Source organism: Sinohyriopsis cumingii, chromosome 16 (assembly GCF_028554795.1).
Source record: "Sinohyriopsis cumingii isolate HCF-2022 chromosome 16, ASM2855479v2, whole genome shotgun sequence".
Classification (NCBI taxonomy): domain Eukaryota; kingdom Metazoa; phylum Mollusca; class Bivalvia; order Unionida; family Unionidae; genus Sinohyriopsis; species Sinohyriopsis cumingii.
In genome coordinates, this window is record NC_142976.1 from 44,161,336 (window position 1) to 44,305,514 (window position 144,179).

General features: G+C 38.3%; 1 protein-coding gene across 1 annotated transcript; it reads right to left on the reverse strand.

Moving 5' to 3' along the window:
* Window positions 1-10,250: 10,250 nt before the first annotated feature.
* On the reverse strand, window positions 10,251-111,817 carry LOC149780332 (sodium- and chloride-dependent transporter XTRP3-like). Its single transcript, XM_089937208.1, has 11 exons — window positions 110,994-111,817; window positions 26,292-26,407; window positions 24,520-24,708; window positions 23,422-23,583; window positions 21,331-21,441; window positions 18,215-18,416; window positions 16,024-16,154; window positions 14,701-14,902; window positions 13,387-13,546; window positions 11,470-11,632; window positions 10,251-10,750 (listed from the first exon to the last, which is right to left on the reverse strand). The coding sequence occupies exons 1-11, from the start codon at window positions 111,331-111,333 to the stop codon at window positions 10,517-10,519; spliced, it is 2,010 nt and encodes a 669-aa protein (XP_089793334.1). The 5' UTR covers window positions 111,334-111,817; the 3' UTR covers window positions 10,251-10,516.
* Between the last annotated feature and the right edge of the window lie 32,362 nt (window positions 111,818-144,179).

Sequence of the window (144,179 nt, forward strand, 5' to 3'; positions counted from 1 at the left end):
CAATAGGAAAGGTCAAAATATCAGCAAGGACCCAGTCCCAAGACTTTAGATGGAGGAGGTTTTGGGTACCTGGAAGATTGAGTAAAGTACACTGTTTCATTAGTATCACGAAACTCCACCAGTCGCACCGTAAAGATTCAGTCCTTAAAGAACTCCCTCGGCAGTATCATTAGTCACTTCATTTGCTCGTGCAAAAAAACCGTTGTCTAGTAATCCTAGGTAATGTTATTTGTTATTGAAGAATAACTCCACTAGGCGACACTATTTATTAATTACAAGACATCAGTTCAGTTGTGAAGAGGAGACAAGACTGCCCTGAGAGTATTTTTCTCATAGAACTTAAATCTTATGGTAGATGTCTGTCAGTTATATACTCCAGTGTATAGTTTGTTTGCGAATCGAATCATTTTGATATTTAGACTTAATGTGTTCAAGTAAAGTATTTGATGCGGGCAAATTACTCATTACGAAGTCAACTTAGGTATGAAGTTCTATGCCACTCTCAAAGTGATGACTGAAAGGCGCCACGAATAGAGAATCGGCAATTAATAGATTTTTGCCGGCAATATGAATTACAGAAAAGTTGAATCTCAACAACTGCGTTCTAAAGCGTTGAATTATAGGGGGTACATTTCCCAAGATTTGTGTGCTTATTAGCGGTACTAATGGCGTATGGTCAGTTTCAATTTTGAATTGTGAACCAACGAAACAGCTGTTGAAGTGTTCCCATGCCCAAATGATTGTAAAAGCCTCTTTTCCTTTCTGAGATATAACCTCGCGATGTGAACGCCAAAGGTCTCAGAGCGCTACCGTGTTTCTGCTTAACACAGCATGTAGACCAAATAAAGCCACAGGTACAATTATTTATCTGTTTGTATCATAATGTGCCAAAATTGGTGACGATGTCATTTCTTGCTTGATATCTGTAAAAGTTGTTTTCGATATGGACCCCACGTCAGAAGCTTTCAACATTTTAAAGCTCACGTAATTTTTAATTTGTTTCTGCCAAATTTGGAAAAATTTGCTACGTTGATTTGCCAAACCGACATATCGATGTATTTCCGAATGGAAGGAGATTAAAATAAAACTTATCAAAGAGAGTACTGAAAATGTTAAGACGGCGTGAACATTAACATAGGTTTATCTGCCAAAAGCCTGTGTGTGAATAATGTTTGGTAAAAAATTTGCACCTGCTAGTTTGGCAAGGCTTTCTTCAGCTGATTGTAGCGGGTGATTCTCTGTTTTAATTGATTTATGAGTTTAGTTATATCCACGCAAATTATTACTATACCGTTTGGTTTTGGTGTTAAAATTTGGTTTTGGCACGACAACTATTCCCGCACACCGCTTTGTGGGCTCATCTACCTTTGAAATTACACCTATGTTTCCATTCTATCTTGGACGTTATTCATTAAAGGGATATGGATCTTTCTTGGGCTAGATGAGGAATAAGGTTTCAGCAGTTTTGACGAGAGTTATCTAGCATTGTCATTGTATTATCCCTAGGTCTTTTAATGAAGTTTGAACATCTCACGAGAATCACTAATGTTTATAGAGTTCTCGTGAATTTTGCTTTCATTTTTATCTGAGGCATTTGCTGAGGATATATTTACTTGTTCAGTGATCTTGAGAGTAGCCCAAGTGTGTCTGACTGAGTCCCATTACAACAAAAATATCTTGTGTACTTGATGCATTTTTCGATTCCATTACACATACATATTTTCTAGCGCTTTAAGTTCAGAATATCCAGGCCCGTACAAGCTTCTATCAGACTTTGATAATTTTTGGCCTCTGACCTTTCGTAAATCCCTCTCAGGAACTACAGCCAGGTCAGCTCCAGTATCAATTTTGAATAACATTAAAGCGTTGTTCGATCGGACACTCGCTATCCACGGCACTCCCTTCTTTGTGCTGATAGTCTTTAGAAATACAGGTTCCTCTCTCGATTATATAGTGCATTCTGCTAAACTTTGACAGACAGCATTTTGCTTAGTGTCGTCTTTTCTTACGCTTTTAACATTCTGCTTCTTTTGCTGGACATTTGTCCCGAGAGTAATTGATTTAATTTCTACGCATCGTTTCCTGCTAACATTATTCTGCTTCAATTTTGGGATTTTATGTTTCTGCTTCACATATTTCAGCGAAGACGAATTTACTGCATCCATTACAGTTATTTGTTCACCAGTTGATCGTACAAATGACTGTTACTTTCTTACGGTCTCGTTTTGTCGAGCTTGACCAACAGCTTAGTATAGTTTGATTTGCATCTAACTGCACTTTTTCCGATAGCTTTGGATCTTGGAGTCCAACTACAAGTTGGTCTCAGAGGATTTTATCATTTAGTGACTTAAACTTGCAATTATCTGCTAGCGATTGAAGAACTCTAACAAAACTATCCACTGTTTCTCCCTGTTCCTGTTTTCTCTGATTAAATTTTGCCTTTTCAAAAACTACACTCCTCTTGCGCTTGAAAGATCTCATGAATCTATCTGTCAGGGACTTCCACTTCTTTTGATCTTCGTCTGTCAGGTTGAACGAAGACAAAATGTCATCAGCCCCAAATCACATGGAGATAATCGAGGTATTCACTTGAATTTCTTCCTCTTTTTCACAAGTCCAGACTCTAGAAGAAAGCGTTCAAAGTGCTGACACCACTTTCCCTAGGTTTCAGATCTCGAAATGTCAAATTTGTCTGGATTTTAAATTGAAATGAAGCCCAATTCAACTCTGATAATTTCAGTCTTATGTTTTTTTTTTTTTTTTGCCGCTGCCACCATGTAATGTTGCTTGTTATTGAAAACCCTAGATTTGTATATAAGTTATCTTTCTACTGTATATTGTTATATTTACTGACAGTACAACCCCTTCCACAACCGCAACCCCCCTCAAACAACAAACAAACAAAATGGGGAAAAAGATAATTAAAAAAAAGAGAAAAAAAACAAAAAAACAAACAAACAAAACAAAAAAAAACAACAAAAAAACAACAACAACACAAAACGAGTTATATCCAAAAAGGTAAAACTAAGGGTCTGCCAAATCCTGATTTAATTCAGTTCAGTATCAAATGTCTGTACTCTGCCAATCTTTTGGATTTTGTATTAATAAAGAAAATGATAACGTAACGAAAGTGGCGATGTTATGTCTGTTGAAAGCTAATTTGCCGATTTTTGTCCAATATCTTCATAGACGAAGTGATGTATATCTATTGTTTTAAAAAGTGCTATACGTTTCCAATGTATCGATCTGAAAACCTGAAGATGCAACTCGAATCATAGTTGTTTTCCAAACGTAATAATTAAGTAAATCGAGTTAATCCATTCAAATTATTTTATCATACTTTCACCGTCTGTTTAATAATTTGTTTGATCAGAGCGCCCTTAATTAATTTAATTGGTAGCAGTAATAGTGACACGATCGCACCAGCAATTTGTAAAACCCATTTTCCGCTATGACTTTAAATAATTTTGTAATCTTTGATTACATTGAAGTGTGATTATTTAATGGTATCTAATATGAAACCAACCGTTTAATAGATTTAATATGTGCCAGGGACCCAGGGTGGCTGAGAGATTTAAGGCGTTCGCCTTTACAGATCACTGACATCTCACCTCAGTCCGCGCGGTTCAAGTCTCGGCTCGGTCAACTTTTGTATGTAAGAAAGATTGCCAATATCTTCCCACGTGTCGATGGTTCTTCCCGGAGATTTCACGGGTTCTTCCTCCACTAAATATACTGGCCGCCATGTATAGCCTATCGTGTGCTGACAAATGGCGTTAAACCCACAAAGTAAACAAACAAACTTTAAATTAAATACCTGCCTACTTTAATATTTGTATAATTTTCAAAAGCTATGTATGTATGCATGTATGTATGTACGTACGTATGTATGTATGTATGTATGTATGTATGCAATCAAAGTAAGATACCCTCACAGCCAACTCCCTTTGTTTATTAATGACATGGTCGTGTGGTTGTACAGCTGTATGAGTCAGAAAGAATGTTTGTCATTCAAACTTTTTCTGCCTGCAATGCAGTGGATGTTTCATCTGTCAAGACGATTGTTGGTTTATTGCAAGTTCTGTGTGTGTGTGTGTGTGTGTGTGTGTGTGTGTTTCCCAGACAAAATCTTTCATCCATGTGAATTATTTCAATGTATTTGTATTCCTTTCTTGTCTTACTTATGGACATCATTAGTTCGTTCTCATGTTAAATTGTTCCTTAGGAACGCATAGTGTCATCTAATGTTAACGTTACATAGAGCCACAGAGTGGCCCATAGGTAAATTCCGTAGGACCCCAGAGTGGCATTTTGGACTCCAAACCACTCCATACATAGCTACTAAAATCTGTGAAATATTCATGGTGTGTGTGTCTGTGTTAATGTTTACGCGATCTATAATAAGTGCAGATGCAGTGATTAATTATTCACACTGACGGTTTATACCATTAATTTTCGGTGTATCTGCATTTGTTCTTTAATGGTAATTTGCAATGGTAGCTTTTTAACATCAACAAAGTGAACGACACTAAAGCTGTACAGTCAAGCAACAGACTCAACGGTTAGAGTTTCACGAGACACGGTTGTAATACAATCGAAGTTGTTAACATCGGAAAAGTTCAACACCAACGATTGCAAATAGTGATGGCGAGCTCTAACAAACAATCGAAAGGCAGATAAGGTCTTACTATTGATGGATATAGATACTCGTTTAATTTATAAAGAGAGAGATCGTAGAAAAAAAAGACATATTTTAATAATAAGATTCGTCTTCTTCTATTAAAGTTTTAGAATTCTCATGCAGTCAAAATACGATGTTATGGTGCACATCTCAGTTCCAGTTTCTTTTGACTTCTGCAATCACCCATCACTGTACTGACTTCTTCATTAACTCATCGCTGAATTGGCTTATACAATCACTCATTTGGAACCAAGTTCTCTGATTTCTTATCGCCAACCCTGATTGGATACAAACACTTTAGGCCCCAGCAAGGTTTAAAACAACTGTAGACCACATAGGTGTTTGGACACTGGATAATTAGTATCCAATTAAACTATTTGCAGTAGATTGCTAAATGCGTCATCAATTCTGTTGTCTAATGTCATTTATGATAATACCTATTGCGTGGCGCAGGAAGAATTCATGACGAAAATGTGACTTCTCCAGAAGGTGCCAAAAAGTATCAGCCAGACGTGTGTGCTACCTTCTATTTATGCTCGGAAATAAGCACATGGAGATGCAGTTTAATTACAATATGTAACGGTCTCCTCTGCATTTGCAAGACAGCAAAAACTACTTTTTTTCAGATAAATTAGCCAAAAATTATTTGGTGGATGATGAAATTATAAAAGAGAAATAAATTATATACACGTATCTTTGCAGACAATGTACTTCACTGCCTCGCCAGTTTCAAATCGAATACGAACGTCATGTTTGGTTGTCATAAGTGCTTGGTAGCTCGATCGACATCTCTGCAGTTTAAAGTTTCTGTTCCGCGCTCCAACACGTGATGTGGTGTCGATTTAGGTTGCTCGAGTTCGCAGGATCTGGACCGCGAAAAGTGCAATGAATGCGTTTTAGAACTTGTTTTTAAATCGACATTATTGGAAAAAGTTTAGGAACAATTAGAGTTGGTGCTATGGTTCCCCCTTCCACCCCGCAACACTCCCCCACCCCCTGGATACACCTCTCACTGATATGTAAGCAATCTTTCAATCTACGATGTAAAATAAGGTTTCGATACAACTTTCTAATTTTACATACAAGTTTAAGTTTCATCAAAAGAACTAGAATCAATACAATATGGTAAGTTTCCTATAACTCATCTAAACATTCTTTCTTACTTTTTTTTCTTTCCTTCCCTTCCTTGCTGCTTTTTCTCTACCGACGCGCCTCTCGGTCAGTCTTTTTGTTCAACAAGTTAAACGTTTTTAGGCGTTTACTGATAAAATGTCAGAAGTGTCGGATCTATGGTAACTTTTACATAAGGTAAATATGATTTTGAAAGTTGCTTTATGTCTTTCTTGTGAAATGAGCATGTTTTATTGGGTACAAATTTCTGTGGACGTTGGGGTTGCTACAAACCATAACTTTAACACCCCGACATGATTCAGGCTTCTAGGAAAGGACGTGGGGGTATGTACGTTGATACAATGAAAAGGCAGAAATGTTGCCGAGGCCATGAAGTTTCATAAATATTTCGTCTATTAGTTTATAGAATGTTCTCACCAGCATCTTTGAACCGGGTAGCTTTAAAATAAATGTCATGAATTTGTGAATGTGTGTGTCTTCCAACAACTGCGTTCAATGCATTTGTTTCATTCAACTTTTTCATATGGTAAACAAAAGAAAAGCACACAAACTGGAAGGATATACCTATTCGTAGAATTTTCGTATTCACTCATTTTATTGTTTTCCGTCGGCATACAGTGGTCAAGAATAAACTGAGCTCTTTGACCTAAAAAATGATCATTGCTTTTATTTAACATAACTGTTAGCTTTATGTGATTTTCGGTTTTCAACACATTCATTTATTGTCTAAATTAATCATATTTAGCAACTGATAGTATTTTGATTTTTACATTAATATTAATGAATGATTGATTAAATATTAACGATTTATTGATTAATATTAACGTTTGATTGATTAATATTCGCGATTGATTGTTTAATATTAACGATTGATGTTCTTCATCTATTTTAACTCGGCATGCATTTCAGAAGAATAAGAAACAAACGCTATAAAAATTACCAGAACTTTATTTCCTTATTTTGTTTTCTGTCAGAAGAAAATAAAAACGACTTCAACATTTAATATATGGCAACTATGCTAATAAAATCGTTTCATCTTTTGGTCCTACAACATTAAACATTAAACAATATTGCAGTATTTTTGTATATAAAAAATCAAGTATAGCTCATGTTCTTAGATAAAAACGTTGATAAACAAACAAGCAAACAAGTAAACCAGTAATGACCAGTCCGATTGCAGTAGAAATTTTCATACAGTTAGTTGACATAACACATCTGTTTAATAGTTTGAAGAAAGAAAAAAAAATAAGAAAAAAAGCTGGTATTGTCCTCCATTCGGTAACGGCAACTGCGACGATTAATATTATTAACATTAACTATTGATTCCGCAAAAACACGTCCATGTAGATGTTAATGTTCAAATTGGTTTACAATAGAAACACACGTCCATGTAGATGTTAATGTTCAAATTGGCTTACAGTAGAAACACACGTACATGTAGATGTTAATGTTCAAATTGGCTTACAATAGAAACACACGTCCATGTAGATGTTAATGTTAAAATTGGCTTACAATAGAAACACACGTCCGTGTAGATGTTAATGTTCAAATTGGCTTACAATAGTGGCTGTTATTATATGATCTTGCAAGCAAACTATATTAAAAATGCATAACTCAGAAACAGTCAACCGTTAGCGTTCGCAAATGGCTGCTGACGGTTGCAATAGAACTCTGAGTATTAATATTAGAAACCCGCGGATATAACACGTGTTGGTCCTGCAATCACTGGATAATTGCGCTCGTTTCATTAGTAAGCAGAGAGATCGTAGAATAATTAAATGTCATCTCTTGGGTCAGTTATTATTTATCACAGCAAACGACTTAAAAAACTGTGTTGCAGAAAGAGAGAAACATCAAATTAGGATCACTTTTATACTTTCTGGACCAAGCCCACGCGCCATTAGTTCAATTTACTTTTCGTTACCGAAGCACAACACGTCTGGTGGCAAAAATATAAAGTGTTGGCGGACGCAAACAAGGAAGAATTTAATAGCACGGTTCAAAGGAACCTGTATAGACTAATTCAAATTTCGTGGCTAAGTATCTTACAAATCAAAGGCAAGATATATTTATTGTTTTTCTAAATTTCACAACCTTTCTTAATAATAATAATAATAATAGTGTTTATTTGTAAGTCAAGCCTCTGTCTCATGATACATATTCATATATCTTGCGGAACAAAAAGGTGTTTGAATGTGCATCGTATCTTTTGGAAGTCTTATAAATGTAAGTAATGATTATTTCATTTTTTTTTCTAATTGGGTGAAATACAAATATATATTTCACAGTAATCATACAATCTAATGTAAAGAGAACCCTAAATCCTGCGTGGAGCAAGTTTTGTGATATTGATCTAGAGTCTTATGTAGCAGGAGTCGATGATAAAACGGTATCTCTAATCTTTAAGGTTCTATAACAATCATTGCAAAATTAGTAATCAGAATTTTACTAGTATCATTTTGTATAAAAGTACTAACCTTTTCTAAAGTTGGATTTTTATGTACAAAGGTGGGTAGATATTTTCTTCGTAATTCTTCATATAGCGGACAAGCAGTAATAAAATGGAATTCATTTTCGGCATTAACTTTTTTTTTAGCCCAGTAATCACAATTCCCACCCCCTCATCATAACCATAAATTGTAGCATTGTTTAGGGTATTTGTCTTCTGGCATTTTTCGAATTCTTAGCCATTATACTCTGCGTGTTACTTGTTCCCTATTCATTATATACGAATGCATTTGGAGTGGACTTAGATGTACCAAGAATAAATTTACAAAATGAAAAAAAGAACTTTTTCAATATCAGTTGCATCATAAAACCACAGAACCTCGGCCCCGTAGTAAAGTATTGAGCTTTCTTACAGTCAAAGAGACGAAGCAATCCAGATACGGGTACTCTGCCAAATTTCGAAAGATTTTGCCTCAGAATATGCATAGCCTCCAACGCCTTTTCTGAGTTTTCTGGCACATAAACCAGGATTTTGTTTTTTCTTTAAAAAATAGGCATCCTAGACACTAATAATATGATTCAATCTTTACCTATGTAGGGCCATAGTACCACTTTTCGCAACTTCTGAGATAGCCACGTCTGCGAAATATAGTCAAGTTAGTTTTTTCCATATTTACTTTTAATATCCACTTTAGGCAATATGTATGCATCCTGTTGAGCATATTTTACAACTGGTGGGCAGTTATGACAAATACAATTAAATCGTCTGCGTACAAAAGTAAAAATAGTTCTAAAACTTCTACCGGCACTCTCGAGTTTCCTTCAGCTAAAAAGGCTATTCAGATCGTTACAAAATAAAGAAAATAATAAAGGCTATAAAACACAACCTTGGCGTACGATCATAGGACAATCAAACACATCAGTAATAATTGTGTTGAACATCACACATGCTTTTACATCATTTACATCGCTCTAATGATTTTTAACATTTTCCACTAATATTTTCACGAACTAGCTTTTGGTACAGTAAACGTCTTTTATACTATCAAAGGCTTTTTCATAGTCTATAGATAACGCACAGCATATACCACTTTGTTTTCTTAAATATTTGTGAATTAAAGTTTATAATATAAATATATTATCTGCTGTAGAGTAACCAGCTCTAAATCCGTCTTGTTCATCGCCCAGTAATAATTTCTTTTTCTCTACCCATTCATTTCTCCTATTATTATTCTCCTATCGGTGTATACACTTTGCTTAATACAGATAGTGTACTAATGCCTCTGTAATTGGAGGAATAATTTGCATCCCTTTGTTCAAAATTGATATAATGCCCGCCGTTGACCAAAATTCTGGAAAATATCCAACATCGAATAGTTTATTAAATAATATTGTTTAAATTGGTGCAATTATGTTATGAAATATGTATTCTAATTTTTGAAGATTGCGTGCTGATGGTGAAATCTGTAATTTGCTTCAGTTCATTCAGTTTTTTCTGTTTTGTGCCATCACCTTGTACGGTGCTGTCATACAACTACTAAATAACCTTTTAATGTGGTACTATTCATTCGGAATGAAACATGGTCATACTTTTTGGGTGTGTACATTTTATTTCACTGGCATACATTTTTGGAGAGTACCTCTTTTGGATATTAGGTCACATTATCTATTTATATATAATCACATTAAATACGTAGCAAGCGTACAATGACAATTATTAACAACATCAATGAACATTTGAATGCCTCAATGAAGACATTAAATCTAAATGTATTTCTTTCATCTTCAACTTTTAATATGCGGAAATAAAAATTATATATCTACTTAAATTGATTGATTTTACTACAATAGTATGCCAACAGCTTTGAGATGAATGATGTTTACCTTTGACTTGTACGTCTGCAGGGAAGAAAGCTGGAACCTCTTTTTTCCAATAAAATCAAAAGTTATTTGGGACTAGTTTTCGGGTATATGAACTCTCAATGCTGAATCGATTTTCTTGCAAACAAAGCAAGCTTTCAGTTTAATTGACAACAGAGATAAACAAAATTTGTTCCTTTTAAAGACAAACATTAAATATATTTTCTGTCATCATTAAATTTTAATTTACAAAACAAGACTAAAATAATCTCTATAAACAACCGCCTTTTACTACACATGACAATATATAGCTCTTAAACATTCTTTTCACGGTCACATTATAAGATAAACAACGAAACTTAAAATATAATTTCACTGAACTAAAATGAAACGCCCCTATCTTTCAAAACCAAATAAATGGCGCTCCATAAACGTGCCCTCGTGTGGAACTATATTTCTCTCCTCAGCTAGGGTTTCAGCAGGGAAGAATGCTGCGACCTCTTCTTTCCATTCTATTAATCGGAAGTACTTGACGAATGCCATAACGGGAATGAAGATCACGGAACTGAGGATGAGTACAGCTGCAATCAGCTGGCACCACCACGGCAATTGTTTCGTCACTGTTATTCCCTGGTAAATTAATAACCGTGTGATATAGTCACGATATATGTTTCATATGTGCTATGAAATCTGAAAGAAAGGCTCACACGAAATTAGAAACGTTTATAGAAGAAAGTGCACGCAAACATTTGCACAGAATGTATATAAACCAAGCAGATTGAATTTGAAATTTGTAATACTGATAGGATATGCTGCTCTTCAAGTATGAAAACAGGACTAAATAAAGGGAATTACACACACACACACATACACACACAGATATATATAAAACCAATTTTTTGTGTGCTGCATGTAGGATTGACATTGAATAGTTAAAAGTGATGATATGTTGTTGTTTTTTTAATTTTGCAAGGTTTTTAAGTCTATACTATTACCTAAATCTCCCGCGCGTATCTTTCGTGTAACTACACTTTCTAATTGAAATATAAAAATAATGGCTGCAGTATTGCTCTAATAGTGCGCCTATATAATGTAGTTCAACAATACTAGTACCAAATCTGAAACTGTTTTAAATATGTTGGTAGGAAAATTATAATTAACAAGGGTTTCTGGGTGTTCTTCCTGTGTAATTCGGAACACCGAAAGCCGTTTTCACTAGTTCGGAGAGTTTTTAAATTTTTTAAAAATTTCTGTGTGTGTGTGTGTGTGTGTGTGTGTGTAGATTTTCATCAACACGTTTCACCCGCCAGAATTGCGGGTCCCAATACAGAGCGGTCTACAATGCTTACCAGGTTTGCGTCCCATACTCCATAGACAGAACCCTTGTTAAACATTTCAATTAGACTAGCAATGAAAATGACCAGCATGGCGATTGGTCCTGCAAATCTCCAGCAAAACATCCAGAAATAGTTTGGTCTCACACCAATCATCAGCTCTATGTCGTCACTGAATCTAGAGAATGGACATCATATATTGTTTGAACGATAGCGAATGTGCCGAGTTATTTATATACAATTTAAAAGAGGATAACGACGCAATATGAAGCCAAAAATTTATAACATGAATTTTTTTTTACCTCCCAAGGGAGAGAGTGAGATGATTGAAACAATTTCTGGTGATCTCTGGTTGAACTTGGACTCATTTAGTTGCCTACAATTTCAATTTGAAACGAATTGATTTGTAACAATCGATAATTTCAGTAAATAGAATAATCCCATAAGTGTGAGGTGTGATGATCTGTACGACTTCCACACATTTTGTTCGCCTGAAATTGCTTCATATTGTGTCATTACACAAATACAGTTAAAATACTGTTGGAGTTCGGTCAATATAAATTAAAAAAAGGAATATTCCAAGATTTAACAAATATTTTAAGATGGTTGCCTCCTTAAACTGACGCCATTTTCTCCAATGTGGTTTCTCGTTGACATATTGTTGTCTGTTTTTCGTTCATTAGTGACAATTAAGACAAACGAATGGCTTTTATGATAAAGTAAGCACGACTAATGTCTACTTTGAAGCTAGAGATATATTAGTATAGGATAAAACCTAAAATTCTATGTTATTGAGTTATCTCCACATTTAGGCCATTTTATTAAAAACAAAATCGCTGTTTCCTCCACAACGAATTTCTGTATTTCTCTTAACAAGATTCGCAAGTGTTGGTCACCCCTGCGTGTTTGATTGAATGAAACAGCGAGGGAATTAAAGGTTCATAGCGACATATTAGCGGTGAAGGTCAGTAAGTGCCATACAAACGTTAGCTGAAATTGAATATGGAGATTGACAAATTAAGAGAACCCGCAACAATATTGAAAGGCAAGAGACAGAAGACGAGATATTAAGAGCCAAGCATCTCCAATATTATGCCATTTCTTTATTGCCTCGATCGACCAATATGTATATATCATGTGATTAAATCCTATTGAATCATTACCATATCTGAAGGTTAAATTTGCCTGGATATTGCCATCGTTGTAATAAGTACAGTAATTCGCCTGGGTTTTCTATTTTTGATCTTAGCGAGGAAGCTAAAACTATGCAAAAACTCGATCTATTCAACCAACCAACATGCTGTCTCATAAACTAATCAAAAGATCGACTTCCTGATCAACTATCAATCCGGCTATCCGATCAACTAACCAACAAATCGACTGTCCAATCAATCAACCGACAGTCTGACTGTCCGATCAACCAGCCAGTCGGGTAATATTTCATTGACTAGTATGAGACAACAATTACTCAAACTCCCACCCCCATTCCGAGGTTGACCAAAATCAGGAAGATATTTTGAAAAAAAATTAGTGTTTTGTAGGCACGGTCTGTTTGCTGCTGACATATCTTGTATGTTTCTTATTTTAATAATCATTAAAGGGTAGATTATAAAATTGTATAGAATGGTGCATTTGTTTGTTGTTTAATGAAAACTACTGTAAAATGTCGCCGTTTTCCGGGTGATGCAGACGCTTTTTGGTCACTTTTATTACGTCATTTTCTTTACATTAGTACTACACAAAAACGACCTGGACAACCAATGATGACATCTGTCAGGATTTAATAAATATGGTGGGTTGATATATAACAATAAGTGAGGCGTATCAACTATATTAGAAATGCATACAGTTGAACTTATACAACAAATAAAAGGATTATAAATGTGATCCGAGTCGTGCAGGAGCATGTATAAGAGACTTGATCAGCGTTACCTTTGAAGTCCATATTTATAGGATATAACTACACATTCGCTGAGAGCGATTAGAAGCAGTGGAATGTTTGCGCAGTACGAGTCAAATAGGTCGAAAACGTAGGGTCCAGTAGATGTGGCAAAACATAGGGCGATGAAATATGATACAAGACAAACTGTGCCTGAAAAGAAAACACGAATAATGTAAACGGTCCATTATACACCATATATGATAAGTTATTTTTCAGAACAATTCTTTTTCAGTAAGTCTTGGTAACTTTGGACTTAGTGCTATTGAGAGAAAAATTGAAAGATGCATGTTTTCTCTGAATTGCAAACTGTCCACAAAGTTTAGTGACGGTTTGTGGCATAGCACTCGAGTTATTTTGTAGAAACTGATTTCCTTCTTAGAGTCTCTCTGACCATGACCTTTTAACTTTCAATCTCTAAACATCAACATTATTTTTGTCCTTGTCTCAACAAAGATTCTTAGTGTAAAATGATAGTAATCTACAGTGTTTAGTAAAAAAAATATGTGACGCAGAACTCGAGACATCGTGCGAAAACCATTTTTCTTTCCAGTCACTGCGACCTTGACCTTTGACCTTTTGAAACCCAAATCAGTCAGTGTCTTACTTATCTACAGTGCATGATTTTTACAGATCGTGGTCAAGACACCTTGAGGACAAGTCAGTTTATTTATGGAACCGTTTTCCTTATTTCAGTTTTAACGACTTAGACATTTGATATTTTAAACACGAAATCGCCAGATTCGTTCTTCTCAAGTGCAGGCTACTTATGCAGCGTGGTAACGGTAGATGTTTGAGAACTCAGAGTTATTGTGCGGAAACAAAATAATTAACAGACGGACCTACATCATACCACACGTATTGTAAGTCTGTAAGCCTGCGTTTATCGGCGCCATTCCTGGTCTACCTGATCTGAAACAATATGACGAGTTTTATTTACACTCTTGATCATATAAAATACATTATGATACTTACATACTGTTTATGCGTATGGACGTTGTCAAAGAACATTACATATGGAATTTAGAAATCTCAAATGAAGTTTGTAATTCTCTTTGTACTATTATTTTTGTCTTGTTTCTTTTTCTTTCTGGGAAGTACACACGGTTGCGGAAATAGAAAAGCTTAAACGTCATAAGGCGAGCTTTATCTTGTCATTCTCTAGACAAAAGGTAAACGAGATGTTTCGTTTGGGTGCTACTGATTTGGATTCTATATTTTCTGTTCCATACATTGTGTTGGATGTCTCCACGAAAGTTTAATTATTAATATTCTTATTCGGTGACAAAAATAAAAAAGCTACTTACTACAAATAATTTCTTTACGGACTCCTGGAAAAAGCATGAGATCATTTATGGAAGTGATAGCACCCTCTAGAGTTCCAAACAAACTGTCAATGCCCAGGGTTACAAGCATTAGAAAAAACAGGATCGACCACAGCTGCGCCACCGGGAACTGGTTTATAGCTTCAGTAAATACGATAAAGGCCATCCCCGTTCCAGCAGCTGACTGAGAACAAAATTAATACGAAGGTATATGCAATATCAAATAGGTAATAATTATCACGATGATCTGCATCCTACTGCGTAAGACTGGCATAGGCAATTAGGTGCTTAGTCAGCATTTCTTAGCAGGAAAGGTGATTTTAATATGCAGAAGCAATGTTTCTTTTTTCTTTCATATGAGATTATTGGTCGGAAAATCCCTGAATTAGATGGGTTCTGTACCTTTTACGCTTAATCACGAACAGTGTAATTGCAGAATTTCTCAAATCAACCTTTAAAAATCTGGATAAATGTTGACATGATATTTACGATACATATAGGGCACTCTAAACAGATTTGGTTTATCGTCAAAGAACTTAACCAGATAAACATATAAGTAAATCCCCTCTTAAAATAAGTAATCAAATCTCAATAAAAGCTTCTGAATGTATCCCATTGTAAATGTAATGATAGAATTTGGGATTTTTATTGCATCTTCGAAGCAAGCTCTTGTGCTTAATGACGCTTTTACAACTGTTGAAAGCAGTATTAAACAATTTCTTATGCTAATTCGTGGAATACACTTGTTTTTTTAATGCACAGAATCGTTGTGGAGATGAAAATCACGAGTTTTAAGGAATTTTACCCGTTACGAGGAATGGGGTTGGTGTAACTATAACGAGGGCAAGCACGGGTTTTTGGGATTTCACATGTTGCTGGTAAAGCGACTGAAGAGATTATACAAGGGTGGGAAAATTGCGGACCGCGGGTCAGATCCGGAACGTGGCCTGGTTTTACCCGTTAATTTACATTATAAAATGTGGGTTTAAAAATCACTTATCAGGCTCGCACTCTGGAGGAAGTTGGCCAATGCATGGACTATACTGTGAGGAATGATAGGAAGATTAGATTTATTTAAAGTTGGAAAATAAGTACAATAAGTACTTTAATGAAAATACTTTCTCCAAAGTATAAAAAGCAAAGGTGTTTCACGATTGCATTTCGTTTTAAAATTCAAGAGCTATAAGGATATATAAAGAGTAACTAAGCTCAACAAATGAATGTCGACTTCAGCTGTTTTATGATATGATGACATCAATAATAAAGATGTGGATTCAAACTTTATAAATCTGAAATTTGACTCACATCCTCGATAAAAGACTTGAAGTTGCAGGTGGAGTTATGGGCAGCTAGTGGCACCGGTTTTCCCAGAGTGATGTTGGCGGACGCACCTTGTTTATCTAGGCAGTCTTCATATGCCATTGTCGCTTTATAACCTGGGTAAGAAAATATATATAAAGGGAGTAGTTAATACTTTGTACCGAAAGGTGAATTGGGATAGCAAAACGGGTTGCTCAGAAGTCCTACTGATGCCCCTACCCTTACTAAAACGAACATCATGCACAAAAACTGTACACAATTTTTTTTCATTGCAAAACAACCATACCTATTTCCATATTACTCCGCTTTAACCTCCCCGGTAATACACAATCCATATACAAATACAATAAATCATAAGTTATCTTATCGAATGATGTCAGTAACATGAATTATCATACTTTTTCCTTTTATATTTTGAAAACACATTTCTAACATTAGGGCATGACGTCAAAACAAGACTAACGTGCGAGGCGTCCGTATGTAATAAGGTCCTGCCAATTGGCTTCTAATGCTGCTTTATTAACAACATATTGCATTTTATCATATGATACATAAACAGAATCATAAGGCTATGTTCATTTCATATCAGTATTTTATAAATATCCTTTCATAACTTCAATCTATTGCTCTCCAAGTTTAGCAATGCAAAAATATTCCGCTTGTTAATCCAGATAAGGTTCTCTATAGTTCGCTGGAGTGTGCAATTATTCAAATTAACCTATACAAATGAACTGTAGTATTTACAGTTGGTCAAATTAATCTCTGTTGGGTAAGATATATTGTGTTAGCAACTTACAACATTTTAACAGCATGTATTGACTTATCCAGTTACTCAGAATCTTTATATTGGAGCCCACAATTTTCACTAGTCTTATCTTTAGAAAATAATAAAAAGCTCATTGGTCGCTCTATAAATTGGACAGACGTGTTAATTATTCGCTGGGATACATACATTTCAAATAAAGAAGTGTGTTGTTAAGTTTGGTCAGTGGAAGAACCAATGATATTGATCAATTTATCCAAATATAGTTGGTCCAAGCATACACCTCTTCTATAGTACACGTCGCATGGGTCATGTATGCGCATTTACTCATTTTAAATTAAATATAAATTGTTCTTTTAAAATTAACACTAATTTTCTTTAACCAAATTCTATTCAATCCTGACTATTGGATGCTCTGCACCTTGACTGTCACCAAGAAACTTCCAGACGAAAATTATCTATCGCTATGGACTTTTACAATGGGGGCCATGTACTAAACTTGGGTCAAAATAAGAGCGCATTGAGTGGAATCGTCACAATAGAGGGTACTTTGAATTTGTTTATCAATATGCGTAACTTTCATTGTGACATCACAGCGCTCGACATTCAATCTCGATTATACTGGATCACACCTTTAGGTTCATTTCGTCCAAAAATGTCTACGTACTTTAACATTGATTTTGCCGTAGGCACCTCTCGGAGCGTCAACATAATGACCTTCCAAAGGAATATGGATGTATACGAATCCAAATGAAGTGAATACCTGCCGCTTAAAGGTATGTACAATCAAATTCTAAAATATGACACCCATTACTGAAATAGTCGGTGTTGAATGCCTACATGACCGACGTGACTTGTACTATAGTTAACTGCAATAATGTCAGGGACAAGAAATAATTAAACAGTATAAATTTGGGGAGCGATTGGCTAAATACGGTTATATGTACACAACAAGTTGATACAAATTGTGGAAGAATTTATTAAGCGAAGGCACTGTTGTGACAGATCAAGTAATATACATGAGGGATAAACAGTTGATTTATTTGAAGAGAAAAAATATATTTTTAGCATGATCTCGCAGAAACATCGCAATGCAAATCCACTTATTGAAAAGGTTTATTTGTTTTTCTTACAGAACCGAATGAAATATTACTCATGGCCCAATAAGGCATCTTAATCACGAGTAAGATAAAAATAAAAAATAAAAATTTTATTAATAAAAAAGAAAATTCAGCTAAAACGTATAAGAATGCAGGATGAGGAGAAAATCTTCGAAGAAAAACAGTTGAAAACTAGATTAGAGTGACTTCTGACGTCCGATGGTGCTGTCGTCTGCAAGAGTTAAGAATCGTCAGTAGGTTTTGGAAGGAAAGGGGGAGGGGGTACCGGAAAAATTATACATTCTGCTCTTACCTAGGATAGAAAATACAACAATGGCAGTAAAGATTGAAGTGACGAAATCAGCGATCGACACTATAATAGCCTCCTTTACAAAGTTGCTGCGGACGGGATTGTATGAAGCAAAGGCTATGAGACAGCCAAACGCCAGACCAAACGAGTAAAATATCTGGGTTGCGGCATCTAACCAGACTGCCGGGTCAAATAACCGCTTCCACTGAAACGAAAGGAATATAGAATAAACCCGATTATCCCATCATTCAATTATTCAAATATTCGATGCCACCATCGATCAATATTTAGCCCCTCTCTTGTTGAACCGTGAATTTGGATAGTCGGGAAAACGTCAATGTGCCACAGCCATAACTAATAGTGCGGATAAATCGAAAATGTGGATATAAAAGGAGATTAGTCCATGCAGTGTGGTTAATCAAAACTGTCAGGATGTTCCTTCGGTCTGTGACCCATTAACACATTTTTCCTTCTATTTACAGTCCAGACTGTCCAGTCTCTGATCATGGCCACCAATCTCTCTCTCTCTCTCTCTCACACACACACACACATTAGTGTCCAGCAATGTCGAAAAACCGTGACTTTGATTTTAAGATTGTGCATGAACGGACTCAAACTCAGACGCGACACCCATTCAAATCAAGTTTAACAGATTGTAGAAATTGTGATTCGACAAGTTCTCTTTTCATTCTAAATGTGAAGATTAGGCGCCGCTATTTGTTGTGTAGACCAGCCATACATGATAGAGTGCGCATGGAATTCTATGTGTTATATGTACATTACTAATACCTCCATTGCATACCATATCTACTATGACTTTACTTCAAGAGAAATAGCATCGTCAATCTTCACATTCGGAAAGAGTTGTTGCTATAGATAACAAAAGTAAGTCGGTTAACGGATCGAATCACAAATTTTGATTGTTAGACCTGATACGTATAAGAACAGAAATGTCCGTTTAACGTGGCTGTCCACTGTGTTGATGCATTCGTGATTCCTCTCATGCACAACCTAAAAAGTCTCTCGCATGACATAACATCTCAGTATAAACGAAAGAGATTACTGGCCGTAATTACTATGTTCCCAAACAAGTCTGAATATTAGATGGAATGCTGTAGACGCCTGCATAAAAAAAACTGATATTCATATGGCTGATATTACTGACATTTCGAACTACAAACTTGCTAAGTTCCGGATTTTATTAAAAAACCTATCACTTTTCTTTAGGCATTATGAGATTGCGAACTACAAGCAAGAATTATTTAAAGTGAAGAGCTTTACAACGTGGGGAAAGTATTCACCTCCGAAAATGAAGATTTGACAACGAATGTGCTCCCATAAGCATCGTCACTTTTATACTTTGCAAACACATATTAACACACTTTTTTGAAATAATTGTGCTAAGTTTAAAATTACTTCCAAGATATTTATTATATTGACTTCAGTAAGACATGAAAATTAATTAAGAAAGTAATGGCGCCACCTGTTTGGATCTAATTTGTTGCTCTTAACATACAGACTTAAGAGCTGGTCTGCGTAGGGATAATATCCTAAATTGGTTAGTAAATCGCCAGAGAGCAAAGTCGCTTATTTAGAGACTCTGGAGCAGCGTGTTCCAAATTTATAACATTTTGTAGAGACTCGTTATCAAATTGTTATCAATGAGAAATGGGATAAAAACAGCAATAATACTGGAGTTGACTTGTCAAACAACAAACATTTCTTAAATTATGATCTCCAAGTTTCGCTACTGTAGTTCGCGAAATGCTCAATCTAATGGAGACCTAAACATAACAGCGATCCAACAAAACTTTTGTTGCAGATTTAGTGCATAAGCAATTCAAACCACTTTACTGTTCTAAAACTTCTTTCAGACAACAACTTGTGGCCGGCTGCTGTGGTCGACAAGCATTATCTGCGTGTAAAGATGTCGAGACTTTAAACCATTTTCCCAGATAATGGACGAACGAGAAGAGCTATCGAGAAATAGCTTGAAAAGTTAAGATTTTTTTAAAAATCAGGCCCTGAAGACATAAATTTAAATACGCCTGGGTTTATAATTATTACTGTTTTACCCCAAACTGCACGGACTCTCAAAAGACGGATATAGAAGACTATGTAAAAATAGACAAACTGAGTCATTCTTGCGTCTGTCACACATTTAAAAAATGCACGATAATATCAGTGTCTTGGGTTTTTAATTTAACGAGAGCTACATGAGCTTCAAATGCCGAGGAAGACTGGTGTGCAGTTACGGAGAAAAAAGCACCACGTCCAGAATAAAATTGAATTCTACTATGATGTGTCAAACCTGTTGATAAAATCGCAAAAACTTTGCATGCTTCATTGTAATAAATAAAACAAAGAATAGTGCTTTAGCTTAAACTTAAATGTAAGATTTGGCCATCGAACGATGAATGGGGTGAATTTGTTGTTCTTTTAAAATATAAGCGATGCTAGTGAAATGTCTGTGGTGAAACTGACACTAAATTCTGCCAGTACCAATGTTCACTCGTACTCACAATATCAAAGAAATCGTAAGCTCGTAATATGGTGTTCAAATTCTCCGCATTGAACAACAACAGCAACAATAACAAAACGTAAACAATAGCATCAAAGTAGGGTAACTATCATAAATTGAACAATCTCGCACCTAATACTACATGTTGTTCACTTATGATATCGCGTTAAAGTTCACAATGGTTCATAAATCAATATAAGACTTCATTTACAACAGGTATTATTCCAAAGCCCTATATAGGTTGCAGCGACTCACATGACCTCTAACGCGATATTGGAAGTATTTCGCGCAATATGCAAACTATGTCTGTAGAAAGAGGGTGTTGGGAGCTGATTAAAAATGGCAGAGTGGATAAATATTCACGCTGGATTAGAACGAAAACAGTCTGGAAATAAACAGAGATGTACACGCTAACCAGTACTTAATATTCTGCTTTCTGACTAGTAGGTAATGCCTAGAAAACTACCAATAAAAACAAAAAGTAGGTTCGCAAATTTAGTTTTTCTCCACACATGATTTATACGCAACACACTTTGTCTTGGAAATGCACGACAATGGCCCAATAACAAAAGCAAGAGGAAACTCGGTCAAACATTACCTCTGGTACGAAGAGATGTTCCAATCCCTTGTCAAACCCCTTTAGGGTCACACCCCGGAAGAAGAATATGATTAATACCAGGTAGGGAAACGTTGCCGTGACGTACACAACCTGAAAATAAAGACGTATTTTTTGGGATAGCAATACGATCGAGAAAGCTGTATCATCTTGTATTTAGAAAGTGATACCAGTAGATCCAACAAATGAGAGAGAGAGAGAGAGAGAGAGAGAGAGAGAGAGACCGACAGACAAATCGAAATGATGAAATTGGTATCATATCGCAAGCTTAGTTAGAAATTCCAGTTATGAAAAACAATCGAGTTAATGTTTATTCTGTTACGGAACAGCTAAAGGTTGATCTTGAGTTGTAAATGTCAGTGCACATCCTCTATATTGCATGGTAGTCAGACACAAAGCCCCAGTGCAGTATTTAATAGTCAGGGAATGACAGCTAACACAATGATCCTGGAACGTAAAAGGTATTTACGTCTTTATTTTCCTGTTTTCATTAGGGTTATACTTTACCGATTACATCATGAATTGGAATATTGAATACTTCTGTCAAAATGTCAGAGTCTCCTAATAACGCAATTTCCCAAGGGCAAGACGTGCATGAGTAAATTGAGCCAATCAGGTCCCTTCCCGTAATATTTCAATAAATGATTGATGATGCTAATTTCCGTTTATTTTGAGAAAAAAAAATCAAACGTTGTCCCTATTAATTGATGAGTAGGAGTTTGAAATCTAAAATAGCAAGTTGTTTTCTTCCTTTCCATCGATATTTTCAAACCATATTGAATAATGCTTTTTACCAATAAATTAGTGTTCACTTTAGAATAAACAACAAATACAAATGTTGGTATTGCATTGTTAACAGTCGAATTTCATTAGGCATGGACATGACGGAACATGTCCAGTATGTTCGAACTCGTCCAGGAGGGTCAAGAAAGTTAAACAGCTTTCCTAGTTTATTGTCTGCTACTGAAAGCCGCAAATATCGAATCTATCCCAGAAAGTTCATTACTGCAATGCACTCATGTTTGAATGATCATTTTGTGATCAGCAGGTTTTTGATCTGAGATGACACGACACTATCAATACGTTCGACCGAATGAAAGATAGATGGATAGTTTTAACGATATTTTAAACATATTACTGGTTTCATCATGTCGAGGAAATGGGATTTAAGTGTATTTCCCAAGAATACACAGAGTTATCCGACCCGGTCTGGCCTGGACAGGTATCGACCGCGTGTTCCATGAATGACGAGAAAGAGGCTAATATCCATTCCAGTAAACCACATAGAACTCCTTGTTAATGATATACATTGTTTGCATAGTGTAGATCAAGACCTACAGCAGCATAACATGCCAGCATATAAGGGTCAACACTGTTCGTGCTATAAATGATTTCATGAGAACAGTGCAGATCCAAATCTACTGGTGCATTAAGGTGTGGTCTACACTGCTTGCATTCGGTTTACGTAATACACGCTGCAATACTGGGTCAACCACGATGAACGCTGCTGTTTATTTTATTAGATTCGATGGGCTTTTGGACATAAAGAACCTAATGTCTTTTGCGTTCTCAACAACAATACACCATCCCAAATGGGCAGCGTACACTTTGTGCACCGACTCACAATGGTGTATATAATACTGTCGTAACATAAATAAAAAAGTTTAAAAAATATATAATCCTATAATTTACTGACTCTAATAATTCAACTGGATCACAATATTTAAAACGTGCTTAAATGAGGTACTGGTAGTAGTAAAAGTAGCAGCAGTAGTTGTAATAGTAGTAAAAATATTAATAATAATAGTAGTGGTAATTGTGACAGTATCGTTACATATTGGTTTAGACTCTAAAACAAGCTGTCGGCAACCTATGGCCAACGCTGACACGCCATAATCTTTGGAAAGGCACGCGGCACGAGTTTTGTACTGTATGTACTAAGAACGATGATTAAAAATGAAATGGACGAATATGACTTGGCACGCAGCAGTCAATAATTTAGCGGACCTGGCTTAGCAGTTCTAAAAGGTTGCCGATGTCTATTTTAGAGGATTCTGGAAATAACATACTTACTTTGCCCGAAGATTTAATGCCTTTGATTACACACAGGAAAACCATCAACCAGGCGAACAGAAGCGCCACGGCAAGCTTCCAGTTCATGACACTAGGCGAGTCGATCGAGGGCGCTATTTGCAGTGTCTCTCGGTACCAGAAATAAGTGGTGGGGCCGCTCCTCTTGGAAAAGACATCAAAACATTGTACGTATCTAAAATCCATGTCACACGTGTAAAATATCCCCCCCCCCCCATCTCCCAGTAACTCTCGCTTATTTTTTTTAAATTTTTTGTTGTTGTTTTCCATCTGTTGAAATCGTCAAACAATGCTAATTCGGGATTTCGTACACTGAGTCCTAGAGATCGTACAAATGAATGTAAAAATATTAAAAATAAACAATTTGTTGCTAAGTATTTCAGCAAAGGGTAAAGATAGAAAATTCAAATCAAAGACAATTTACTTTGAAAGGATCAGTAAAGCTTTTGTGTCAAACACACACACACACACACACACACACACACACACACACGCTATTATTATTAAGAGAATTTAAATATTTTCAAGCTATATCGAAATCAAAATATAGTGGATTGAAGTGGCCATTGGTGGAGAAAGTAAACGTGCCGTGCAACGTATTCGAGTACGGTTGGGCGACCACTAATCATAACTTTTGACGGTATTGAAATCGAATCATTTGTGACACTGAATGCTTTATACACTGTTTTATCTCGCCCACCCTACAACCTTTGCTTCCTATGTGCATGAGTGACGGTAAACGGAATGTAGATTAGCCGATTTTTAAAGTGGTGAGCTAGATTTAAGAGTCTGGTCTCTGGTGGTGGTGGTGGTGGTGGGGAATTATTCATTCTAGTATGGATTTTACGAAAATTTTGATTAGAGTTTCAAGGCTTTTCTCTATTTTCTTTAACAAAGATTCTGGGATGAGTCATTTTATGTCCTTTTTTTTGGCAACGGTATGTTGCAAAAGGATAGTTATTTTAAGAATATGTGTCAAATGGGGATGAAAGCATCTTTCGGGGATTATCTCCCAAAGCCAACCCACCTCACCCGATACCTTCCTCCCGGCTACGATTAGATGGTAGAGGTGAAATTTACCTGGCATTCCTCGTTGACGATGGTGACGTTACCCACGGTTTCCATCGGGCACGTGGACCACGGGAGCGGGTTCATGAAGCTCTGCACTAAATAAATCAAACACCAAGCCATGATGGTGTTGTAGTACAGCGCCACGTTGAAAGACACCATTGCCGAGGCTATGCCTATTCCGACTAAATAGGGAGATATCTTTAAAAGAAAAGTAAAAAAGCCACAAATCTTGTAGAGAAGGAAGACGGTATTCAAATTCTTGCTTAAAAAGTATTAAATTACTGCCTCAAAATCATGTTGGTGGTGGTGATCATGGTTTTCATTATCATCATCGTCGTCGTCGTCATCATCAACATCATCATCATCATCATCTTGAGCTTGACTATTTCTACGATCATAATTATTAGTCACAAACATTTCTGTTACTATTAGTAATGTTACTGCACATTAACAATTAAGAATAATTTCATATGGACCTTATGTACATATATAGCCATGTCGGAATCGTAAATATGACTTTACATTTGTGTCTTTTTCTCCCTCAGAGAATGTGAAGTTTATAACAAGCACAATATTTCTCTTACATAATTAAACTTTTACATAATTATAATTCAAATGAATTTTCTAAAAGGTGCCCACAATTACGTCCAAAAGTAAAATATATCTGTACTCCACTGATCTTTTTAATTAAAGATTTTGTTTACTAAAGTACACATATATAAATTGTATATTCATTCCATATTATATTGCATCTAATATTCCAGGAAATATTAAAATACTATTAAGATATGAACGTATTAAACAACCTATCTGTTTCAGCGTCGTTGAATATAAACTCATTACATATAAACTATATATATATATATATATATATATATATATATATATATATATATATATATATATATATATATATATATATATATATATATATATATAACTAACTTCATCTCTTTGTACACCACTCTAGTGGCCTAGTGTCCGCCTCGGATGCGGGAGGTCGTGGGTTCGATCCCTGGCCGAGTCATACCAAAGACTTTAAAAAATGGTAATAACAGCTGCCTCGTTTGGCGCTCAGATTTAAGAGATTAGTCTTAAGACAGGTCGGCCTGGTGTCAGGATAATGTGACTGGGTCAGACATGATGCTACATGTCAGCGGCATGATGCCCAAGTGCTATACATCACTATAAACTGCCACATTACAGACATGGTATCAATATGACTGAATCATTGTTAAAGTGAAGTTATAAATCCAAATCACACACACACACACACACACACACACACACACACACACACACACAAAATCTTCAAACAAATGTATATCTTGGAAATGACATGGTTATAAGTAAAATTAAGGGGAAAAGCTTTGTACTGGTGGATCTGAAGACGATAAAAAAAGCATCAGTTAGCCGAGCCATAGACCCTTAGGGAACGACCATTTAATTCGGGAGGGGCATAAAATATTTATGGAAAAAATGGCAGGCCTTCAAATAGCTCTCAAATAGCCACCCCACCCACATCTGAGCGAAACACCTGTTTTTATTAGAGAAAAAAAAAACATTATAAGACTTATTCTATATATTAATCCAGTTGATTTTAAAAATCTTTTGATAAAAGAAAAAATGCATATTGGTTAGAATGTACAGTCTACCTCCTCCCCACGTCCCATCATCACCAAGAGAAAATGGTGGATCATTCTCCTATATGCACCCGATCCAGCATTAACTCTATATTTCTTGCCTAATGTCTCTAATCTAACTCTCTATTTTATATGTACCTGATTCCAGGACCCGATGGCTCCCTTCCGCAGCCGCTGCCCGACGGCAAGTTCGAGGTAAAACAATGGTATACCCTCTACGGCGATCATTATAGCGTAAGGAATAAGAAAGGCCCCTGGGGAAAAAAATTGAATATAGTGACGAGTATAAACAAACAAAACACAATCATTTGTTTTGGAGTTGAATCAGATATCAAACTGTTTCAGTCGGTTACTCAATGTACTCGACGTCTTGTGCTTCGTCTAAAGAAGCAATTAAAGTTTACTAGTTGTACATCTTCATTATGAAACAACATCAGAATCTTTTGTTGACGATAGTACGTTCTCAAAAGAATAAGACATAGATCTTCAGTGAGTGGTTAGTGTTTTATTTTAGTGAGTATATTTCCTTTTACGTTTATATAGTCGTGTCAAGATATAACATTGATATAAAAATTGCGTCTTAACTTATTGCACTGGATGCACACATTTTTAAACACTAGTAAAACTCAAAATAATAAGTTCGTGTTATCCATGGAATAAATGCATTTGATATACTTAATTTATTGCTAATTTTGATTCTTAAATTTATTAACATTTATTTATCAGTTGAAGACATGTATTAGTGTACCTCATTTATTTAAGGCCATAATACCAAATCCGTCACATGCACCTTCTTGCCTTGGCTAAATACATAAAGTTTGGTCAGAACATATTTTATAGTGTCATTGTAATTGACATTTGTGTACATCAGATCTTTAACCTCATCGCTGGAACCCAGTAACAGGAACCAAAGATGAAATCCTTCCTGTAGATGGTTACCCAACTGACATCACAAAGACAAAGTTTCCGAGCTGTGATAACAAATAGACGAACGGATGAAAGGACAGTCAGTCGGACGGTATATATATATATATATATATATATATATATATATATATATATATATATATATATATATATATATATATCATACTACCCACCCACCTCGCAAAGCTATGTAAACAGGACGAACCCACTATTCAGGCCTGCTTATTTTTTTTTCTTAAAAAAAGACCCAGAATGAGTTTAGATGTTAATATTGGTTATTACTCTTCAAACTAACTTGAAATTCACTAAATGCTAAACAAACACATAAGTAATTTTAAAAAATCTGTTCTTTTTTAAAAACCATGACAAGATCTAGTTGCTGAATAGAACTGGTTAAATCCTGGTACACGTCATCAATTCTGAAAATATAGGACAGTTATCACTATTCAAGCCACAGTTCTGTCGGTCACAGCTGTCTGAAATGAATCTGTGAGGTTCCTTTGCTTTGGAATAAATATGCAAGAAAGTGTAGTAAAGAATGGTTAATCGCAGTTGTGAGGGCATCATAAGTGTCGAGAAGCGGACTTTATGTCAGCTCTGGGAATATGCATTGGAATATACAATGAACTAAAACTAGAATTTTGTCAGATGATTGATATTTCCCAGACGGTATTGCTGTAAGTGACCATATCTTGGGAAATTTGATCATCACATACTTTACAAGGCGATACATTTTGTTTAGTCTTCCTCTGGCCTTTAGTGTCGAGTAGGTTAGAGATTGGACTGACGTTTAAAGATTAAGTCTAATTTACAATACCATCACGACTGGTTTTTCGAAAACGGCGAACTTCATTACAGTTCTCATCTTTGATGGTTTTTAGGGATTATAAACATAGTTATTCTGCTTTATCATATACTGATGATTTTTTTTTGTGGTAATAAGCTTGGAAATGAATTTAACACAAACTTTCGTGGACAGAATGCAATGTTTTCCATATCGTAAAATCTTTTTTAAAAAAAGTGTTGGCATAACTAGAAGGTACTAATTATATTTACTTTATTTAAGACAGTCCTGTTCCTAAGTCACAACTTTACATAAAATAAGACTCTTCATGTTATTAAGTAATAACTGGGACAGGAAATGTCATATATATTCAACACAGGTTATGTGGAAATTTCTGGAATTAATTATTTTTGACTCAAACATGATTGTATATTTAGCGGAAGTGACCTTGTCGGACAAGGCCGAGTCATATGTTATTGCATTCAAAAGCCAAATGGCAAAATTCAATAAACATTTTATTTCCTATTTGGGATCTGCTATTGCATGTTGTTTTCAGCGAAAAAAATCAGATACAAAGAAAAAATTATATTTCTAGGGAGTACAACATAACGCAAGACCAGCTAAATGGTCCATTTTGTATATCAGTGAAGTAACAATGACTATGTTTTCTAATTTCATGGTGTTTGTTTTTGTAATCATATCATTATAGATGTTTTATTATCTTATAGGTGTTGTCTAATGTTGTAAAGCGCTTAGAGCTTCTAAAGATTAGGCGCTATACAAAGTCCTCATTATTATTATTATTATTATTATCACCAGAATGCAATGCTTCGTATATCTAGAAACCCATTCAGCTGAGAAAGAAAGAGTCTAATTAGCAAGCTAAGATCTAATTGTGTGGTGGTATACACAGGCCATGAGACTCTCGCGATTTAACTCTAAATTATTATGTTGATAATGTTATTTATGGTACAAGAACTTGTTTCCTGTTTCGATACAACCAATTGATGATATTACATTTGCAATTCTAATCAGCCATAATTGTCATGGTAGACTAATTAGTTTTGCCTACAGTCTAAGTCTGCATGACAATGCAAGATGATCGTACAAGCTCTAGCTGATTAAAATCGAGAGCTCTGGGCGACAAAACGGAGATCTGACACCGATAAAAGATCATGTTCTGGTGACCTTTGGGATTCCTGGCCCACTTCTTTGTAGTATCCTACTAAATAAAGTTTTGCATTTCGAGATAGCGAGAGCTATTGTCAGTAATGTTATGTTACGAATGGCGTTTGTCTCTTTCAGAACGTTGAAAGCTGCGATTTGATTGGTCCATTTGAAGGTCAAAATAATATAACCTCATATCGGTGCCAATTAAATTTTCTTGTTACAAGTAGATCTTGATTGTAATTGGATTGCGTACAACTTTACAAACAGGAGTCAATGACAAAATGAAAACTAACCCAAAAAACTCTTTAATATTGAGTTGTCGTATGATAAAATAATGAAAACATATTTTGGCTCAGACTAATTTGAATATAACAAAAGATGAATTTGAAGCTTAAAATTATTGAATACAGCAGACGTCAATGGCCCATGTACCAGAAGACAACACTGTGGTACCGCTCTGGCTTGAGTCAAATATATTCATTTAAAGTAGGGATAGATATCAAAGCATTTCTTTGAAACCCGTGTAAAGCAAAGATGCTCGAAGGATCCTCAACCAGTACCTTGTGATTAACTGGTGTGAAAATCAAACTTCTCGTTTAGTTGATTGGATTATTCTGCACAAACAAACACACACCAGAACATATTTTTTTGTTGTTGTTGTAAAAAGTGTTAGATTGGTTATTTACATTACTATGGCATTGCAGATTCTGTTCTTTTGCATTTTCGAGGAATATGAACCCATTTATCTAATTAATTTTTGCTTGTAATACTAGTCCTCTACTACAGCCAATATATCGTATTATCCACACTCTAAAAAAAGCCAATGACGTTAGCAAATCAGTTTGATAAAAAGGTTCTTCAGACGATTCCATCTGTATACGACGATGAACAATTTATAGAGGACCAATCTATCTGATCACTAAAAAACTGTTGTGACTTCTGAAAGGTGAATATGGAATTTATGCAATCAGACAAATCTTGATTTCAAAAAGAAAACAACAAATGTTTAGAGGTGTTTGCTTTGTTCACAAGTTATGAAAATATTGTATGACACAAACAGTCAAACATTTCTTCTTCTAATTTAACAGCGTTATATGCTTGTTTATTCGGTGACATTAAGTGAAGAATCACAAACGCTGATAGGAATGCAAGAAGCAAAAGAAATTACTAGCATTATGGTTATTGGATTCTGCGCAATTGTTTTATTCGCGTATCTAATATTATGACACGCAACGCAAACATTTACAAAGCATCCGAGCGTAACCGTACACACGAAATCAATACCAAATATGTGCTAACAGTTTAGTGTCATTACGTATGGACATAAATAGTCTGACTGGTCAGCAGGGAAAGGCCTGTAGCAATACGGAGCATGTGTATGATCTGGATTTTTAACTTAGCTTTAAAAAGTTTTCAGGCATATCGCTACGATGTCCGCAGTGTGACAGTTTATAGTGACATCTAGCTCTGGGGAATCATGCCGCAGACACGTAGCATCATGTCCCACCCAGTCACATTATCCTGACACCAGGCCGACCAGTCCTAACATCAACCTCTTAATGCTGAGCTGCTAGTACTATTCTTATAAGTATTTGGTATGACTCAACCAGGGACGCTCTAACCACTAGGACACTGGAGCGGTCGTATTAATAACGAACACTGAAACATAGTTGCATGTATAGCATGGAATAAAAAACTAATAAAGCTATAAATCTACCACAGAGACGCATTGACCTTTAAAATCTAATAAAAACACAATCTCAGATAGTTACAGACGATAAAAAGCAATTGGAGCTGACAGTTCCAAGACATCTCGTCTAATTAATGTTCCATTATTCAATGATTTAAATGTTGTTTTTGGGCAATTTCTAGGAATATGAAATATGTTGCAATGTTTAATTACTGAAATAATTATGCGTGATCTTCTTATTTGTTTATTCCGGTATGTGCAAACGTTTTGTCAACCGTCCATTGTTAGTGGTTTTATTCGGGTTCGCCGATCTCCTCTGCGTCGAAAGCATGATAATGAAGTGTGCCTAATATAAATGGTTCCAGAATTTTCATTAAGTCAGCGTAAAGCGGATACGTTTAAAGATGAAAGTTTAAAGTCTAAGTTAACATTCTTCAAGTGCTTATAGTTGACCGTTCACTACTGACACACTAGTATGTGCTTCAGAAAGCACTGATTGTTGACCAAACTACGAATTTAAAAAATCAAAACATTTTTTATGTAGAAAGATGCGTAAAACATTTGTCGTGAAAACGAAAAAAGATTTCTAGCATTTTCTCGGCCGTGAAGATTGTTATCAGGATATCGACATAATATGTCCACTTAGGTCATCGGTCTTTTATGAGTCTGACGTTGTAATCATAGAAGCATGAATGGGATTCATTCAGTGAGACTTTCTCTGCCCTATCTTTGGCGGAGATCTCAAGAAGCCACAGAAGAGGTCTGCCTGGGCCAGACTATATCAAGAGGCCTCAATTGAATTTATCCGCGTGAAGATAGAAATATAAATTTTTCAGTTGTAACATAAGACTATTGTTTAAATTTCAGAGAAGTTTATGCAAACTAACGTTTTATGTCTTTTGTTGTATATTATAAGTAGGTATACCAATATTCGCATGGATTCACTGTTTCTTTTCTGGACTGACGCAAAGGCGAATGGCTTATTTATGAGTCCATTGCAAATGCGTACTCCCCTTGTCTTGATCATGTACCAACAGTTTTCAGATTTGAACAAATTAATTTTGGTTGGATTCTGTAGCTTACACTGATATATCGTATCGGTCCGTGAAGGTGCAGATACGGTAAACACATCGGAACCTTGGCTAGTGAAGAGGATAACTGAGATATTCACGGTAACAATAATTGCCACGACATTGGCGCTGCCGATAAAAGACGATACAAGTATTGTTGTTAACACTTATCGGGTATGCTGACGAATTTTTTCCAGAGCTGGTGATATTTATGTGACCCGGGACTTGCGTCGTGTGCTAATGTGCGTGGTTGTTATGAGTGAGCGAACGAGTGAGCGATCGATCGCGGTGCATGATTCCCGTGCGTCACGTGTATGAAAACCACCTCTCCGCGATACTAATAAAAGGCTAGGGAATTACTGCTCGAGACTGGAGAGAGAGTCATACAACACCTCGAGCAGTGCGGAGATTTGTCTTTCACGCAAGTGAAAGACAAAGGGATTGAATACGTTAATATATTTCAGGAAAGTAATACTCTTCGAGTCTGGTAAGGGATTGTTTTTATTTTTGTGATAAAATTATAGATGCCGGTGGGTGGGTTATATAATGTGTATTGTATTTGTTATATTATGTATTATGTTCGTCTTGTATTCTAAGTATGTGTTTTGTATTGTTTTAGTTTTTTTTTTTATTGTACCTCATACCAACTGTCATAAATCCCACAATCGACAACAAGAGTACTTATTTCTTTGCGAGAGGAGTGAGAGCTCACATTTATCTAAAATTTATTATACACGCCTGTAAGAAAGAAATTACTAAATTTTTATTTTCATATTTTTATTAGAATGGAATTTGAAATTAGAAACTCGTACATTTTAAACTGAAATCACGGCTGTGAGGTTTTGAAAGAACAAATAAGACCATCCCCCAAACTAACAACCAAACACTGGTAATGAATGGTGTTACGTAACACTTTTACTAAGTACCAGATTCTTATAAAATCACTGAACTGATTCCTTGCTGGTTCGTTACTATAATGTGATTTGATTATTACTTCAGAGTGTGTTCAAAATAGTATTTGTAATCACTGGAGCCACGTTGCTTCTCTGATTAAAACTTAGACCGCGTTATTCATTAATATAGTGGCCAACGGCACACTAGTTTACCTTCACTGTTATCATGCTGCATATCTAGCATACTGTGTACAAGTCATAGCTTCTTGCATTTCTTATGCATTAGTATTCAGACGCTTAAGCCACTGATTTCCCGACACTAGAGAGAAAGCTGATCTATTAGTTTTCTTCTGAACGGAAGAAAGCCACATTCAACTAATAGATCCCCAAGATCAAACGGACGTTTCTGATGAGCATTAGGCAAATTGGCTTCAGAAGGGATTAGTAGACACGCTTAACCCGTACTATCCAGTTAAAAACAGGTTAATCAGTTTTAATCCACTAAAAACCGGTTTTCAAACTAACATGCGAATAACCACCTTTTTGTATTGTGGTTTTTATATAACTGTGACCCCGCACACCAAAATAAAAAAACAAAACATTAAGGGCATAAACCCACATTTTACATAAATAATTCATGGCTATCAGATTTAAAAAACCAATAAGTAGTAGACCTTATCTTCACCTGCAAGCTTAATGGGCCCGCCAATTACAAGTTATATTACACAGAAAATTACTATTTTAGATACAAACCACGTGACATTAAAAAAAATACATTTTCATATTTGATAGTGATGATTCATTGAACATATATAAGGCACAGTGAGATATGACATTTTGGCAAAATAAAATAAAAATGGTCAGTATGAATGTGGATTACATGCTACCTATTAACATTTATCAGATGAAAGTATACCAGAGTTATTGAAACCATTTTATGTGTCTATTATATGTACTTTCATATACGGAAACTATATGCTCGATACGTTTGCCATATAATCGAGCGTTTATTCCAAAAATAAAGAAGAAAATAGATCTACTAAATTTTAGGTAATTTGTAATAACCTAAATATCCCACCACAGCATGAGTGGAGATGTTTAACAGCGGCGAATTTTTATGTTTTTTAATGACAGTAATGGTAGTGCATGCAACTTTTTAAAAAAATAAAACTAAAGATTGACATGACAGAAGACAGAAGATGGAATAAGAAGAGATTAAAAATATGAAGCAAATGGTGGAATAAAGGTTGGTGGGCACGATAAGTACTGAAAGAAAGAACACCAGGAGAAGAAGAAATTTATTATTTTAATGTATTTATGTACTTACGAATGAATAGATAATGAGGCTAAACCGGTGTATGATATCATATGTGATTTTTCTTTGACGTGGAAAATTACAAAACGCAAAATCTGTTACGGGATTTGAAAATGCTGCTCATGACGCTGTAAAAGAAATGCTTGAATAATTTTAGACAAAGAAGGTTATAAATGATATGAAAACATTACAAGTTTTTTGTCACGGAATTGTGTACGAGTTATATCAATATGTATATGTTGTCAAAAATGTACTCGGATTTCGTTGCCGCGTACAGCGTCACCCGAGGGTGGTATACTTTTTCGGCTTAGTTATTTCGAAATCCTGAGCGAAACTCAGACCATGCTGCACGAACAAATTGTCTGCAGCGGGGAAACTAAGTACCCAGCTGCGCATATCTGTCACAGCTAATGTACATATAGAGCAAATTCTCTATAACCAAATCATATTATGCCAAGTCTTGTCTGGAAGCTTACCCCTTTACGGAAGCAAATCTCCAGCTGTAGAGCTGCCTTATGCCATGCCTTGTATATGGTTTGATGTGGCGTCACCAGCTGTAGAGCTGCTTTATACATGCCTGCTATGCCTTATACATCGTTTGATGTGGAGTCACACAACTCTGTGGGGTTTCGTGTGACGTATACGCTGTGTTTTGGTGACGTTGGATCGGAAGAGTGGACTGGTTTTCTCGCTGCGAGGGACCAGGGCTTCGCGACCAACGGGTATGTGATGTGAGGACTCTCCAGGGATCCTTCAACAGACTGAAAGGAGCGGACCATGTGTGGGTGCTTCTCTGGCCATTTACTAGAGCGCGTGGATCCGGAGCTAACATCTTGGTCGTCAAATGGACACCACGATAGTTATAGTGTTCCATGTTATTTCCACAATTGCATTTCATACTTTCATTCATTCCTATTGTTATATCGTTATGTGAACGATCGATAGGTTCGTAATTTCATTCATTCCTATTGTTATATCGTTATGCGAATGATCGATAGGTTCATAATTTCATTCATTCCTATCGTTGCATGAACGATCGATAGGTTCAGAATTTCATTCATTCCTATTCCTATTTCAATATCGGTTTACGATCGATAGGTTCATAATTACACGTATTGCTATATTGTTATGTAAACGATCGATAGGCTCATAATTTCATTCATTCCTATTGCTACATCGTTGTGTGAACGATCGATAGGTTTATAATTTTATTCATTCCTATTGCAATACCGTTGTGTGAACGATCGATAGGTTCATAATTTCATTAATTCCTATCGTTATATGAACGATCGATGGTTCGTAATTTCATTCATTCCTATTGCTATATCGTTATGTGAACGATCGATAGGTTCGTAATTTCGTTCATTCCTATTACTATATCGTTATGTGAACGATCGATAGGTTCGTAATTTCGTTCATTCCTATTGCTATATCGTTATGTGAACGATCGATAGGTTCGTAATTTAATTCATTCCTATTTCACTATCGGTTTACGATCGATAGGTTCGTAATTTACACTGCTTTTCAAAAACGTTGTTTGAACGATACATTCATAATTACATTTTTTATTAAATCGTTATTCGAACGATACATTCATGATTACATTCTTTTCTAAATCGTTATTTGAACGACACATTCAAGACTCTTTATATTGGGGTGTAGGTCACTTTTATTTTGTTGGTCGGTGAGAGGATTTCACGTTTGTTTTGAAATTCCATTCGTTAAATTAATGTGGAGTTTTTTTCTCGTTGAGTTAATTGTTGTTGATAGTTCCATGTTAGGAACTGTATAACTTTCCTTATATTTTTGTTTATAATGGTGTAAGATTTGTTTATATTTAAATTGCGTTTATAAATAAACATCTTGTAAACGCATTTGCTTTTGGTGTCTTCTCTAATCCAGTCGCAACCCGGCTTCATCCTGTGACATTTTTAACAATATATTTCAGATTCAAAAGTTAGACAATACTATTCAGCTGGCGACTAAGGCGTTATTTTTAGTATCCATTGATATGGTGATAGACAGCATGAAAGGTAATAATAACAATGTTCAAAAGCCATCGTATTTATTAAAACTAGAAGAAAAAAAACTTATGTAAACACGATGTGCAAGCGTTCATAAACCGCCTGTAAAAACTCATCAGCAGACCGATAAAACAGATGATAACTGCAATAAGAATTATGTAGACACGCCTACAACTAACATAGCCGATAATGCAGATCATAAAATAAGTGAAAATAATTTATTATGACTGTGCTTGCAGGAGCTGGCAACATTTACTTATGTTAATCTCTAATCGTGATATTTTTATTACTACAAAATAACATGTTTAGTACAATTCGGACAGAACAAGCTCATTAACCTAAGAATTAATAAATGTCATTATCAGCTTAACTAAAATTTTTTTCCGGCTATGTGAAAAATTAGCTTATTACACTACCAATGACGTCAGAAGATGCTGCTGCAGCATTGGTTTTGCTAAGTTATATAAATATTCAGCAATATTGGCCAGACACCTTTGAAAATGGTAACAATCTTATCGAGGCTACCACAGCCAGCGCTAGAACATCCGCTTCCGAGTGTCTTTCCTTTAACATAATTTGCATTGGTAAGGCACAAGAGATGTTGCCGTAATAGCAATGGCTGCAAAAACAGTATCAATTGTTACACCTTTTTTCTTTTAAGAACCGCATGAATCTTTTACTTAATGGTAGCTTTCTTGAATTTTTAGTTTTTCTCTAAAAATATTTTGTTTTATTTCTGTTGGATGATGAGCTATATGTTCTCTTGACTTAAGCTTTGTTAGCTGGACCTTTCTCTCTCTCTCTCTCTCTCTCTCTCTCTCTCTCTCTCTCTCTGTGTGTGTACAGGGTCTACCCTTAGGCCGATTTGACTGATTTGGCCCAATCGTTTCGAGTTTGATTCATATAATCAATATTTCCCTCTTTTATATTCTGATGTGGGTTCGATCCCCGGCCGAGTCATACCAAAGACTTACAAAAATGGTACTAACAGCTGCCTAGCTTTGGCGCTCAGCATTAAGAGGTTAGTGTTAGGACTGGCCTGCCTGGTGTCAGGATAATGTGACTGGGTGGGACATCATGCTACATATCTGCGGCATGATGCCCCAGTGCTAGACATCACTATAAACTGCCATATGACTGAAAAATTGTTAAAGCTATGTTAAAAATCTAAATCACACACACACGCGCGCGCACACACACACACACACACACATTCTGATGCATTTTTTTTATAGATAAAGATTCTTGCAAAAATAAATTTCAGCAACAGTATATTTCATCTGTTGCCCAATTGTAATATCGATCGGTTGATCGAGAGAGATGTTTGCATTCCCTACATTTACTCCATTCCCCCTTTGTTATTGTTCTTACGATGCGCAGATCTGATAAGTAGAGAAACCATTTAACTGCAAACTGCAATAGTTGTATAATAAATAACTACTCACCTGTACATGCTCTAAGGGTGTAAGATAAACTTAACTGGTGATCATGAAATATATATATTACAAAAATAAAATATATTCTAAGAAATAGGCGAACGAACAAGATTTCTCTTCGGTTGAATAGCAATATTTATGGCCGTTTGATGAACGGAAACTTTGATGCCACCAAGACTTTTGAAACCTATACTACATATGCGTCTATTCCGATAAATCGGACCTCAAATCTGTGTTAATACGGGTGGACGAATTGTTTTTCTGATCTCATATGTACATTAAAATGTACAATTTTGATGCTTGCAAGTCTTTATGAAACACACCTGCGTATACACTTACCGTTGTTCGGTATTAGCCATATGTAGCACGAAATTCATAATGGCTACAAGAATAGGGATGTGTTATAACACGTACATTAAGTCGTCAAACATAAGATTTGATCCGGACATATTCTGTACACATCCCAAAAGGACCTTCAACCGACGGTAGCTTAAGAGAGAAATACAGGTAAATATACACCGATATGTTTCGGAGAGGTTTGTCTGTAACCGATTCATTGACTATATGAATAGGTGCAACCAGATCCACAAAAAGTCCATTAGGGTCTGATCTATCGGACTAAATGGCACTGTCTAGTGACAGACAATAATTTAAGGCGATTTTCATTAATTTTCCGACATTTTTAAATATTTCGATTTTATTGTTATAGGTAAAACTATGTTATGTTTAAGACTAGTGGATGTATATCGTGGTGATACTCTCACAACTTTTACGTTAATGCGTCACCTATGAAACAGAATCTGATAACTCGGAACAGTCATCGTCTTAATCATATGGAAACAAATCTGTGAGAAATGTTTCCTTTGGAAAGAATATTCAAGAAAGTGCAATAAAATTGAATTAATCTGAGCTTTTAGATATTCATATTTGTCGGTTTTGAGAGTATTCAAATAGAATAAGGAATGAGCTTTAGCAAGATTTTTGTGAAATGATCGATATTTCCCAGACGGCATTGCTGTAAAAGGTTAACACTTGGGAAATTTGACCACTGCATGGTTGACAGAAAGTCCTGAGAAAAGAATTGGAGCCCTATAGCCATGAATAGGTCTGAGACAAGGTTGTCTTCTAAAGATTAGGCCTATTTTGCTTCCTATCACGACTGGTCGTTGAGAACAATACATATTTATGTATGTTATTTGTCCATAGGTATTATTCTATGTAGGATAGAAATTTGCAGAAAGCTAGTATTCATTGTTAGAAAGCAGTTCCGAAAACACAAGATAGGACAGTAATGACACAATCGGCATGTATTTCTTAATTACCGTTAATAATAATAATAATAATAATAATAATAATAATACTAACAATAACAATAATAATAATAGAAATACCATAACAACAGTATTTGAACAATTTAGCTCTAAACCGATAAAAGCCGGTCATTAGTAAAGAATCGAAATACATCAGCAAAAATCACTTGACATGATAAGATCAGTTTTCAACTTAATTATAAGTTGTTGCATAGCATGGACCTTCTCTTATTTGGTATGGAATATATATATATATCAAGTATTTCTAATTTTAGCCGAACTGTGCTGATGTGGTTTGGTTAATCTCTCTCTCTTCGAGGACAAGGATTACCTTTAAATGAATACGAACAATACATTAACTGCTGAAACTAATCATTTGTTTTACAGCAAGAGAGCACCACTTTGCGTCGAGGACGGAGTAGAGAACTCTTCAAAGCAGATTAAGGGATTAGTCATTTCAACTGGAAATTAAATGGAAATACACGTAATTACAAAAAGTCTCGCACATTTTTGGGTCAAGAATTAGAATGTTTGTATTTGTATGGGCGCTAATTTTTATTTTGAGGCACACAATAACCATACAAATTATCATTTTTTGTTCCTGTACAGTATATAAATAATTATTTTGTATTCTATATTTCATAATGAGATACTAAAGTAATGTAGATGGATCTACATCACTTTTGGAAGTACTTTCTTTGTCCATGTAAGAAAAGTATATGCCATTATGTAGGATATTCAGACTTGTATTTTCTCTCTCTCTCTCTCTCTCTCTCTCTCTCTCTCTCTCTCTCTCTCTCACACACACACAGGATAAACATATCTTAAAATGTGTTAAGGTTGTTTATCCTCTGGTAGACATTTACGTAATCAACGAGTAGGTGCCATCAAGAATGCTTAAAACTGAACCTCAATATAATGCAGGCTTCAAGTATTAAGCTTTTTCATAATTAGTTTTGCAAATTGTCAGTGACTGAACATAAATGTGCTGTTGCTATTTGATAATGTGAGTCTGCCACACGGTATAGTATACCTGTTACACTCAACAACAAACTGTACACATTTCTAAGAAAAACTATTGATTACATATAGTAACAAAATTGTTTAAGTAGCAATTTTAACTGTCATCACAATCATAATCATGTCTGAAAACTACGGAGAAAACATCACTGATTAGCGTCAACTGGAAATCTAATTCAGTGGTAATATAAATTTGGGTACAGCTTCTGTTATCGAAATAGACTGTAAGCTTGCCAACAGACACAAATAACTTCACGTCTGAAAGCAGAAGTTTAAAAAAAAGAGGAAATAGAAATCCAATTCCTTACAAATAAACTCAAGTTAATTAAAAATGTTGCTTAATGATATTGCGCTCTGATATCTGTTGACGGTTCTGTAGCGTTTCTATAGTCGCTCCACCATAGCGATGTTAGTGTATCAATCCGCAAAAGAAATGTATTAACAATTATAAAAAAATCTTTCTATTTTCGTGTGAAAAAATGTTATTTTGACAAAACATACAGTCTCATGCATTAAATGCACAATCTAAATTGTAAAAGTCGCTCTTCTAAAATAAGTGTAAAATTTGGGGACTTCTTTTTATCGATGTTAATCAGCCATTAATCCCACTGAACCAGACTGGTTGTTGTTGTTGTTATAGGGTTTAACGCCATTTTTCAGCACAAGATAAGCTATACATGGCGGCCAGTATAATTGGTGGAGGAAGAATCCTGGTAAACCCAGGGAAGAACCACCGACCCAAGAGAAGCTACTGGCAGGCTTTCTCACGTACCAACGTTAGCCGAGCCTGAGACTCGAACTCACGCAGACAGGTGGGATGGCAGTGATCCGTAACGGTGAGCGCTTTAGACCACTCGGCCACTCGGGGCCCCGAACCAGACTGGAGAACAATCTCCGCAAATCAAACATTTTGCCATAAACAATATAAAATTAAAAGAAAATATACGTTTATATATGGAAATATTTCACTCGTAAGGTGGAAATATTTTTTACAATATAATGTCTTCACTTCACTCGTGAAATATCTCCTTGTATTTCTTTAAAAAACCGTATATATAATCGTGCCTCCTGTACTTTATTGGGTTTGAATTCACAATATCACATATTATTTAGTTATTTACCTTAATCGTGCATCAAAAGAATTTACCTGATGCTGTTCTTTGATAAATCGGTTACAATGTTACCCTTACTCTACACCACAGCAAGCTACTCGCAACGCGGTGGATGGAAGTCAAAGATTGTTGTGCACTTAGAGAATCCAAGAATTCATGAACAGGCACCATGACGTGTTTCTAATAGATTTCTTGAGAGAGACCTAGATATCATTACCATTTTTTTCTGCATTTTTAATGACATCCAACTGCATTGTTACAACGGTATACCAATCGAAACTATCTAATTCGTTATTTAATAGCGGGGACACGTCGTATCATGTTGTTTGGCATGTTCTGGAAACATTTGAATTGAAAGGAAATAACCGGAATTTTCCGCGATTGTTAACTTTCCGGAAGAGACTGAATCTAAGATGTCAATTTTGTTATTTTACACAAAAGCATTAGGTGAATTCAGAAGACATTATGTTTTGCTGTTCAGGCTTTCGTGGTGCTTTCTTTTGAATACACGAACCATTATTCAATAGCCAGCTGTTTTCCAACAATAAATCTGAGAATAATACTAATGTTTTTCTCTGTTAGATTGATTTAATGAAGCAATGAAGACACAATCATTGCGATTATCAGAATGTATTTCTTCTTTCAGTAATTATTTTCTTTGACTTTTTAAACATTTGTAATTGGCATGCTGATATTCATTTACAACATGGCATACATAGACCAAAAGTTATCGTGACATGAATTAGATTACAGGATTATTTATGGCACAAGAACAACCCATTTCCCGTGCCCGGAGAAGCCAAGTTTTAGGTCTTTTGTTTGCGTAAACTAATCAGCCACATTTGTCATGGTAGGTCGATTATTTTCTCCTACGCTGCCTACAATTCAAAGAAACAACGAAAACGCAGCTTTGACAGGACGAGGCAATTCGTGAAAAGGACACGACGACGACTAACATAACGATTTGACTTGGCTTTTTGATACTGTGCTGGTTGAAATTTTTTTAAGGTGTCATAGATTGCTTTATATAAAAAAAATGTATCTAAAATATTTAAAAGATTAATAATAACATTTTCTTAATTTACGCCCACGTCGTAATTTTCTCGACTTTGATGCTATTTTATTTTAAGTAGAATGTTTTTAAACCCATGAAATAATCATTCTTAGCATTGACGTTAAGATACGAAAATAAGAGAACATACATTTCATCTTAGCAGAAATGTAACTATGTAACTGTGGAGAGTAGAGAAGTTTTGAACTGGGGAACATCGCATGTATCTTCACCACAGCTGTGGACTTGTTAGGCAAGGGATTTTTTACAGAAAGACTTCTAACAGCTGATGTGAAGGGTGGCTCCAGTAATGTCCACTGCTCTCTTAGTCATGTCCATTTTTGTGTTAGACGTACATGCGCTTCCACATTATGAAGCCCATATTAAAATCTCCCAAGAAGGAAGATGCAGTCATCGTTCCTGCGTTCCAGAGTTTGTCTTCGTCGTTACAATTATTGTAACAGCTTTATTTCTTTGTAAGTTTCAGATGCTTTGTCCCATCTTTATTTTTATTCTGGTATAATCTTAACATAAATGATATCAGTTTCTGAAGGCATTGCTGTCATCATTTCACTTTTCTTTGAAATTTAAAATTCTCATAAGTTGCAATTTATTTGGCTTTAAATCATATTTTGTTTTTAAAATCATCTTTCGTGCGTGCATTCGAAAAATAATTCGATGGCTAATAATCCAGCAGAAAACTGCATCTGGATTGAATCATGTCCTTATTCTAGCGTTTATATTATCTTATCTGCTGTGTAATTTTCTATGCATTTTCGTTTCTATTTCATTTACATTTATCTGTTGAAAACGATGTATGAAAATAGTACTGTCACAAGCAGATTCATATATTTATTATCTCGTAAGCGACTACCAGCTTATTTCAAAATTAATTTTCCAGTGTTACATGGTTTTACAATAACAATGATTAAAGAAGCAAGAATTCAAGGAAAAAATCAAATTAATTTTGGTTGTGTTAAATAAAATTTTTCTTCTTTAGAAATCGTATAAATATCTTAGGTGTAGCACTAAAGAGTTATTAATACCGTCTGCTGACTGGGTCTTCCGCCAATATGTGTCTTACTATCTTGCAAGTATAGGTTCACATAAAAAACAGGAAAATGAAAAAATATATGTATATAACAAAAACATTACAATTTAATGTAGAAAAAGACCTACGACAGAGATGTATTAACCTTACAACTAACGATTCGAATCTCATGCTCTGCCAGTGTGGTTAATTGAGAAAGCTTGCCAGTAGTTTCCCGTGGGTCGGTGGTTCTTCTTGTAATTTTTTTCAGTTTCTTCCTCCATCAGGTATACTGGTCGCCATATACAGCCTATCATTTGCTGAAAAATGGCGTTAAACACAAAACAACAATAACAAAGAAGCGCAGATGTCAGAAGAAATATTGCATGGATTATATCTCAATTCATTGTAGTTTTCAAATTGCATGCAAAAATTATTCATAAGTAATGACATATACTTCCTCGATTCACCGTACCTAAGTGTGTTAAACAACTGTTTATTGACAACCAACTCTATCTGCGGTACAGAATTTTTTTTTTTTTGCAATTTAAATCCGCTTGCATGTGGACGCTCTAAAAGACTGATTGATGCTTCTACGGTACTTTGAAGGGGAAAAGAACGTAAAGATGATGAAGTACGACATTTTTAATGTAACCAATTCAGTTAAGCTCAATCATTTTAATCACATCAGATGTGTTCGTCCATTATTTAAATGTCTTATCCAGCACAGATAATCACAAAATGCTGTATACAGATATGTGACACAGAGAGTTAATTTAAATTGCTATTCTCAGTTCGTAACAGATAAATGATAACTATCGTCAGAACTATCGTCAGAAATCTCAACATTATTTGATCCCCTTATCAGTAGGCTAAGACTCGATAGAATAGTTATCTATTCATTTCAGCTTTCTTTTATATTCGTAGAAATATGAAAATTATTCCACATCAGACGTGTACAGGCTATTGGCACCAAACATACACAGTTACTGGCATCAGACGTATACAATTAGTGGCATCAGGTGTATACAATTATTTGCATCAGACGTATACAGGCTATTTGAATCAGATATAAACAGGCTATTGGCATCAGACGAATACAATTAGGCATCATGCGTATACAATTATTAGCATCCGGTGTATACAGGCTACTGGCATCAGACTATACAATTAGGCACCAGACGTATACAATTATTGGCATCAGACGTGTACAGTTATTGTCATGCAAGCTATCTCACTCATGAAAAAGAACAAATCTCCAGGAAAAAGCGATAAACACACAAATCAGTTACTCAAGACTACATTCTGTTTTAATCATGTGTGATAACCGTGCCATATGAGTGCGATAAAATGATTATTCAATATTACCATATTTAAAGGACTCTTTCAGAACGCTAGAGTAAAAATATTAAGAAAAACCCTCAATATTATACAGAATTAAGCAGGAACTGGTAAGAAAATAGCAGCGAAAGGCAGTCCCAGGAAAATGTGCACACCTTTTTTAGAAACTTTCATCGTACCAGTATTTATATGCACACGACTTGGGCTTACAGATTGGCCAATCTTCCCTGACCAAATTCCATTAATTATAAATGTATAAGGCAAAATTGACGACAAAGGGGATAATATCAAATTATTAAATCTTGCACCTTACAGCCCTTAATTTTGTTTTGTTATTCTGTATGCTTTTCACAGAAGATATTTGGATCAAACATGCTTTTAAAACGATGATCAAACAATCAATAGAATAGACAGAGAAAGAGTGAGCTTAAGAAAGCAGAGTAGAGAGAAAATACGCTAGTGCATAACTGGAAGTATATGCAAGTATTCTCAAGGGGGACGAGGTACATGCATACTTTAAACCTTCCAAGAACATCAGACTACACGAAAAAATATAATTATGTAACAATTTGAAGTGCATATATACTATTCTTGAAAATTAAAGTTATTATTTTTAAAATAGATGGTTGAAAGTTTTCTATTCTTAACATATGATTATTTAAATAAAATGCTGAATTTTAAAATAATTATGAATCGGGGAGTAAATTAGTCTTGTAGGAAAGGTTCTCTATTGATAATTATATGCCAATGTCACAGTCAAATGAAATACCAAATACTAAATTAAAATTCCTAGAAGATATTATTATAAATTCAGTGACCGAGAGCAAATGTAAAATAAGAGAACAAATATGAATATTTTATCAAATTACAGCCGAACGCCCGAAATATTAAGACAAAATACCATTACTAGTTGATAGCCTTCCTTTAGTCATTAAAATGAATACGTTCCTTAACGGGCAAAAGATTCAAGCATCTGAAGCTAATATTCGTTTTGAAAATATAATTCTTCTGTCCATGTAGCTGTGGTACTCACATTTTGACTTTGGGAACAAGTTGTCATATGTGTAACTGTACATGATTTCTTTTCAGGTATAAGAAATCTTAATCATTATTTCATCCTCACCAACTAAATGTCAAATACATTTTAAAAAATTTGAGCTGCTTTGGGTTCATGTACTTTCTCAGTCGGAAATACAGGTACATCTTGTCATAAATCAATGTTTACGCTTATCTATTATTCATAAAGAGAGGTAAAATCATTTGCAGATAAATAACATGAAATGTTGTCATTGAAGTCAATTTTGCTTCCAGCTTATCAATTGTAAACTATCTCACTGCTGCAAACTAAAAAAAATAATGGATTAATGAATATGATATTAAAAATCCCCACCACATAATGAAAAATAATTTATTGCATTTTATATAGGATCCTATATAAATCACATAAACACCGTGAATAACAAAACTTTAACCAGAAAATGTTAACTGATGAATTAAACAATATCAAATGATGCTAAAGCAAAATGAACAAGTAAATACTTTGCATTGTATCCAACTCGTCCTTCTCGGAAACGGACGTTTTGGACCAAAATAGTCTGCCCTGGGAAATAAACCATTTTAAAATTAGTCAGATCCTTTTAAGTAACATATTTGAATTATCAATAAATAGAATGGATTTTAAAACGCAAGGAGTAAACGTAGGCGATCATCCTTATGCATTCATTCAAGCATGAAAGCGTGAATTTTCGCTCTGAAAGCTTTATTCGTTACCACTTGCGTACGAAACCATTGAAGAGTCTGCCTGGAGTAGGACATAATTATCGTGTGTCCTGCAAACAACTTGCAATATTATCCCTAAATTTAATGGGATATTAATATTATCAATTATTCTTCTAGACCCATATTTCTGCAAATTTCGTGCGTTTCGGGTGCCTTTCAGCACATTGCATGTTGTAGCACAATTGTCTATGAGGACATAGAACTAATCAATCTGTTTGTCAGGGAAGAACCAGCTTAAATCAATAAAACAAACACTAAACACATGAACCTAACTGTCAAATGCTTGAACGCCTGTTGAATATACAAACGAGAATTATATACTGGAAAATAGAGAAGAAACAGTTTAAAAACGGTCATAAAATCAGTAAAGTTTTGTGTTGTGGTCAGAATAGCAAAAGTATCAACGCTCCTAACTCGGGACAGTGGCTCTGTGGGGGCCGTTCCCGGCAGTTCAGATGGACTATAATGTGAAATACCTAATTGTTTTATTTGTATCTTCTCTCTAAAGCAAACTTCCTTTCACAATGTCTCTAATAGTGATAATGTCACATCCGCCTAGAAAAGCTGCTTAGATGATGCTGATCAAAATATCAAACATAACGCACGACTTATTCCGAGAATCCAGTTTTTCAATCTTCTTTAACTTATAGCTGCCGTTTTTAATATGATACTATGAAATAAATGGATCAGATACTAGTAACTAATTTGACAGAATATAATTAAAATGTATTTAGATGAAATGTTTTTTTCTCTCAATTATACTTTATTCCTTTTCCCCCTACTTTCGTTTACCAGTATTTATAGAGCAAGAGTTATTAAATTTTGTTATATACGGTCATTCAAATATTTAAGGGTTTCAGAATGCAGGCTGGATAATTTGCCGACAAGTACGAATTTATTCTTAACTCAAGACAAAACAAGCAATCTACATAAGTTAGAGTTTTTCAGGCATAGCATGGAAAACGATGATTCTATTAATGTCGATTGTTCTGAGTTCTTGAAGGCTCCAGCAATGCAGAACATCAAAGAGTAATCGTAAATCAATGCATCCCTCTTTATGAAGGGATATTCTTAACTGCTTCTGTTTCATCTTGAAGGGTTCCAAAACCGTATAATGATGGTCTGGTCCTCTGATATTAAATTTTGACTCGCTCTGGATGTCAGTGGAATCCCATGCTTTCAAAATGCTCACGGACAGTGGTTTAGTTGATAAGAATTGAGGAATCATGAAAACTGATTGAAATTCAGAAAACAAAGAAACATAATCCTAATAAATGTGATGGTTGTTGCCGAGCAGTTTGAATGGAGCATCAATTAACATCGTATGCTAGTTCTCGATATGGTAAAATGTCTAAAGTTTATGATAGACTTGGGTTTGCCGGCAGATGCTTGGATCCATCTATTATTTGCCAGTAAGGTCAAGCCCATTATGAAAGAATATAATACATCTTTCTGTTATAAAAAGGCCTTAATCACTAAAGAGAAGGAAAAAGACACAAAATGACATGTAACTATTGCCATGAAAGTATAAGAGAGGAACATGGCTCTTTTAAAATTATCAAAGATGAGCATTGCAACTTCCTTCAGAATACATCACGAATTCTGAAACAATGGAAGATAGAAAAGAACTGAAAAAGCACGCCTTCGGATATTTGTTCTTCAAAGTACAGCTTCTGTACCAATATAATACAAAAAAATAATGACGGAACAAAAAGATTAAAGCTAGTGGAAAAAGGAGAACTATTATACAAGGTATTATCGATTCGACCTAATGTTTTACCCTATACAATAACAGCTCTTTTCACTTTCGATTTAATGGGAACAAAATTAAAACATGAACATAATGGAAAAGAAAATTATGAAATTATTTCAGTTTTGTTCTAAACTATAAAGATAAATTTGAGCCGTGAATGTAATAAAAATATATGTAATTTCAGACACGGAAAGTTATATGATAGATGCTTCTTACAATTTATGGAGCACAACAGTATGATTATGCCTGTCAACGAGTAATCCTAAATAGCTACATGTTCACCATATGTTACCTCCTTCTATAGGAGTATGCGAATTGTGCAATTATGATTCATCACTCAATAACATGAATAATGTTATGTTCGGAAATAGTAACATTGGAAAATTGATTGCTCGTTTACATCATAGTTTCCATTAAGGACACATCGACTCCGTACATGTGACTTTAGTGATCGAGCAACATTGTTATTCACGTTAAATTCTCAAAGACAAATGAAGACGTTCAAACAAATTACCAAATAGTGTTCGGTCTAATGGCCTTACAATTAGATGATGAAACTTTGGCATTTATAGAAATCAATCTTTCAAGTTGAACTCTCTTTATTAACTTTTTTCTTCTTTGAGAATCATGTCTACGTTAGACACGACAAGAACAGATAACTTTAAATTCTTCTGTGGAAAGATCATATTTTATGTGTCATTATTTAATATAAAAAGTTATTGTTTCATACTCAGTGAGATGTAGTAGATGAATAATCCTACGACAGTTAACGAATATATGACTTTACTCAATGTAAGGTCGAATGAGAAGAATCACGGAGTTTTCAGAAGAAGAAAAAAAAATCGCTCGTGAATGCAGAAGGATGTCGCAAAGTATTTAAACTTTTATTGTTCATTTGTCTTAACTCATATTGCTAAACAAACGATGCAATACATGTTATTACTTGACAACGCCATCCGCTAAACAGTTTGCTCTTTTTTCTTTGTGCTGCGTGGTTTACATATATACTTTCAAAGAAAAAAAAAGAAAAAAATGTAACAATGTTGGAATATACCACAGCTCAATATAATCGTCTCTGTCTTGCCCATTAACGCAAGCCACTGCAATGTTGACGATCCACATTGGTTGCCTTGTCTCGCATATACATTCGATGCTTTCACACTGATCCAAATCGGCTGCCTTATCTTCCACAGATATTCGTTGCTTTCTGAATACGCCAATTACATGAATACGACCATTACTGAAGTGAATATGAACGCTCTTAGTATTATTATAATCTCCGCAATATCCATAAAAGCACGAATGCCGTAGAAAGCGAATTTAACTGACATTTTTTTTCGTTGTTGGTTTTTTGCTTGTACCGCGCCGGTGGCCTAGTGGTAAGAACATCCTCCTAAGAGGTCGCGGGTTCGAACCCCGGCCGAGTCATGCCAAAGGCTTATAAAACTGGTACTAACAGCTGTCTCGCTAGGCGCAAAGCATTAAGAGTTAGTGTTAGGACTGGTCGGCCTGGTGTCAGGATAATGTGACTGGATGGGACATCATGCTACATGTCTGCTTTATGACGCGCCAGTAGTAGATATCGCTATAAACTGCCACACTGCAGACATTGTAGCGATATAAATGAAAAATTGTTCAAGCTAAGTTAAAGGTTCAAGTCACACACACACACACACACACACACACACACACACACACACATGTTTTGTTGTTACTTTCTGAACCTGTTACACACATTTTGGATGTCTGTACTGGAAAGCAATTTTCTATTTCTCCGAGTAAGAGATTACTGAGAAGCTTAAATTGCAATATTTCAATCTTAGAAATCATTAAAAAATTTTAAACTGTTTGAAAGATAGATACAATTTGTAAACTCCTGCCATCAACAATACGTTTTTCTTCTAAAAGCAGGTTACACATTATATTCAAAGTATCCGCTTTAGCAACTGAAAATGAGTTAAATATTGACTATCACGATAATTTAAGGAACTCTAAGACCACCTTAACCACTCTAAGGGCATACATGTACAATACTGAATATCTTACAATCGAAAAAATATTACATTTGATATGTCATTCAGAACGTAAAATATTTGAACTTAGGATTTAGCTGGATATTTTTTGTTATTGATCAATCATGTTTACTTTCGAAAAGCTGAGAGCGGAAGCTTGATGTAGAACTCAAGTTCAGAGTTTTATGCCCTTCAGGCCTAAAACTATTATTACAAATCGATGTCCCAATGGAGACATTGAGTCCATTTTCTTTCCTAACTTGAACTAACTAATTGCTTTTACATACATACGGATTGTATTGACAGACTGCAAAAGACCACTTACAATTTTGTTTTTCGTCGATAGTATAGAACTTTTACAACAATATTATGAGGGAAATAGGAATGGAATATTGTATGTGTCTATGGAATATTGTAGCTGATCCTTTAATTAGAAAATTGTAATAAAGATTATTCAATGCCAGCACTTATATATACTAAATCTTTGAGGTTTTTAAAGGTAATTTCAGAGACAAGAAAAAACTGCACCTCTCTACATAAATAGTTATAATTTGTTATTGTTATTGGAAAGCCTAAACCTGAGATATGAGTTTCAGTCTGAAACATTGTAAGGGGATAACACTCCGTGACTGACAATTGTGTGATACTCCAATGGCCTGGAAAAGACATTATGTGCATCTCTCACTCTTCCCTTGCCCTGATTGTATTGCTCCAACCTGCATGTTGACGCGTATCAATTTTGCTGTACTAATAACTGCACACTCAAAGCACAGTGATAAGCTAGAACTGATTCGACCATAGGTGATTGAAGTTTCAACCATTCGCTTGACGAAGTGATTACTTTAATCCAATTTATTTTTCTTCAAACAATACTTTTATTGCTTTTGTATTGCCAAGACGAAAACGAAGGATTGTCAAATATGGCTATTTTTGACAGATGACGCTATTAGCTATTGGGCAATACGGGAAACAATAGATACCATTAGAAGTTGGGCAATTGTGGAAACATACTACATGACATCAGTTGTTAGTCTTTATTGGAAACACTACATATAATTCAAAGTTGGGCAATACAGGAAACATATTACAAATCATTAGTTGTTAGTCTATACTGAAAACATACTACATGACATTATTTATTAATCTATACGGCAAACATACAACATGACATTATTTGTCGATCTATACGGGAAACATTCTAGATAACATTAGTTGTCGGACTAAGCAGGAAACGTACTGCATTCATATCATGAATAGTTGGGCAAGACTGGAAGCATTTTACATAGCATTAGTTGTTGGTTTATACTGGAAACATATTACGTATCAATAGTTGTTGAGTTATACGGGAAACATACTACATGCATATCATGAATTGTTGGGCAACACTGGAACCATAACATTACTTGTTGCGTTATTCTGGGAACATACTACGTATCATTAGTTGTTGGTTTATACTGGGAACAAATCACATATCGTTAGTTGTTGGGATATACGGGAAACATACTAGATACATATCATGGATCGTTTGGCAAGACTGGAAACATATTATATATAAATAGTTGTTGGGCTGTACAGGAACGTATTAGATAAGAAGGTGCAGCAAGCAAAACTTTCGGAAACTATCTGCGTGATAATCGTAAACTTTCCTAATTAAGCCTCGCTGTGTTGAACAGTAGTTTGACATAATAATCGCGCACTAAGATTCGCAACAAACGTCTCTAAAATAAAGAAAAAAAACCCAGAAAAAACAGTGCAGTGATTATCAACATATTTTCTTCATTTTTTTTAATGAATTCGCATGTATTTAAATATTCTCTACAACGGTCCAGTTGTAGGATATCAATTAGTTTCTAGTTGCGAATTTTCAGGGAACAGAATGGAAGATCGATCGATTGTACATTTACTTGATTGATACCAGTAAGAATCACTTAAGGGTTACATGAACCAGTAATCATTGGCCACGTTGCAAAAATATCAGAACGATCTTGTCCATCAGCTATGATGACGATGGTGAGAGAGTGACAGCACAGACTCATTGCATCTCATGTTTGGTTTTTTATGAGTAGTCGACATCGTTTATTTGGACACTGATGCTTTCAATAGGTTTGCATGAATAGTATACTGCATTTCCACAATTACTGCACAATATAACGATCTTTAAAGTGTATGGTTGGAAGCTTTATATCGATTCATCCAACCAATGTATGTGCTTCTGATAATTTGGTGGCAATATTGTCAGTAAAAATACTTAATGTTTGCTTGTTGTTTGTCAGTCTTGTGCGCTGTAACCTGTTTATATTTTCAACAACTGAAAAAATTAAAAATAAGCTTGTCATAGCTTTACGTGTTAGTTGATGGAAGTACCGCAATCGAGGAATGTTTAGATATGGTAACAAATCACAAAGAATACTAAATAATAAATAAATAAATAAATAAATAAATAAATAAATAAATAAAAGAGTAATTAAATACATAAATAACCAAATATTTTGTCATTTATTTACGTTACATTTTATTCTTTATCAAAACATTCGCACACAATCAAAGATTAACTTTAATATATTCCCTGTAATTGGCATCTCAATTTGTGGTTCCATTTACTCATAAAAATATGCCTTAAAATTTGTAAATCTCTCGTAAACATGATTTTAGCATACGGGCTAAAGCCCATTTTCTTGGCTGGTGAAGTCATTTGGTTTATTCGGGTCTTAGGGTTGATACGGTATCGCCAATATTTTCAAAATAAACATTCTGAGATTCCGGGTATACCCATTTACAGTGACATAGCAACCGAAAAAGTTGGTGGGGGAGAATCCTGGTCCAGTGATATACCAAACTTCACACCAAACAACTTTTATTTATTAGCGTGAGCGCCAGTATTACGTTTCTGCGGGTAGGGTGAGGCCATGGATTCTGGCTACAACGCTGCTCGTTGGTGATACATATTTGGCACTAAAACAAATTTTGCACTCCAGACGAAATTCTAATCATGATCAGTCGAAGTACCTTATGGAAAAATGAGAGTAAACAATGAAGCTACTTCGAAGGTCTAGTGTGCAGATGAAGTAGCTCTATAACTAACTCATGACAACATTACGATTGAAATGGTTGATTGCATTAATATGAATATTCGGTTTCCAATATTCTAAGTTTACTCCAAGACGTTTATCATTACTGGCATCAACGAATCAGTTGCCACTATTTGTCTTTAATTGTTTATTTCGGAAAGGTGATATGCTTCGTATTTATTTTATCAGACCTTTTAGATTTAGTAGTAGTTAAGTGGGGCACCCTAGCGTCAATGGGAATTAGCATTACAGAACCCCTTGGGCAACTCTAGCGTCAAGGGAAATTTAACATGGGGAAAAATCACGGGCAACTCTAGCGTCAAGGGAAATTTAACATGGGGAAAAATCGTGGGTCACTCTAGCCTCAAGGGGAATTGAACATGGAAAAAAAAATCTTGGGTCTGTTGAGCGACAAGGGAAAATGGAACAGGGTCGGGACCCTATTTTAATAGGGTCCCGACCTGATGGGTCTATGAAAAGGGAACATACGAAAATTGAAACAGGGAGGGGTCTCTATTTTTTTTTAAATATTAAAAAGGGTAGGCAATTGAAAGTTTATCTCTTTTCGAGAAATGTGGGTGGCCCTGAAAAGGGCCTTTGGGTTTATGTTAATGTATCCATTAACATAAGGGGCACTGCATTGGTCTTCTTCTTGTCCTTAGGCTGCATCTCACTGTAGGACCGTAAATCAGGACTCTTTTGAGGCATCCTTGTCTTTCTACGTAGATCCTACGTATCCACAGACTGGTGTCTGTCCTATGGACAACTGTCCAGTTGGATCGGACATACATGGGTATGTCCGTCCGGAACATCATCGTTGACACAAGGGTGGAAGAGTGTACGTCGGTCCACATCTTGAGGCGCCGAGAACAGGTGAATCAATGCAGTGAACTGCGCTTATTTATAGGTAGAGGAAGGATTGAAACGGATTGAGTTCATTAACCAATCCAAACACGCGTTACAAAATTCAGTCAGCCATCGTCCAATCGGAAGAGAGCAGTCTGTGACGTCACGTGGTCTATATAGATTCGCTAGCGCCTGTGTGCAGTCAATCTATGCGACAGTTATTCAACATGACGGAAACTCAGAAAACGATCCATTGGGGTGCACCAGCAGTGGAGACCACCCAAGGGAACCCGGACTTACTTTCAGAAGAGGTAAATTGGGATTTTGTGGATTTTCTTACCTCGCAAGAATTTGTTCCGGAACCTTCGTCTCCTTCATTACTGCACGTGGAGAATTTTAGACAGAGACAGAAAGAAGAAAAGGAGAAATTTATACAACAGCAAAAGGAAGCGGAACAGGCTTTTCTCCTACAGCAACAACAGCAAGAAGAGGTAAGAAAAAAACAAGAAGAAGAAGAAGAAGCAGCAGCAAAGAAACAAGGGTGTGAAAATCAAACGGTCACGGTATTGTTAGACATTTTAGCGGAGTTAAGAAGTCTGAAACAAATGTATCAGACTTCTTTATCACGACCGAAGAGAATACGACCTTCCCGAGCTAAACACTCCAACCCTGTGACCAAGCCTACCGTACCACCCTTAGTGATTTCAACCAAATCATCATCATCAACAGTACGCAGTCCAGAAGTAGGCCTCGGCCGTGGCAAAGGCTTAAGACAGTTAAAGTTGATTGCTTAAACTCACCCCTACACCAAAAAAAGGCCCTTTTCAGGGCCACCCACGTCTCTCGAAAAGAGATAGACTTTCAATTGCCAATAATTCAAAAAAAACCATTTTATCCCTATAGTACGTGTCTGTGTATGAGTGTGTGAGTGTACGTTCTTATTTTTAAATCAAAACCCAAAGACACTTACCTATTAATACTTAATTTATTCTTTAATAAATATTAACAATCCAATTCACAATTAACAACAGAGCACTTTAAAAAGTTCATACACTTCTTCTGTCTCATTGTTTAGTCTCTCTGTTTTTTAAATTTCTTCACCGTCACATTCTTTTCCTCCTCTTCCTCCTCACTTTCTTCCCTTCTTCTTTTTTTCTCCTGCTTCTTTTTCTTTACCTGGCTGCTTTCTTCCTCTGAAGAATCCCTCTCTTCTTCTGAAGAATCCCTCTTTTCTTCTGACTCCTCTTGTTTCTTTTTCTGGAGACCAATGTCCTTTTTCTTGACAATGATAACAGGTATCTTGACTTTTGTCTTTTCTAGCCCCTTTTTTTTCTTTTTTGACGGTCTGGACACTCTGAAGACCAATGCCCTTTCTTCTGACAGATATAGCAAGTATCTTGACTTTTATCTCGCAAGGAAGGAAAGTAGCCCGTTGGCTGGTCTGAAGAGAATTTTCTAATGACCCCTCGCAAAGCTCTGATGAAATGTTCGATATGTGTAGTCTCTTCCATCGTTGTGCTCAGTCTGAGAGTGAAATGATTAGTGAAAGGACAAGACACATACCCTTTTATATACGCTGGTCTGCCATGACTATAAATTAGTCCATGGTGTTTTAACTTTAGTCATTTGACATTTTGCACTCAAGATGAAACGATCCTATTCATTTGAGAAGAAAGAAGAAGAAAGTAAGAGGCAGAAACGTGATCTATCGCCTCGTACCAGGGCTGAAGTCTTGGCACAAATTCATGCCAGTGATTTTGAAGAGGACATGAGTGAACCAGAATTCAAGCCCAGAGAGTCTTCCTCTAAACAAAGTTCACCACCCTTAGTCAACCCTGAAAAGTACTATGACATTCGAGAGACAGAAAAGCGCTCCTCTAGAAAATTTAGAACCACGGCTTACACGTACAGGGTGAAGTTTAAAAATTTCAAGTCCGAAGTACCGTTGGAGAAAGCAGAAGGGTTTATCACTGGGGTGTGTGATTCTTTACTTACCACACTCAAGCGACAATGTCAACCCAAAGAAGACGATCGCTTGAGACTTTCCATACAACACGACGGTTTGAAATCCCCTGTTTGGATTTAGTTTAGCAGCCCTGCAGAATTGACCGCTTCCAAAATCATGGACAAGATTCAACACGTACAACAATCCAATGACCAGTTTGACATCACCGATGGAAAAGCCACACTGGACATGACCCACGTCTCTCCTCCACAAGGGACTGGACGCAAAAAGATGTTATTGGTGGACAAGCTTCGCAGCACCAAAACAAGTCTCGTCCGAATTCACAACCCTGAAGACCAGATATGTTTAGCCAGGGCCATCGTGGTGGGACGAACCTATGCCAACAAGAACGACACGGTAGAATGGAAAAGAGCCTGGAAAACTAGTCAACAATCGGACCGAGCCAAACAACGAAACGAAGCAGAACTCCTGTTACAACAAGCTGGCTTGCCCAAAGACACAACCTGTGGCATTCCTGAGATGCAAAAATTGCAATATGCCCTAGCTCCACGATACACCTTGAAAGTGCATCCTCAAGAAATGCGTGGGCCTCTGTTGTTTCGAGGGAAAGACTTTAAGGATGGAAAATACTTTCACGTCTATCATCACGATGACCATTTCGATACCATTACCAGTATCACCGCATTCCTGGGATACAGTTATTACTGTGAGAAATGTGACTATGGTTATAACAATCGAGAGCAACACAAGCATTGTGGATCGAAATGCTCAGGATGTTTGGCCTCTCCACCCTGTCAGAGCGAAGGACAAGAACCAGTGCATTGTTCAACTTGTCTGCACACATTTGTCAGCCCTGCCTGTTACCAACAACATTTGAAGACGCAAGGTTCACAGAAGAAATGCGCTTGTCAACTGGTGAGATTGTGCCCCACGTGTGGACAAGGCATACATACCAATAATACCAAGGGACACGTATGTTCAGGAAAGAAAAAATGTCATATTTGTCATCACATCGTGGACTTGAAACACCAATGCTACGTGCAAAAATACCAACCCCCACCAGAGAAAGAGGACGGTCACAAGAATAAAAAAGGCAATTTCACCTTTTTCGATTTCGAATGCATGCAAGAGACTGGCATTCACATTCCTAATTTCTGCGTGGCTCATCGAGCGTGCGAAAAGTGCATTCAAGAACCTATCGTGAGTCATTGCCCTCACTGCAGCAAGATTCCTGGAGGGCGTGAAAAAATCTTTCGGGGACCGAACACGCGAGCCGATTTCGCACAATGGGTCTTAGACCCCATCGACAAGACATGGAGCCAAGAGGACATCGAACGTTACGGAGATTGTCATCGTCATGCCACGGTGATGGCTCACAATTTCTCCGGATACGATGGACAGTTTCTTCTCAGATACTATACGGAGCATGGCACCGAACGTCCTAAAGTCACTTTGAACGGAGCCAAAATCATTTTCATGCAAGTGGGACAAGTACAGTTTAAAGATTCTATGAGCTATTTGGCCATGCCTTTGAGTCGAATGCCTAAAACGTTTGGAATGACAGTAATGGCTAAAGGCTACTTTCCTCACTTTTTCAATACGGAAGCCAACCAACACGCCGTTCTACCCCATTTGCCCGAGGCTCACTATTACGACCCCGACAACATGCGTACCGAACAACGAGAAGCTTTCTACGCTTGGTACCAGGCTCACGCCTCAGACCCTTTCGACTTTCAGGAAGAAATGCTAAAGTATTGTCGTTCCGACGTGGACATTTTACGGCGTTGCTGTGGAAAATTTCGAGAACTCTTCATGGAACACGGAGGGGTCGATCCTTTGAAAGAAGCTTGCACCAAAGCGTGTTCCTTAGTGTACCGCCAACGATTCATGCCTGAAAACACCGTAGCTGTCATCAGTCCTCAAACGACCAACTATGTCAAACGTCAATACTCGGTCAAAGCCCTACGCTGGTTACATTACTTGTGCGACAAGGAAGAGAAGTGGATTCAGCATGCCCGCAACGGAGGAGGCGAGAAGACCATCGGAACGCATTCGGTCGATGGTTGGGACTTAGAAAACCCCAAGATCGTGTAAGAGTTTAACGGTTGCTTATTTCACGGATGTCCCGTCTGTTACCCTGATCGCGGCACTAAAAATCAGTTTTTACAACGAACCATTTGTACGGAGGAAGGACCAATGCCACCTGTTTGCTGTACCAAGCCGACGAAGAGAAAGGAGAAGAAATGAAATACTTGGACGTGTGTTCGCTGTATCCCTGCGTGTGCAAATATTGTCGCTTTCCTGCAGGGCACCCGCAATTGTTCACGGAACACATCGACCTGAAAAACATTCGACAATACGAAGGTCTGATCAAGTGCAAAGTCTTGCCTCCCACCGACGTGTACCATCCCGTGCTACCTCACCATTGCCAAGGCTAACTGATGTTTCCTTTGTGCCGTACTTGTGCCGAAACGTGCAACCAAGACCAACCTTGTCAGCACACCCAGGAAGAACGGGCCTTGACGGGGACGTGGGTCAGCGTAGAATTGTTCAAAGCTCTGGACATGGGATACCAACTGTTAAAAGTGTACGAAATTTGCCACTTTCCCAAGACACAACAATACCACAAGGGTGACCCCACCCAGAAAGACATTTCGCAGACTACGTGGATGCCTTTTTGAAACTGAAGCAAGAAGCCAGCGGCTATCCGTCCTGGTGTCACACTCCCGAAGACGAAAAGACATTCAAAGAGAAATACTATGAACAAGAAGGCATCTCTTTAGACCACATCAAGAAAAACGAAGGCAGGCGATCGTTTGCCAAAGTGATGTTAAATTGCTTGTGGGGTAAAATGGCACAACGACCGTGTTTACCCAAGACGGAATATTTGACCGAACCTTCCCGCTACTTCCAGATGATTCACGACAAAACCAAATTCATGAAACACGTGGACGTCGTTCGAGAGGATTTGATCTTGGTCAATTACGAAGAAGATCTGGACTTTGTACAAGACGATCCATTTCGAAATGTCATCATTGCGGCTTACGTGACAGCTCATGCTCGCTTAAAATTGTACGAAGCTTTAGAACTGTTAGGGGAACGTATCCTGTACTTTGACACGGACAGTTGCATTTACATCCATCACCGGAGTAAACAGCACCCTGACATCGAAGGAGACCGTTTAGGAGCCTGGACAGACGAGCACCCCGACGACAAGATTCTAAGTTTCGCCAGTGGTGGTCCTAAAACTTACGGTTACGAATACCGGGACAAACAAGGAGAAGTGCACACGCAGTGCAAAGTGAAAGGATAGACTCTGAATTATCGTACCAGTCGTGTGGTGAACTTTGGGGTATTGAAAGAAGTCTTGCAGTCTAGAGAAGATGAACACTTTAAAGCGACCACCTATCAGCCCAACAAGATTGTACGTTTACCCACTCACCACATCGTCAGTCGACCCTTGGAAAAGTCTATCAAATCGTGTACCAGAAGCGAGTGCGACTTCCCAATCATTTCACCTTACCGTATGGACACGTCGGTATTGGCCTGTATATAAAAAGGAACCCTAGGCAAGATCGATAGTTCATTGTGACTACCAAGACCAAGCGAACAAGATGAATACTTTCAGAGAAACACAAAACAGGTTCAGACAGGCACACTTCAAGTGTGGGGCTTCTGAAGTGGAATGCGATTGTGAGCCTTGCAATGGGAACGATGCTGTACGCTATGACCTTAGCGATTCCGTAAAGCATCATGGGAACTTTAGTGTCACTACCCCTATCATGGAAAGTGATGCTGTGCGTGTCAAACCTGAGGGATGCGAAAGCGATGCCACTCGTCCTCTTGGACACTTTACTGGGTTTCGTTTTAAAGGTGAATGTCCACCTTCACGTCTACCTCCCTACGGATGTCATCCAACACTGAGCAAACTCCTGTCCATGTCACTCAACCCTCATCGAAACGAACCTGTGAAAGACGAATATTCGTTCCCTGTGCGTTTGTCGGAATACTGCGACTTTGAAAATCGTCTTCAATCGTTCAAAGGAAAATGGCCTAAGTATCTGGGAGGTCCGACCCCCGAAGAATTAGCCAGAGCCGGATTGTTCTACTTGGGCGAAGGGGATAAAGTCAAGTGCTTCAGTTGCGGTGTGTCACTTCACCACTGGGAACCGCAAGATTCGGCCTACCTAGAACATGCTCGATGGTCACCGAATTGTCATTACTTACCCTTAGTGGGACCGAGACATTGAAGTAACTTACCATGTCGTTGACGAAGAAGAAACCAGATTGGTTAGGAGTCAAATGTTGGACATCACCGAGACCAGTATTTAAACTTCATTTCAAAAACGATATTGAATCATTACCTAAAGAACTGCAAGAGAAGATTTACAAGGAAGTTTGGCAGGGGTTTGCCAGAGTGAAATCTCAATGGGTGACTGTAGAACTTTTGTGCCGAGAAATTCACAAGAGGAAAGTGAAAAATGTCAACCAGTGTGTTAGATTTCTCTGGGTCAAGTGTGCATTCGTCCTATTATATTACTCTAGACCGTTTACATTAAAAGAGTTCAATGAGATTCTTGGACGTTACCCTGAGTGGCAGTGGTCAGAAATTACTCACTATGTGGATTACTTTTGCTCTAGGAGAAGATTGTGAATTGTACGGACTGACCTATTCGTGGATGCTTTGCTAGAGAACATTCGTGCTTTGCCTGTGGAGTTGAGAGAGTGCATTTACCGAGAACAGATCAAAATACAAGTGAAACGTAAATGCAAAGTTATTCATCCCTTTTCAAATTATGCTCTGTTCCAAAGTATAAGAAGACTGATTATGAGTGGATATTACATCAGGCACAAAGGTAAACGAGGCTATTGGCCACCACCCAAGGATTCCAAAAACAGTGTATATATTTATGGATACTTTACAAGAGAACATTTTGGGCTTGCCTGTGGAGTTGAGAGAACGCATTTACCGAGAGCTGGTCAAAATACAAGTCAAACGTAAAGAACAGTTGCATCCGTTACGTCACCGGTGTTTGAACCACTGGTACCTGAATGGTATAAGAGGGCTGATTCGTCAGAAATTGTTTCAGTGGTCAGACCTTGTTCATCACTTTCAGTTAGTGAATGAATTAAATGTTCGTAATTTTGGTTACTTCGAGATTCACCTAGAGCAACGTATTGAGGAAGACGAGTTAAAGGATTACCAACATATTTTACGTGGAATCTGCTTAGCGGAAGACGGAATATCTAGACAAACTCTGAAGTGTAGGTTACAGTATGCAAGATTTAGATTCCCTACTGGAGAACGAAGATGTCTAGTTAGAAAGTACCTTTATTGCTTCCGAAATAAAGAGACTATAAAATCAGGAATCCATGCCACGGCTTATGTCACAAGTGATTGAATAGATCCCGTGGCAGGAACTCAATGACCATATTCAAACCGTGGATCATTACCATCAATTATTACAAGAACTCTATCCATTCAATTTGGGACGACGCATAGTGTGTGTCTTAGTGACTTGTTTTCTAGGATTTCGTTTACCAGCCGATTCCTTGTGGACTCTTTACGAACAGTACTTACCACCCCAATGGCCTTAAATGGTCACGAAAGACTCCTTTTGCTCAAAGCCTTGCGTTTTCATCTGGATACTTCTCGACCTCAACAGGAGAAAGAGATTCGTCAACTTTTAGCTACCGAAGACGTGTATGACGATGTGTGTGTAGCTTGTGACTTACACCCCCACTGGACAGATGTTCGTGACTGGAAAAAGGGGGGTTTTGAGGCTTGGACCCAAGAAGTGGCCCAGTATGCACAAGAGTTGTTCAAGGAAAAAAGTTACTTTTCAACCTGTGTTAGTGACAGTGCCAGAAGAACCCGTCACCGAGAACAACCACTCGCTTCAGGACAGGACTGTCATGGACATTCCTGAAAGGTCATTCCGGGAGGACACTTGTGTGACAATACCTCATGTAGAGACTGTAAGAACATTACACACTGTCCCTAGCACATCTTGGTTACCCAAAACAAGTTGTACAGAGACTTGTTTATATTCCACTTTGATCGTTTTGATGTGTTTTTTATTCTTGTACATAACTATTTGGCTTTTATGTATTTTTGTCTTTTGTGTTGTTCATATTTGAAACATTCAATAAACGTGTCCTGAAAAAAGTATATAAACTCTCGTCTTGTTTATTTTCGTGTCAGAAGTGACATTCCTAACACTATGGCTACCTCTGCTGTCTCTGCTCCCTCCTCCTCTACTGTCAAAGTCATCGACGAACACTTAGATCCTGCCAGTTGGGAGGCTTTGTATCTTCGCCATCCCTTTAACATGCTCATTGCTGGACCTAGCGGTTCAGGCAAAACCGAATTTGTCAAACGTTTGATCGAACATAAACATCATTTGATCGATCGACCACCTCAACGCATCGTGTGGTGTTACAAAGAGTGGCAATCGGCGTACAGCCTCTTGCGAGAAAGTCAAGGCGATTCCATCGTGTTTGTAGAAGGCATTCCTAAAGAAGACGACGGCATCGTCTCTGACTCCCGTCAAACCCATTTGGTCATTTTCGACGACATGTTAGGAGAAGACGAAGAAGAAATTAAACTGTGGTTTACGCGCAAAGGGCGTCATCGTAATGCCAGTGTCGTTCACATCACCCAAAATTTGTTTCAACAAAGTAAAGCCCATCGCACCATCAGTCTCAATGCACATTACGTGGTCCTGTTTAAAAGCCCTCGAGATAAATCGCAAGTGCAAGTCTTAGCCAAACAGTTAGGAACGCCTTGGCTGACTCAGGCGTGCGACGATGCCACTCAAACTCCACACGCCTATTTACTCGTCGATTTGAAACCTACGAACCCCGATGATTTGCGATTTCGTACCCACTTGTTTCACCACTGGTGCCAAGACGGAGGGCCTGTCCTGTACACGTCTCCGTCCTCGACTTAATTTCACTCAACAAAACAATCTATAAAAACCTCAGACACTTTTCGTCTGTCTAACACAGTTTGAACATGACGTCCCTTCAGTCGCATCTTCCCGTCAAATTGATTCGTACCTTGTATGGCATCAGTCGAGAAAAAAATCCACAAATACGGGCTCGTGTCTTAGAAGCTAGTCTCAAAGAAGTCTTACGATGGTTCACGGTGACAGCACGTCAATTATTACAAGGGATCATTCAGATTCCTCATCAAACCAAACGCTTTTTTGATCGAAACAAAGTCGCTTTGACCCAACTGGCCGATCCCTGCATCGACACTCAAACCAAAAAACAAATCATTTTGAAACCTGGAGGGAGCGGTACTCTAGGAGGGGTCATCATTCGCTCTCTCTTAAGATGGGATCCTAATGCTCCCAAACTTCTCCCCAAGAAAAAAGTCAAACGAAGCTCCAAGAAGAAGAAAAAGAGCCACGGTATCAAGACCAAGTCCCCAAGGAGACCCGTGTCTGCAAGAACTTCTTCAGTGGTGGGACCCTCCTCTTACCAGACACCACCCCGGAAAAAGAAAAGAAGCCCCCAGAAAAAGAAACAGAGAAAAAGTCCCCAGAAAAAGAAAAGCCCACAGAAGAAAACTAGTCGCAAGAGAGGCACTTCGGCCGGGACGCAACCTTACACTCGCAAACCACGACCTGCAAAGGCGGTGACCGCGTCTCCGGTAGCCTCAGGTTCATTCACTTCCCCGTTGATGTCACCAAGAACTGAAGAGTACTTGGAGACGTTGATCACACCAAGAACATCTCCGTTGATGACCCCAAGAACGTCCCCAGTGGCAGGTCCCTCCAATTTAGCGGCAGTGGCCGCTGCTCACAAAGTACCTTCTCCCAAAATCAAAGTTCAAGAGAGATCTTGCATGTTACAAAGTTTACTGGATTTGTCCAAGCAAGAACTGGCTCGATTTAGTCCGTTACGTACCCCTGCACGACGTGTCATGCCTATCCTGAAGTTGATACGCCGTAAAGACAACCAGTGGCGACGCGTTCCAGTATAAAAAAGGCCTGTGACTAAGTAGGGGTATCAGTGTTTTTTGGTGCTGAAGACTCAAAGATGTCACCCTCCAGAAAACATCCCTCTTCTAAACAACCCCAAGGAAAGAAAAGGAAAGGACTGCCACCACGTTTAGTCAAACATGGGGACATGTTATCTGTCCTGTCCAAAGTTTCTCCACCTCTACGAAAAAAACTCATTCAATCAGCCTCCAAAGAGGTCATCGATACCGTGTGCGAATGTTGTTTGAACGTCTTGAAAGGCACGATCACTTTGCCCAAACACCAGAAACAATGCTTAGGCAAACATCGTCACGTTCTTCGCCAAATGGTTCAAAAGAAAATTCCCATTCGTCAAAAGAAGAAGATGTTGGTCCAACGTGTAGGTATTTTACCCCTCTTGTTAGGTCCATTGCTGAAAGGAGTCTTGGGAACCATGTTGGGAGGACTGGTGGGAGCAAGATAAAAAGGCCCTCTTAAGTCCCAAGATCTCAGAATCGACCCCTGACAACCCCATGGAAGGACGAAAACTAGCTTTAGTGCCTTACAAACGATGAATGGAATACCATCGTTGGCAAGAACAACGCACCCCGCATTTACCTCCGAATCCCAATTTGAGCGAGATGTCCCAGTTATAACATGAATTGCAGTCCTTGATGGATCGCCAAGATTTGTCCGAAACAGAAAAATCGCAAAAGTACGGTCAACTCTTGCAACGACTGCAACTCTTTCACCAGAAAGCTTTAGACGAAACAGCTCTACCCACTCTGAAAGATTTTAAGACCTTGATGAAAAGTACAGCAGCATCATCACTACCACCACCACTACTACCATCCCCAGGGGTCACCAGAGATGCTACCCCACGAAGACCTGAGGAAGAAGAGATGCGAGAAGTGTTTCAAGCACCGTCAGCAGCTCCCATTTCAAGTAAGATTGCAGCATCCTTGTTGACCCCGTCCCCCACACCCCAACGAGAAGAAATGAGAGCTTGGGTTAAAAAGATGATGTCCACTCCTCCTTCGACAGAAGTGAAAAAGAAAGAAGGGAAATCAGAAGTGAAAAAAGAAAAGAAGACCAAAGCCATTCCATTGCCACCTCCACCACCACTACCTTCGACTTCTACTCCCGTAGCCCATCGGACACGTAAATCCGTTTCCAAACCACCCTTTCGTCCCACCCAAAGTAGCATCACCGAAGAGTGGGTGACTTATTAACACACAAAAGAAATGGAAAAGGTGTTAGCCAGCATTTACTACGATCCCTCCCATCCTGCAGGCTACGCAGGAGTTCAAAAATTGTATCGTGCTGCCAAAACGCGACTGAAAAGTCTCCGTTCACCTCAAGTGCAACGATGGTTACAAGAACAAGCTACCTACACTTTACACAAACCCATTCGACGCAAGTTTTCCAGAAGTCGCACCCGAGTGGAAGGCATCGATCATCAATGGCAAGCCGATTTAGCCGATGTCTCTCATTTGGCCAGCTACAATCGTGGCTACAAATATTTGTTTTGTGTCATCGACGTCTTTTCCAAATTTGCCTGGATCGTGCCCTTGACTTCCAAATCGAGCAGCGAGTTAGTGCGAGCCCTGCAACGGGTGTTGAAACAAAGCGGTCGTCACCCTCTTCGATGGCAAACGGACAAAGGTACAGAATTTCTGAACCAAGCGTTCCAAAAAGAATTAAAGAAACGTGACATTCATTTTTTTACCACCGAGAATCCCGAAACCAAAGCCAGCATCGTGGAACGTTTTCAACGCACTTTGAAAGAACGCATGTGGAAATATTTTACGCATCACCACACTCTGAAGTACATTGACATCTTACCGCACCTGGTGCAAGCGTACAACCAATCTTACCATCGAAGCATTGGACGTGCCCCGCAAGAGGTGACTCCCAAGAACGTAGTGTTGGTGTTTGAGCGCCTGTTTGGTACGTCCCCGGCGAGGGCTGTCCCCAAGAAAAGTGGAGTGTTGGACGTAGGAGATTGGGTGCGCATTGGCAAAACCAAACGCACTTTCGACAAAGGTTAGTTACCTAACTGGACGACCGAATTGTTTCGTGTCACTGGACGAGTGCATGGCCGTCATCCTGCCGTCTATAAATTGGAAGACATGAACGGAGAAGTGCTCAAAGGAACGTTTCATTTGCCGGAGTTACAACGTGTCGCCAAAAAAGAAGACGACGTGAATGACATCGAAAGCATTCTCGAACGCAGAACCCGTAAAGTGGGCAAACGACGTGTGAAAGAAGTCAAAGTACGTTGGAAAGGATATCCACCCAGTTTTGATTCTTGGATCGACGCTTCGCAAGTCATCGACTATAAAAAGAAGTGACCATCATGCCTTTTTCACACAGACGCAGCTACGTCGACCACTCCTTCACCCAGTTCGTCTCTGCAAGATTTACAAAAACAACCTTTGTGGGTGTGGTGTGGAGAACGTGTGCCTAAAACGCAAATCGTCTTTTTCTGCCAAATCTTCGTGGTGTATTGTGTCATCGGGACAGCCATCGCCAATTTGAGTTTGCAACAAGGAGACAAACAATTGTGGACCATTTTATTGAGCAGTTGCATCGGTTACCTGCTTCCCAATCCCTCCTTGAAATTCTCTGCGAACGGGAACCACGGGAACCTTGTGTCCAGTGCCAGTGTCAGTCACCACTCCAACAACAATAACAACCCTATTTTGGGTGGAGACACGCCTCTGACTTCCAGTAACCCCTCGGACAGCCACAGAACTCTGGAATTATGAGTCACCAAAACCAATTTTACTTAACCTTACCCAGTGATAGTTCCATGGAGGTGTTTCCCAAGAACACGTTGTGCTGTTACACGGCCAAGTTACCTCAGGCCATCCAATTAGATCACGAAGCCCATTGGGAAGTGGCTTTGGTAGAAATCATTCACCCGACCCAAGTCCTCAATGTCCTTCCCAATCAAAATTTTTTTGATGTGGAAGTTCATGACGAGCCAATGCAAAAGTACTTGAATACCCATGTCAAATATGATCACAAAAGCTATGATGACAAAACTCAAAAGTGGTCCTACCACTTGTTTATTCCCTCAGGCTATTATTTTAGTGGTCAACATTTGGTCAGAACCATTACCTCCAGATTTAATGTCGTGTTTCTGAAAACTTTGGAAAGTGTCAAAAAAAGTGTCACCATGGAATACCACAAAGCAGCTCGTCGCTTCCTGATGAAATTTGACGGAGGTAAAATCATGTCTATTATATTTTGTCCTGAATTGTTTGACATGTTGGGCGGGGACATGGACATGAGAATGGCCATGATCAAGAAAAACGAATTGCCAGTCATTTCCGAGAACGATTCTTTTAGCAAGTTATTTCGTTTCCCGGTAGAACTGAATCAAGGACTGAATTTGATCTTTGTGTACTCTGATGTGGTGGAGTATAACGTGGTGGGACACACCTCCGCACCGTTACTGCGTGTCATTCCTTTCAAAGTGGATTCTGTCACCCTCGCTGACGAAGAAGGTGGAAACACCACGTCCACCGCGAATTTGTACATCCTCACTATTTGCCTGTCAGCAAGTCGTATTTGGACACGGTCAACATTGCTATAAAAGGAGATCTGGGACAAAATATTTCATTCACCAAAGGAAAAGTCACGGTGAAACTCCATTTTCGAAAACTGTTCTCTCACGATTCGTAAGTCATGTATCCAGTGTACCGAGGGGTTGCGCGACAGCGAGGACACGGTTTAGGAGATATGTTAAAATCAGCCTTTCGTTCGGTGGCCCCGGTGTTGAAACCGATGGTGACACGCGGATTGCACGCCTTGAAAGATGCGGCACTGACGCAAGGCAAAGAATTTCTCCAAAATGTCATCATCGACAAACAAAACCCTAAAGAAACCTTCATGAGGGCAGGCAAAAATGTCTTGCTGCAAATGGGCAAAGACCTTTTAGGCCGACGAGACACACCTATAAATGCCCTGCACGCTACCGAGTCAGGCATTCAGCAAGGAGAAGGCAGAAAGAGACGACGAAGAAAACACCCTTTCACCAGACTTCACACGTCTAAAGCTAGAAAGGCAAAGAAAAGAAGAACCGTTCGAGACTTAGACGTTTTCGATTATTGAGACACAGAAAAAATGATGCACCGAGAATCTTGCGCTTGTTCCAAGTCGGAACTGGAACTGTTTGCCATGCCACCCACGATGATGACGATGCAAGAATCCCAATGGGTGGAATTTCATCTCGTCTCCTCTTTGACGTATTCAGCCCCCATCGAGTTTGAAATCAAAGGACAACCCGAAGATTACATCGATCTGAACAGCAGTTACCTGTACTTGAAAGTCAAAGTGATCAAAGCGGCGGACAACTCCAATCCTGGAGCCAATGATAGAGCAGCTCCTGTCAACAATTTCTTGCATTCCTTGTTCGGTGAAGTGGACTTGTACTTGAATAACAAACTGGTCAGCAGCAGCATGGATACTTACCCGTATCGTGCCTACCTGGAAAATCTCTTGACGTACGGAAAAGAAGCCAAGAATACTCATCTGGATGCTTGCGTGGTATGGAAACCTGACACAGCGGGTGATAACACGTTTAACGACACAGCCCTGACAGAAGATGGAAATCCTCACAATGTGGGGTTTAACACACGTAGAAATAAAATTCTGCAAGGGCGAAGTTTATAACTGATGGATCGTTTGCATTTGGACATGTGGTTACAAGAAAAGTATTTGCTGAACGGTGTGGATATCCGCCTGAGACTGAATCGTAGCAGTGCCACTTTCCATTTGATGGCCCATGCCAATGAATACAAAACTATCATTCAAGAAGCCCGACTTTACGTGCGTCGTGTGGAAGTGTTACCTAAAGTGGGAAACGACATCAGTCAGACGTTAAGCAGAACGACCGCCAAGTATCCGATACGACGCGTGGAAGTGAAAACTTTCACTATTTCTGTTGGACAGCGATCCATGATCGAAGATCATCTGTTCCAAGGCCAGTTACCCAAGCGTTTGATCATTGGTATTGTCAAGAATTCAGCCTTCAACGGAGTCCAAAACGAAAATCCTTTCCTGTTTCATCATTACAATGTAGCCAAGATCGAAGTCAGTCGCGCAGGCAAGGCCTTCTGTACCCGACCCATTGAGCCTAAGTTTGGTGACAGGAATTACTTGAGATCGTACTTGTCCCTGTACGAAGCCACCGGACAGTTAGGAACCAACACCAGTCACGGCATTTCGTGCGAGGATTATGCAGGAGGCTATGCTTTGTGGGCTTTTGATTTCACTCCAGACCAAGGCAGCGACGAGGGACATTTCCACCCTATAAAATCAGGCCAGATTCGAGTAGAAATTCAGTTTACTACAAATCTACCAGAGACGGTGAACGTCATCCTGTATGCAGAATTTGATAATACGATAGAAATCAACAGTTTGAGAGAAGTCATTCTAGATTATTAGAAGCTATGGAAGACTGTTGTCCCTCTTTACCTAGTGGAGAAACTTTGGAGATGGAATGTGAGGAGACTGTGGAAGAAGTTGTCATGATGAAGTCAAGATGGCCAGAACAAGAAGCCCATTTAGTCTCCTGTTTTGCCAAACACTTGGTCGAAAAAATGACGGAATTGATCAAAAAAGAGTGCTATGGATGTCAAAACGATCATCCCAGTCAAATTCAACACGACAAATGCCTGATGCTGAGTCAAGAAGAAAAATTGGACGAATATCTGGACGAAGCTTGGAGTCTCATCTCGGACAAAGTCGTGCTGCATCAGTGGTATAAAGACTTGCGTGAACATTCTTGTCCACCATTAACCACTCAAGAGATTCATCGTATCGAAGCTCTCCTGAATCAGAGTGGGGAGACGAAGCGAAGAAACGGTTATTTGTCAGACATTTTCAAGCAAAAACTCAGAATCGAATTGATCACTTATTATTACCTGTGAAGAAGAAGAAAAACATGGATACGTGGGAGCTTTATTACCTTTTGAACCACAGTTCATACACGGCTTCTTGGAATCCTGTCGTCTGTGCTAAAGATTAACTCCCTCATCGCAAACCTCAAGACCATCTAGCTTATGTGATCAACACGGACGACAGTCATCTCCCAGGAACCCACTGGGTAGCCGTCTACTTTCCTCAAGAAGGATGTGTGGAATATTTCTATTCGTATGGATTGCCTCCTTTGGAAGACGATATCATTGACTTTATGAGAAGAAATGCTCAGACCACCCGATTCAATAATGTGAAATTACAAGGCACAGATTCCTTGGTGTGTGGACAATACTGTGTTTATTGTCTGCATCATCGCAGCCTGGGCTATTCCTTAGAACATTTAGTGACTCATTTTGATCCTCGTTCTTCTTCTAGAAACGACGTGAAAGTTGATCGATGGTTTTGTGACCATTATGCTTATCTTTTGTCTCCATCAATGGCCTAATGACTTCCAACAGTGGAAATCACAATTTCATTCACAACGTTGTCAGCCTTGTCCAAAATAATGTGTGAGTTGGAAAAAAATGTTTAGTATTTGAAAAAAATGTTTGATGTTATATTGTTGGATTATTGTTAAAAATGTTAGAGTTGTTTGTTAGTGTTAAGTAATTTAGAATAAAAATGTTGTGTTTTGAAGAAAAAAATGCCTTTGTGGTTTGTTTAACTATAGGTATCCTGATTCATGCTCTTTGACTTCTCTCTATCCCTCTCATGACACTATTTGAACGTTCCGGCTCGAAAACCGTGGAGGGATGTTTTCCTTCACGTCCGCGCTTTGACTTTAAAGCCGGGGGTAGCCTCCAGTCTAACCATCCATTGTCGACTCATCCTCCTACGAAGATGTGCTCCAAACTAGCTAAGCTAAACGAAGCCTACGTGAATTTGCATAGGGTCAGACACAGTCTGATACCAAAGCCAGAAGAGATAGAGAATGTGAGAATCTTAAAAGTCACTGAAGAACTGATAGAAGAGCTCTTTAGAGAAGAAGTGAACAGGGAGAAAGAAGAATGGACAGAGAAGTACAGACTTCAGAAACAGCAGAGAGAGCAGCAACAGCAGCAGCTGCAGCAGTAACCTGAACCTGACAGAGGCTTTGTCGATTGTCGTATCGACACCAAAGAGTTCTTCTTCTCTTTCCGAAGAAGCAGACCTATCGCCAGAAAGTCTATCGTCAGAGGACATCGCATTCTTAGAAACTAAAAGATTGCCATAGCAAACAAAAAAACAGCCCTTTTCAGGGCTACCCATACCTCTAGAAAAGAAATAGTAATCCATTTGCCAGTGTGTGTGTGTGTATGTAGAGTAGTGTGAATATAAACACTGACTCGTTTTTATAGTGTGAGTGTATGTGTTTGTGTATATGATTGTGTGTTTGTAAGTGCTCACGTACGTTTGTGTGGATAGTAGATTATGATCATGGTTTTTTTTGCTGTTTGACGTGAGTGGAGAGTAGATTTGGGATTTGATTTGATTGCTTTGCGTATGTGGATAGTATATTGAAGTGATTAATGAAAAGTTTTAAATTAGTAATGGGTAGTATAAAAAAGTGAGTGTTTCTTTTAGGTCCGCGCGTTGTTTGGTCATGATCTAGGCAATATAACTTTTGTTTCCATACTAGAACCGACTGGATTGAACCCACACATGATAAAAGCACCAAATATCATTGTGTGATTTTCAATCATAGAGAATAAATACGACAAATTACACAACTAACCACTACCTTTTTCTCATAATAACAACTCTAGCTGTTAGCACTGTTCCCGAAAACAGGCACTAGGAAACACACTGGTACCACGCCTGGTCAGAATCTTACAAGTTACAAGCACAAGCTAACCGCTGAGATTTTCTGATTCACGGAACATAACAGAATCTCATCTCTCATTGTTTCGTCCTAACCACAACCACTATTAACAACAATAACTAACCTAAAACTTATTCAAAACCAAAGTAGGAATGTCTCAATCAATCACAAACAAACTTAACTTTAACACTAGAAAACAAATTCTGAGAAACAATAGGCTTGAAAAGGAAATGAAATCACATAAACCCCCACCCCTATGACACCAAACCCGCAAATAATCACGGGGAAATTGGATCTCAGTGCAAACTCCAAGCACCTTGAACTTTGCGAGAAGAAACTCAACTTCTCATCCACTCTTGAAAGGAATGATTTAACAATACCGCATCTAACCACACCTGAGAGAAATGAACTAATTCAAATATCAGCAGCCGACTTAAGTATCAACTCAACTGTAAGTTTCAAAAACTTACTAGATCCATCGGCAAACAATGAACTGGACGATACAATACCTATAGAAACACCAATATCGCCACTCCAAAAACAAGACCAGCCACCCACCCCCAAATACATGGTCATTGCACAATCCCCGAAAAAAACGTATAGCCATGATAATAGGAAACCCACCGAAAATAGGGCCCAACTCATGTAACAAAGGAAAAACTACACCCAAAATGGCGCCCATGGTAACGATAACTCCACCCATTCATATCAGTAACAACAAACCGAAATATCATAACAGTCAGACCCCTGGACCATCAAAACCCTTAACTGAAGAACAATTACTCAGCAGCCGAAACAAAACACAAGCTAATCCAACCACTAAATCACAACCTAACGTGTGGGATGGCAAGGGTAAAGGGAAGGGACCCATGTTTACCAAGACCAAACCTGCCCCCAAAAATAATTCAAACTCACACCCCTCCAAAGAACCAAAGAAACAGGCCAAATTTTCATACCACCCCATAGAACACACACTTTATATCAGTAGCAACTCCAATAAACTGATAAATTTAACTGTCAACAGTCTCACACAGGCCGTCCTTAGGGTTCATCAAGGACAATTCAAAATATTTAGGCCAAACACAAGATACATAATAGTACACAGCAGCACTCGCAGTCAAATGGCCAAATTCCTAGAAATTGAAATTATTAACAACATTAGGGTTAACGTCGAAAGACACAAACAAATAGGGACAAAGAACATAATAACCAAAACACACAATAGCAACCAGACCCTCATGGCAATAAACAATAACACACGAACAAATGACTTAGCCACACACTCCCGCACGAACAACCCCACATTTAAAGCAGTTCTAAAACTCACAGGACAAAATAAAGGGATAAACAATGAAACCCTCACTGCCAAACTCAAAGACAGTGGTATCCCCATAAATAGGGCGTATAAACTCAAAAATCATTTAGGACAGGAAACCAATACAGCGATACTAGAATCAAATTCTCCACTCTCAACCATGATAAGACTAGATCACTCTGGGGCACGCCACCGCCTTGAGACCTACATAAACAAACCCAGGTTCTGCAGCAACTGCCAACACTGGGGACATTTCTCTAACAGATGTAGATATACCCAACTATGCTATAAATGCGGGGGAAACCACAAAGGTGTATGTCGTAGAACCACACCCAAATGTACCAACTGCAGGGGCCCCCACCTACCTAAATCCCACGAATGCCCCAACACTATCAAGGAATAGCAAACCATAGATATCATGAACAACAAGCAAATCCCGTATCATGCGGCGAAAAAACTAACCCCCAGTACTAAAAATCACCACATCATGACCCCAAACAAACCAGCAACTGAAGCAACCACAGCCCAAACACCCAACCAACCAAGGTCAAACAATGTCAAACAAGATCAAACAAGATTAAATAAACAAGATACATTCTTAATCAAATCCCACAAAGACTCACAACTCCACCACGAAGAATCAGATAACACTAACACAAAAAACAAATCACTGTCAAACCCGACTATAGAAAAGTTACTCATAGAGATCAAAGCCGAACTTATCAACAACCACCACTCCATCGTGGATAAAATAACACAGATAATAAGCATAATAAGCAAATTCGAATCAAATTTGAAGTTAACATCATAACCCTCAACACAAAACAATCAATAAATGACCACCCCAATAATGGATTATACAACAAACCGGAACATTATAATATGGCAATGGAATGCTAGAGGATTAATAAGTAATATCAGTGAACTCTAAGCCAAATTACAAAGCTTAGAACACAAACCAGATATTATATGCATTCAAGAAACAAAAATAACAAGTAGAACCAAACAAATACCCAAACTCCCAGGATACGCCCCAGGTCACTTCAAAAATCGAACCACAGGACAAGGAGGTGGGGGTTTAGCCATCTATATAGCAGATAACATCCCGAATGTAACAACAATAACCATAACACCAACCCCAGGTAGCAACGAAGCATTCGAAATTCAGTCCCTCATAATTCATACAGGCAAGGGTCAAATACAAATATTCAATATTTATGACCCAGGGGGAACATCAGGCACAGCTAACTTAATTACTTACAAACAAATAAATGATCACAAACGAGTAAATCAGATCGTCATCTGTGGAGATTTCAATGCCCATAACGATCTATGGGGGGGGGGGGGGGGCGGTGTGACGGACAAAAGAGGCAAATTGATTGAAGAATGGACCGCAGAATCTAACTTAGCCATTTTAAATGACGGTACAAAAACACGCCTTAACCCAGAAAACGGTCTCATGTCCGCCATCGACCTCACCATTTGCTCGCCATCAATGACCCAGGTGGCGGACTGGAGAGTGGATCAAACTGACCCCTTGGGCAGTGACCACTTTCCAGTAATAGTCACCCTGCAGATGACGGTCCAATATAACTCGCTAAAAAGAACCCCTTCACGGATATATTCAAAAGCAGATTGGACCACATTTAATGAAACACTAAGCAAAATAGACACCAAAAACCTAGAAAATGATAATATTAATAAATATTACGAAGACCTGATTGATACCATACTAAAGGCAGCCACCACTAACATACCCAAAACTAGTGGTAACCCAAATAAACAAGCAGTCCCATGGTGGAATGATGAATGCAAACAAGCCATCACTGATAAGAAAAAAGCCCTCAATAAATTCAAACGCACTAAAAACTCTATTGATTTCACTATATATAAACAAAAGGAGAAAAACCTTAAAAACATAATTAAACAGGCAAAGGAATCAACTTGGCATAATTACTGCACGAATATCAATATCACAACTAGTACCAAACAAGTCTGGGATAAGATTAGATCAATTAGAGGAAAGACAACTAACACCACCCCAAAAATAGCTGAAGCCATTACTAATAAAGAAAAAGCTGACCGACTAGCTCAGCATTTCTCAGATATGAGTAGCAACACCAACCACACCCCAGCATTTCAATTACTTAGGGACAAAGTAGAAAGAACCCATAGTAATCTCTTTAAAGACCTCGATCCGAAAGTCTCGAACCTAAATAAAGACATTACAACTTACGAATGGGACCTAGCATTGAAAACCAAAAACGAAACTAGTCCAGGGGAAGATCAAATAGGATACACAATGTACAAAAATATCCCAAATAACATTAAACAAACAATTATTAAATTGCTAAACCAAATATGGACCTCAGGCAAACTACCCGATAAATGGAAACACGCAATAGTAATTCCAATACCCAAGCAAGGAAAAGACCCTAACGATATTAGCTCCTACAGACCCATTTCCCTAACAAACAACATTTGTAAGATCATGGAAACCATAGTCACCAACCGACTCAAACACCACCTAGAGAGCAATAATTTAATCTCCGATAATCAATGCGGATTTAGAAACAAAAGATCCACCACGGATCAACTAATACGATTGGAAACCGCAATCAAATTAGCGTTCAACTCCAAACGCAAAGCTGATAGGAATTTAATTGCAGTATTTATTGACCTCGAAAAGGCATTCGACCTTGTATGGACCAAAGGCTTATTAGCCAAACTCAACCACTACGCCATCACAGGTCGAATGTTTAAATTCATTGAAAACTTCCTCGCTGACCGTAAAATATCAACCAGAGTCGGCGACACCTACTCTGAACCACACACACTTGAAAACGGTACACCACAAGGGAGCGTACTCAGCCCAACCCTTTTCAACATCATGATTAATGACTTGGACACCAACTTAACATCAAAACTAATTGAACTCTCACAATTTGCTGATGATAGTGGATTATGGAGAGCAGGAAACCCCTCCAACCACAAAGTAATCAGCGATATTCAAACAAGTTTAAACAAAATAGGGAAATGGGCTGATAAATGGGGTTTCAAATTATCCCATGAAAAAACCATTGCAGTATTATTCACCACCAAACGTAAATTACAAAATCAGTTTCCCAAACTCACCATCCAAAATCAAGAAAATTAAATTTGTAAAAGTAGCACGATTTTTAGGAATGCATTATGACTCCAAGCTAAACTGGGGACACCACATAAACGAACTAGTCAAAAGGTGCAATAAAGACCTTAACCTCCTTACAACCCTTAAAGGAACCACCTGGGGATCCAATCAAGAAACCTTACTAGCATTATATAAATCGTTAATTAGATCTAAACTAGATTACGGATGCCAAATTTACAACTCGGCACCCCAAAGTAACCTCAAGAAACTAGATAGCATACAAAGAAAGACCCTAATTATTTGCACTGGAGCACTACCATCCACATCACTAGTGGAACTTCAAATCTTAACTGGAGAACTGCCGCTCCACCTTAGAAGACAAGAACTCACCCTCAGATATGCAGCCAGGCTAACAACACACCCCGACACACACCCCACCCGGCTAGCTATAAATAAATGCAACATACCTTTTAGAACTAAATTATCACAAAACATACCAGCAGGGAAATTAGTCCATCAGTTAGTTGAACAACTTCCTATAGACAACCTCCAAGCAGAAATTGCAAATCACTATGACAAAGAACCATGGATAAATATCAACCCCTCAGTTAACACCCTCATTACGAAATATGGCAATAAAAACGAACAGGAACTCAAACTAAACACAATCTGTACAGAAGAAATCTACTCAAAATATTGCAACTACATTAAGATTTACACTGATGGATCCAAAATTACAGAACCACCCAGAACAGCAGCAGCTTACGTAATCCCCGAACTTAACATTAAAGTAGGACGAAGACTACCTAACCTCTGCTCTATATACACAGCTGAATTCTGGGCCATACTTGAAGCACTCAAATGGATCAAAGAGAACAAAATACGCCAAGCGGTAATAATAAGTGACTCGCTAAGCGTCATAAACTCAATACTTAATAACAACACCAAATCAAGAGAAAACTATCTTAGGCAAACCAATTTATTGTTAAAAATACTGAACAATAATAACTTACAAGTAGAATTTATGTGGATACCATCCCATATTAACATACCAGGTAACGATATGGCAGATATAACAGCTAAACAAAAACTAAACGAAACCACTCACATCAACCTAGATTATAGCATATGCGAACTCAATAGCATATCTAAAACCCTCATTGATAATAAATGGCAGGAATTATGGAACACAAGCACTCAAGGCAGGAAACTAAAAACCATCATTAAAGAAGTATGTAGAAATAGGAAACCACCCAAAACAAAAGGCAGTGAACAAAAATTCATAAATAGAATACTCACGGGCAAAACCAAGCTGGCTAACAGCTTCGGACAGTACATAGGACCACAACCACATAACCCTAACTGCTACCACTGCAGGGTCCCAGAAGACATAGAGCATATTTTTAACAACTGCCATACACTTGAAAAAGAAAGGGCTAAGTTTAAAGTTAAACAGCATAATATTGGATCCCCTGCAACATACCCAGAATTCTTGATGAACACAAACCCCAATATTAATCTAACATTCAAAAATATCATAAGTTTTATACATGAATCCAATCTAATCAAAAAAATCTAAGGAAGTAAATCAAAGACCAGTTAAAAATATTACAAATCACTGTTTGGGAATTATGACGGCCGGCTCGGTCTCGTGGGTTCACAGACTGACACAGCCGTTCATAGCCCGAATAATAAAAACCAGTTAAGGACGAATATTAAAAAGTCACTGTTTGGAAATTATGACGGCCTGCTAGGTCTCGTAGGTTCATAAACTGACACAGCCGTTCATAGCCCGAATAATAAAAACCAATTAAGGCCACAAAAAATTAAAATAGGAAAATAGGAATTAATTAAAACAGGACTCCATAATAACATACAAACAACCATAAAACAAGTTTTCATTCCAAACCAATAAGATAAGGAATCAAAATAAATAAAGAATTCATGAAGAAAAAAAAAAGAAAAAGAAAAAAAATATACTTCTAAGCACCTCCTTGTCTCTAAAACAACATCTGGCTGAACTTTTAAATCAAGCTTCCACAGCTATTTCTACTAACATACTCAGCCAAATCCAGGCAATGTTGGCAGACGACCCTGACGAATTTGAAACTTCCACGCTGGCAGCGGCCCTGTAAGTATCATCATCCAGCGGCGATAAAGCTGATGAACCTGCACCACCTAAACAGTGGAAAAAGGAAGGCTCTGTCTACCGGAATATGGGACTGGGAAAGGCAATTGATGATATCAAAAAAGCGGGCCACTTCGTCAATGCCACAAGACCAGGTGTCCTAATGTGACGTCATCGCTGCCGACCAATCGTAGCGGGAGTCACATACTGCTTGGTTTGACACCTGGGGCATTTCAATCCTACTAAGAAACACGAGTGTGTGGTGTGACTATTCCCACTCATGTTTATTAGCCTTGCAGTCAGGTTGTTAAGGACTAGTTAGTCCTACACCTGAGTGGCTAAATTAAAAAGTACTCTTTGAGTACATAAAAGCCTGGGGGGATGAGGCTCCTTTTCCTTCCCCCAGGAGTAATTAAAAATCACGCAGTGCGTGAATAAACAAGTGGTACATGTTCAAAAGAACGAAAACCACTATAATCCAACTAACTAACTAACTAACTTTTGTTTTAGGGGGATGTTTTCCTTCACGTCCGCGCTTTTAGTATCTATTGAAACTCGCTTGGCAGTCTAGCTACCCTGTTCATTCGTTAACAAGACAATGAATACCAGACTAGCTAAACTTCTTGAACTCCAGATGCACCTGGAATATGCCAGGCGCATACTAAATGAACTGGCCGCGGAGGCCATCGTCGAAGAGGGAAGGATGAAAGAGGAGGAAAGAAGAAAAAAAGAAGAGGAGGAAAAGGAGAGAGGAAATTTCAGAATCCCAGAGACAGAAAATTGGGATTCTGAAGCCACTTATCCCGCCTCTGCACTCCCAAGAAAAAAGGTAAAAGGAGACTGGGGAAGAAGATGTGTGTGTGGTGCCAGGCCTGGAAGGTGCCATCATTAACCAGGTGTCACTGGAGTTCAAAAACAAACAGCCCTTTTCAGGGCTACCCAAACCTTTAGAAAAGAAATAGTAATCCATTTGCCAATGTGTGTATGTAGAGTAGTGTGAATATAAACACTGACTCTTTTTTCCAAGTGTGAGTGTATGAGTTTATGTATATGATTGTGTGTTTTTAAGTGCTCACGTACGTTTGTGTGGATAGTAGATTATTGGGCTTTGTAAGTGATCACGTATGTTTGTGTGGATAGTAGATTATTGGGCTTTGTAAGTGATCAAGTATGTTTGTGTGGATAGTAGATTTGGGGTTTCATTTTAATGCTTTGCGTGTGTGGATAGTAGATTTTGGGTTTGTTTATTGTTGCTTCAGGTATGTGGATAGTAGATCATATGAAATGAGAAAAGTAGGGGATGTTTTCCTTCAATTCCGCGCGTTTTAAGTGATGATCTAGGTAATATAACTTTTGGGTTTTAGGGGGATGTTTTCCATCACGTCCGCGCTTTCAATTATATGAACCCACAGTATTCGTCGTTTAAACAATTCTACAAAGAATAAAAAAGAAGATGGCTTCAAACCAACTTGATAAAATAAAAACATTGCAAGACGTCCTGGACAATTTGGGTATGATGGAGCAAATGTTAGTTAGGCTAAACGAGGATCACTATTCTTATAGTCCCCATCGAGTGAAGATGGAGATCAACAATTTAAGAAAAGTAAAGGAAATGATAAGTGATCTGATGAAAGAAATAAAGGAGGAGAAGGAGGATGAAGAGGAAAGGATAAGGATGAGAGTATGGAACGAAAAAATTGAAAAGGAAGAAGAAAATGAGAAGAGGAAGAAAGAAGAGGAGGAGAAGAAGAAAGAAGAGAAAAAGAAGGAAGAAAAGAAAGAAAAGAAGAGAAAGAGTGTAGGACAGAAAATAAGAAGCTGGTGGAGAAATAGAAAAAATTAAAAGAAGAAGAAGAAGAAACCCAAAGGCCCTTTTCACGGCCACCCACATTTCTCGAAAAGAGATAAACTTTCAATTGCCTACCCCTTTTTTTATTTTTTAAAAAAAAAAATAGAGACCCTTCCCTGTTTCAATTTTCGTATGTTCCCTTTTCATAGACCCATCAGGTCGGGATCGTATTAAAATAGGGTCCCGACCCTATTCCATTTCCCTTTTCGCTCAACAGACCCACAATCTATTGCCATGTTAAATTCCCTTGCCGCTAGACAGGCCCACGATTTTTCCCCATGTTAAATTTCCCTTGACGCTAGAGTTGCCCACGATTTTTCCCCATGTTAAATTTCCCTTGACGCTAGAGTTGCCCAAGGGGTTCTGTAATGCTAATTCCCATTGACGCTAGGGTGCCCCACTTAGCTACTTTTAGTTATAAATGCAATTCGTCCGGGATCATATTTTCAGTGTTAAAAAACAACGAAATGATAGCAGAGTGCTTACATGATAAGAGGGGTCAAAAGGGGTACTGTTACTTACTCATTCGCTTAATTGCTTACTTACTATCTTGTTCTAAGGTCGGGAATAAGTCAAAGTTTGTTTAACCTAGTGATGTAGTACAAAATCAGGCTCATGAAGACGTTCTGGAGGGACGCCAGGACTTTTTGTTGACGGTGACAAAACTTATAAAATTTGGAAACGGGATTGTGAGACTCAGGAAAATAATTTTAGGGTCGCTGCCAAAAAAGGATGAGAACCACTGGGCCGTTAGCTAATTATACTCAAACGGATGTCGGATCGAGCCAGACTGTAACAATAAACCTTGCAATTACTATAAATAGTGACAGACTTTGTTCGTACTCGGCCAGTATATTGTGCGCGTACTGATGTTGTTGTTGTGGATTTAACACCATTTTCAGCACATGACAGGATATACTAGGGAGCCAGTATAACTGGTGGAGGAAGAACCCGGGAAAACCTGGTAAGAATACCGACCCATGGGAAGCTACTTTCTCAAACAGGCCTACCCACATTGACCCAGCGCTTTAGACTATTCGGCCACCTGGAACCCACCCCCGTGCGCGTGCTGTAGATCCACTTTACGGCTTTCCGATTTTATAGAAACAACGTCAAAATTGGCTGCACTATGCAATATGCTTACAAATAAACATTGTCAATAAAGACACTTCTTCGTGTCATTAAAGTTTCGTAAGTTATGAAAGAATACGTTTCAGTACCTCTCTTCCTTTGAAATGAGAAATGTGAACATTACACTGTTAAGGCTGCTGTTTCCGTCACAAATGACAAACTGAGATAATGGCATAACATGGGCTTTAGCTCTCTAAGTGAATTAATATAATAAATATATAGGCAAAAATGTGTGTGTGTGTGTGTATGTGTGTGTCTGTTTGCAATCCGGGCGGACAAAATGTTTACTATATTAATAAGTTGGGGGAGTTTACCAGGACGTTGTTTTAAATGCACGTGAATCACGGTGTAAACAAACCCATAACATCGCGAGCGTGTCTCGAACAGCTGTATACTGTTCACTTATCAAAAACCAAAGGGTTGGAGAAGCAAAGTGCGGAATTCAAAGCTCTTGAAATCCAGTTGTCACTGTCTGATGATTTGCCGGTCCTCAAACGTGTTCTTCTTTAAACTGCGTAATGGGTTCAATACAATAACTGTTAACAATCATGTGTACATAATGCAGGTGTACATTCAATATTGGCCTTGTTATCAAAACCTCTACCACGCCAGGCGTAATCAATACCGTTTGTAGTTAACAAAACACCAGTTTTTCCAAAAAGGTAAGAAGGAAAACGTTGACAATCAGTGTGAATTTCAGTGGAAAAACAATCGTTTTAAATGCAAAAAAGTCCCAAGTTTGTTACGTTAGCTGAAAGGTCGGTTTAGGGTCGGAATATGTATATTTAAATAGTTCACTTAAAATGAGTACAGAATAAATCAGCCTCTACAATTTTTGCGATTTTCAAATTGGCGATAAACATAACATATATCCATAATACATGTGATTAACTGTGTTTATAATCAGGTTCTACATTACTGTGAATCAATATAAAACTGGACACAGTAACATATACTTTTAAGCTAATTAATATTTATGAAGATGGAATCACTATAAAACTAGACTCAATAACACACTTAAAATAATCAACATTTATCAAGATGGAATAAATATAAAATGAAGCCAATAACAAACTTTTAAGCTAATGAATATTCATTAAGAAGGAATCAAAATCCAATGGACCCAATAACATACTTTTAAGCTAATGAATATTCATTAAGAAGGAATCAAAATCCAATGGACCCAATAACATACTTTTAAGCTAATGAATATTCATTAAGAAGGAATCAAAATCCAATGGACCCAATAACATACTTTTAAGCTAATGAATATTCATTAAGAAGGAATCAAAATCCAATGGACCCAATAGCATACTTTTAAGCTAATGAATATTCATTAAGAAGGAATCAAAATCCAATGGACCCAATAACATACTTTTAAGGTAATGAATATTTATCAAGAATGGAATTAATACAAAATGTACCCAATAACATACTTTTAAGCTTGTGAATATTTATCAAGATGAAATCAATATAAAATGGACCAAATAACATACTTTTAAGATAATGAATATTTATCAAGAAGGAATCATTAATAGTTCAAAGCAATGAGTGAATATTTTGTTCCACATTTAGGGAACTTAAGATGTCTTTGTGCCATTTTGTTGTTTCAGCAATTTAAATGGCGACATCCCACTTTGACACCATTGCAAATTTTGTTGTTGTTGTAAAGTGCTCTGCATTATTTTAGTTGTTGTTTTGGATTTGTACGCTATTTCTCAGCGCATAACAGGTTATACTCCGGTAAGAACAACCGACCCACTGGAAGTTACTGTCAAGCTTTCTCATATACCCACATTGGCCGAGCGTGAGACTCGAACCCACGCGGACAGAGGTGAGATGTTGGTGATCGGTAAAGGTGATCCCTTTACGCCACTTTGTCACTAGGGGCCCCTTGCTACTTTTGTAAAATCAATGACGAATCAATAGATAATCTGATTAATGGGATCGATTTACCTCTAGAAGTGATCACGGCAGTGCATCTTCGGAATTCCTCAGTAATCAACATTCCAAAAACCTATATTTATCTTAGCTTGGTTCTCTTGTCTGTGTAACTGTATAAAACTCATTTTCTTATTCTCTCATGCAAGTTCTATTTCTTTTGCTAATTTGAGATCGTGCTTCCAGATACATGAGTGAAAACGAGATATACAGCTATATCACCGGATCGTTTCGCACATGCTCGCGTTTAAATCACGTGAATCGTGTATTGATCAACTGTTGAAAATTTATGTAATGCCAGTCGATATATTTGAATTCAAATAATATTTTCTTTTCTCGTTTATTTTTCATTTCCAGATGCAAAACAGTTGGAAAACTGGATTTTTTTAGAGAAGACATCAAACTTGCTATTTTCAACTCACCTAAAACGTTACAAGTATATTGAATGCGGTAATTGATTATAAAGACCGTTTGAGCAAAATGTACAGGAAACGTGGATTTCTTTTTCTGTCTAAAATACAGGAAAATAGGAATGACTACTATATAATTTTTCTCTTCTGTTACCACATATGATTTGTAATTATTTCCGTAAATAGGTAGCAGTGGGTCGGGGAAACATTCCACTGACTACCTAACAATTCTTTATAGGTACGAGTTACTTTACAAGGGATACTGGTAAACACTAGTACATAGCATTATATAAACCAAATGCAAAATTTAATATTGGCTATTTTATTGGGAAGAGATAAAGAGAGAGGGAGACAAATGTCAGATGTTGATAATTAAACTGTGTCGACCGTCTCTTAGGGAGAGGGAGACAGAGGGGTAGGGAGTGAAAAAACATATTTAGTGTTGCCATTTCATGCATATATGTTATTAAAGACACGTAAGATGGAAGGCCTAGCTGTTTACTCTAGAACCCGTATTATATACCCATTTAATCTTACATGGCTGATCTAGCGTTCGATACTGATTTTCAATCTGTGTTTCCTTATCGCACACCCAGCCTGGAACTCCTTTTACTTGAACTATTCAATAATAGTCCAATTATAAAATAAAGTGAATGATTTATTGATATAAATTTTAAAATTATTAAAAAATGCGAGGGACAATTCCGGGAATATCTTATGAAGCGACATGCAATTAATCGGCATGTCAAGAAATATACCGCTCCGAGATATTAGTTGATGTCGACATCAGTATTTTGGATAGAATGTTTGACAGTGAAGAGGGTGTACAAAGTGACACCAAACATATATGAGAGAAAGAGAGAGAGAGAGAAAGATTAGGATTTTTAACGTAGCTTTAACAATTTTTCAGTCATATCGCTACGATGTCTGCAGTGTGGCAGTTCATAGTGATGTCCAGCACTGTGGCATCATGCTGCAGACATATAGCTGCAGTCACATTATCCTGACACTAGGCCAACCAGTCCTAACACTAACCTCTTAATGCTGAGCGCTCAGCGAGGCAGCTGTTAGTTTTGTAAGTCTTTGGTATGACTCGGCCGGGGTTCGAACCCAGGCCCTCCCGCTTCCGAGGCGGACGCTCTAACTACAAAGCCACCGGAAATAGCGCGCGCGCGCGCGAGAGAGAGAGAGAGAGAGAGAGAGAGAGAGAGAGCGAGCGAGCGCTCTTTTATATTGTAATCTTGTAATGAAAGTTTTAAAAATTCAGACGAAGTAAGAAAGGCTCTGGCAGTCAGGTCAAGATAAACATTTAATTAAGGAACGGTAACTACGACTACAATGAGTGTGTTAACTGCTACAAAAAGCAAATGGAGGAGCCTTCAAGTTGTCTATTAGTATTACTGAGGAATAATTTTAAAATAAAATCTGAGGGTAAAACGGGCAAACATTTGCAACATGAAGGTAGACGCATCACAAAAAGCAACATCAATTTTGTCTGTGATGCAAATTTGTTAGTAGTGAAGGGGGGCACCCTACCGACAATGGGAATTACCATTAAAAAGACCCCTGGGGCACTCTACCGACAAGGGAAATTTAACATGGCGAAAAATCGTGGGTCACTCTACCGACAAGGGGATTTAACATGGGAATAAATCGTGGGTCACTCTACCGACAAGGGGAATTTAACATGGGGAATAGAGTTTGGGCTTGTTTAGGGACAAGGGGAATTTAACATGGGATTTTTTTTCTTTAAATTTAAAAAAATTTTTTTTAAAAAAGGGTAGGCAATTCAAAAGGCTATCTCTTTTCGAGAAATATGGCTGGCCCTGAAAAGGGCCTTTGGGTTTTATGTTAATGTATTCATTAACATAAATGGCACCGCATTGGTCTTCTTCTTGTCCTTAGGCTGCGTCTTACTGTTGGTCCGTACATCAGCACTCTTTTCAGGCATCCTTGTCTTTCGACGTAGATCCTACGTATCCACAGGCTGGTGTTTGTCCTGTGGACAACGGTCCACTTCGATCGGACATACATGAGCAAGTCTGTCCGAAACATCATGGAAGACACAAGGGTGGATGACTCAACTGTAGTCCACATCTTGAAGCGACGAGAACAGGTGAATCAATGCAGTGAACGGCGCTTATTTATAGGCGGAGGAAGGATTGAAACGGATTGAGTTCATTTACCAATCCGAACACGCGTTACAGAATTCAGTCAGCTCGCATCCAATCCGAAGAGAGCAGTCTGTGACGTCACGTAGTCAATATAGATTCGCTAGCGCTTGTGTGCAGTCAATCTATGCGACAGTGATTCAACATGACGGAAACTCAGAAAACGATCCAGTGGGGTGCACCAGCAGGGGAGACTGCCCAAGGGAACCCGGACTTACTTTCAGAAGAGGTGAATTGGGATTTTGTGGATTTTCTCTCCTCGCAAGAATTTGTTCCGGAACCTTCGTTACTTTCTTCATTACCGCAAGTGGAGAATTTTAGACAGAGACAGAAAGAAGAATTGGAGAAATTTATACAACGACAAAAGGAAGCGGAACAGGCTTTTCTCCTACAGCAACAAGAAGAAGAGGTAAGAAAAAAACAACAGCAACAACAGCAAGAAGAAGAAGTAGCAGCAAAGAAACAAGAGGGTGAAAATCAAACGGTCACGGTACTGTTGGACATTTTAGCGGAGTTAAGAAGTCTGAAACAAATGTATCAGACTTCTTTATCACGACCGAAGAGAATACGACCTTCCCGAGCCAAACATGTCAACCCTGTGACTAAGCCTACCGTACCACCCTTAGTGATTTCAACCCAATCATTATCATCATCAACATTACGCAGTCCAGAAGTAGGCCTTGGCCGTGGCAAAGGCTTAAGGCAGTTAAAATTGATTGCTTAAACTCACCCCTACACCATGAAGAAAAAAGGCCCTTTTCAGGGCCACCCACATTTCTCGAAAAGAAATACAATTTCAATTTGCCAATAACTCAAAAAAACTCACCCATGTTACCCTTTTAGTACGTGTCTGTGTATGAGTGCGTGAGTGTAGCTTCTTATTTTAAAATCACAACTCAAAGACACTTACCTTATATCATTCATTTATTCTTTTCTCCATTTTTTACAATCCAATTCACAATTAATAACACAACACTTTAATAAAAAGTTCATTAATTTTCTCCTTTTTTAGTCTCTCGGTTTTTTGAATTTCTTCACCGTCACACTCTTTTCCTCTTCTTCCTCCTCGCTTTCTTCCCTTCTTCTTTTTTTCTCCTGTTTCTTTTTCTTCACCTGTCTTCTTTCTTCCTCAGAAGAATCCCTCTCTTCCTCTGAAGAATCCCTCTCTTCTTCTGAAGAATTCCTCTTTTCTTCTGACTCCTCTTGTTTCTTTTTTGGGCAATCTGGAGACCAATGTCCTTTTTCTTTACAATAATAACAGGTATCTTGACTTTTGTCTTTTTTATCCCCTGTTTTTTTTCTTTTTTGACGGTCTGGACACTCTGAAGACCAATGCCCTTTCTTCTGACAGATATAGCAAGTATCTTGACTTTTATCTCTAAAGGAGGGAGAGTAGTCCGTAGGCTGGTCTGAAGAGAATTTTCTAATGACCCCTCGCAAAGCTCTGACGAAACGTTCCATCTGGTCAGTCTCTTCCATCGTTGTGCTCGGCTTGAGAGTGAAATGAATAGTGAAAGGACAAGACACACACCCTTTTATATACGCTGGTCTGCTATGACTATAAAGTAGTTTATGGTGTTTGAACTTGAGTCATTTGACTTTTTGCTTTCAAGATGAAACGATCCCATTCATTCGAGAAGAAAGAAGAAGAAAGTAAGAGGCAGAAACGTGATCTATCGCCTCGTACCAGGGCTGAAATCTTGGCACAAATTCATGCCAGTGATTTTGAAGAGGACATGAGTGAACCAGAATCCGAACCCTCTAAACCAAGTTCACCACCCTTAGTCAACCCTGAAAAGTACTATTCCATTCGAGAGACCGAAAAGCGCTCCTCTAGAAAATTTAGAACCACGGCTTACAAATACACGGTGAAGTTTAAAGATTTCAAGGCTGAAGTGCCGTTAGAGAAAGCAGAAGTGTTCATCACTGAGGTGTGGGATTCTTTGCTCACTGCACTCAAGCGACAATGTCAACCCAAAGAAGACGATCGCTTGAGACTTTCCATACAACACGACGGTTTGAAATCCCCTGTTTGGATCGAGTTTAGCACCCCTGCAGAATTAACTGCTTCCAAAGTCATGGACAAGATTCAACACGTACAACAATCTAATGATCAGTTTGACATCACCGATGGTAAAGCCACACTGGACATGACCCACGTCTCTCCTCCTCAAGGGACAGGACGCAAAAAGATGTTATTGGTGGACGACCTTCGCAACACCAAAACAAGTCTCGTCCGAATTAAGAACCCTCATGACCAGATGTGTTTAGCCCGTGCCATCGTGGTGGGACGAACCTATGCCAACAAGAACGATACGGTAGAATGGAAAAGAACCTGGAAAACTATTCAACGATCCGATCGAGCCAAACAACGAAATGAAGCAGAACTCCTGTTACAACAAGCCGGACTGTCCAAAGACACACCCTGTGGCATTCCTGAGATGCAAAAATTGCAATATGCCCTAGCTCCACGCTACACCTTGAAAGTGCACCCTCAAGAAGTGCGCGGACCTCTGTTGTTTCGAGGCGAAGACTTTAAGGACGGAAAATACATTCACCTTTATCATCACGATGAACATTTCGATACCATTACCAGTATCACCGGATTCCTGAAATACAGTTATTACTGTGAGAAATGTGACCATGGTTATAACAATCGAGAGCAACACAAGCATTGTGGATCGAAATGCTCAGGATGTTTGGCCTCTTCACCCTGTCTGAGCGAAGAACCAGTGCCTTGTTCAACTTGTCTGCGCACGTTTGTCAGCCCTACCTGTTACCAACAACATTTGAAAACGCAAGGTTCACAGAAGAAATGCGCTTGTCAACTGCTGAGATTGTGCTCTACGTGTGAACAAGTCATACGTACCAATAATACCAAGGCACACGTATGTTCAGGAAAGAAAAAATGTCACATTTGTCACCACATCGTGGACTTGGAACACCAATGTTACGTGCAAAAATACCAGCCCCCACCAGAGAAAGAGGACGGTCACAAGAAGAAAGGCAATTTCATCTTTTTCGATTTCGAATGCATGCAAGAGACCGGCATTCACATTCCTAATTTCTGCGTGGCTCATCGAGCGTGCGAGAAGTGCATTCAAGAACCTATCTTCACTCATTGCCATCACTGTAGCAAGATTCCCGGAGGGCGTGAAAAAATCTTTCGGGGACCGAACACGTTAGCCGATTTTGCCCAATGGGTCTTAGACCCCATCGACAAGACGTGGAGCCAAGAGGACATCGAACGTTACGGAGATTGTCATCGTCATGCCACGGTGATGGCTCACAATTTCTCCGGATACGATGGACAGTTTCTTTTGAGGTACTATACGGAACAAGGCACCGAGCGTCCTAAAGTGACTTTGAACGGAGCCAAAATCATTTTCATGCAAGTGGGACAAGTGCAGTTTAAAGATTCGATGAGTTACTTGGCCATGCCTTTGAGTCGAATGCCTAAAACGTTTGGAATGACAGAAATGGCTAAAGGGTACTTTCCACACTTTTTCAATACGGAAGCCAATCAACACGCCGTTCTACCCCATTTGCCCGAGGCTCACTATTACGACCCCGACAACATGCGTACCGAACAACGAGAAGCTTTCTACGCTTGGTACCAGGCTCACGCCTCGGACCCTTTCGACTTTCAGGGAGAAATGTTAAAGTATTGTCGTTCCGACGTGGACATTTTACGACGTTGCTGTGGAAAATTTCGAGAACTGTTCATGGAACACGGAGGGGTCGATCCTTTGAAAGAAGCTTGCACCATTGCCAAAGCGTGTTCCTTAGTGTATCGACAACGATTCATGCCTGAAAACACCGTGGCTGTCATCAGTCCTCAAACGACCCACTTTGTCAAGCGTCAATATTCGGTCAAAGCCCTACGTTGGTTACATTACTTGTGCGACAAGGAAGACAAGTGGATTCAGCATGCTCGCAACGGAGGGGGCGAAAAGACCATCGGAACGCATTCGGTCGATGGCTGGGACTTAGAAAACCCCAAGATCGTGTACGAGTTTAACGGTTGCTTATTTCACGGATGTCCCGTCTGTTACCCTGACCGTGGTACTAAAAATCAGTTTTTGCAACGAACCATGGAAGACTTGTACCAGGACACTTGTCAGCGACGCCTAAAGTTAGAACAGCAAGGATACCAAGTGGTGGAAATGTGGGAACACGAGTACGATCACCGTATGAAAACCGATCCCGAGTTTAAACGCCTCGTGGAAAGTTACAAGCTGATGGACCCCCTGAACCCGAGGGATAGTTTGTACGGAGGAAGGACCAATGCCACCTGTTTGCTGTACCAAGCCGACGAAGAGAAAGGAGAAGAAATCAAATACTTGGACGTGTGTTCGCTGTATCCTTACGTGTGCAAATATTGTCGCTTTCCTGTAGGGCACCCGCAATTGCTGACGGAACACATCGACCTGGTCAACATTCGACAATACGAAGGCTTGATCAAGTGCAAAGTTTTGCCTCCCACGAACCTATACCATCCCGTCTTACCTCACCATTGTCAAGGCAAACTGATGTTTCCCTTGTGCCGTACTTGTGCCGAAACGTGCAACCAAGACCAACCTTGTCAGCACAGCCAGGAAGAACGGGCCTTGACGGGAACCTGGGTCAGCGTAGAATTGTTTAAAGCTATGGACATGGGATACCAACTGTTAAAAGTGTACGAAATTTGCCACTTTCCCAAGACACAACAATACCGCAAGGGTGACCCTACTCAGAAAGGCATTTTCGCCGACTACGTGGATGCCTTTTTGAAACTGAAGCAAGAAGCCAGCGGCTATCCTTCCTGGTGTCACACTCCTGAAGACCAAATACAATTCAAAGAGAAATACTACGAACAAGAAGGAATCACTTTAGACCACATCGAGAAAAACGAAGGCAGGCGATCGTTTGCCAAAGTGATGTTAAATTGCTTGTGGGGTAAAATGGCACAACGACCGTGTTTACCCAAGACGGAATATTTGACAGAACCTTCTCGCTACTTCCAGATGATTCACGACAAAACCAAATACATGAAACACGTGGACGTCGTTCGAGAGAATTTGATCTTGGTCAATTGCGAAGAAGATCTGGACTTTGTGCAAGACGACCCTTTTGGAAATGTCATCATTGCGGCTTACGTGACAGCCCATGCTCGCTTAAAATTGTACGAAGCTTTAGAACTGTTAGGGGAACGCGTCCTGTACTTTGACACGGACAGTTGCATTTACATCCATCACCCGATTCAACATCACCCTAACATCGAAGGAGACCGTTTAGGAGCCTGGACAGACGAGCATCCCGACGACAAGATTCTAAGTTTTGTCAGTGGCGGTCCCAAAAATTACGGCTACGAATACCGTGACAAACAAGGAGAAGTGCACACGACGTGCAAAGTGAAAGGACTGACTCTGAATTATCGTACCAGTCGAGTGGTCAACTTTGGGGTATTGAAAGAAGCCTTGCAATCGGGAGAGGATGGAAACTTTAAAGTGACCACTCACCAACCGAACAAGATTGTACGTTTACCCACTCACCACATCGTCAGTCGACCTTTGGAAAAAGTTTATCAAATCGTGTACCAGAAGCGAGTTCGACTTCCCAATCATTTCACCTTACCGTATGGACACGTTGGTATAAAACATTGGTTGTAAGAGGATAGTTACCCCACCAGAAAGATGACTTCGCCACAGCAAGAATCGAGTGAGAAACCCGATGAGAACTCCAAGTTCAAACCCTACCATTTTCCAGTCTTCTTACCTGACTATTGTGATTGTGCCCGTCGATTGGACACGTTTCAGAAATGGCCTACGGATAGGGAAGGATTACCTTCTTCGCATGTTTTAGCTAGAACAGGATTTGTCTACTTGGGACCTGAGTCAGGATTGGGATACGAGGTGCAGTGTTTCGCTTGCGGACTGAAGTTACGAATGGATCTATGTATCTATAAAGATTCAGCTATTCTGGAACATACTCGATGGTCTCCGCACTGCCCTTACCTTTCTATGGCCTTTCCACCCATCACACTACGGTACAATGTTGACGGTACCTTAGAGACGGTACCTTCCGAAACAAGACATAAAAAACGTAAAAAAGGAAAGATGTACAAGCTGGAGACTGCATTGCGACTAGTATAAAAAGGGGGCTATGGTCAAGATCGATAGTTCATTGTGACTACCAAGACCGAGCGAACAAGATGAATACTTTGAAAGAGACATCGTTCCAGTTTGGGGATTGTAAAAAAGCTGTATCTTTCTCTAGTGTGACTAATACTGGATGGATAAGACCCAGGCATTGCGACGGAAAATGTCCGGAAGGAAACTGCGATTGTCCATGTGGTTACCATTGTAATTGCGTAACGGAGTTTGCAGACGAGTGCGATTGTGAGCCTTGCGATGGGACCGATGCTGTACGTTGTGACCTGAGCGATGCCGTAAAGCATCATGGGAACTTTAGTGCCCCTACCCCTATCATGGAAAGTGATGCTGTGCGTGTCAAACCTGTGGGGTGCGAAAGCGATGCTGCTCGTCCTCTTGGACATTTTACTGGGTTTCGTTTTAAAGGGGAATGTTCACCTTCACGTCTACCCCCCTACGGATGTCATCCAGCCCTGAGCAAACTCCTGTTCATGTCACCCAACCCTCATCGAAACGAACCTGTGAAAGACGAATATTCGTTTCCTGTGCGTTTGTCGGAATACTGCGACTTTGAAAATCGTCTTCAATCGTTCAAAGGAAAATGGCCAAAGTATCTGGGAGGACCGACCCCCGAAGAATTAGCCAGAGCTGGATTTTTCTACTTGGGCGAAGGAGATAAAGTCAAGTGCTTCAGTTGCGGTGTGTCACTTCACCACTGGGAACCGCAAGATTCGGCCTACGTTGAACATGCTCGATGGTCACCGAATTGTCATTACTTACCCTTAGTGGGACCGAGACATTGAAGTAACTTTTTACCATAATCATCTGTTCATGGATACTTTACAAGAGAACATTCGTGCTTTGCCTGTGGAGTTGAGAGAACGCATTTACCGAGAGCTGGTCAAAATACAAGTGAAACGTAAAGAACAATTGCATCCGATACGTCACCGGTGTTTGAACCACTGGTACCTGAAGGCTATACAAGGACTGATTCAATTGAAAGTGTTCCATTGGACAGACATTGATCAACGACCTTCTGGTTATAAAAAGGAATGGTTTGGTATGGACGATTGTAGTTACTACATTGTAAACGTATTGCATCGAATTCCAGAGGAAGAGTTAACGAATTACAAACTTTTTGAACACAATGTCAACTTGGTGAAAGAGGAAACTTCTGAACGAATTGTCATGTGTAGATTAGTGACTCAACGATTTAAATTCGACACTGAAGTGAAACCATGTTTGTGCAAAGAGTACATTTCTTGTGTCAGACCAAAGAGGATTTAGTATGACCTATTCATGGATACTTTGCTAGAGAACATTCGTGCTTTGCCTGTGGAGTTGAGAGAACGCATTTACCGAGAACTGATCAAAATACAAGTGAAACGCAAACTCAAAGTGATTCATCCGTTTTTAAATTATGCTCTGTTCCAAAGTACAAGAAGACTGATTATGAGTGGATATTACATTAGGCACAAAGTTAAACGAGGCTATTGGCTACCACCCAGCGATTCCAAAAACAGTGTATATACTTATGGATACTTTACAAGAGTACATTTTGGGCTTGCCTGAGGAGTTGAGAGAAAGGATTTATCGAGAGTTGGTGAAAATACAAGTGAAACGTAAAGAACAATTGCATCCGTTACGTCACCAGATCTTTAACCACTGGTACCTGAATGGTATAAGAGGACTGATTCGTCAGAAATTTTTTCACTGGTCAGACCTTGTTGAATACTTTCAGTATATGAATGATGATGATGGGCTAGACGTTCGTAATTTTGGTTACTTGGAGATTCACTTACTGCAACGTATTGAGGAAGACGAGTTAAAGGATTACCAACATTTGTTACATGGAATCTGCTTAGAAAAAGACGAAACATCTAGACAAACTCTGGCGTTTCAGTTACAGTATGTAACATTTAAATTCCCTACTGGAGAACGAACGTGTTTGGTTAGAAATTACCTTTATTGCTTCCGAAACAAAGACACTATAAAATCAAGTTGCCATGCCACGGATTATGTCACATATCATTCAACAGATTCCGTGGAAGGAACTCAATGACCATATTCAAACCGTGGATCATTACCATCAATTATTACAAGAACTATATCCATTCAATTTGGGACGACAAGTGGTGTGTGTCTTAGTGACTTGTTTTCTGGGATTTCGTTTACCAGCCGATTCCTTGTGGACTCTTTACGATCAGTACTTACCACCTCCATGGCCTTAAATGGTCACGAAAAACTCCTTTTGCTCAAAGCCTTGCGTTTTCATCTGGATACTTCTCGACCTCAACAGGAAAAAAAGATTCGTCAACTTTTAGCTACCCAAGACGTGTATGACGATGTGTGTGTAGCTTGTGACTTACATCCCCATTGGACAGATGTTCGTGATTGGAAAAAGGGGGGTTTTGAGGCTTGGACCCAAGAAGTGGCCCAGTATGCACAAGAGTTGTTCAAGGAAAAAAGTTACTTTTCAACCTGTGTTAGTGACGGTGCCAGAAGAACCCGTCACCGAGAACAACCACTCGCTTCAGGACAGGACTGTCATGGACATGCCTGAAAGGTCATTCCGGGAGGACACTTGTGTGACGATACCTCATGTAGAGACTGTAAGAACATTACACACTGTCCCTAGGACATCTTCGTTACCCAAAACATGTTGTACAGACACTTGTTTATATTCCACTTTGATCGCTTTGCTGTGTTTTATATTCCTGTACATCACTATTTGGGTTGTATGTATTTTTGTCTTTCGTGTTCATATTTGAAACATTCAATAAACGTGTTCTGAAAAAGTATATAAACTCTTGTCTTGTTTGTTTTTTCGTGTCACAAGTGACATTTCTCATACCATGGCTACCTCTGCTGTCTCTGCTCCCTCTTCCTCTACTGTCAAAGTCATCGACGAACACTTAGATCGTGCCAGTTGGGAGGCTTTGTATCTTCGCCATCCCTTTAACATGCTCATTGCTGGACCTAGCGGTTCAGGCAAAACCGAATTCGTCAAACGTTTGATCGAACATAAACATCATTTGATCGATCGGCCCCCTCAACGGATCGTGTGGTGTTACAAAGAGTGGCAATCGGCGTACAACCTCTTGCGAGAAAGTCAAGGCGATTCCATCGTGTTTGTGGAAGGCATTCCTAAAGAAGACGATGGCATCGTCTCTGACTCCCGTCTAACCCATTTGGTCATTTTCGACGACATGTTAGGAGAAGACGAAGAAGAAATTAAATTGTGGTTCACGCGCAAAGGGCATCACCGTAATGCCAGTGTCGTTTACATCACCCAAAATTTGTTTCAACAAAGTAAAGCCCATCGCACCATCAGTCTCAATGCGCATTACGTGGTCTTGTTTAAAAGCCCTCGAGATAAATCGCAAGTGCAAGTCTTAGCCAAACAGTTAGGAACGCCTTGGCTGACTCAGGCGTACGACGATGCCACTCAAACTCCACACGCCTATTTACTCGTCGATTTGAAACCTACGACCCCCGAGGATTTGCGATTTCGTACCCACTTGTTTCACCACTGGTGCCAAGACGGAGGACCTGTCCTGTACACGTCTCCGTCCTCGACTTCATTTCACTCCTCCCATGAAAAAAATCTATAAAAACCTCAGACCCTTTTTCGTCTGTCTCACACAGTGTGAACATGACGTCCCTTCAGTCGCATCTTCCCGTCAAATTGATTCGTGCCTTGTATGGCATCAGTCGAGAAAAAGATCCACAAACACGAGCCCGTGTCTTAGAAGCTAGTCTCAAAGAAGTCTTACGATGGTTCACGGTGACGGCACGTCAATTACTCCAAGGAATCATTCAGATTCCTCATCAAACCCAACGCTTTTTCGATCGAAACAAAGTCGCTTTAGTCCAACTGGCCGATCCCCGCATCGACACTCAAACCAAAAAACAAATCATTTTGAAACCTGGAGGGAGCGGTACTCTAGGAGGGGTCATCATTCGCTCACTCTTAAGATGGGATCCTAATGCCCCCAAAGTTATCCCCAAGACAAAAGTCCAACGAAGCCCCAAGAAGAAAAAGAAAAAGACCAAGTCCCCAAGAAGAACTTCTCCAGTGGCGGGACCCTCCTCTTACCAAACACCACCACCATCACCCCGGAAAAAGAAAAGAAGCCCCAAGAAAAAGAAACAGAGAAAAAGTCGCCAGAAAAAGAAAAGTCCACAGAAGAAAACTAGTCGCAAGAGAGGCACTTCGGCCAGGACGCAACCTTACACTCGCAAGCCACGACCTGCCACAACGTCTCCGGCAGCCTCACGTTTGTCCACTTCTCCGTTGATGTCACCAGGAACTGAAGAGTACTTGGAGACGTTGATTACACCAAGAACTTCTCCGTTGATGACCCCCAAAAGAACTTCCCCAGTGGCAGGACCTTCCAATTTAGCGGCAGTGGCTGCTGCTCACAAAGTACCTTCTCCCAAAATCAAAGTTCAAGAAAGATCGGGCATGTTACAAAGTTTACTGGATTTGTCCAAGCAAGAACTGGCTCGATTTAGTCCGTTACGTACCCCTGCACGACGTGTCATGCCTGTCCTCAAACTGATAAAACGTAAAGACAATCAGTGGCGACGCGTTCCAGTATAAAAAAGGCCTGTGACCGAGTAGGGTATCAGTGTTTTTAGGTGCTCCTAAAGACTCAAAGATGTCACCCTCCAGAAAACCCCAAGGAAAGAAAAGAAAAGGACTACCACCACGTTTAGCCAAACATGGGGACCTGTTATCTGTCCTGTCCAAAGCTTCTCCACCCCTACGAAAAAAACTCATTCAAACAGCCTCCAAAGAGGTCATCGATACCGTGTGCGAATGTTGTTTGAACGTTTTGAAAGGCACGATCCCTTTGTCCAAACACCAGAAACAATGCTTAGGCAAACATCGTCACGTTCTTCGGAAAATGGTTCAAAAGAAAATTCCCATTCGTCAAAAAAAGAAGATGTTGGTCCAACGTGGAGGTATTTTACCTCTCTTGTTAGGCCCCATACTGAAAGGAGTCTTGGGAACCATGTTGGGAGGACTGATGGGAGCAAGATAAAAAGGCCTTCGGAAGTCCCAAGATCTCAGAATTCACCCCTGACAACCCCATGGAAGGACGAAAACTAGCTTTAGTGCCTTACAAACGATGGATGGAATACCATCGGTGGCAAGAACAACGCACCCCGCATTTACCTCCCAATCCCAATTTGAGCGAAATGTCCCAGTTACAACACGAATTGCAATCCTTGCTGGATCGCCAAGATTTGTCCGAAACAGAAAAATCGCAAAAGTACGGTCAACTCTTGCAAAGACTGCAACTCTTTCACCAGAAAGCTTTAGACGAAACAGCTTTACCCACTCTGAAAGATTTTAAGACTTTGATGAAAAGTCCAGCACCATCACCAGTACCAGTACCAGTACCAGTACCACCAGTACCCGTGACCAAGACAGAAAAAGGAAAAGAAGAAGAAGAAGAAGGGTTTCAAACTCCACCAGAAAAAGTACGCAAGTTAACAACACCACCTACCTCCAGAATTGGATGGATTAAAAAGATGATGGCGACCCCTTCTTCCTCACAAGAGAAAAAGAAAGTGAAGACAGAAGTGAAGACAGAAGTGAAACAAGAACCGATATCCCCTGCTCAGACATCCTCCTCCTCTTCGACACCTATTGCTGGCCGCACACGCAAAGCCTTGCAATCCAAGAAAATACCCCAAGAGAAAAAGAGTAGCCTCTTCCAAGAGTGGGTGCCTTATTAAGACACCAATCAACACAAAAAAATGGAAAAAGTCTTAGCTAGCATTTACTACGATCCCTCCCATCCTGCAGGTTACGCAGGAGTTCAAAAATTGTATCGTGCTGCCAAAACGCAACTGAAAAGTCTCCGTTTACCTCAAGTGCAACGATGGTTACAAGAACAAGCTACCTACACTTTACACAAACCCATTCGACGCAAGTTTGCCAGAAGTCGCACCCGAGTGGAAGGCATCGATCATCAATGGCAAGCCGATTTAGCCGATGTCTCTCATTTGGCCAGCTACAATCGTGGCTACAAATATTTGTTTTGTGTCATCGACGTCTTTTCCAAATTTGCCTGGGTCGTGCCCTTGACTTCCAAATCGAGCAGCGAGTTAGTGCGAGCCCTGCAACGGGTGTTGAAACAAAGCGGTCGTCACCCTCTTCGATGGCAAACGGACAAAGGCACCGAATTTCTGAACCAAGCTTTCCAAAAAGAATTAAAGAAACGTGACATTCATTTTTTTACCACCGAGAATCCCGAAACCAAAGCCAGCATCGTGGAACGTTTTCAACGCACTTTGAAAGAACGCATGTGGAAATATTTTACGCATCACCACACTCTGAAGTACATCGACATCTTACCGCACCTGGTGCAAGCGTACAACCAATCTTACCATCGAAGCATCGGACGTGCCCCGCAAGACGTGACTCCCGACAACGAAGTGCTGGTGTTCGAGCGCCTGTTCGGTACGTCCCCGACGAGGGCTGTCCCCAAGAAAAGTGGAGAGTTGGCCGTAGGAGATTGGGTGCGCATTGGCAAAACCAAACGCACTTTCGACAAAGGTTACTTACCTAACTGGACGACCGAATTGTTTCGCGTCACTGGACGAGTGCATGGCCGTCATCCTGCCGTCTATAAATTGGAAGACATGAACGGAGAAGTACTCAAAGGAACGTTTTATTTGCCCGAGTTACAACGTGTCACCAAAAAAGAAGACGACGTGTACGACATCGAAAGCATTCTGGAACGCAGAACCCGTAAAGTGGGCAAACGACGTGTCAAAGAAGTCAAAGTACGTTGGAAAGGATATCCACCCAGTTTCGATTCTTGGATCGACGCTTCGCAAGTCATCGACTATAAAAAGAAGAAGTGACCATCATGCCCTTTCACACAGCAGACGCAGCTACGTCGACCAGTCCTTCTTCCCCTAGTTCTTCTGTGCAAGATTTACAAAAACAACCCTTGTGGGTGTGGTGTGGAGAACGTGTGCCTAAAACGCAAATCGTCTTTTTCTGCCAAATCTTCGTGGTGTATTGTGTCATCGGGGCAGCCATCGCCAATTTGAGTTTGCAACAAGGAGACAAACAATTGTGGACCATTTTATTGAGCAGTTGCATCGGTTACCTGCTTCCCAATCCCTCCCTGAAATTCTCCTCGAACGGGAACGTTGTGTCCAGTGCCAGTGCCAGTCACCACTCCAACAACCACAACCAGAACCCCATTTTGGGTGGAGACACGCCTCTGACATCCAGTAATATCCCCTCGGACAGCCACAGAACTCTGGAATTATGAGTCACCAAAACCAATTTTACTTAACCTTACCCAGTGACAGTTCCATGGAGGTGTTTCCCAAGAACACGTTGTGCTGTTACACGGCCAAATTACCTCAAGCCATCCCCTTAGATCACGAAGCCCATTGGGAAGTGGCTTTAGTGGAAATGATTCACCCAACCCAAGTCCACAATATCACTGCCCAGCAAAATTGGTTTAAGGTGGAAGTTCATGACAAACAATTGCAAGATGAGTTGGATAAGATTGGCACATATACCAATAAAACCTCTGATGACAGAACTAAAACAACCACCTACAACTTGTTCATTCTCCCAGGCTATTATTTCAGTGGTCATCATTTGGTCAGCGCCATAGCCTCCAGGTTTAATGGCGTGTTCCATAAAGCTTTGAGTAATGTCCAAAAAAGTGTCACCCTGGAATACCACAAAATAGCTCGTCGCTTTCTGATGAAATTTTCTGAGGGGTCCAAAAAATTCATGTCTTTCTTATTTTGTCCTGAATTGTTTGACATATTGGGCGGTGACGTGGAGCTGAGGAAGATAGGAGAACAAAAAAAAAACCCCGAATTACTAGTCATTCATGACAACGACTCTTTTGCCAGGTATTTTCGTTTCCCGGTAGAACTGAACCAAGGACTGAATTTGATCTTCGTGTACTCCGATGTGGTGGAGTACAACGTGGTGGGACACACCTCCGTACCGTTACTACGTGTCATTCCTTTCAAAGTGGATTCTGCCACAAACGCTGACGAGGAAGGTGGAAACACTTATCACGTTCACCGCGAATTTGTCCATCCTCACTATTTGCCGGTCAGCAAGTCGTATTTGGACACGGTCAACATTACTATAAAAGGAGATTTGGGACAAAATATTCCATTCACCAAAGGAAAAGTCACGGTGAAACTCCATTTTCGAAAACGGTTCTCTCACGACTCGTAAGCAAGTCATGTATCCAGTGTACCAAGGGGTGGCTCGACAGCGAGGACACGGTTTAGGAGACATGTTAAAATCGGCCTTTCGTTCGGTGGCCCCGGTGTTGAAACCGATGGTGACACGAGGATTGCACGCCTTGAAAGATGCGGCACTGACGCAAGGCAAAGAATTTCTCCAAAATGTCATCATCGACAAACAAAACCCTAAAGAAGCCTTCATGAGGGCAGGCAAAAATGTCTTGCTGCAAACGGGAAAAGACATTTTGGGCCGACGAGACACACCTATAAATGCCCTGCACGCTACCGAGTCAGGCATTCAGCAAGGACAAGGCAGAAAGAGACGACGAAGAAGAAAACACCCTTTCACCAGACTTCAAGCGAGAAAGGCCAAGAAAAGAAGAACCGTTCGAGACTTAGACGTTTTCGATTATTGAGACACAGAACAAAAAATGATGCACCGAGAGTCTTGCGCCTGTTCCAAGACGGAACTGGATCTGTTTGCCATGCCCCCCACCATGATGACCATGCAAGAATCTCAGTGGGTGGAATTTCACCCCGTCTCCTCATTGACCGATTCCGCTCCCATCGAGTTTGAAATCAAAGGACAGCCCGAAGATTACATCGATCTGAATAGCAGTTACTTGTACCTGAAAGTCAAAATTCTAGATAAGACTGGAGGTCCTATAGACACTGAAGCAGTAGCTCCCGTCAACAATTTCATGCATTCCTTGTTCAGTGGAGTGGACTTGTACTTGAATAACAAACTGGTCAGTAGCAGCATGGATACTTACCCTTATCGTGCCTACCTGGAAAATCTCTTGACGTACGGAATAGATGCCAAGAACACTCATCTCAATTCCTGTGTGGTATGGGAAGCTGACGAAGCAGACGAGTTTGAAACATTCGAAATTGAAGCAAAAAAAACACCAAACAATGCGGGATTTATAGAACGAAGAGACAGAATCAAAGATGGACAGAGTTTAGAACTGATGGACCGTTTGCATTTGGACATGTGGTTGCAAGAGAAATATTTGCTAAACGGAGTGAATGTTCGCCTGAGACTGAATCGGAGCAGTACCGCTTTCCATTTATTGGGTAATGCTGACGATTACAAAACCAAAATCCTAGAAGCCAGACTCTACGTACGCCGTGTGGAAGTGTTACCTAAAGTGGGAAACGACATCAGTCAGACGTTGAGCAGAACGACCGCCAAATATCCCATACGACGCGTGGAAGTGAAAACCTTCACCATTCCCAAGGGACAGCGATCCATGATCGAAGATCATCTGTTTCAAGGACAGTTACCCAAACGTTTGATCGTTGGTATGGTCGAGAATACAGCCTTCAACGGAGCTACCGATAAAAATCCTTTCAACTTTGAACACTTTGACGTGTCTAAGATCGAAGTCAGTCGCGATGGCAAGACCTTGTGTACCCGACCTTTTGAACCTGACTTTAAAGAGAAGAATTACTTGAGATCGTACTTGTCCTTGTACGAAGCCACCGGTCAGTTAGGAACCAACACCAGTCACGGTATTACGTACGAAGATTATGCAGGAGGCTATGCTTTGTGGGCATTTGATTTCACTCCAGACCAAGGCAGCGACGAGGGACATTTCCACCCTATAAAATCCGGCCAGATTCGTGTGGAACTTCAGTTTGCAAATCCTCTGCCAGAGACAGTGAACGTCATCCTGTATGCAGAATTCGATAATACCATAGAAATCAACAGTTTGAGAGAAGTCATTCTAGATTATTAGAAGCCATGGAAGACTGTTATCCCTCTTTACAAAGTGAAGAAACTTTGGAGATGAAATGTGAGGAGACCGTGGAAGGAGAATCCCAAGACGAAGAAATTGTCATGATGAAGTCGAGATGGCCAGAACAAGAAGCCCATTTAGTCTCCTGTTTTGCCAAACACTTGGTCGACAAAATGACGGAATTGATCAAGAAAAATTGCTATGGATGTCAAAACGATCATCCCAGTCAAATTCAACACGATAAATGCCTGATGTTAAGTCAAGAAGAAAAATTGGACGAGTATCTGGACGAAGCTTGGAGTCTCATCTCGAACAAAGACGTGTTGCACCAGTGGTATAAAGACTTGCGTGAACATTCTTGTCCACCATTAACCACTCAAGAGATCCATCGTATCGAAGCTCTCCTGAATCAGAGTGAGGAAACAGAACGAATAACCGTTTATTCCTCAGACATTTTCAAGCAAAAAGTCAGGATCGAATTGACAACGTATTATTACCTGTGAAGAAGAAAAAAAACAAACACAAAACAATGGATACCTGGGAACTTTATTACCTTTTGAACCACAGTTCGTATACGTCTTCTTGGAATCCCGTCGTCTGTGCTAAAGATGAACTCCCTCATCGCAAACCTAAAGACCATCAAGCTTACGTGATCAACACGGACGACAGTCATCTCCCAGGAACCCACTGGGTAGCCGTCTACTTTCCTCAAGAAGGATGTGTGGAATATTTCGATTCGTATGGATTGCCCCCTTTGGAAGACGATATCATCGACTTTATGAGAAGAAATGCTCAAACCACCCGATTCAATAATGTGAAATTACAAGGCACAGATTCCTTGGTGTGTGGACAGTACTGTGTGTATTTTCTGCATCATCGGAGCCTGGGCTATTCCTTAGAACATTTAGTGACTCATTTCGATCCTCGTTCTTCTGCTAGAAATGATGTGAAAGTAGATCGATGGTTTTGTGACCATTATGTTTATCTTTTGTCTCAAGCTAGGAAACATAGTGTCCATCAATGGCCTAATGATTTCCAACAGTGGAAATCACAATTTCATTCACAACGTTGTCAGCCCTGTTTAAAGTAGATTGTGAATTGAGAAAAAAAATGTTTGTGATTTGAAAAAATTGTTTGATGTTATAGTGTTGGATTATTGTTAAAAATGTTAGAGTTGTTGTTTAGTGTTAAGTGATTTTTGAATAAAAAATGTTGTGTTTTGAAAAAATGCTTTTGTCTTTTGTTTAGCTATAAGAATGTTGAATTGATGCTCTTTCATTTCTTACTATCCCTCTCATGACAATCACTGAACGTTGCGAATCGAAAACCGTGTGGGGGATGTTTTCCTTCACGTCCGCGCTTTCACTTTAAGAACCGGGGTTGTTTCCAGTCTAACCATCCATTGTCGACTCATCCTCCTACGAAGATGTGCTCCAAACTAGCTAAGCTCAACGAAGCCTACGTGAATTTGCATAGGGTCAGACACAGTCTGATACCGAAGCCAGAAGAAATAGAGAATGTGAGAATGTTAAAAATCACTGAAGACCTGATAGAAGAGCTTTTCAGAGAAGAAATGAACAAGGAGAAAGAAGAATGGACAGAGAAGTACAGACTTCAGAGACAGCAGCAACAGCAGCAACAACAACAGCAGCAGCAACAACCTGAAGCTGACAGAGGCTTTGTCGATTGTCGTATCGACACCAAAGAATTCTTCTTCTCTTTCCGAAGAAGCAGACCTATTGCCAGAAAGTCTATCCTCAGAGGACATCGCATTCTTAGAAACTAAAAAAGAATGCCATAGCAAAACAAAAAACAGCCCTTTTCAGGGCTAACCAATACTCTAGAAAAGAAATAACGATCCATTTGCCAATGTGTGTAGGTAGAGTAGTGTGAAAATAAACACTAAATCTTTCTTAAAAATTTTGAGGGTATGTGTTGGTGTGATTGTGTTTGTAAGTGATAAAGTAGGTTGGTGTGGATAGTAGATTAAAATGATGTTTGTTTTTTTGGGCTGTTTGAGGTGTATATTTTGGGTTAGATTGGATTGCTTTGCGTATGTGGATAGTCTATTGAAGTGATGGGTAGCATAAAAAAGTGAGTGAGTGTTTCTTTTAGGTCCGCGCTTTGTTGTTTTTTTTTTTTTTTTTTTTTTTTTTGGTCATGATCTAGGTAAGATGAATTTTATGTTTTTTAGGGGATGTTTTCCTTCACGTACGCGCTTTCAGTATAAATTGAAACTCGTTCGGCAGTCCAGCTACCCTTGTTGATTGATCAACACCGAAAAATGAACACGAGACTTGAGAAACTGTTGGAGCTTCATGTGCATCTGGAATATGCCAGGCGCATATTAAATGAACTGGCCGCGGAAGCCATTGTCGAGGAGGGAAGGATAAGAGAGGAGGAAAGAAGAAACAAAGAAGAGGAGGAGAGAAGATATAAAGAAGAGGAGGAGGAAAAGGAGAGAAGAAAAAATTTCAGAATCCCAGAGAGTGAAAATTGGGATTCTGAAGCGACATATCCTGCCTCTGCTCTCTCCCCCCAAAAGGTAAAAAGTAACTGGGGGATAAGATGTGTATGTGGTGCCAGGCCTGGAAGGTGCCACCATTAACCAGGTGTCCATGAAGTTCCAAACAAAACAGCCCTTTTCAGGGCTACCCAATACTCTAGAAAAGAAATAACTATTAATTTGCCAATGTGTGTAGGTAGAGTAGTGTGAAAATAAACACTAACTCTTTATTAATAGTGGAAGTGTGTGTTTGTGTGTTTGTGTTTGTAAATGGTGAAGTAAGTTAGTGTGAATAGTAGATTATGGGTTTCTTAGCGTATGTGAAGAGTATAGTTAGGGTTATATTATATGAAATGAGAAAGTAGGGGGATGTTTTCCTTCACGTACGCGCGATGTTGGGTCATCATCTAGGTAAGATGAATTTTATGTATTAGGGGATGTTTTCCTTCACGTTCGCACTTTTCGTATAAGAACCCACAATATTCGTTGTTCAAACCATTCTGCAAAGAATACAAAGAAGATGGCGTCAAACCACCTTAACAAAATGGAAAAATTGCAAAACGTCATGGACAATTTAGGAATGTTTGAGCAAATGTTGGTTAACCTAAACGAGGATCACTACTCATATAGTCCCCATAGAGTGAAGATGGAGATAAATAATTTAAGAAAAATGAAGGTAATCATTAGTGATCTGTTGAAAGAAATCAAGGAGGAAAAGGAGGATGAAGAGGAAAGGATAAGGATGAGAGAATGGAATGAAAAAATTGAAAAAGAAGAAGAAAATGAAAAGAGGAAGAAAGAAGAGGAGGAAGAGAAGAAGAAGAAAAAAAAGAAAGAGAAGAAGAGTGTAGGAGATAAAATAAGAACTTGGTGGAGGAAAAGAAGAAATTAGAAGAAGAAGAAGAAAACCCAAAGGCCCTTTTCAGGGCCAGCCATATTTCTCGAAAAGAGATAGCCTTTTGAATTGCCTACCCTTTTTTAAAAATAATTTTTTTAAATTTAAAGAAAAAAAATCCCATGTTAAATTCCCCTTGTCCCTAAACAAGCCCAAACTCTATTCCCCATGTTAAATTCCCCTTGTCGGTAGAGTGACCCACGATTTATTCCCATGTTAAATCCCCTTGTCGGTAGAGTGACCCACGATTTTTCGCCATGTTAAATTTCCCTTGTCGGTAGAGTGCCCCAGGGGTCTTTTTAATGGTAATTCCCATTGTCGGTAGGGTGCCCCCCTTCACTACTTTTGTTACATTGTTGTTGAGACTTTTTCATCATGGGGACACATGCGGGGAAGTGCATGTTTGTTTACACTTTAAATTCTAGTATCTATTCAAGTAGAAAATAAAAAGAATAAAACAGCATAACATTGTTTAGAATTTTCTTGTTGAAAATTTCCAAACAAGTTTTACAAATCTATCCCGAACGTTAAAAAATGAGACCGAAACTTCTACTTGCTAAGACTATCTGCTTAAATTATAACATTTGATGTTCAATGCATCAATAATTTCTTCTATTTTATAAAAACATAAAAATATAGAGTTTGAACTTATGGTAAAGTAACGAGTTGTCCGCATAAAATTGAATATACTGATTAATATTGGTCTGTGAAATTTGAAGTAAGGAAAAAAAACTTCTTAACTAAGTTTAAATCCATTCATATATCCCATACAACAGTTTTAAAATCAAAGCTAAACAGTAAATCATATCTGCAATGCAGACAGACAGATGACGCTACTCTCACAGAATATATGTAGGCTTAGCAAAGGTCACGTATATAGGGACTTTCAAAGGGTTGTATAATTTATTTCATAAAAAGACACATGTCTAATTCATTTTTTAAAAGTATAGACACATATCTAATTCATTTTTTAAAAGTATACATTAAAAAGTATGAAAAGAATGTGTGAGTAAAAAGGGGATATGTAATACATACAATACCACACAAGTGTTTTGTTCCGAGTAGGGGAAAAGAACTCCTTTGATACAGCGGAGGAATACAAGTCTTGGCATGACGGCACACATATATTTCTACGCCGTATCAAACTTGTTCTTTCCGCCCATGAAGTTTTGGGTAAATATCAGTCCTCATCATTCTGGTAATAAAATAAAGACAATTTTAATTTGATTTATACATCTCCTGGGACATGGAAATATCTTTTTCTATTGCGAGGATTAGCCGTTCTGAAAATCGGGGGGGGGATATCTTTTCTTTATTTATTGGACCCAATCCAGAATTTCTAAACTCCATATTGAAACAATTGCCAACTACTTCCTGACAAACCGGTATGTGTGTATGACCCCAGAAAAATCTAAATATCCGTGGCATGGAATTCAATGAAAGCTGATGATATAAACAAACAAATATGACATGTTTGTCAACAACTGCTGGAGTACAGGCATAATAAACTGTAATGATAATACGATGTGCGTATGCGATCGGTAAGACGATAGAACTGCCTGCATGGAAACATCGCTCTCTAACGGTGTGTAGTTTCATTCAATCCGGCATCTCGCGCGTCTCTGAGATCTTTGTCATTGGAAGGTCCGGCATAGGTATATGCAAACACTGTCAAACTCAAAACGAGGCTCACTAAAATTACGCGTCCGGTGCTCGTGAGACGGTTGAGACTTTTAATAACCGGCCAATGATATTGGCTTGCCAATTTAGGCCCAGTATCAGCAAGTCTGGTAAAGTCGATTGTCAGATTCGTCGCCGCTGTTACTGGCAAACACTTTTTATGTTTATGTTTTTGCTTGGGACAGACAACATACAATTTGTATCGGTAATGCAAGGTTTTCGCTTCTGTCACTAAATCTCTTTCGAAAACATTCGTCCGGTTGTGACACTATTTCACAGAACACTTAAGCGAGTGGCATGAACTTCCAATTTTGCACCAATACATTATCCTACCTTTGTACTTGCTGAATATACTTGCATATATCGCTGATGTAAAAATAGTGCTGATGGACTTGTAGATAGTGTTCTTATTTTTCAGACAGAAGAAAATACGAAAGATGCAAAATGAGCGGCACCTATCGGTAAAACTCAGTTGTGCGGATCATTACCAGGATCAGGACCTATCGGTAACAATCAACTGTACAGACATTTACAGGGTCTAAACATATCTCTTAGAGTCATTTAACGTCTTCTTGAAAGAGGTTGGATGTAATAAGTATCGTATGCAAGACAATGAACGGGGCTTTCTGTAGCTAAAGATGGCCTCCTAGTCGCACCTGTTATTGCCGGCTACATCATCCCTCCCTTAGCTTTATAATGATTCCCTTTACATGTCATCTCTAAGAACAATATAGCGATCTAGCACAACCCCACTGTATGTATAGTTGTCCAATTGAAAACGTTGACATTTAGGATGAGTAATGACAATATGTAACGAAAGATCCATGATAAAATAACTAAAGTGTTTCCTTTCTACAGAATAGGCTTGGCAATAAGTACTTGAAATAACCCATGTAGAGTATAAAAGGAAAGAGATATCCAGGGCATTAGTCAGCGTCGGGTAATGTGGCGTGTCTCTAGACAAATTTATTCTAAACACCAAGCCACTCCAAATTGAATCAAAAAGAAAAATTCAGTAATCAGTTAATCTATGAATCGGTGGATGGACCGATCAATTAATCACTTAGTCAACAGGTGTATAGGTACCGTTTTAACTTGAGCCTCGGGGTTGTATCCTAATTAAAAGAGTAACAGAATAATCTGAGAGAGAGAGAGAGAGAGAGAGAGCACATTGATATAGACAGAGGGACTATATACTCTTTGTTTCTGTAACCAGTCGATATTCCAATAAAACTTTGCTTGTTATTTGCGTGTAGAATATTCCTTTCCACTTTCAATTAAACACATTGTATGTTGGTACAGATCGAGGAACTGCCTGCCAACATCATAGACGCAAATTTGGTAGCATAATGCTACTTATCGATCCATGTAGAATTTCTAGTGAAGAGGACAGACTCGGATCTGATGGCGCATTAAGATTTGGTTCTAGATGGTCTGTAGCTAAATACATACAATTTCTGGCAAATAACTGACGAGCTTGAAACACCAGGACAGTAAATCCATATTGATTATGCTTAGGACCAGAATGCACTTCGATCATCAGCAGCAATAATGTCGACAAACACGTCTCAAAGCTTTTCTTGCTATTTGTTAATTTGAACGGATAAGGATGGTATTAATTTTTACCACCGGGCAAGGCAAACCACTAGCTGGTTAGAACTATAACAAATATAAAGAACGAATGTTCTGGGGTAATATTGCAAAACTTGCTAAATTGTAATAAAAATTTAAAAGTGAATGTAAGGAAGAATCAATCATAAAATGAATACAGTCGTTTTGACAGAATAACACTATATATATATATATATATATATATATATATATATATATATATATATATATATATATATATATATATATATATATATATATATATATATATATATATATATATATATATATATATATATATATATATGTGTGTGTGTGTGTGTGTGTGTGTGTGTGTGTGTGTGTGTTGATTTCTTTTAATTTAAACATGTAAATAGTTCTGGTTTCTCGGCTTATGTGTTACGTATTTGTTTTCTTTTGTAAGTTGTTTCTTCTCCAGACAAAAAGTATGATTAACTCGAAACGCCTAGAAGCTAATTTAACTGCATCGATACCAACTCATTAGTGACGTATGAAAATAAAGATAATTTTTTTTATATATCTCGTAGTATATCACTGATATTATATATATATATATATATATATATATATATATATATATATATATATATATATATATATATATATATATATATATATATATATATATATATAATTACTCAGTATAAACATCTTTTGCTGTTTTCGCTCGTTTTGATGAACACCCTCACTGATCTCAGGTTAAGTTTATTTCTGTTCATTGTAAGAGGTTTAAAGAAGACTAGCCTCCATATCCATGTATCGCTGAAAACACATGACTGGTAGACATTTGGAAGTAACTCTTTTATCGTAGCTGTGCTTGGACGATCTGCCCAGAAGGAACGGCCTTGAGCTATCATTTATTTAAGACATATTGGACGGTCTGCCCAGAGGGCAGGGAGACAAGCACTATAGCCTGTTTAATACATATTGGATAATCAACCCAGAAGGTAGGGAAGCGTGCACCATCATTTATTTAAGAATATTGGACGATCTGCCCAGAAGGCAGGGATGCTTGCACTATCATTTATTTAAGATATATTGGATGATCTACCCAGAAGGCAGAGAGGCTTGAACTATTATTTATTTAAGACATACTGTACGTCTGCCCAGAAGGCAGGGATTCTTGCATTGTCATTTAAGACATATTGGACGATCTGCTCATTTATTTTCAGTCATTCCTATTTCTTGATTGCAATAGGATGAAAGGACAAAGAAGATGAAACTTAGTCGTCTTTTCCTTAATTTACATTATTTACATTCCTCCTTTTATTTTAGTGTAACGTTTAGTCATTGTGGACAAAAGCAGACAATTCTTTTGAGGATGAATAAAACAATCTGAGGTTTTAAGTATATACATAGGTAAGGAAAATGAACAGAAATTATTGCTAACAAAGGGCCTGCCAAATTAAGAAACCGGACAATTAGGTCGAATTTCTTTTTCAATAAGCTCGGTCGTAATTCCCAATTCTCTTAATATACGAACACTCCGATTCACCATAGATTATTTGACAATGATATCGAACATGCCTGCTACATACAATATTCATCTGAATTTCTTTAAGTTTTTAAAGCTACTGAATTATCTTACACAATGTATCACCTCGTATAATATTATCTCAGTTTGAAATTTATAAGAACTCTACCTGGTAGATTTTTTTTTTATATTATAGCTTTTTCAAACAAGTATCAAATTTAACAGTCACGTGCACCTTAATTTGGCAGTTTGCAACAGTTACATCGTCTAGTATTAAGCTATCTGACGCCATCTTTGATTCATTTAGAATCGTGTGGTATGCATAATCAAGATTTATGTTTTCAGTTGTCACTGATAAATCAACAAAACAAGGACTGCGAATAATATATTCAGTTTAGACTAAACAATATAAATGAAAAATATTATGCTAATTGTATAAAATCAATACTTTTTAAAGCATTCAGAACAGACTGGAATCGATAAAATGTTAAATAGGTGAACAAAGTACGACTTTTAATCAAGAAAACTATTAACCATTCTCAGTCATAGAACCCACAACTAATTCTAGTCTATTTTGTAAGGTTCATACTCAAAGAATTATCTATGTAAATGTCTGAAATTTATACATTCTCTGGCATGTGTTCAATCGCAATCTATATAATACTCTCTCTAGACGATATAAAGACAGCATTCTGTAAATATTTCAGAGGCGATTCGTGTGTACAGACTAAGATTTTCAAATCAGCATTAATTCGAAATTATCTGATGTGTCATGCGATAACATTGAATTAAAACGAGATCTTTCTAAGATTTATGTTTTTATATTTAATCCACAGCAGTCGGAGAAGAAGGGAATTGTGTTTTCTGATAAGGACACCATCAAGACAGGACATATAGCCCTCTAATGGTCATCAGATAAATAATAGTTTAATTATATTTATATGTAATCTCTCCAGCAAACAAATACACGAGCATGTGCACGATAGAAACATGGATCTATATACATACATACAATTATACATACATAAAAAATACATACATACATACATACATACATACATACATACATACATACATACATACAACCTACCTCCTCCATTTTTCTGAGTTAGATACGGAAATCTCCATACATTGCCGAGACCGACGGCATAGCCAATCAGAGAGAGTAGAAATTGGGCCCTGTTGTCCCATGTTTCTCTTTCCTCGCCAGTATGCCGGTTCAGTTTCTGCTCCAAATCTATTTTTAGCAAGTTCGCCGTTGACGCTTCCGGTGCGATACTGAGAGAGCTGCCTAACGTACTTCCATAGGAACTAGGGGGACTTGGTAAGGTCAAGGTTTCTTTGTCGTCAGTATGTGCCACCTGCTCCTTCAAAGAGTTCGAAGGTAGAAGACTGTTTAATTCAATTTTTTCAATACCTTTCCTTGCCATGATATTTCTTTAAAATATATTGTATGAAACTCGTTTTACTGGTCCTGTTTTTCACTTCTCACATGTTGCAATACCTGCAATGGCGTCCATTGAAGAGCATAGCATAATGAAGAATTGCCCTTCATTTGAAATACCACACTTATACAAAGGAAGTTCGTACGTTTTCGTCCTTTTTACTGCGCTGCTGTTTCACGTCACACTTCCCTGCAAGGCTTTCTCTACGACTATACCAGTTATAAAGCTTTGTCCTTCATTTGACACTCCGAAGGTGGAATCACCTGGAATCACGTGAAACCAGCACGAACTGACGGAAACCGACGTATCCAAGCAGGAAATGAAACATCATTAAGAAACAAGGGCACAAAATTTATCCTTAGAGTCAAATAATTCAGAATTAAAGAATCACAGACATAAGAAATCTCAGAATCAATTAACGCTTAGCAGAAATAAAGAAATCATCAGAACTGCGGTGTGCTGAAGAATGACTTAGGTATTCAGTCCAAATAGACCTATAATAGCATCAACATCAGACTATAGAGCAACAGGCAGGTTTCGTGTCTCAGAATCGATATTAGTGGTATTGTGCTGAGAGTGGAGAAGCAGTGGACGACATTAAGAGGTTGTTTTTGCAAGATGTTTGTACTGATGAAAGTAGGATGCATTTTTTATTGGAATTCGATTGTGTAGATGTCATTCTTGAATTATATATATATATATATATATATATATATATATATATATATATATATATATATATATATAGAGAGAGAGAGAGAGAGAGAGAGAGAGAGAGAGAGAGAGAGAGAGAGAGAGATTGATTGTTACTAAAATGCCCTCGTGTTGTTGTAGGGTTTTAATATTTAATATTTCAGGAAAAAATATAACTCGATGATTCTGCTCCTTCAAGAGCTCTTATTTTAGGTGGTTAATATGAACTGGTTAGGTAGCGTCTTAGTGCTAATTTAAAAATCAATATTGATTTTAATATTGTGGATTGATCGAATCTACCCCACCCCCTTTGGTGCTTTTTATACTGGCAACGGGGGGGGGGGGGGCTTAAATTGAAAACCATAAAGTTCAAAATATTTTCGTTTCATCTATTGAGTTTCCATTCGAGAGAACATGAAATCTGTGTTGTGAACATCGAACAAGGTCGGTGTTTTAAATAATAACCATCGCCAGTAACCCTGGTTTTTGAACAGGATTGTCCACTTTGTGCATGGTGTAGGAAGAACAGATTGGGATCAAAATGGCGGACAAAGTTGGAGGAAAAAATCCAGAATTCAAGAGAGTTGATAAATTGCTGACGTTGCATTGCATAAAATATGGACAGAAATATATTTATAAATAATATAGATATATTAAACAAAGTATGATTAAAGGTGACATTTAAGTAAAATCGTATTATTAGTGTTTTTGAGATTTGAATCATCCAGTTGAACTTCTTCATGCGATGTTCCCGGTTCATCACTGGTTTAGTGATAGTGGTCAAGACATCTTTTTCAGACAGAATATATTAAGTCCCCATGAGCTGTCCGCTTCGTTTTGCTGAATGGCAATAAGACTCATGGCGGAACGAATAAGCTCTATAGGAAACAACATTGAAGAAATAAATGATTCAAGAGACTGACTTGATCAGTTCATCCGTAACAGGGTTGGGTGAGGATGAGTTTATCCCCATATGTCCTAACCCATGTAAAGGGATGCATACTGGAAGCAGACAGCATGTGTTGTCTAAGGAAAGCGAACACCTCAAGCTATGGGGATAGCGCAGCATTTGTTGTGTACAGATCCAGGGTTGGTCTCAGAGGTTACCGTATGAGTCCATTAAGGTTTACCTAGAAGTTAATTACAGGTGAACAAAAGTTTAACTTGTCTTGATAGTCATCTGTCACTGATTAGGAAAGGGAATCATGAGTGCACGTGTGAAAGGTACTTATTCATCAAGCATTGAAATAAGTACAAAATTTATGAATACTCTTTATATGTTTGTATCAACATCGGCGTCTTAACTCGATAATGTGTGGCCTCCGTTCCATATTGAAAAATGCTGTCCGATTAGTCTTGGAAGATCACAACCCACATGTCCACTCTCCGTTTCACTTTCTAACATAGTATTTGGACATAATGAGAGGCACACTTGCGAGCGATATTAACACACGTGCTCATTACGGAAAATAAATTGATTTATATCTAAAGCCTATGGTACCATTTTATTCTTACTTTGCGTAATAATAAAAATAAAATGTAGATGATTACTTTAATCTTATATGTGCAATATATATATATATATATATATATATATATATATATATATATATATATATATATATATATATATATATATATATATATATATATATATATATAAATTTTGTCCTGAAATGATTAATATGGGAACGTACCTTGAGCTGCAAATGAGTAATTTTAGGACGCACCATATTCCTCAGTGATAGACAGGAGTTACTGCAAGTATGGTGAGATGACCACAGCAAAAGGTGAAGTAACCGACTATGGGAATGATATAGTTGTCATTAAAATAAGAGAAATGTGAAGAGGCACTAAGTTTTTCATGATTGTAAATATAACTTGGGTGTCAACGTGGTTTAATTAATGTAGCTGGCTAAATCGTACATATTTGCGATAGACAGTAGATTTCTGATGAGGTGGGAGGAGTACCAATCAATGTACGACCATAATTTTCGGTGTTCTGCAAAAGGTCTGACAAAAGAGTGGCTTGTCATTCGGAGTTTGGAACAAAGTTCAAGGCACTGTTCTTCGGTATCTGAAGAGTCTGACTAGATTGTGTATAGGGCATTGTGTTTCTTTGTTATCCTGTATGTTTTGCGGATGGTGTGTTTTTATATATGAATATAACGGTCAGATAATTACGTATTTAGGGGAGAGCTTAATGCCTGAAAACTGAAAGGCAGATGTTTGGCAATAGCGATAAAGGAGTAACAGATCAGTATTTTAAACAACAACAAAAATAACGAAATGTCACAAAAAGATGACGATAAAAGAAGATTTTGATCAAGAAATGGAGCAACTAACAAGATAGAAGCATAAACAAGTATTAGGCAAAATATGTATCCATTGATCAGATCAACCTAGTACCTTGAACAACCAATTCATCATTTTGGTGGTTTTCAAAGAAGAGGTGAGAGTTAGGGAATCCCTTTAAATTGTAAACATAATATATGGTTGAAATACGAGTGGCGATGGCTGAGGGAGCAAACCTGCACCCCAAAATACGTGCAATGTATTACGCAACTAAGGAGGTCAAAGCATCAATACAGCACTTCATGAATGATAAAGAAGCATACACCGTTGGTTCTGTTGGTGTGTTTTCCAGTGGTATGATCTAGGGCTGAAGCAAGGTTGCTGATCATGATGATATCAAGGTCACTGGCTTGAAATGGCTTGGGTTCGTTTGAGGACAGGAACTTATCGAGAGTTCTAGCGAGATGTACATGTAAACTGAATAGTTTCATTGCAGTAATGTTGGTTTTGTCTGGTGTATGTTTTGCTTGAAAACAGAAGTTGTATTTGATACTGGAATTGACTATTAGACGAATAAGGGACATAATTGCGCGGCTCCAAAGTAAGACAGCGAGAGAGATGGGATAGAGCACCAGTGTGCCAATGTGATATATATGAACCTGCCAAAATACGAGTCTGAACCAAAGATACCTTCAGTCAAACGTCAACGACGTTCTCAATCGCCTCATTCTCCAAAATAAGTGCTAGCATAGGTTCACACTTGCTATTTTGAAGTGGACATGATTGATCCTTATCCAACAACACCTACTTCCTCCTCCACAAAACAGAGATAGTACAGATCAGCATAGAAAGAAAGTCGTTAGGTAGCTCCAGAAGATTATTTTTACATTTGAGCTACCCAAAACGACACTTCAAGAAAATTTAGAACAACTGCTTATACTTGCACGGTCAAGTTTAAAGTCTCATGTCCCGGCAGAGTCTAATTTAAAGGAATTGAAACAACAGTGCTAAAGAACGGCGAGAAGCAGAAACCTTTGGGAAACAAGAAGGAATTTGGAGAAAGATTATTGTATGGAGTTCCTGAAAAAAATCAAGATGTTCTTGCCCATCGTTATACAATGAAAGTGTACCCTCAATCCTTTCGTGTATATGTTATGTTTCTAGGGAATAATTTTCCAGATAGAAAATGCATCCATATGTATCCACACCAAACTTATTTGGATGTTATTACTAGCATAGCAGAATTGCTTAGATACAGTTACTATTGTGACAAATGTAACCAAGAATTTGCCAGCCAGAGGCAACCTCTTTGTTGTGGAGTAAGTATTCTGGCTTTTTTTTTTGCCTCCAGGTCTTGCATTCCAGTTAGACAAGAAATTATTCAATGCTGTCTTTGGAAGAGAAGATTCGTCGGCCCAGATTGTTATAAGCGACATTTCACGAGCCAATTCCAACAAAAAGCGTGTTTGCGAATTTGTGACAGCGCTTTCAATTTTGGGCACCATGCATCAAAATCTCAAAGTCAAAAGCTTGTGCTTGAAAGAAACGATGTATTTTTTGTAGCCAAGTCGTTAAGTTAGATCTTCAATGTGTTTTCAGTGATACTGCATCAAATCCAAAGAATTAGTGGATGAACAGAACATTAAATAGAAACAGGACCATCCTGTCCATTTCGTCATTTGATTTTATACTTGGAATCTTCCCAAGAGTGGAATTGACATTCATAAGTTTGTGTCACCTATCGCGCCTTGCAACAACACTATTCAGGCACCTTTATTTTTATCAATATCTACACTGTAAGGCGATTCCAGGGAAAAATATTTCCTGGATCTGGTGCTTTTTCTAACTTTGCTGAGTGGATTTTAGACCATGCCCACGACGCGATGCTGTGACAAATATGGTACAGTCATTGCTCACAAGTTTTTGAGATAAACGAGCAATTTAGTTGACAAAAGTTTCAGAATAAGGAACCAAAAGTCACCTTGAAAACGGGACCAAAGTCATTTACATCCAAGCGGGAAAAATACAGTTTAAAGATTCCATGAGTTATTAGCTACGCCTTTGAGAAGAATGCCTAAAACGTTTGGAGTGACAGAAATGGCTCAAGGATAGTTAAAGCATTTATTCAATATCGAAACAAATCAACACGTCATGTTTCCGCATTTTCAGGAAGCCCATTACTTCGAACCCGACGGCATTTGAACATGACAATACGCTCAATCTTCAGACCCTTTTTATTTTCAAAAAGAAATGTTGAGATATTGTGGAGTCGGTGTGGACATTGTACTACGTTCTCATGCACACAAAAAATTGGCTCTATTTCTGTGGATGGATTGTAATTGGAAACTCACAGATCGTTTGCAAATTTCATTGAGGTTTTTCATAGATGACACACCTGTATTCGTCACCGAGACATAAAAAATCCTTTATCAAAGTCGACCATGGAAGATCTGTACGATAAAACATACTAAGGATAGTCAAGGATTCTGCGTGATGAAAAAGTGGGAAGTCAAGTGGCTGGCAAATCATGAAACTAAGGGTTGTTCTTTGTTCTGGCTATCGTGACATCATGACTACTTTTCTTTTCTTATTTTCAAGTTAGTGTCTGTGACTGCTATTCTGAATGTAAAACATCATCCTCGCCTACGTACATAGTTTCCTGTCCCATGTTTTAATAGTCTCGGATCACTTCTCCCAAACTGTTGATTTCCAGAATATTATTAAATTCTGCGCACAAGATCATGTTCGCTATGCTTTCGTAGACCAGTGCACACGAAGTTGGCATTAATGGTGGAGGAAGAACCCGAAAAAACCCCGGAAAGAACCACCGACCCACGAGAAGCTACTGGCAAGCTTTCTCACATACCCACATTAGCCGAATCCGATACTCGAACCCATGCAGACAGAGGTGAGATGGCAGTGATCCGTAACGGAGAGCGCTTTAGACCACTCGGCCACTCGGGACCCCGGAATGAAATTGAATCACCACACAAAGCATATCATCCTGCATAATCGTCGTACGACATGCCCTGGCTACTACTGGTTCCTAATTTTCACTTGGCTTTAGGTAGAGTCAAATAATATTTAAAGTAATTTTTCTGGGCAAAGTCAAGTTCAAATTGTCTGGTACACACGTCTGGTTGTAGCGGGTGAACTCTATCTTGGATACATGATAGTGATGGAATTGGAAAGCTGTTGTTTTTTATCAACAGGTCCGTGTCAGTAAACAAACGTTCAGACAGTTGATCTGGACAACAAGATTTTCGATCTTGGACTGGAATTTAGAGGCAACGGCAAAGGCTTTGACTTACACACGTCGTACATGATACTGGACTATTTTAGTCGGAGTTTGACTGATGACATTTCTCTCTTCAGGTAAGACTTCCACACTTCGTACATATAGTCTATCTTCTTCGATCATACTTTGTACTTGTCAGCATTGGCCATAAAGTGGAACACGATAATATTTATATATCTTTTTCAGACTTAAATCCACAACCACATATCTAAGTGTAAATGATCCATAATTTATAAACTACATCCTTGCTTGATTTTCATTTGACGGTCGTTTGATCCAACATGGTGAGGATTATTATCTTCTGTCAACTCTGTGCTGTTAACGTCACACAAGGTGTCCAGTTCTGGTGCACCCAGATATGTGTTGTTGGCTTCTTTTCCGTACGTCAACACATTTTCCAGATAACCTCGGTACGGCTAAGAGTCAATACTGCTGATGACTAATTTGTTATTGATGGGAGCTACCGTGGCATCGACATCTGGATTACAAGTAACCGCTATTCAGATGGATCTAATCTTAGATTTATCCATTGATTTCTAACTTAATAGGAGCTGATGTGGTCAAGGAATACACTTGATAAAATCCTACCCATTCTGGTTCTTGCATCATCGTCATAGTCGGTGACATGGCAAATAGTTCAAATTCTGTCTTGGAACATCAGCAAAAATCTTGATAAATTATTTTCTTGAGAGGTCAGAAGCGCCCAAATTTTCGACTGTTCTTCTTTTGTTATTCTTTTTCTTTTCGTGACTGAGGGCTGAAGTGTTTTCGACGTCTCATTCTGCCATGTCTTTGCTTTGGTGTAGAGGAGGAATCTACCTTACGAAAAGACGATATTAACACATCTCCTCACCCATGTCCTCGTTGCTTTGCAAAACTGGTTGCTGAAAATAGTTGAAATCATTTCGACAAGATGTTGTATATTAATATAATATCCTGCAGGAATTCTTGTGTCAGTGATTACCTGTAGCTGGATTTTTTTCTTGATTTTTAGTAATAGTCAGGGTCTTGTTTTTGGACGTATTTGTTGAGTATTTCTACAACAAAAGTGGTTTGATCCTCGACCATATTTCTTTGGGGTAAATAATTTCTTGAAAGTCCACTTCCCAGTGAGCTTCGTGATTCATTTGTACGGCCTGAGGTAATTGACCGGAAAACAACATAATTTGTTGCTGGAAACACATCAATAGAACTGTTACTAGGTAATGTTTTTACGACTCTAGGTATTAAATTGTGTAACAGTAAGAAAGTAAAACCAGCAATTTAAGTACAATTCAACAAACAATGTATTTCTCCGAGTTACAGAGTGAAAATGTTAAACACACAGTATTGTGAATTATATCCCAAATAATCCCAAATGTTCTATTATAAGCCCAAAAGTAAAGACTGTTCCGAATGAATTCCATAAGTCTTGACTGTCTTGATGTACAATTAGTCTTGAATGTCCTGATATACCAATCATGCCATCCGGAATGTATTTTAAGGAATTCATAAAAATCCCAAAATAATGTTAATCCACAGTCAATAAACACTCAGGAAATCCAGTGAATACTTAAATAATTCCTCTCGAATATATCTGAATACAACTGTAAGCTCTGATAACAAATGAATTCCACAGACTGATCTTAAGATAGTAATGAATTATCTGTTTATCAAATCCTCTATACATAAATCCCCATTTGACCTACGACGCAATATAATGTTCTGGAAAACTGATAATTCCAATGGAAAAATTAACTAACTAAACTAAACAAGGTTAGGACTTGAACTAAAATTTTAGTAAACATCTTGTTTAATACTTACAAGCATGATTAAAGTCAGGTAAGTAAAAACCCCATCCACACCCTCTATCATGGACATATATTAAGCACACAATATAGTTATACATAGCAATGTTTACAAAATATTGTTTAGTCATAGTTGAATGGTTCTGGTCTTCGAATAGTCAAATGAAAATGATTTTGTGGGTTCTGGATGTGATTGCAAGATTTATGACTAGCGTCGGCGAGGCTACCGTTGTTGCTATACTCGGTATAGTTTCAATGAAGGAATGGAAAAAAGATAACTAATACAAGTTCTGAAGGAGTACTAATTTAAGACAACTCGAGAGGAAAATGACCTCTAGGCGAACGAGAAAAAAGAGAGTTTGGACTGAGGACGCGAATGAGTTGAAGAGATAGAAAAAGGAAAAGATGCAAGAACCCCTCAGTGCCAGATGGAAATTAGTCCAAGAGAGGTTACGTGACAGGGAATAAGCCCAACAAAGCATCAGTCTTTTTGGAGCCACTCGATATAGGGTAGTAAATGCAGAGCGCAGTGCTTGGTCTGGGGTGTGTAGTATATGTTAACCATTGTTGGTCAAACACCCCATTTCAGATACTGTTCAGTTATAACCAAAATATTGTGTGCTTAATGTTTGTGTTTTGAGACAGTATGATACAGAGTGGGGTGATTCACGTGTTCACATTTTAGCCTAATTATAAACTTTTCTATTATCAGACAAGGATAGTCAGAAATGAAAGCATAGGAACGGGTGGGAATTCCGTTCTTCCATTTTATTTCCTTTTCATTTATTTTCCTTATTTTGCTTTTTTAAATAAATCACTGTAGATGTTGATAGTGCCTTGAAACATGTGATATTCGGACATTAATTGGGATCAGATATTTAGATCGTTTTGACAGTACACTGTAATACTCAGTTTTAAATGCATTGCATTTTGGCTTGGGACACAGACAAACTTCTCTAAAACGTCCACACTGTAAACTAATATCCTCTGCAGGCTTTCTGCATAGTTTGTTCCATAAGGCCTTTCTAATACCACAATGACCTCGGGATACCGGTCACCTATATTAAAAACCAAAACATGCCCGGTTGAATGGAATTTCTTCGTAATATACAAACGCGATCTAAAGATATATGCCAGAATTAGTGTGCGCTGCTGATGTCTAAGGTGGCAGCGGTAACATCGGCACTAGCACTTTAGAAAGTCTTGAAAAGAGAAAAGAAAGCTAATTTATCATACACGAATATCAGATCTAATTGTTCACATGGAACATGTAACTTTCAACCTTCAAAAGTTTGCAGGCCAAACAGATATCTGTAAAACAGCAACTTTTCGCCATGAACCGAATGTATCAAGCATTGCTCATGACATAGGTGGTATTAACTGAGAAATAGCCTCGACTTGTAAGTGGCTTTCTGTCGTGTACAATATACGAGCAGTCTTTCTTACCGTCACTAATTAAATTATGAAACTAATTACTGCAAAACGTTAAGAAGTTTTTCATCCATCGTCACTGTTTAACTTAATATAATAAGATGGAGCAAGGGAAAAAAGAAAAACAAAGTATCTATTATGCATGAGACTTTGAGAAATATCTGCTATCCTCTAAAGATTGAATTGTATGCAAATCATAAACATATCAATCCACAGTGTGACTGTCGCCAAATAAAATGAAACAGCGTACCGTAATCTTTCAGAATGCAGACTCAACAGTAATCCCAGACGACATTTAATAAATTTCCTACATTTATATGCAATTCCTATATTATTGCACACCCTTCAAATAGCAGGCAATAATCTAAATGATAGTATTAACTCTGAGCATGTAGAATGTAGACACAAAGGTCCTATCTTGGTCAGCAGGCACTAGTAATATAAATGCATATCATGTTCCTTTTGAGAATTGCACCACTAGTACTTTTCTTTCTTTTACTTGCTTTAAATTCTGAGTGTAAAACTGTTGCAACCAGATTTAATTTACAATTTTATTATCCTGTGGCTTAAATGTCATTAAGATTCCCGCACAGCTAAATTTTCTTAGCTGCGCAACACTCCATTTTTTCACTCTAAACCTGAGCTGCCCAACTCCCCACCCCTCCTCAGTCCCAGTAGGGAATGTTGGGCAGGGCAGTTCAACCAGGAAATATTACTGTGTGTAAGGCTATCTATCAGTCCATAATCCATCGGTTTTTTTTAAAAATGTCCGTAAACATTTTTTTCCCAGGAGCATAGCTCTAAAAACGCTGAAGGAACTTCCTCTTCACAAATGTCTAAACTGGTTCCAGATAGATTAGGTATATTACTGTTCTAATATATAGCTGCCTCTAAATGTTTACAATAATTTTTCCAGCATATTGAGATAAATATAAGCTAAAATGTAAAATTTGCCAATAATAATTTGTAATAGCAAAGCCTGGAGTCGAGGGAAGCCTGTTGTCAAGTGTGTGTAATGTTCATAAATTAAAAGAAATATTTATTTATATTGTTATTGATTGAACACATAAAGTATGAATCTTGGAGATTGAGAAAATAACATATGATGAAAGTCCGGAAACTCATTCATCTTTCTTTGCCTCGTCACATTCATTATTAGTATGTGCAAAATGCCGGAAGCTATGACACTTCCGGAGCCACTGTTTTACTATAGATATAGATTTAGATGGTGTAGGATATTTTTGTTGCTAATATATGAAAAAAGAAAAGTAATAACTAAAAGAAGATTCTTGACTTTATGGCAACTACATATTTCTCATAATTCAAAGCGTCTAGATGTTTGACATGAGTATACTCTAAAATGTGTAAAATATCCAATCTGATTAAAATTGAGGTCTGTGAAGTAACGGAAGTCTAACAGGCATATATGCAAGCACATGTTTTATGGAACTTTAGAATTTCTGTCCACTTATTTTTTGTACCCTATTACATAAAGCGTTGCATTTCATGTTACAGAGAGTTTTCATTCGTAACGATGTGTTCCGAATGATTTTTGTTCCTCACCTTCAGGGGCATGAAAGCTGTAATTGAATTAGTAAATCAAAAAGTCAGCAGAAAATAACCTAGTATCGGTGTCTGTCAGATTGACTTATTGATTTTTTATTAAATTAGAAAAATGTCATAAGAGTTAAATCTTATCTTTTGGTGTTTATTATTCGTCTAGTTTTGTTCTGGTTGTAGTTAAATAACTGGCTAGTTAAATACTAAGTTAGCACTGCTATATATGCGTGTGTGTGTATGTGTGGTGTGTTTGTGTGTGTGTGTGTGTGTGTGTGGTGTGTTTGTGTGTGTGTGTGTGTGTTTGTGTGTGTGTGTGTGTGTGTGTGTGTATGTGTGGTGTGTTTGTGTGTGTGTGTGTGTGTGTGTGTATGTGTGGTGTGTTTGTGAGAGAGAGAGAGAGAGAGAACGCGGACCTATTTGTCTCTTATTTTCGATCAAAGACGCACCGCCATTAACAATTAATTCAATCTTTCTTTCTTTGATAAATGTAAACTTCGTGGAACAGTGAATCGTAAACCTCGTTGAACAATGAATCATAAATTTCTTGGAACAATGAATGGTAAACTTCGTGGAACAATGAATCTCGCATCTTACCTGCAACTTATTATCTTGCAATAATATTTACCAAGTTTCTATTATTTACATATTGATCAACTGCGGACAACAGCATTGTCTCGTTAAACTATACTTGTAATCCAAGACATCTTGCTTAGATATGTTTTTCGTTAAGTCCATTCACGCATTTTTGTCTCCTCATCTGCAATTTCCTTTATTTTATGAAATTGTAGACCCTCTCATTGTGTGCAGTTTTTATGGGTGTGCTTCGGACGCATATACTTTACTTTGATTATTTATATGTACATCGTTATGGAAACACCGTCAGTCATAAAGCCTCCTGTAGCAAGAGTGACCTTACTAACTTTGGCAAAGACTCGGGTGAAAACACATTACGCCATAGCCATCTTTTCTTAAGGGCCTTAAATTAAACGTTTTGTTTCTGAATCCATGTACCCATTGATCTCGTGCAACCGTGCAAATTAGATTATGAAAAACTATATCATGACCTCATTTCAATTTTGTATCAATCTGTGAAAAGATAAATCGGGTGTTTTGTATTCAGATGCATAGCTGTTTCGCTTCAAGGTGCATCATATTGTTTTCCCTACTCGTCTGCATGTTGTACCTAAGTAATGTGAGTAGTACTTGGGGGCTTTATACCGACAATGGAAAACCCAGTCAATAAGGTCGTGGGCACGTATGGCGACAAGGTTTTTACAGAACCCCTGGACACGTATAGCTACAAGGGGAACTTAACATGAGGAATATTGGGCTTGTATAGCGACAAGGGAAAATGAGGTTGTTGCATAGGGACAATAGGAATGGAACAGGTGAGATGACGTCACGGTACTGAACGTTGGTAACAATGTAGCAAGGGGCTGACCTGAATACGCGCTACTCCAGGGAGAAACAAATACAGGAGAGATATAGACATAAACAAAGACATATATAATACATACATACATACATACATACATACATACATACATACATACATACATACATACATACATACATACATACATACATGCATGCATGCATGCATGCATGCATGCATGCATGCATGCATACATACATACATACATACATACATACATACATACATACATTGATGAATATCAAACACAAATATGGCAAAGAGAATAAATATCTTTTCCAGGCATATGAATGGCCCTGAAAAGAGCCTTTGGGTTTCTTCTTCTTCTAGTTTCTTCTTTTTCTCCACCGTCTTCTGAGTTGTGTTATCGCTGTTGTCTTATTTTTTAAATTTTTTTTATCCTCCTGTTTCTCTTTCTCCTCCTCTTTCTTCCTCTTTTCATTATCCTCTTCCTTTTCTATTTTTTATTCCATTCTCGCATTTGGTTTCTGTTCTCTTTTATCTTTCTTCTCCTCCTTTTCTTCTTTAAGGAGATCTCTTATCATTTCGTATGGAAGCGCTGTTTTCTTGTGGACGGGAAGCTATCGTCTTTATCGTCTAAGATTGCGTCCCCATCTGGCGGCAGGCTTTCCCACAGGATAGGGCCTGCTTCTTCGGAAAGAGAAGAATAACTCTTTCGTGTTTACACGGCAGTCGACAAATTCTCTGTCTGGTTCCTTATGTTGTTGCTTATGCTGTTCTCTCTGCTTCTGAAGTCTGTATTATTCCGTCCACTCTTCTTGCTCTTTCTTGATTTCCTCTCCTCTTCACAGGTAATGATAGGTCACCAATTCAATCGAAATTTTTGCTTGAAAATCTCAGGCAAGTAACTGTTTCTTCGCTTCGTCTCCGCACTTTGAGCATAGAGAGCTTCGATGTGATGGATCTATAGAGCCATCAATAGAGGAGAGAAATGATCACACAAGTCTTTATACCACTGATGAAACACAGCATCTTCCGAGATGAGACTCTAAGCTTCGTCCAGATACACGTCCAGTTTTTCTTATTGACTCAGCATCATACATTTATTGTGTTGAACTCGACTGGGGAGATAGCTTTGACATCCATAGCAATCTTTCTTGATCAATTCCGTAATTTTATCCGCCAAGTGTTTGGCAAAACAGGAGACTAAATGTTGTTCTTGTTCTGGCCGTCTGGACCTTATCATTATGTCCTTTTCGCCTTTGCCTTGGGATTCTGTTTCCACGTTATTATCCCATTCCGTTTCCATAGATTCTCCACTATTCAAAGAGGGATTACAGTCTTCCATAACTTCTAATAATCTAGAATGATTTCTTTCAAACAGTGGATTTATATCGTATTAACAAATTCAGCGTACGGGATGACGTTCACTGTCTCCTTCAGCGGTCCTTTAAACTAAAGTTCCACACAAATCTGGCCGGATTTTATAGGGTGGAAATGCCTCTCATTGCTGCCTTGGTCTGGGTTGAAATTAAAATCCCACATCGCGTAACCTCCTGCATAATCGTCGTACGAAATGCTGTGACTGGTGTTGATCCCTAACTATCCGGTGACTTTGTACAGGGACAAGTACGATCTCAAGTAATTTTTCTGCTCAATGTTAGGTTCGAAGGGTCTGATACACAGGGTCTAGCCATCTCCATTGACTTCGATTTGGACACGTCTGATGTTCCTCGTAGGCTCCGTTGAAGGCTGACTTCTCAACGATACTAATGATTAAACGCTTGGGTAACTGTCCTTGGAAATGATGATCTTCGATCATGGATCGCTGGTTAGCGGGAATGGTGGATGGTTTCACTTCTTCGCGTCGTATGGATAATTGGCGGTCGTTCTGCTCAAAGTGTGACTGATATCGTTTCCCACTTTAGGTAACACTTCCACGCGTCGTACGTAGAGTCTGGCTTCTTGGATGATGGTTTTGCAATTGGAAGCAGCAGCATTAGCCATCAACTGGAAAGCGGTACTGCTAAGATTCAGTCTCAGGCGGACATCCACTCCGTTCAGCAAATACTTCTCTTGCAACCACATTTCCGAATGGAAACGATCCATCAGTTCTAAACTAGGGCTGGATGCAATTTTCTCTTAACGGTCTTTAAACTAATCATTGCTGCTATCTAGGATGTTAAACTCACCCAGTGGGTCAGGTTTCCGTATGAGTGTTCTTGGAGTCTGTTCCGTACGGCAAGAGATTTTCCAGGTACGCTCGATAAGGCTAAGTATCCATGCTACTGTTAATCAGTTTGTTATTCAAGTACAAATTCACTGAGGTGAACAAGGAATGCTAGTACCTCATCGTCGTCTAGATCTGAAATATTCGGGTCTAAAACTGTCACTTTCAAGTACAAGTAGCTGATATTCAGATCAATGTAATCTCCGGGCTGTCCTTTGATTTCAAATTCGATGGGGGCTGATCATGAGTTCTTGACAGAGGAAACGGGATGAAATTCGATCCATTGGGATTCTCGCATCGTCATCGTTCCTGGTCATTGGTCGTGGCAGAATCCACTTTGAAAGGAATGACACGCAGTAACGGTACGGAGGTGTGTCCCACCACGTTGTACTCTACCACATCGGAGTACACAAAGATCTAATTGAGTCATTCGCTCAGTTCTATAGGGAAAGAAACAAACTTGTAAAATTCCGTATTGCTGTTGATCTTTGGCTTGAAATTCGGAACAATTCTTGTGTCTCCACCTAAAATTTTTAATAAGTAACGACTAAAACTGATGGACAACATTTGGGTATCCGAAAATTTCATCAGCAGGCGCCGAGCCACTTTATGGTACTCGAGGGTGACAATTTTTTAAAAATCTGAGCAGGGCTTTGCTAAACGTGTTCTCGAACATAGAAGCAATTGTGTCCACTAAATCTTGACCGCTAAAATAATAGAATGCGGAAATTTTCAACGTGTTGATAGGGAATGATGAATTGTTTGCTGAATTTTTGATACCTGAAAACCCGATTTCATTCATTACTTGTGGCAATTGTTCGTTCATGATTTCAACCTCAAAAGTGTTTTACTTTTCAGTGATGTTTTGTATTTGTGTTCGGTGAATGATTTCGACCAAAGTCCCTTCCCAGTGGGCTTCGTGATCCAATTAGATGGCCTGAGATAATTTGGCGGTGTAACAGCACAAAGTATTTTTGGGAAACACCCCAATGGAACTGTCACTGGGTAGCGCCAAGTAAAATTGGTTGTTGTTGTTCATAATGCCAGAGTTCTGCTGATATTCGAGGGGTCACTCGAAGTCAGAGGACTGTCGAAAAGATGATGATTGTGGTTGTTGTTGTTGGGGTGGTCACTAGCCTTGGACACAAGTCTCCCGTTGTTTCTGTTCCGTGAGTATTTCAGAAAAGGATTGTAAAGAAGGTAATCGATGCAACGGCTCAGTAAAATGGTCCACAATTGTTTGTCTCTTTGTTGCAAACTCAAATTGGCAATGGCCGCACCGATGACAATATACACCACAACGATATGACAGAAAAAGACGATTTCCGTTTTAGGCACACGTTTTTCACACCACATCAACAAGGGTTGCTTGTATAGATGTTGCAGAGAAGAACTGGGAGAATGAGTGGTCCTTGCGGTGGTAGCGGTAGCTGAGGCATGATGGTCACTTCTTTTTATAGTCAATGACTTGCGAAGCGTCGATCCAAGAATCAAAACTGGGAGAATATCCTTTCCAACGTACTTTGACTTCTTTGACACGACCTTTTCCCACTTTACGAGTTTTTCGTTCCTGAATGCTTTCGATGTCGTTCACTTCGTCTTCTTTTTCGTCACGCGTTGTAACTCGGGGGGTGGGGGGTGGTGGTGTTCAAATAAAACGTTCCTTTTAACACTTCCCCGTTCATCACTTCCAATTTATAGACGGCAGGATGACGGCCACGCACTCGACCAGTGACACGAAACGATTCGGTGGTCCAGTTGGGTAAGTAACCTTTGTCGAAAGTGCGTTTGGTGTTGCTAATGGGCACCCAATCTCCTGCTGCCAACACTCCACTTTTCTTGGGGACTCTGACCGTCAGGGACGTACCAAACAGGTACTCAAAAAGAGCACTTTGTTGTCGGGTCACCTGTTGGGGGCATGTCCTATGCTTCGATGGCAAGATTGGTTGTACGCTTGGACCAAGTGCGGTAAGACGTCGATGTACTTGAGAGTGTGTTGATGCGTAAAATATTTCCATATGCTTTCTTTCAAGGTGTGTTATAAACGTTCCACAATCCTGGCTTTGGTTTGGGGATTCTTGGTGGTGAAAAAATGAATGTCACGTGTCTTTAATTCTTTTTAGAAAGCTTGGTTCAGTAATTCAGTGCCTTTGTTGGTTTGCCATCAAAGAGAGTGACGACCATTTTGCTTCAACACCAGTTTGAGAGCTCGCACTAACTCAGTGCTCGATTAGGAAGTAAATGGCACAACCCAGGCAAATCTGGAAAAGACGTCGATGACACAAAGCAAATATTTGTTGCCACGATTGTAAGTGGCCAAATGAGAGGCATCGGCTAAATCAGCATGCCATTGATGATCTATGCCCTCCACTCGTGTGCGACTTCTGGAAAATTTTCTGCGAATTGGTTTGTGTAAAGTGTACGAGGCTTGTTCTTGTAACGATCGTTGCACTTGATGTAAACGAAACTTTTCAGACGGGTTTTGGCGGCACGATACAATTTCTGAACTCCTCCGTAACCAACAGAATGGGCTGGATGCTAGTAAATGAAGAACCCATACACGTCCAGAAAGAGAAAAAAGCAAAGAAAAGTAGACTAGGAGAAAGTGAGGTAGAAGAGGAAGAAACATTTTTGAAAGTGAAGTAATTATTTTTAAAAAACAAAGAGACTGAAAAAAGACACACAGGAAGTCTATGAACATTTTAAAGGGTTTTGTTGTGAATTGGATTGTAAAATTTGTACCGGTATAGACCAGACAGAAAACGTAAGTGTCTCTTAGTTTTGAATTTTATAACCATAATAAGAACCTACACTCATGCATTCACACACGTACATCATGGAGCAAATAAAGGGATTTTGAGTTTTAATTGATTTTGGCAAAATTAATGCTATCTCTTTGCAAGAGAAGTAGATGGCCCTGAAAAGGACCGTTGGGTGTGTTTTTGTTTTTGTTTAAACTTAGGAACGGAACGTAATCAGATTTAACTGCCTAAGCCTTTGCCACGGCCAAGGCCTACTTCTGGACTTGCTCCTGTCAATGATTTGGTAGAAATCACTAGGGGTGGTATATCAGTTGTAGCAACAGGGTTGGGCCTGTTTGGCTCGGGAAGGACTTTTTCTCTTCGGTCGTAATAAAGACGTTTGATACATTTGTTTGAGACTCCATAACTCGGCCAAAATATCTAAGAGTACCGTCACCGTTTGACTTTCACTGTACTCCTTCTCTTTGGCATTGTTTCTTCTCTGCTGCTTTTTCCTGTCCTTCTTACCTTTTCTTCGATGTTGCTGTTGAATGAGAAAAGCTTGTTCTGCTTCTTTTTGCTGTTGTAAAAATATCTCCAATTCTTCTTTCTGTCTCTGTTTAGAATCCTCGACGTGTGGTAAAGAAGGAGAAGGTGGCGAAGGTACTGGTACCGGAACCAATTCTTGCGAAGAAGAGAGAAAATCCACTAAATCGCAATTAAAATCGGTCTCTTCTGGAAGTAACTTTGTGTTGACTTGTGTAGCTGTTACCATACCATCGCTTCTCTTCTCCACTGCCGGTGCACCCCAATTCATTGTCTTAGTTTCCGTCATGTTTAAAAACTTTGTCGCATTGATTCACTGCGCGCAGACGCTTGAGTATCTATATATAGGGAATGTGACGTCACAGTCAGCTGTCTTCGGATTGGAAGATAGACTACTCCACAGTATGACTGAATATTGTAACGCGTGTTAGGATTGGTGAAAAAATTAAATCCGTTTCGATCCGCTCATTTCATTTAATTTACGTCACCTGTTCTCGTCACAAGATGTGGACTAATGTTGAATCGTCTGTTCTCGTGGGTTCGATCCACGGACGAGTCGTACCAATTACTTTAAAAAATGGTAATATCAGCTGCCTCGCTTGGCGCTCAGCATTAAGAGGTTAGTGTTAGACTGGTCGGCCTGGTGTCAGGATAATGTGACTGGGTGGGACATTATGCTACATGTCTGCGGCATGATGCCCCAGTGCTAGATATCACTATAAACTGTCACACTGCAGACATCGTAGCGATATGACTGAAAAATTGTTAAAGCTACGTTAAAAATCAAAACCACACACACGCACTATTCTCGTATCGTCGATGATGTTCCGTACGGACTTACCCACGTATGTGAAATAATTATGGACACTTATCCGGATCACCGATACAAGCGTTTGGAAAAGAAGAATTTATGTGGAGGCAATGCTGTTTGAAGAGAGTCCTCGTCTATGGTCCAGAAGTCAGAAGTTTGAGGAAGAGAAGAAGACCTATGCGATGCTCTCTATGTTAACGGAATGATGTTAACATAAAAACCAAAGGCCCTTTTCAGGGCCACTCATATGCCTCAAAAAGATAGCTTTCTTGCCTAATTTTTTTAAAAAGTCAAATTTTTAGTTAACGTATGATAGATTGATGTTCATCAATCTATGACTATGTCTCTGTTATATATGTCTATGTCCGCCAAGCATTCTAGGTTTTTCCCCGCTAATTGGTCCGATTGAGGTCAGCTCCTTGCCACATTGTTACCAAACTTCTGTACCGTGAAGTCACTTCATCTGTTCCATCCCTATTGTCCTTATACAACAACCCCACTTTCCCTTATCTCTATACATGCCCAGTCTTCCCCATGTTAAATTCCCCTTCTCGCTATACGTGCCCAGGGGGTCTGTATAAACCATGTCGCTATATGTGCCCACGACCTTTTTGACTGGGTTTTCCATTGTTGCTATTCAGCCCCCTATTACTACTAATGTGCTCTTCTTCACCATCATAATTCACCATTTTCTGTCTTATTTACAAGGCAGTGTACGATTCCATTGTCCGTTTTCATAACTAGTTGATTTTTTGGTGATTGGTGGTACATCAGCACATGGAACATTTTTTAGTATCGCGGCAACGGTGTTAAAGTGCCATGCACAGAGACACGCCATGGCAGCCGACCCTAACAGAGTTCGAGCCCATACACACTGTTTGTGAGCCTGTCACACTAGACAATAAGTTACATTTGCTCCCCTTGTTATTCTGTACCAAATCAATATCTGCTTGAGCTGGGTCGCGTATTTCATCAATTCATATTTATTTTTTAGATAAACCTATCAAGACAGTTAGGGTCTTTACTCGGGCTTTAATTAAAGAAGAAGAAGGTGCCAGGCAGCCATGATATTTTGGGCAGTAAGGTTTCTTTGGTTGCCAGGGTCTCCGTTTCTCTTCTGACACATCTACATGTAATGGGGTGGTCACTTCTTTTCATAGCTTTACTTCTCGCCTTCTGTCACGCTGTTGTAATTTGTCAGCTTTTATTTCCAGGATTTTTTTTCGAACTTATTTTGTTTATTCATAGCTGAAATTATGTTTCGGTCCGTCTCTCTGTTGGTGTTCCGGTTGATGATATTTCTGGATTTTGTCGCCTCTGATTCAAGTTGAGTCATAGTATCGACCATTTTTTTTGTTGCTTTCAGCTGTATGACATCTTGTTCTTCTTCTTCTTCTTCTTCTTCTTCTCTCTCTCTCTCTCTCTCTCTCTCTCTCTCTCTCTCTCTCTCATATACACACGGAGCCAGATTTCATCAATCTCGACCGTCTTTCCCGTGATACATTTTCTCGATCTCTCGCGTTCACTTTAATATTGTATGCAGTTAGTCAGCTGTTCGTTATAAGTAGTCGAATGAGTGACAGACACAAGAAATAAAGATAGGAAAGTATGGCAAAGAAATCGCAAATTTTATAATATTGTTTTTTCCCCCGCAGATCACATATAGCTAAATTGGATTGAAACTACTTTTCCCTCCAGAATAAAATCCGTATTTCAGACATTTAGTCCACCGGACTCGAATGACAGCTGCGCCGATCGATTTTGTAAATGAATTTACCATACCACTGGTGTTGAGTTGTTGATATAACCTGTCACGATCAAGCAGACCCACGTCCTCTCAGTATACTGTCATCAGGCGGAGACGTTTAGTCCATAATCAATATTCGATTTGTCGAAACAAAAATATCTCCCGTTCATTTGGAGGCTTGGCTCAAATATAAATCCCTAATTAATATTTAATTTGTCATACAAAATATATACCGTTCATTTTTAGGCTTGACTTAAATATAAAAGATATTATTATTGTCTCCTTTTACCAGATATACAAAGATTCCGGTTTGCTTTAGACTTACAACACTCAAACTCCCAAACGGCATTTGTTGAGTAAACGAAGATTCATCCCAGTCAGATCGCAAAATGTGTAGAAAGGTATTTCAGCAACGATTACATTCCAAATCCCTGAGCAGGTAGAATATATTTACTTAGACGATGAAAAATATATTATCCTCCAGTTGTTGTTGTTTTTGTTTTTTTTAAACTGTCATATAAACCCTTTCAATTAAAATCACCAGCAGACCATTGTATGCCTCTGTGGTCAAATATTTATCTCGGTGGACTTGCATCTGGCATCTGGCTGTTTTGTACTAGCAATGCCTAATATGGTAAATGACTCCAGTGACCCGTAAAGCGGTAATACATAACGTTAGAATTATGCGCAAGATACAAATGTCGAAGATCCCTCGGCAAGTCCAATGGTTAACCATAAAAAGGTGGCGATAGAAAGAAAAATTAGAAGCTGATTGTGATGAAATCTATTTCAGAATTTTAAAAATTTGATTGTCAACCTAGCCAAGTATGTTGTATTTTCATGGAGGAAAGTAGCCAAAAATGCATGCCGTTTAAAAGAAGAAAAAAAGATAAGCAATGTTCAAAACACGTAAAGTAAATGACCATTTCATAAAATTCGGACAAAAATAGAATAGATCAATAAAAACTAGCGCATTGCAAGACAAATAAAACATCGGTCTTGGTCTAAAAGCGAATTCAATTTATGCGATGGCAGCTTTGTAACAGAAGTGCACAGGTACTTGATTCCGGGGTAAACTAATGTATACACTCACCAATTAACTCAAGGTAACTAACTCTCGCCGATCACATTCTGACCCCTCGATGATCCCGATCTTATTTTCCGATACTATCTGCGCATTCATTCACTCATAACGAACACCACTGTAAAGAAGACACTCTACATCATTTATTCATTATCATTTAAGCAACCTTACTGATTCTGAAGGGCCAATTTTGTGACAAATGTATCCGTTACTTCGTGTCTTCCACACACAGGCGACCATTCCAAAGAGCAACTTCCGGTCTATTTTTGAGTGAATGAGATTATTTGGCAGGATGTATATAAACTACGAATACATATAAATAAGGACGATCAAAAGTAAAATTAAACTTAAGTTCAATTTCTTTCAGGATCATTTAGTCAATATTATTTCGTATTAATTTGTTCAACTAATATGTCTATTTACTATATTTTACGTGTATCATAGCGGTCACTTCCCTTTAACATTTGCATAACAGGAGAGACATCCCAAATGTGACATCGGGAAAAGAGGGTATTTCAATTTTTATTTTCTTAATTCGGAAATCGCTAAAACCAAACGTTCAGTGCTTTTTAAGGGACAATTTGTCCATTTCTTTTCTGCAATATACAGTTTTCCGATGCACAGGAAATTCACCATATTTAAGACGTTGGACAGTTGTTCAGGCCTTATCCGGTTATGCGACAAGATCATAGCCATTTGTAAGTGACTCAAGGTTGTGGTAGTTAAGATCGTGCATTTTAAGCGTTTCCAGGCATTATTTTAACCATCTGACTGTACAGAAAACATACTCAAGGAAACATTCAAGTTGATTTTGCTATGCATCACGCGCGCGTCGTTCGCCTGTGCTAAGTAAGTGTCTTTGATGATTATTGAATAATTTTGTACTGTCTTTGAAGTACTCAGGAAAATAAATCACTATAGAAACATGAAACAGAATACCCGAAACCAAGGTTTTCAAATTTGCATCAGTATAGAGTTGTCACATATTATCATAAACTCATTATTATAATAGTTCTCTTCATTTGCTATAAAGTTTCTTGAATCAGTCTGTTCATGTCTCAATGCATAATATCGATTAGAAAGAAGGAAACGTAACGTAAATAGTGATTATCTGTATTCAAATGTATTAAAACATTAGAGGATAACTGGGGATCCATACAGTTTTTCATATGAAAGTGACTGGATTCCTCAGTTGAATAGTTTGTATTCCATTGGATGTAAAACTGAGGCACTATACAAAAATTTTAATAAATAACTGGTATGTTGCATATATATATATATATATATATATATATATATATATATATATATATATATATATATATATATATATATATATATGTAATATGTATAGTATGTACGCTGTATCAAAGATATACTACGAGATGTATACATTTTTCATTAAAAGGAAACGAGGCTTGCCGAGTTTCCTTTTAATGACAAATTTATACAACGAGTGGCATATCATTGATACAGCGTACATATTTTACATATGTTTCATTTATACCACATTCAAGTGTTCATTTTATAAGGGAGATAAAATTGACGGCCATGAACAGAGCACTTTAAGGGAGTGAACTCTTTACAACACCTCGCATGTATGTACGCTCAAACAAGAAGTTCTGTAGCGATTCATAATTTCGTGTATGCATCATTCATATTAATTGCAATATGTTTCCTTAATAATATTAAATTAAATGAAAACACAAGGCAAATAGTTAACATTCAAATTTTTAAAATAATGTACATGCAAACAGTGATTTTTCAGCGTTCTTTGTCATGAACAGTAACAGGGCAGTCATTTGCATCTATAGCAACACAGGAAATCGAGAGTCATGGGTGGAACGAAGTATTTGGAAGTTCCGTACCGTTTCTCTTATATATTATGATAGTGAGGGTCCTATGTCAGAACGGGTCTATGGCGGTTAATCTAAGGTATTTGTGTCACTCTGTATGATTTTTTTCCTTCAGATTATTATTATTTTTTCTCAACATCAAGCCCGCGTTAAGCACCTGTGTAGTAACACTAAGATTCGAGCCAGAAACAACAAAATAATGAAGGAACAAGAGGTAATTAAACAATTCAAACCTAACTACATTTCATTGATATCGTTTCTGTCCATATTTCGCTATTCCTGCTGACTGTCAGTATTACTTTCAACAATTCTCCTACGTTTCCGCTGTGTGGGCCCTGTTTGAGAATTCGAGTGCTGAAAGAAGTTGACCCAGTTAGGGATCTCGTTCACGTTTTGCGGGAGGTTCATAACATATTTTGTACGGTGATGTTTGACCCGTAGAATGGGTTGCTGATAATCTGATTCTGTTGAATATTACACGTTTGGAACTTGATAAACTACAGTCTGTTGCTGTGCAGTTTGAAATTTCTTTGTTGTGGAGGTGATAGTTGACAGCATTATTACTTGGATAGCCGGTGTTGCTCAGGTAATTGGGGTACGTCTATTGTTGTTTACCACTAATGTTTGAGTATCTGATTATAGACTGTACATTTTTGTGGCCTGAAATTGCATGATATCAGTTGGGGGAATATTTTTGTCTCTTAACTTCTGAATTAGGTACTTTTGGCTACTAGTGTTTGTTATTTTTTCTATAATATTTGCCTTTTCTTTCATTTTTTTCATGATGCATCCAAGTTTGTTAATTCCAACGACTTGTTTCCTAAACCATTTTGGGTTTGTCGCTGAGATTGGCATAGTGTTGGGCATAATATAGAAAGGATCTTCACATTGACAAAAGTCTGCTGGTCTTAGCTCAGCATACCGTTTGTAGATAACAAGTGGATCTCTCTCTTTGTTGCTTTTGTTTTCATAATTCCTATGATTAATACCCCTGATGTCCTTGACATTGTCTCCTGTTCTTGTTTTTGTCTGCTTTTCACTGAGTTCAAGATACGCGAGGCCATTCACATCTGTCTTTAGTGTAACCTCTCCCATTTCAGATTGTAATGTTCAGTCACTCCCCTCAAACCAAAATGCACAGAATTGTTAAACCACAATGTGTTAACAGTGGCTTGAGGTGTTTCCATCCCCATTAGCTTTTTTGCTATACAAGGCATTTATTTCATCGTCTGTGATCAGTTGACTCCAATTAGGTTTATTTCCTTTCCCTTTAGATTTTAAATCTTTTTGCTTAGCCCGAAGAGCTTCCCTTGTTGATGCAAACTTTGTGTCTGCTCCTCTCATGATTGTACTTGTAAATTTCTTGATTTTAAGGTGGCGATCGATGGAGCTGATGATGCTTCTGAAGCTGTTCGGTTCAAACTCAGATCCATTTTTTTCTCCTAACACTGAGTATAAAACCAGTCAGGTGCTGATCCAATTCAGATGGGTGTATCTCGTGTAAATTTCTGAATTTATTTTTGAACTGCACGAATTCAATAGCTTTACATCAAAAAGTGTATTTTCTATAACGTGTTTGCATTCTGCTTACATTCTATAAATTTCAGTATATCATCAGGCTCATGGTGTACAAATATGTCTTCCTTAACAAACTCACATTTGGACACAGAATGATCATTTTCATTTACAGCTGTCTCAACCATGTCTCTATCAAACTCTCCAATTAACTCACAGTTTAGTAGATAAATGTTGCTTCACCATCTTGCTCCTTATCTGATGTCAATGTTTTCTTTTTTTCCCCAGAGTTCCATTGTTTGATTTTTGTCAGAGGGAGAGACTGGAAACAGCAGTGTTGACAGAGAAGACAGTAGACGACACAGGGTAGAGCTCAATAATATTTATTTCCTGGATTGAGAGTGGTTGTTTATTTTTTTATATAAGAATGTTAGTTTCTATAAAAATATTTTACATGAAAATCATTTTCTTGTTATTTTCTCCTTGTTAAACATAATATTCCAAGAAATTCATATTCATGTTTAGAGAGCATTATAGCTATAGAAACCTGATCATTATGCGTATTCATACGCCATGGGCAAATCACAATTTGATATACCAATACTATTGGTATATCAAGTTGATTTATACCAACGCTTCAAGGGCCATGTTACTTTTAATGTATATGGTATATATAGTCTCATTCACTAAGCAGATGTTTAAAGTCGTGCTGTTGCACTACATAATCGAGTAATGTACTAAATACCTTGGTGTATGACTGCTGTTGTCGAGATACCTCGCCGACGACGACGAATGCATACCATCGATACACATCGTCTCCGGTACGTTATTCTCCCGGAATACTTGCCTTTAAATTTTTGGCTCAGTTAGTGAGCTCAAAAGGCCTCAGTACAGATTGCACCTTCGTTGCGTTTTCATTCAGAGAGGCTATGCTGTTTACTTGATGGTTAAAGTTCTATTTTGAACACTTTTATTTGGCACAAATTTTATGTGGTAGTAACGTATAACTCAAGAGAAAGTCTATCGTGAACTGGCAAAAAAACTGTAGCAATTGTTTTAGTTGAAATTTATCAGTAGGTAGAGCTATTTATCTAACGATGAAAAAGTCTAAATTTGATTTTCTTATTGTCTCTACAGTGTTGAAAAAAGCATATATGCTATCAGGTTGTGACGAAGTATATGGCTGGGTCCCCAATATTTTATTTAAACTATTATAGAAGTCCCACTCTTGCTCTATTTTGTTGGAAGCTAAATTTAGTGAAAGATAGATCTAACGCACGCTCCGAGCCCCCAGTCAGGAATGCCGACAATTAGATAGTTAAATAACTAAAAAGTGTTTAAATTCAATGAATAACAATTTAATAACAATTCAATAATCAAATGACTCCAATTTCTAATTACACTCCTTCCACTCGACCCTTTTATATGCATATTGCATCACTTGGTTAGCAGTGTGAGATTTATTTCCACCTGTCCTTGTATTTCTACTCCTCTGTTGTATCCTTTCTCTTTCCCATTTCTCCCAATTTCTTCTCCTCTTCCTCCCCAACATTTCTCCAGATTCCTCCTCCATCTCCACTTTCTCTCCCCGACTACACTTCTATTGACTTCGACTGTCTCAACTATAATCTCAATTCCGTCTCCAACTCTTGTAGACTTGGGACCCAATGGAACCGGATGTTCTCTGTCCCCTAAAAAACTTCCTGTGAAAAGCAAAGGACGGTACATTCTTTTTCCGTAGCCCTCTCATCTCACATTACACACCTATTTGTTCACATCGAGATACCCATACGTTCTTGTATGGTAAAACAAACATCATCATACAGCTCAGTGTAAATTTCTTCTTATACATACATCATTAAATTCCGTCACATCAGTACATATTCCTAATCACGTTATACTAAACAACATCACAATAATCAGACGCATTTCTTTACCTAACAACTCATGTAAGGTACGCAAATATACAAATATCCATGCTCTGATATATGCATACGTCCACAGTAACTAATCTTACATACTTAACCATGTTTCCAAATTCCTAATTCAAACATGTGTAAGTTCGAACATAACGCATTAATACATGCACTGGTTTATTACGAAGTAACCTAATAGCGAATTACAAAATTAATTCTGTCCACAAGCTAACAATCTATATAATTCCACCTTGCATCTAATAACTCTCTACGTAAGGCTCAAGCCCATTTATCAAATATGCATGTACATGAAACACTACAAAGTTAATTCTACATACTAAACGATCCTAGTAATTAAGTGTACATACTACAAATAATTACAATTATAATGCCATAATATTCTTCAATAATCGAGCAAAGAACTTACCGACCTTTTCGAAACTCTTGTCTTTCCTTAGAATCAACCTCTAAGTTCTGCCACAAGATTACAAGTGGCTTCTTTCTGGGAGTAAACCTTATTGATCTGCAATCCTTCCAGGCGAATACTAAATTACTCTTTCCGATTTCAGAAGATATCATTTGGGTTTGATATGGTAATCACGCCCTCTATCTCAATTTGTGATTAGATATCGCTGTAGACCGATCCAATCAACTTAGCGGACAATGTCCCTCTCGCTGTCTGTCAACATGGGGACAGATAAGAACACGCCCTGTTTAACCCATGGACTTTCCTTTAATCCTTGAACTAACCTTTAACATATAGATATGATAACGTCAAGCCTTTGTTAAGTGACGTGACCGGTTACATTTGCCAACTCGGTTCCGGTCTCAGGCTGGTCATGGTAACTTTGCGTAAGAGTTCAACATTAACCCAGCGGCAATCTTTAGAGATTAAACACACGACCGCGGTAATGTTCTCAAGACAGATAGATTACAGCTTATACATGACTTTATATCTGGGGCTTAGCAAAGGTGACACTGGTAGTCGATTGTAAATTAAGTGATTGTGACACAATTAGTTTTGCAATTTCACCAGTATCGATATCTGATATTGGTGCTATTGAATGGTGGACCTAATGATATCTTGAACTCTTCCAAAAGAATACAGTATGTAACTGTGATAGCAATATGGTAAACAGAGTAATAATATTTTTCGTTTCACTCGACATTCGTTTATCTAACAATGCAATATGTGCGTTTGCACACGCTATATATTAATGCAAAGGGGAAAACATCTCTGGTTTCATGTTGGATAAAATCTAGGCTTCGCCATTGTATGTCGACAAAGACTGCAATGTTGAACGTCAGAGACTGAACAAGTCAAATTCCTACACGTATTGCTCTTCTTTAGTGGTGTTGATTTACTTAGGACATATCATTATCGTTTGCATAGGTTTTATCATTTCATAAGCTTTAAACAAAAACACAAAAGACACACAAAATCCAGCTTTAGATAATCACTACAATTTACAGTCATGAATAGAAAATTAAAAAAATAGACAAAATCATGAACCAGGAGTTACAGAAAGTATAGATATACATAAAAATAGACAGTATTGTGCTGACGTGCCATTAAATTCTATACATAACATCCATATTGTTTTTGTCGAATAAATGTAATCTATGTTGTAAAATGTACGTGATCATCAAATTGTACTGTAAATTTAACCGAATATAAATTCTGGTATTTATCATCATTAAATACTTAGTTTGTTCCATCTTCAAACTGCAGTGGTTCAATCGAATTGCTATCAGGGCTAATAGCGCTTATGACAAATCTGTCTAAATTAAATCTAATAAATGATCCAGCAATTATAATATATTTAATGCCTTAAATCAACAAATAATAATATCAAATGTTCTTTTATTCAACACCACAGGCATTGACCACACTTCTATCCCGTCCAAACTTGTACACTAATAGACTTTGCCTCTCGATATTGGCACTGTTGCTTTCATTTAAAACTTGTGGAATATTCGCTCAACTCGCTGAGAACTGTTTAATTTAATGCAAAGTAGTTTTGTACCATTATTTATGATGTGAACCTTTTTATATTACTTTTGGCTCGGTTGTCGTTATGTGCTTAGGCCCTAAAAATGCTGGCTTTATTTGAGTTTGTCATCTCTATCTAGTGGGCTGCTTTTTTTAAAAAAATGCTCTCAAGGAATTGTGGAATTTTATTTTACTTTTTCGTTTCTCCACACAAATGTGTTGGTGTAAAAAATTACTAGTTGATGAAACTGTTAATGTATATATTAATTTTTTTGGCGCTTAACCACACGAATGAAAAATTACTACTCGCAAGAAACACTATATATTTGCAATTCGCAGACAATACGTGAAGTTAGGTTATTTTGGGAGAATAAGTTATTTTATCTAAAAAATTTCTTTAATATTAACTAAAATTTGGCTTTAAAATGTTTACTATTTCATTTATCAATGGCAAGAGATATTGACTTTCAGGATCTGTTATGTATGTATGTATGTATGTATGTATGTATGTATGTATGTATGTATGCATGTATGTAAATGAAAAACCAAGGAAATATATCATGCATAAGTTATATAGTAGGAGCCATATGCAAACATTCTTTTTGTCCAATGAAATAAGGTAATACCAGGTAACATGAAACCATTATGATATGGCCTCACTTACGAATGCACGATGGTTGCATCGCTGAGGGTGCGGGGGGATACCAGGTTCAAAACTATAAGGAAATGCAGAACTCGAGCGATGCACAGATCTAACAGCTTTTAAATTAAATCAAACAATACTGTATGTAGAAAAATTATACATGTGAAGTTACACATTCTAGAAAGTGTTACTACTTTACGGTCTTAAACTAAGTAATAGAAAGAAAAAAAAACGAAAACCAAAAAGGTTTTGTAAAATTCAACAAAATAATTGATTTCCCTTGAATACAAAGTGACATTTTCAAAATATCTTACAGTATTGTGAATATAATTCTAAATAGCCGTAAAATTTCTATCACAAGTTTAAATGTATAGAATTCCAAATGAATTCCAGTGGTATTGCAAATATTGAATGCGCTGATGTGTCAATGACCTGGAATGTGGCGATGTGTTAACAGTCTTGATGTAACACAATAATGTAATCGAAAAAGTCCTTGAATTAATTCACTATAATTCCAAAATAACGATATAGTCCCAGAAGTACTGATGAGCACTTTGTAATTCCAGTGAATAATTTAAATAAATTATAAACTTAACATAACAATAATACTGTTCCATTTCGAATGTTAAGATAGGAATGATTGATTTTTAACATGTAAACAGCATTAATATAAAAAGCTAAGACACAGTAAAAGAGCCATGACGTATATCAGTTTCCTTTCTAAAATATTCAAAGTTGTCAACATGTTTAGGAATTTCGAAGTAATATAAAATTGATGTCCTATACTGAGATTCAAATAAATATGTTTACCTCCAATAATAATGATCTGAATATTTAATCTATAATCATAAAGAAAAATTAGCTATGTATTATGTTGTTTACAAAATAAATATCTCAAGTCAGGTAGACCATTAAGATGATTTTGGACTAAAGTCAATTACAAAATACAGATATACATAACATATCATCATTAAGAAACGCCAACAAACAATAAAAATTAAATATATATAACAAATACTTAAAACAAAATAGATGCTTCTGCTGAAGTATGACCGTTATATCAATACCTGTTTTCTGTATTGTAACGTGGTGATTACAAACTTGCATAGTAGTTTATGAGCTGACACATTTCCAGATGGTCTGAAGTGACCGTGAAGCTTTCCAAACAAAGATTGCTGCAGATAAATAGCAGGTAATAATTCCTGCCTTGATATAGAATAATAAAGACGCGCTTATAATATGAAATACGTCCTATGCCATTCCATAACTACGTGCTGAACACATTCATTGTAAGCATATCCTGATATATACCTGTATTAATGTTAATCCACAAAAAGCAACTTTGCACTTTTCGGAGTACTTGCTTGTAAAAGGTACACAGAGAAAATCTTAGTAACTATCACTTTCTATGTCATTTTTAATATGGGCACAAAGGCGTAATCTATCCATATCTTTAATAAAAGACTGACATAGTTGAAAGTCTTAATGGTTTACGTTCAACTTAAATTCATATTTAAACAACATCACTAACAGCTTGACAACACCATACGTCACCAAAAATATAGGAAAACAGTAGATCACGAATGTCAGTAATATAGTACACAATTTGAATTTTTTAAAATCAAATACCTTAAATTAGACAAAGAAAAATCTTCATAATGACGGAGGCGGCATTTTGCACCTGCAAAACTTCTCTGCCTGTGTCAGTAAATACGACTAAGTCATCTGCATAAAGTAATACAAAATAACTTATTGGTATATATGGTCACACCAAAACTATTGAAATGCAAGTTCCCTTACAAATATAGGGAAAAAATTCATTGATGATTAAACATAACCTAATACATACTTAAGCCATACATTATTGAAAACCTGTCAAGGATTGAGGCAATCTTTCACAATGACTTGCGACGCACGAACCATCTTGGTATTCATTGTGGATTTTATCGATATTTTTCCCAAAGTGAAAGGCGTTTGAATGTCTCGTCAAAATCAACACTCATTACACGCCATTTCTTGGCAATAGGTCTGTATTGTGCATTCGATTTATTTTTAATTCAAGGTTTAGAATATTTCTTGACATATCAATTCATCCTACCAACACTCCCTTTGTTTCTCTGACACGCCAAAGAACTGACCAATCCATATATTAGAAGTGATTACTGATATGTCCTTATAGACAGTTAGCACCTTAGAAATTAGACACTTCACCGTAAGTAGTGAAGGGGCGGGGGGGCTTTTTATGTCAATGGAAATCCCACACAAAAAGGTCGAGGGTGTGATTATGGACACAATAAAATGGGGCTGTTAACGGACAATATTAATACGGACAAAAGGTTGGGACTGTTTACGGACAAGGGAAAGTTAAACATAGGTTGGGTCCAAACTTACGCGAACGCACACACACACACACACACACACACACACACACACACACACACACACGCACACACACACACACACACACACACACATGGCAAGAGAGTAAATCTTTTCGATGCAATAGAATTGCCCTGAAAAGGGCCGTTGGTTTTTATGTTAACACCATTCAGTTAACATAGAGGGCCTCTCACGAATCTTCTACTCTTCCTCAAATTTCGTCTGACCTCTGATCCGTAGATCAAGACCCTCGTCAGACAGCCTTGTCTCTCCACATAGATCCTTCTTTTCCAAAGAGCTGCCTCTGTGATCTGGGTGATAGCCCATGATGATTTGACATACATGGGATAGTCCGAGTTGAAAAACATCGACGATAGGAGGGTAGACGATTTTACGTTAGTCCACGTCTTGTCGTGAGAACAGGTGACTGGAATGAGGTAGACCGCAGTTATTTATAGTGGAAGAGCGGATCGAAACGGATCGAATTCTTTCACCAATCCCAACATGCGTTACAAAATTCAGTCATAGTGCGGATTCTGTCTTCCAGTCCGAAGAGAGTTACCTATGACGTCGCATTCCCTGTATAGATGTGCTAGCGTCTGTGCCCAGCGAATCAATGCGACATTGTTTTGAAATATGACAGAAACTAAGAAGACAATGAATTAGGTGCACATGCTGTGGAGACGAGGAGTAATGACATAGGATACATTTCTGCAACAGCAGAAAGAAGCAGAACAAGCCTCTCTCATTCAACAGCAACAGCAAGAAGAAGAAGAGGCAAGAAGAAAACGACAGGAAGAAGAAGCAGAGAAGAAACAAGATCAAGGAGAGAAGGAGAACAGTGAAAGTCAAATGGTCAAGGTACTCTTAGACATTTTGGCAGAGTTAAAGAGTCCGAAGCAAGGGTATC

Bases quoted from the DNA above. Each gene is read 5' to 3' on its own strand.
- LOC149780332 (XM_089937208.1), bottom strand. From the start codon at position 111,333: ATGGCAAGGAAAGGTATTGAAAAAATTGAATTAAACAGTCTTCTACCT. The intron at 24,709-26,291 runs GTACATATAAAA...TTTCTTTTAAAG, and splicing joins CCATCGGGTCCTGGAATCAG to ATATCTCCCTATTTAGTCGG. The intron at 18,417-21,330 runs GTAATGTTTGAC...CTTTCGTTTCAG, and splicing joins AACATCTCTTCGTACCAGAG to TGGAAGCGGTTATTTGACCC.